This window comes from Xiphophorus couchianus, chromosome 23 (genome assembly GCF_001444195.1).
Source record: "Xiphophorus couchianus chromosome 23, X_couchianus-1.0, whole genome shotgun sequence".
NCBI classification, from domain to species: Eukaryota; Metazoa; Chordata; class Actinopteri; order Cyprinodontiformes; family Poeciliidae; genus Xiphophorus; species Xiphophorus couchianus.
The window spans coordinates 27,108,316-27,252,494 of NC_040250.1; the positions used below are offsets into that span (position 1 = coordinate 27,108,316).

The 144,179-nt window shown below is 41.4% G+C and overlaps 4 protein-coding genes and 2 long non-coding RNA genes across 14 annotated transcripts; 5 read left to right on the forward strand and 1 right to left on the reverse strand.

Moving 5' to 3' along the window:
• Positions 1-634: 634 nt before the first annotated feature.
• LOC114139287 (long-chain-fatty-acid--CoA ligase 1-like) lies at positions 635-51,310 on the forward strand. Of its 4 annotated transcripts, none has more exons than XM_028009116.1 (22): positions 635-757; positions 11,288-11,398; positions 15,407-15,701; positions 16,293-16,407; positions 16,643-16,707; positions 17,049-17,150; positions 17,263-17,362; positions 37,800-37,975; positions 38,210-38,242; positions 38,322-38,373; positions 38,450-38,523; positions 39,401-39,478; positions 39,575-39,709; positions 40,432-40,566; positions 47,469-47,564; positions 47,643-47,715; positions 47,785-47,876; positions 47,966-48,082; positions 48,740-48,883; positions 48,976-49,080; positions 49,828-49,899; positions 50,007-50,147. In XM_028009116.1, the coding sequence occupies exons 3-22, from the start codon at positions 15,507-15,509 to the stop codon at positions 50,145-50,147; spliced, it is 2,100 nt and encodes a 699-aa protein (XP_027864917.1). In that variant the 5' UTR covers positions 635-757; positions 11,288-11,398; positions 15,407-15,506. The 4 variants fall into 4 exon arrangements, with proteins under 4 accessions (XP_027864917.1, XP_027864918.1, XP_027864921.1 ...); XM_028009117.1 differs by having other exon boundaries at positions 640-757; positions 11,306-11,398; positions 50,007-51,310; XM_028009120.1 differs by having other exon boundaries at positions 640-757; positions 11,306-11,398; positions 47,788-47,876.
• Positions 42,340-46,768, reverse strand: LOC114139288 (uncharacterized). Its single transcript, XR_003594416.1, has 2 exons — positions 46,570-46,768; positions 42,340-42,994 (listed from the first exon to the last, which is right to left on the reverse strand). It is a non-coding gene; the product is annotated as an uncharacterized LOC114139288 (long non-coding RNA).
• An 860-nt stretch (positions 51,311-52,170) lies between the features above and the next one.
• Positions 52,171-58,580, forward strand: cenpu (centromere protein U). Of its 2 annotated transcripts, XM_028009477.1 has the most exons (14): positions 52,172-52,303; positions 53,394-53,442; positions 53,534-53,603; positions 53,721-53,925; positions 54,006-54,152; positions 55,265-55,337; positions 55,807-55,890; positions 55,970-56,042; positions 56,130-56,241; positions 56,332-56,410; positions 57,464-57,511; positions 57,627-57,688; positions 57,832-57,988; positions 58,399-58,580. In XM_028009477.1, exons 1-14 carry the CDS (start codon positions 52,215-52,217, stop codon positions 58,501-58,503), a joined length of 1,353 nt encoding a protein of 450 aa, XP_027865278.1. In that variant the 5' UTR covers positions 52,172-52,214; the 3' UTR covers positions 58,504-58,580. The 2 variants fall into 2 exon arrangements, with proteins under 2 accessions (XP_027865279.1, XP_027865278.1); XM_028009478.1 differs by lacking the exon at positions 54,006-54,152 and having other exon boundaries at positions 52,171-52,303.
• Positions 58,581-58,726: 146 nt separating this feature from the next.
• Positions 58,727-64,706, forward strand: casp3b (caspase 3, apoptosis-related cysteine peptidase b). 2 transcript variants are annotated; one of them, XM_028009479.1, is made up of 7 exons: positions 58,727-58,852; positions 60,479-60,541; positions 60,835-60,995; positions 61,697-61,825; positions 63,730-63,905; positions 64,050-64,164; positions 64,254-64,706. In XM_028009479.1, the coding sequence occupies exons 2-7, from the start codon at positions 60,483-60,485 to the stop codon at positions 64,484-64,486; spliced, it is 873 nt and encodes a 290-aa protein (XP_027865280.1). In that variant the 5' UTR covers positions 58,727-58,852; positions 60,479-60,482; the 3' UTR covers positions 64,487-64,706. The 2 variants fall into 2 exon arrangements, with proteins under 2 accessions (XP_027865280.1, XP_027865282.1); XM_028009481.1 differs by having other exon boundaries at positions 60,838-60,995.
• A 4,018-nt stretch (positions 64,707-68,724) lies between these two features.
• Positions 68,725-78,520, forward strand: irf2b (interferon regulatory factor 2b). Of its 4 annotated transcripts, none has more exons than XM_028008975.1 (10): positions 68,852-68,976; positions 70,283-70,513; positions 70,606-70,698; positions 70,776-70,875; positions 72,188-72,364; positions 72,460-72,506; positions 74,244-74,364; positions 74,460-74,612; positions 75,192-75,229; positions 77,090-78,520. In XM_028008975.1, exons 2-10 carry the CDS (start codon positions 70,511-70,513, stop codon positions 77,354-77,356), a joined length of 999 nt encoding a protein of 332 aa, XP_027864776.1. In that variant the 5' UTR covers positions 68,852-68,976; positions 70,283-70,510; the 3' UTR covers positions 77,357-78,520. The 4 variants fall into 4 exon arrangements, with proteins under 4 accessions (XP_027864774.1, XP_027864776.1, XP_027864777.1 ...); XM_028008974.1 differs by having other exon boundaries at positions 68,973-69,080; XM_028008973.1 differs by lacking the exon at positions 70,283-70,513 and having other exon boundaries at positions 68,725-68,976.
• A 13,097-nt stretch (positions 78,521-91,617) lies between these two features.
• Positions 91,618-101,747, forward strand: LOC114139520 (uncharacterized). Its single transcript, XR_003594466.1, has 3 exons — positions 91,618-91,628; positions 96,397-96,399; positions 101,633-101,747. It is a non-coding gene; the product is annotated as an uncharacterized LOC114139520 (long non-coding RNA).
• Positions 101,748-144,179: the final 42,432 nt, after the last annotated feature.

Consider the following 144,179-nt stretch of genomic DNA (forward strand, 5'->3'; position numbering starts at 1 on the left):
CTCCAAACCTCACATTAAAGGTGCTACAATCGGTTCACATTGCACAAGATCTGAGGGTGTGCAGTCGTATGCACACAGGCCAGGACACTCCTAGTTAAATATTAGCTTTTATGAGCTTCCTGGCAACACGCTGTCCCAGGCGCAGCCCAGGCCTTTGTAATACTCTCACTGTAACTGGGCAGTAAATTCCCAGTGGAGATAAGAGTAGCAATAAATAGCTGCATTCGGTTTGGCACTAAGATGGATGAGGTTTTTGTTTCCCAGAAATAAAATCATTTTTGCTGCAGCTGTACAGCATAAAACAAACCCCCCCACTGGAAAATTTATTTCACAAAACATGCAGACAAGAGAAAAAAGAGATCTGATGGTCCTATATGCCTCGTGTGATGTCATTAGTGGAAGCTGGTTTAGGCAAGGTAGATCTTACCTTAAGTAAATATGAATATGCTGGAAAACAGGAAAAAACAGTTAACCATGACGTGTTATATTTATATTTAACACGTCATAGCGAGGATGGCTCTGAGTTGTTTTATGGAAGTCTGGTTAGTAACTTTAAAATAAAACAGCCGCCGGTGGAAGTTATCTCCGTCATTAACGAGAAATTGAAAATTGTGCCTTGCGCGTTCTTCAGTTTTAGCTTCAGGTCAGTATTGTGTCCTTTACTTTGAAGGGCAAACCCGGAAGTCGCCTTCAAGAACGAAGCAGCTCCAACCTCAGGTGCGCGTGGTGGAGAGCGTGAAGCGGCGGCGAGCAACAGGTAAGAAATGTCAGACTTCTGTTGCTGAATTATCACTGTGGTACTGCTGACCTTGATACTACGTAGCTCAAACAAAGCGTACTAGAAGTTTTATCCATCTGAAGGAGCGCTCAGAAATTCAGTTGGCAAAATATTTAATTACATTTCAGGTTGAACAGCGTGACGTTTTAAAGGTATTTCAAGCACGTATCGGCTTTAAAGCAGCTGTTTGTATTGAGTATTGTTTACTTGTATGGCCCGCGTGTCTTTCTCTGTTTTTATTGTTCCGCGTTAAGTCTGGTCTGTAATTTGTAATTTGCATAAAGTGGAGCAAAAAGGACAGTTTCGCGGCGTCCATTCTCTGGTTAAGCAGCTTTTTGAAGAAAAAAAAAATCTGAGTTTTTCTTAATGTAACAAGTGTGTAAAACTGTTTATATTTCACCTCAAATCCATCCTCATTACCTGTGTATATTTGTTTTTCTTAGTTTTTGAATTGTATTTTATTTTGGCGGAGAAGCTTTTATTTTCTTGTTTCCTGTCTCCTTGTCATATCCTGTGTGTTCGCGCTGCCCTCCTCAGTTTGCGCCAAGCTGCGCTGGGGAGAGGTAAGCGTACAAAGTTGTCTTCTGTTTGTCTGTTGAAGTATTCAAAATGTCCTTAAAAGTATTTTTGCCAAACTCGCAAGTTTTTATATGTTGTTCCCCAACTGTTTTATGTTTAGCGCAGCACTGTACTGGGCACTTAATTCCCACGTTAAGGACATTTATTGAGTTTACCGTGCCAATGTGGTTATTTTTGTTCTTTTGATTTGTTAAGGTGTGTGTGGGAAAGCCAGAGCCCAAGAACTGGAGTGCTGATGCATTTTTTGTTTTAAACAGGTATGTGAGTTGTTTCAAAATGTTATCTGAATGTTAGATTAATGTATTTTGTATATTTTCAGTTTGAATTATAAAATATTGTAACTAGTGGGCAGATTATTTTTGTTTGGTCTTATTTTAATTGTCTTGACATTTTACTTTATTATTTGTGAATGTCAGAGAATTTTGGTTGGTTTTACCACAGTCTTTGAGTTCGCGCCAAGCTGCGCTGGGGAGAGGTGTGTGTGGGAAAGCCAGAGCCCAAGAACTGGAGTGCTGATGCATTTTTTGTTTTAAACAGAATAAATCTGCCCTACTGCTGCAATACCCCCCGGTGTCCTCGTCTGCTGGTTCCCCTTGTCTATACACACAACGCAGAGTACATGTACAACAGATGAGTCGGTTGAGAGCGGCTACAGTGGTGCCGTGACCCGGATCCACACTGCTTCGGACAAGTTCATCGTGGTTCGTGAAGAGTGGATCAACGTCAGCTGGTCACCTGAGGTTGCTTGTTACATTAACGCGTCTATACAGACTGAATGGTGTGACAGAGTCAAACGTGGAATAGTGTTCCAGCAACAAAAACAGATATTGTGTATATATTTGGTTTTATGTAAAGAACTGTTAAAAAAAAAAATTGAAAATGACTTATGTTAAAAATAAGGCAGACGAGGATAAATGTTCATTGAGTGGTATTAACTTCTCTGTGGGGAGAGGGAGAATGATTGAGGCTTTGCCTTTTACCCCAGTTCGAAACACCAATGATGCAGGCTCTCCAGCCTTTTCTTCTACACGCGTAGTTGAGAATGTATCTTCTAGTATTGTGCATGATGGTGCAGTCTCGGACAATTCAGTTAGTGCTGACCCACCACTAGGTGACCTTATTACAAGCATTGCACAGCAAGTTGGACAGTCCATAATGGACCGTCTTAAAGGTGAATGTGGGGAAGGGAGTGTTATGGGTCTGCAATCTCAGGGCAGTGTGGGCCAATCACAAGGTGATCCCACTTACCTCAACTTGACTGGGGCAAAGCTAGTACTACAGCCAGATGTCAAAGAACCTCCCATTTTCAGAGGGGTGGATGTGACAAAAACACTGTTGACGAGTGGGAAGAATTAATGAAAATCTATTTCAGAAAACGAGGCACACCCACCAATGAACAGTACTCGGAGATTCTCTCTAAGTTGATGGGAAGAGCTAAAGATATTGTGAGGATAACGCTGCGAAGCAGTCCTTCACTAAAGCCTCAGGAAAAACCAGATATTGTCTACAGCATTCTCAGACAACATTTCAGTGATGTGCCCTATTCATGTATGCCTATGGCCGATTTTTATAACACTGTGCCACTAGCAAGAGAAACACCTCTAGATTACTGGGTACGCTTGAACAAGGCAGTTGATGCAGCAGAAGAGGGCTTGAAGAGATTAGGACGGCATGTGGATAACCCTTGCCGAGAGGCAACTATGATGTTTGTGAAACATTGCCCAGACCCGGCGCTTGCTGCCATTTTGAAGTTCAAAGCACCAGACAAATGGACAGCCAGTGAAATTCAGGAGCACATTGATCGTTACCAAATTGAAACCAGAGAGCAGGCATTCTCCAGGTCAAGATATCCTAAACTAGCTACAGTTCATGCTCAAGCTCCTGTTTCTGACCAATTATCACCACCACCCTGTCACTTAAGAGACATTCCATCGCACCAAGAGACTGGTGCAGCAGCCCCGTCACATGGTAATGACAGCTGCATGAAAACTTTAATCAGTCTCCTTGAGCGTACTCTTTCACAGAACAGTCAGATTGCAGGCAGACAGAACTCACCCAGTCAAGTGCATCACAAAGCATGCAGGGTTTGTCAGTCTTGGGATCATTCTACCATCTCACACTGCAAAGAGAAACGCTTGTGTTTAGCATGCTTTGAACCAAATCATATTAAGCGAAACTGTCCCAACCGCTTATCTATCAGAGGTGAGCGTGGTCTCCAGCCACAAGATCCCCAGCATTTAAACTAGCTGGCCTGCATGGGATGAGGGGTGGTGTGGGCTCAAAAGAAAAAACCCTCAATAATAATGACATTGAACAGCAATATGAAAAGGCATGTGCCGCAGCACCAGCTGGTGCTAGGGTGATAGCTCAGAACACACAACGAGTTGAGCCATTTGATGAACTGTTTTATACACCTGTGACTCTAAATAACAAGTTTCAGCTACAGGGGATGTTTGACTCTGGTTCCATGGCCTGCACACTGAGTGAGAAGGTGGAACAAATGATGCTGAATCAGAACTCACTTTTGGAACCTGTTCCCCTCTCTGAAGAAATTGTTCTCATTGGTTGTGGAGGGACACTCAGCAAGCCCCGCTGTATGTATGAGGTGGAAATGAAACTGTATGGCGAGACATGTGTTGTCCCTGTGTTAGTAGTGCCAGGCCAAAGGGACGATTTAATCATTGGCACAAATGTCATAAGATTTCTCATGCATCAGCTGAAAATAACCAATGATTATTGGCGCTTAGTGTCCAGTCCCAGTCTTCTCCCAGAATGTGAACAGTTTCTCGACATGATGGCAAGCACTTCTCGGTGGAGAGGTGAGGAACTCCCAGAGAAGATTGGCACAGTTAAATTACAACAGTCTGTTACCCTACTGGCAAGGACTGAACATCTGGTGTGGGGTAAGCTGCCACATAACATTCCCATGTCTCCAGGGAGTACTGTAATCACTGAACCAACCTCATCTAAGTCGATGCCACGCAACATCATGGTTGCTCGCATTATCACTCCTTTATGGGGAGATAGGTGGGTCCCTTTAAAAGTCGCCAACCTATCAGACAAGCCCATCAGGCTGAAAAGAAACAGCAAGTTGGCAGACGTGTCCCCTTGTCTGGCGGTTGAAGATTTTGAGGTTTTTCAAGGCATCAACCAGGTTGAAACCACTGCTCCAGAGAAGGGACATGTCAAAGAAAGGTCTGCAGATCTGAAACTGCGATTGCAGCAGGTTGGGCTCGGTGACCTCAATATTGATTTATGCCACACTGATGATGCAGGGAAAACCGAGTTGGTCGAGCTGCTTGAGAAATATAATGACGTTTTTTCTAAGCATGCTCTAGATTGTGGCAAGGCAGAAGGTTTTGTACATCGCATCCGGCTTGTTGACGATAGACCATTTCGTCTTCCATACCGCCGAATCCCACCAGCTCATTATCTCAAACTGCGCCAGGTTTTATCTGACATGGAGGAACAGGAGATAATAAAGAAATCTGTGAGTGAATACGCCTCTCCTCTTGTGCTGGTCTGGAAGAAGGATGGCAGTCTGAGGATATGCACAGACTTCAGGTGGTTAAATGCAAGGACATTCAAAGACGCGCACCCACTTCCACACCAGTCCGACTGCTTAGCTGCTCTTGGAGGCAACACTTACTTCAGCACTATGGATTTGACGTCAGGATTTTACAACATTCCTATGGCGGAGGAGGACAAGAAATACACAGCATTCACAACTCCTATGGGGTTATACGAATATAACAGAATGCCTCAAGGCCTGTGTAACAGCCCTGCTTCTTTCATGAGAATGATGCTCAGCATATTTGGAGATCTCAACTTTAGCAGTTTGTTGTGCTACCTGGACGATCTCCTTGTTTTTGCTTCGAGTGAAAAAGAGTCTCTGGAGAGGTTAGAGGTTGTGTTCCAACGCCTTCGCCTGCACAATCTCAAGTTGAGCCCCAAGAAATGTCACTTTATGAGATCATCAGTGAAATTTCTGGGGCACATCATAGATGGTCATGGAGTGTCTGTCGACCATGGAAAAGTGGAAGTCATTACAACGATGACAAAGGCTGACCTGATGGAGGATGATGGATGCACGCCTTCAGTCAAGAGGATAAAGTCCTTCCTTGGTATGGTATTTTATTACCAACATTTCATTCCAAGCTGCTCATCTGTGGCCAAGCCACTGTTTGCTCTAACTGCTGGACAGAAGAGGAAGGGCAAAACCAAAACAACGACAAATGCGGGTTCTTACAGAAAACTGAGACCATCTGACTGGACAGAGGAGTGTGAAACAGCCTTTTTGAGTCTTAAAGAAAAGTTGTTGAATTGTGTTGTTCTTGCACACCCAGATTTTTCACAGCCTCTGATTTTATCTATTGATGCTTCACTGGACGGACTTGGAGCTGTCTTGTCTCAAGTACCAGCTGGAGAAGAGAAGGCTCGCCCCATTGCATTTGCCAGCAAGACACTGAGTAACTCCCAAAAGAAATACCCGGCACACAGGCTTGAATTCTTGGCTTTGAAATGGAGTATATGTGAGAAGTTCAGTCATTGGTTAAGAGGTCAAACATTCACGGTGTGGACTGATAACAATCCGCTCACCTACATCATGACAAAGCCAAGACTTGATGCTTGTGAGCAGCGTTGGGTTGCGAAGCTGGCACCCTTCTCTTTTGATTTGAAACACATACCTGGGTCCAAGAACACAGTGGCTGACGCACTCAGTAGGGATCCATTTGCAACAACTGTCAGTCATAGGATCATCACTGAGGGCTATTCTCGCCTCCTTATTGAAGCTGATAGTATTAGCCAAGATGGGGTCCAAGATGCTTTTCACCTAAAGGTCCAGAGCCAAAAAGTGAAGAAACCATCTTGTGGTGAACCAGAACTTCATTGTAGTTCGCAACCTTACCAGTGTGACGCAGTCAAGGCTCTTCTGGAGATGCATGACCAGTGGGATTTAGTTACTGAGACCCGTGCAGTAGCACTAATTCAGTCTGTCCAAGATTTGGGCATACCAGGGCAAGATTCGCTCCCTGTGTTCACTTTGGATGAATTACAACATGCCCAAAAGCTTGACTCGGATGTTTCCAAAATCTTGCCATTCATTATCCGAGAGAGGCGTCCATCCAGACGTGAAAGAGCAGGACTCAGCATAAGAGCTATGGTGTTCATTAAACAGTGGGAGAGGCTCAAGATCAAAAATGGAATCCTTTACAGAGTCACTCGGGATCCCCTCAGCAAACAGAAAAGACATCAGTTTGTTCTTCCTGATAGCCTTGCAAGGCATTCATGACCTGGCTGGACATCAGGGGCAGGCACGGACTCTTCACCTGGCAAGGCAGAGATTTTTTTGGCCGAAGATGGATACTGATGTGAAGGAGTATGTCAAATGTTGCCAGAGGTGCATTCTTGCCAAAACACCAGAACCTTCTGCTAGAGCCCCTCTTAAAAGCATAAGAACCTTTGCTCCAATGGAGTTGGTGTGTTTGGACTTCTGGAGTGCGGAGGATAAAAAGCAAAACTCAGTGGACGTGCTTGTCCTGACTGACCACTTCACAAAGCTAGCCCACGCATTTCCATGCACCAATCAAACTGCAAAGCAGGTTGCTAAAAGGTTGTGGGACCGCGTATTTTGTGTGTATGGATTTCCTGAACGGATCCACTCAGATCAGGGAGCAAATTTTGAAAGTGAGCTCATTGCTGAATTGCTTCGACTGGCGGGAGTATCAAAGTCTCACACCACTGCATACCATCCCATGGGGAACGGGGGCACCGAGAGGTTCAACCGCACACTTGGCAGCATGCTCAGATCATTGCCACTCAGAGAGAAGAACAAATGGCCTGAACAAATACAAACATTGACTTTTGCATATAATGCAACAGTTCATGAGACTACAGGATTCGCTCCATTCCAACTCATGTTTGGTCGGGTTCCGAGGCTCCCTGTGGATGTGATCTTCAAACAGGTGTTGTGTGATCCGGTGACTACTGATTATAAGAACTATGCCGAAACACTTATGTCACATCTGTATGAAGCAGCTAGGATAGCTCAAGCACATGCTGTGGAAGAACAAGATAAACAAGCAGAAGGGTACAACAGAAAAGTGAAAGGTACCCATTTGAACATTGGAGCCAGGGTCCTGTTGGCAAACAAGGGTGAAAGAGGGAAGAAAAAGTTATCTGACAAGTGGAGTGCTAAAGTCTACACAGTTGTTGACAGGAATCTCCACACTCACACATACAAGTTGGAGGACAAACAAGGTAACAAAAAAATTGTGCACAGAAATCTGATACTGGACATCAGCTTTCTACCCGTGGGAACACCCCAGGATGAGATCGCTGTTGTCGGGGCAGAGGAGGCGCAAGGCCTGTCGGATTCCTTTGATGCTTCGGAAGAGAGAAGTTTGGATGATAGAGATAATGCATGGGAGATGAGTAAATCGACGAACTGCGACAGCGATGTTTCTCTGGATCAAGAGGTGTCAGAACCAGGCTTATCCAACCAGAGTCTTGTGACGTCTCACAGTGTGTTGGAACTCTCAGGTGAACATGCTGATAGTCATCTGGCAGAAGAAGAGTTACATGCAGTGAGTCAAGTTCATTCTATGGACACAGAGGCTCTTCCTGTTAATTCAGAAGCTAACATGGACATGTGTCATCCCCCAGAGAATACTGACCAAGTCGTTAGGACTCGGGTGGGCAGGGTCAGCAAAAGGGTGAACAGACTCATTGAATCCATGGTTCAAAGACCTTTTGATTTTAGGGATTTAGCAAACTCTGTGAGCCAAAAATCCCAGTCCATTCTTACTTGGTTTTGAGTGAACTCATTTGTTTAGAGTCTTTATATGGACAGTTCAGCAATATAACTGTAATGGAATATTGTTTTCCTCAAATATACATCCGGTATTGTGTTTATGGGTTTAAAGTAGACACAGAATTATATGGTGTAAATGGCATCATATTGATCTGAGAAGGGCAGAGGCTTGATCAACCGTATGTTCCTTCGAAACCTGTTTTGTAGGTGGCTCTCAAGCTGAATGCTGTACTTGGTTATGGCAACCCTGTGTTAAATATTTATTAAATTTGTCAGTTTTTCTTGTATTAGTATTGCAAAATTTGGACTGACTTGGATTTTGGTGAAATATAGGAGGGGTGGATGTAACAAGTGTGTAAAACTGTTTATATTTCACCTCAAATCCATCCTCATTACCTGTGTATATTTGTTTTTCTTAGTTTTTGAATTGTATTTTATTTTGGCGGAGAAGCTTTTATTTTCTTGTTTCCTGTCTCCTTGTCATATCCTGTGTGTTCGCGCTGCCCTCCTCAGTTTGCGCCAAGCTGCGCTGGGGAGAGGTAAGCGTACAAAGTTGTCTTCTGTTTGTCTGTTGAAGTATTCAAAATGTCCTTAAAAGTATTTTTGCCAAACTCGCAAGTTTTTATATGTTGTTCCCCAACTGTTTTATGTTTAGCGCAGCACTGTACTGGGCACTTAATTCCCACGTTAAGGACATTTATTGAGTTTACCGTGCCAATGTGGTTATTTTTGTTCTTTTGATTTGTTAAGGTGTGTGTGGGAAAGCCAGAGCCCAAGAACTGGAGTGCTGATGCATTTTTTGTTTTAAACAGGTATGTGAGTTGTTTCAAAATGTTATCTGAATGTTAGATTAATGTATTTTGTATATTTTCAGTTTGAATTATAAAATATTGTAACTAGTGGGCAGATTATTTTTGTTTGGTCTTATTTTAATTGTCTTGACATTTTACTTTATTATTTGTGAATGTCAGAGAATTTTGGTTGGTTTTACCACAGTCTTTGAGTTCGCGCCAAGCTGCGCTGGGGAGAGGTGTGTGTGGGAAAGCCAGAGCCCAAGAACTGGAGTGCTGATGCATTTTTTGTTTTAAACAGAATAAATCTGCCCTACTGCTGCAATACCCCCCGGTGTCCTCGTCTGCTGGTTCCCCTTGTCTATACACACAACGCAGAGTACATGTACAACAGATGAGTCGGTTGAGAGCGGCTACATTAACATCTAGTTTTTAGTCATTATTAACTGTAGTTAAAAGCATTTGTGCAATGTTTTTCACTATGGTCCAAAACAGACCCAATTTTGGGTCCTGCAGCACTTCTACTAACAAGATCAATCTAAGCACGTGCTATACAATAACCAATATAGGCATATTGCAAATCTATGTAAAGGGCAAAAGCTCATCTAAATGATAACAAAATTTTATATCTGGTGAATTCACAAGAGGACGGGTAGCAAGCTGGAAGCACATTTTAACATACTGGACCAGTAAAATAAGCCCACTGTGGCAAAAAAAAAAAAAAGCTCAAAAAAATATTTCTGCTTTTTCTACGTTTTCCCTTCCTGTCAGAACAGCCAATTCCTGAGAGGTCACAGGAGGTGATGAGGTTTTGACCCTTGTTTTTGTTTTTGATAAGAGCCTTTAATGTGGCTTTTTACCAGAAACTTAAATATGTCTTAATTTGTTACAATAACTGACCAAATAGATACAATTAAATGAAAACAAAATCAGTTTTTTTTGGTGTCATTCAAAAGACTGCTGGGGGAAAAAAGTGGAAAGAAATAAAAAGCATGAAAATAAATGTGAAAAAAAATCTAATTAGTAAATAAAATAAGAAAAGTAATAATTATAAATAATTTGAAATATTTCAACCATACAAATTGACTTGCAGTTTGTATTGCAATTAGTTTAGTTAGTTTACTAAAACGTGATGTGTTCCAGGGGCAGAAAGTGGAATATGGAAAGTGTGCATCAGTCACATTAGCAGAAAGTACTAGCAAACTGGAATACGCCAAAAAATATCGTACAAAAATTGTTGTGTTGTTTTTGTGATCATTTAGAGATGATTTTGAAACTTAACATCTTTTCATCATCTCACAACAGCTTCCCTATCTCTGCTTCAAAGGAGCTTCCCCAAAGCACAATGCTGCCACCACCATGTTCCACTGTGGGCACTTTGTGTTCAGGGTGAAGTGCAGTTTTTACCAGACATCATTTTTATAAAGAACCACAAGTATTCTGGGGATATTTAAGGCGTTTCTGCTTGTGCTTAAGAAAATAAAGGAGTAGGATATCTAGCAACCCAGCGGGGGGGTTAAGGGACCCACTCCACTTCACCTTTCACCTACTTGATAATCCAGCCTTGCACAAGGCGGTGAAATGATTTCTTCAATTTTTATCTCTTGCTCTCATTCCCATCAGCTGACTGTTTAATGAAAATCCATAAAAATGTACCAATGATTGTTTGTACATAATGTTCCAGACCTGAATTGGAGTCTTCTTTATTTTTGAAACTTCATTATTCTACATTTACATTTTGCCTAAACAAAAATCATCCCTGTTTCTGGAAATCAACATTTGTTTTAATATTTAAATGATCAGACTTATCATCGGTTGAGATGATTTGCAGCTTTTCTTTCGTTTCTGAGGAGGACCGAAGGGACAGCTTCAAATTTTACAAATTAGACGAATGAATGGAGTTCGTTGTGCAACACGTTTTAATGTCCTCCGCAGCCGTTCCACTTTGATCAGCTTTTATCTCGACCCATGAAATCATGCAGGGGGGGGTCATAGGTCACTGAGGCAGAGGTGAGAACACTGAGCTGCTCCTTCTTCCCACTTTTTGAAACACACTGTGGGAAACTTTCGTTCACTCCAGTGGTGTTTTAATTGAACAGAACTGTGAGCGCTAAACAAGTGTTTTATGAGCTTCTGTAAAAGTAATAAAATAGTACAAGTTGCTTCTCTCTTGTCTCTGTTCCTATCTTGGTCATTGACCGTCTCAAAGGCCAAATGTAAACAATCAGGCCAACTGTCTTGGAGCCGTGGGCCTATCAGAGGGCTTCCTGATGCCTGTGTGATGTGTGATTGGAGGGCTAGCTCTGGCTAACCGTGTATTAACAGGTTCCTGTGGGTTTTTAGTGTCACTTCCTCCTCGTGGAAGCAGCAGCGTTGCCGGGGTCGCTGTCCGTGGATGATCAGCAGAGATTAAGCATCCGCTGCTTTCTGTTCCAGGTTAGTGGCAAACATTGGATAGAACGATACAGAGTTGTACTTTTGGTAGTAGATAAAGATTCTTGTTTTGTCTTCTTTTCCATATGTACTTGTTTTTCCATTTTATGCATCATTGTCTAGTTTTAGTAGTCTGTGAAATCGGTTTAGTTCTTTTACTTTTAAAGTCTACTGACCAGACTCTCTATATCTACGTAGTTTAGTTTCTCCTGTTATACTACCCATATTTCTGTGTAGAGTGAGTGATCCAGTCTGGGTTTGTTTGGCCGTTTCTAAGCCTCCGTCATGTTCAGTAGCAACATGCCTCAGAACTTTGTGTGTTCTTGCTGAAGGAGAAACAGTGAAACCGAATACACAGCTCCTCCTTGGACGATTACAGAGTAAAGAGCATGAAGGGGAATGTTGTCCTCAAGCCTAAGCACCGTTCTTAAATTCTGCATATTCAGGTTTTCTTTGTCATTCATCTTTAAAATGAGCTCTCCATTGTTTCCTCAACAGCAATACGACTCAGTTTTTCCCACCATCTTCACTGAACGGCTCCTTTGACTCCAAAAGCCATATGGACTCAGTCGTTTACCAAAAATGCTTATTAAATTAATGAGTTATTAAACGCTACAGGTGTACCTATCAGACTGTTGTAGCATATTTACAATCTGTAGTCTTTCGATGTGTTCAAATTCCTTGCATGGCGATGCGACGAAGTTTCCTCCAAATGTGTTCCCTCTTTTCCCGTTTGGCGCTCTGTCCCAAGATTCACTGAAAACTGAACAGGAGATTTCTGTTCTTGTGCAAGAGAGGAGCACACCTTTAAATAGAAGTATATCCAAATGTTAGCTTTAACAGCTTAAACTAGGTTGTGTTATGTTTTTGTCATTTTGCAAAGACGTGTTTTTTTAACACAATGTTCTTTAAAAAAAGAGCTAATTAAAAAAAATACCTGCACGATTTTTAGCAGCTTGTATTTAGCACCGCCATGGTTGCTAGGCGATGAGACATGCACCGAGGTAACGATGGGACCGCCCAATTTGACTGCCACTAATTCTCCGCCACTGGTCTTCAACAATTCCACTGAACTCTGATCCAGAACTCCACGGCATTCTGGGGGATGTAGGCAGAGGAATATGCCTACATATTCCTCTGCCTACAGGAATATGTAAGCACTCACCAGTACCTAGCCACTTGCTTAGCTAGTGGTGAGTACCGCTCACCACTAGCTAAGCAAGGTGAGTGGAATTAACTAACCCACTTACTCTTTGGTTACCTAGCAACAACCTGTTGAGCAACTTGCACAGCAGCAGCTTCAGGTTTTGCCACCGAGCCTCATAACTTCCAATAACGATGATAATTTGATCTGATATCCTTTGTGTTCATTTCTTGGCCAAATGCCATGAACTTGAGTCCAGTTTAATCAAGCGTAATTTTTTCCTCTCACTTTCTCACCTGTAGTGAAGGAATCAGGCTCCACCCTGTGCTGTTTTTAAATGTGTCCTTAATCTGAGAGTTTTTTCCCTGCGCACTATGATGGATGGGTTAATTAAACATCCGCCGGCTCAACCTGAAATTCTGTTCAGAATGTGATATAAGATGACAGTGGAGCCCTTTGATTTACATTTTACTGATTGCTAACTCATCTGTGCTGAATACTATCTGATCTTCCAGACTGAAAAAATCCATATTGATACATACAACCTTCTTCCAAGTATTAATAGGGTAAATAAAAGACAGGAGCAGCTAATTAGATGCACTTTTTCAGCTGATCACATATGACTGCCTGTGTAAAAGCAAGCCAGCTCAGTCATTGACTCTGAGGCGGTGTGAAGACTCACATCTGCAAATCAACACCTCAAAAACAAAGGCTGTTTATGTCAGAAGAGTAATCCCAACTCCAGAGTCCACCTTAATTAATGGGTAAACCATTGAACAGGTGCAGTCTTATAAATACCTCGGGACAATCATTGATGCAAAGCTGATGTTCAAACAGTGTGAATATGAGTGCAGGAAGGGAAAATGGCACCTTTATTTCCTATGGAAGCCGTCTCCTTTTCACAGGAAATGAGCAGGCATGACACTGAAGAGTCAGTTTTAAGGTTCCAGATGTTAAGACTAAATATTACTCAAACAGTCTTATCCTGGCATACCGAGGTGGCAAAAGGGTAAAGTACAACCCACTTAAGGAGACCTTAGGCCTCAACATGGCCGTCGAGGGTTCAAATCCCGGCCTGCTGATCTTTGCTGCATGTCTTCCCTCTCTCTCATTACCTACATTCCTGTCTAAACACTTTCAAATAAAGGCCACTAGAGCCAAAAAAAAAAAAAAAAAAACTTAAAAAAAACAAACAGTTTTATCCTGAGTCTTTTCTAGATAACAAAGTCAGGAAAAAGTTTTGATTAAAAAGAAAAAAAAAATAGCGGGATAGGAAAGTATAGGGCTTCTCCCAATGACTATAAGCCTGGCGGGCCGCCAGGCTTTACTTGTGTCCACACCACACTTAAGCATTGTTTATTTTAGTTTGTTTTAATGTTTTCCCCTTTTTAAAGACTTTATAGTTGGTGTGCAGGTATTAATCTTCCAATAACATACTTATCAAGTGATATTTTCTGTCAACTTGAAATATTTTTAATTAAAAAAAAAAATGGCGGTCATCCAGCAGCCTACCGCCGGGTTTAGAAAGTTTTCTGGAGGAAACCCTGGAAGTAACTCAGCTATGCTAGCTTGACTTTGACAACTTAACATGTACAGTTTATGTGCTGCAGAATTGAGTGTTTTGGTTCAGTTAAAAAACCAAAAATATAAGGCGACCTAAATACCAACTCTCTGACAGAACCTCAGTACCTCGGGTGTTTAAATGAGCTACTAAACCATAACTGTGTTCAGATGATCACTTATTAATAACAGCAAAATAAACATGATACTGTAACGGACTGAATGTTCTGTTCTTTGTGAGAAATGTTTGAGTGTTTTTTGGTGTTACATTTAGTGGCATTATTATCAGTTGCTGTGGCAACAAGTCTGCGCGTAGAATAGCCGACACAGAGAGCGAGGAAAAAAAAAAAGAACATTAGTGGTTTTGACTTGTTCTTCAATGGTTTTGCCTTTTCTGTCTCCCACTGCACTAAGTGTATAATACCTACATCTCCAGGTTTCATTTAGTTAACAGAATTGTTATGGGTTCTAAAAGATTCGTCTTTTTGCCCTTCAACATTTTGCGTATGCATCACTTGCAGTAATGTGCAAGTATGTCTGTATTATCTTTAGTATAGTTTTCGTGTACTTTTTAAATACTTTATCTTTGTGTGAACCAGGCCCGGCAGGCAGGCGGAATCAGCTGTGCCCCCCCTGGATTGGAGGCTGTGGCCAACTCTCTGTTATTCCTATATCGATTTGATACAGCACAGGCCTCCGTACTTCCATGTCTGTGTTCTCTGTCACTTTTTTCAGAGGTTAAAATTGGTTAATCCGTTAACACGTCGTCACCTGTTTTTCCGAGCCGCCTTTAAACACAACATGAGCGCTAAGATGCTCGCTCTGGGTTTACACCTGTGCGGCAGTTGCTGTGCAGAGCTGTACAGGTGTGTATTAGAATCATGGCAGCAAACCAGCAAAACAGAACAAACTTTGCACAGTTTTTCCCCCAAACTAACCGACTGAGTTGAGTAAAGCTGTTGGATCCAGACAATGTTAGCTAAATGATGACTAGCTAATACCAGTACAGCACTATAAGCTTAAGTACAGGCTACTGATGTTGTCTTTGTTTAAAAGTGAGTAGTACTTGTTATATTCACTTGAGTAACTATTTTGGAAAAAAGGTACTTATAAGAGTAGTTTTACTGCCCTGTACCTTTTTCCTTTACTTGAGTAATATTATTATTATTGCTACGTAGATTCATTTTGCTCGCCCAAAATAAGCCGATGCCCCCCTTGTTAAACTCGTCTGGAGGCGGAGCTGGTGTGAACCTACATGCTTCGATGCTGCTGTCACACCTGAATATTCCTGTTCTGTTCAATTCTAGGTCGCCTCCTGACCAGCATCTGTCCAGCGCCTGCGACATCTGACCTGTGACCTTTCCTGGGCCCCCAAGCCCACCTCTGTTTTTCCAGTGCCACAGCAGCATGCTGAGCCAGGAGTTCCTAGAGAAGATGAAGTCCTTGGACCTGGAAGACGTGAGCCAGTACATCAGGAGCATCTCCACCCCCATGTTGGTCAGCATGGGAGCAGTGGCCGTTGCCACCACCTACTACCTGACTACGCGACCCAAAGCCCTCCCACCGCTCTGGGACCTGCACACGCAGTCAGTCGAGGTTCCGGTGAGTTCAAGTCCTGGGGGAAAATGAACGCACTTGTATGGAAAAGTGAAGGTTGGACAAACTCAAGAACAAGCCAAGAAATCTTTTTTTTTTTTCAAATGACATGGATAAGTTGTTGTTGTCTACTACAAAATAAAGTTTAATACTAAATATAATTCAGTGCAGCTGTTTGCATGGCATCAACTCATAACAAATGTCACCTCGAGGTTTCTTTACAAGACGCCTTGAACAGACTGCAATGTGTCAAACGTTCTCATCCATTCCTGGATAAATGTTTCCACCTCTGGGAAAAGAAATGATTTTTCCTAAAGATGTGAGCAATCCGAGAAAATCAATCTCTCTATTGCCGGAAAAATCAACTTACAGTTTACTGAAGACGGATGATGAAACTGTGACAAAGGCTGGATGGTCTGGTCTAGTACAGTCCAAGGACTCCAAAATGCTTCAAACTATCATTCACACACTGGTGCAGCTACATTGTAGCCACATGATCCCTCACAAAAACAAGCTGAATTACATCCTAGACAAAAGCCTTCTTCAGTGCCTGAAATCTCTTTTATTGGCTTTCATAACATGCGTTGTGTTTTTCAGGGCAGTGATTTTGTGCACCGCTCAGCGCTACAGAAAGAGGACGGTTACCTGACTCACGTCTATGAAGACGCCAGAACTATGTACGAGTCCTTCATCAGAGGAGCAAGAGTCTCCAGTAAGTGAGACGATGAAGAGCTTAAAGCTTTAACCTGGGATATGCCCTCTGACCCACAGCACAGTTTTCATTTAGGTTTAAGTTCAGCAGATCATCAGTCTCTTCATTATTTTATTTTTACAGTTTTGAAGTAGAAATGAATGTTTTGCAGGTATAAAACCCTTCTCAAGCTGTCTCTTGTTTTTTTTTCTTCTTCCTCACACTTTGACCCTTCACCTCTCTTCTCTCCTGCCAGATAATGGTCCCTGTTTGGGCTTCAGGAAACCAAAACAGCCGTACGAGTGGATGTCTTACAAAGAGGTGCCTGTTGCACTGCAAAAACACAAAGTCTTTTTTTGTCTACTTTCTAGAGCAAATATATTATTATATTTGAATTAATTCAAAATGAACTCAGGAGTAACTGTTCAGTAAGATATAGGAATCAATAATTCCTTAATATTGATGAAAAAGTATGAGTTATAAGTGAAATAATCTGCCATTGATTAAAAAAAACTGCTTTTTAATTAATGTTAAGGAACTTTAAACAAACTCCTATTTCTTGCCAGAAAGTTACTTTTATGTTAGTGTCTACTAATTTAGTGTATCGGCTTATCTATGCTGCCTTAAGATCCCCTGGGTTTATGTGTTTGTGTGTTTGGTAGGTAATGAAGCGAGCAGAAAATCTGGGTTCTGCATTTCTTCACAAAGGACATTCAAAAACCACCAACCCCCACATTGGTATTTTCTCTCAGAACAGACCAGAGGTACAAACTTTTCTCTTTACCCTTCAATTTGTTTTTTTGTTGCTTTTTTGGGGGGGATGTAGAATTCCAGTCTAACATTAAATATGTTTTGTTTTGACGCTGTAATGTCTAGTGGACCATCAGTGAGCTGGCGTGCTACACCTACTCCCTGGTGTCCGTCCCTCTTTATGACACGCTGGGAACAGAGGCCATTTCCTACATCATAGACAAAGGTGAAACCCTGCAACAGCAGAATGTTTTGCTAAATTATTCACATCCATTCAGTTTTTTTCACATTTAAATGAGTTACAAACACAAACCTCAATGTATGTCATATGGAAACCAACACAACTAGCATCTAACTGTAAAAGCATATATATATACAGTACAGACCAAAAGTTTGGACACATCTTTTAATTCAATGAGTTTGACATTGTAGATTCACACTGAAGGCATCAAAACTATGAATAACACATGTGGAAATATGCACTAAACAAAAAAGTGTAAAACAACTGAAAATACCCCTTATATTCTAGTTTCTTCAAAGTAGCAACCTTTTGCTGTGATTACTGCTTTGCACACACTCTGCATTTTCTTGATGAGCTTCAAGAGGTCGTCACCTGAAATGGTTTTCACTTCATAGGTCAACCTGCCCTGTCAGGTTAATAAGGGGGATTTCTTGCCTTATAAATAGTCATGAAAATAAAGAAAACCCATTGAATTAGAAGGTGTGTCCAATCTTTTGGTCTGTACTGTACATCTATAGGTCAATCTTTATATATATATATATATATATATAGCGAGAGAGAGATAGAGTTAGATTAATACATATATATATTTAGAGATATGGATATATCTATTTATATATAGTAATAGTAATATTAATAATATTATTATTATTATTATTAATAATAATATCAATCCATTATGAAGCGCACTAAATCTTTTTGGACTGTGGGAGGAAGCCGGAGCGCCCGGAGAGAACCCACATATGGACATGGAGAACCAGAAAATCCCATGCAGACAGAACCAGGCTGGGATTCAAACCCAGGACTTTCTTACTGCAAGGCAGCAGTGTTATCCACTGAGCTACTGTGCAGCCCTGATGTTTTATTCACACCAAAGGAGAATTTAGAAACTAATTAACAAAACAGTGATGACTTTAGATTGTGGCAGGAAGCCGGAGCGCCCGGGGAGAAACCTGCAAACAGGATGTTAACTTTTGATAGTTTATTCACAAAATTCAATGTTTCTTCCTCCTCTAAAAAAACAGCTTTGTTGTTTTGGAGATTAGTGGCAGGAGAAACCATTAGGTGGGATTTTCTGTGGAGTGTGGCGTGTGGCGTTTCTCTTCATGTGTTTGCTTCTCATGAATCCTCTTCTTCTGAGTTTGAACTGTCCCATTCGGGGTATTTTTTTGGGGGGGGAATCAGTAAAATACGGTTCCAAAGTTTTTCCTCTTCTTCTAAGCTTGAACTGTTCGATTCGGGGTAGTTTTCCTTTTGGGGAATCAGTAACATCCGGTTCCAAAGTTGTTCCTCTTCTTCTGAGGTTGAAGTCTCTACAAACTGTTCTGAACGTTCCAAAAATCTTTCTTCATCTTTTGACTCCCTCCTGCCCTTTTTCAGGGCGGTTTTGTGTTTGCTAATAGTCTTACCGCCTGGGCCTTCACTCCTGCTCCTGTGTGTTAACCTGTCCCAAAACAAATCTTTCTCATCATCCTGGGAGCTTGAGAGACGACTTAGATTTTGGGCAGAAGAAACTTCCCCAGCCGGGTCAGCTCTATGTCTGGGAACCAATGGAAACCCGTCCCAAAACAAATCTTTCTCATCATCCTGGGAGCTTGAGAAAGGACTCAGATTTTGTACAGAAGAAACTTTCCCAGCCGGGTCAGCTCTGGGATCCGATGGAAGCCCGTCCCAAAACAAATCTCTCTCAACAGGTACTGGAGGTACTCGGAGGTACTTGGAGGTACTTATGCCTGAATCATTTCCAGGAAAGAAATGGTCGAACACTTTCCTCATCCCTGTCGTCACCAGATATCCTAGTCCAAAACCAATTGGGAAAATTAAAGGGTATGGCATTTTGGAAACACAAAAATTCTCACTAGACACAAAACCTGAATCTCACTGAAACGTTTGGATTCTAACTGATGTGTTGAGATTCAAGCAGTTAAAGCCTCAGAACGTCTTTGATCTGTTGTGATGTTCATGATGTCGTCTGTGACCTCATCAGTGAGGTCACTGTGGCTCTGGGGAGGGTCCTGCTTGTGATCGTTGCTATGGAAACGAACAGATAAGTTCTGCCCGACTCAAACTGAAATAATGACCAAATATTTAATAAGTAATTTTTTTTTCCATTTATTTAACAGGAATTGATTAACAATAGATTTCTACCTTGGTTTTCCGTACCTGATGTATGTATATATATATATATATATATATATATATATATATATATATATATATATGGGCCTGTCGCGATAAACGGTAAATGAATTAATCGTACGATAAATCAAAACTATCGACGGCATTTCATTTATCGGCATTATTGTCTCTTCCGGCCCTTTTCTCTTTCTGTTGATGACACCGAATGAAAAAAGACTCAACTCCGGTGTTCCGGTGACCCTCCCTTCCTCATTTCCTTAGTGTAAAGCCCAGCGCACAAGACCCGATCTAAGAGCTGTCGGCCCATTTTCAAAACCTGACAGATCACACATTAGCCGACAGAAGTCCTAGGTATAACGGTTCGATCGGGTTCGGTCCTGCCATGTGGTGTCCAACAATGGGCACAAAATAATGGCTACAAGTCCAGTGAACTAATTTTAAAACCAGGCATTAATCAATGTTTTACTACAATCTACCTGCAATGCATGTTGCTAGTGTCAGTCCTGACTGACTGAAAATCATTATAACCTATTTACGTCACGTTAACGAAGAACAGCTGAAAAGTTGCCGGGTTTATCAACTGCGGTAGCAATTTCGCTCCAACTCCTCCTCTTGTCATTTCTGTATTCTTTGCATGTTGAATAAACATTAATGTTGTTTCCACACATCATCTCCAATGTCCGCTGGACTTCGCGTTGCCTTGTCAGCTGTTTGGGATTCCCCGATGTAATTTCCACTCAGAAAGAGTGGAGGAGGATCCACGCTTTCTGATTGGCTACCTGTCACATTCAACAGGTGTAGTTAAAGCTTCCAGTCGGGGAAAATCCCTGATTTAGATCAGAGCGGCAACGACGATCTACCGTAACACACCACACAATCTTAGAAAGACCAACGTTCTAAGATTGTCCATCCATCCATCCATCCATCTTCTTCCGCTTATCCGAGGTCGGGTCGCGGGGGTAGCAGCTTCAGAAGGGAGGCCCAGACTTCCCTCTCCCCGGCCACTTCTTCTAGCTCTTCCAGGGGAATCCCGAGGCGTTCCCAGGCCAGCCGAGAGACATAGTCTCTCCAGCGTGTCCTGGGTCTTCCTCGGGGCCTCCTCCCGGTGGGACGTGCCCGGAACACCTCACCAGGGAGGCGTCCAGGAGGCATCCTGACCAGATGCCCAAGCCACCTCAACTGGCTCCTCTCGATGTGAAGGAGCAGCGGCTCTACTCTGAGTCCCTCCCGGATGGCTGAGCTTCTCACCCTATCTCTAAGGGAGAGCCCAGCCACCCTACGGAGAAAACCCATTTCGGCCGCTTGTATCCGCGATCTCGTTCTTTCGGTCATGACCTAAAGCTCATGACCATAGATGAGGGTGGGAACGTAGATCGACCGGTAAATCGAGAGCTTCGCTTTTTGGCTCAGCTCTCTCTTCACCACGACGGACCGGTACAGCGCCCGCTTGACAGCAGACGCTGCGCCAATCCGCCTGTCGATCTCCCGCTCCCTTCTTCCCCCATTCGTGAACAAGATCCCGAGATACTTAAACTCCTCCACTTGGGGCAGGACACCCCCCCTGACCCGGAGAAGGCACTCTACCCTTTTCCGGCTCAAGACCATGGCCTCGGATTTGGAGGCACTGATCCCCATCCCGGCCGCTTCACACTCGGCTGCGAACCGCTCCAGCGAGAGCTGCAGATCACGATCTGATGAAGCCAAAAGGACCACATCGTCTGCGAAAAGTAGAGATGAGATCCTAAGACCACCAAATCGGATCCCCTCAACACCTTGGCTGCGCCTAGAAATTCTGTCCATGAAAGTGATGAACAGAATCGGTGACAAAGGGCAGCCCTGGCGGAGTCCAACTCTCACAGGAAACGAGCCCGACTTACTGCCGGCAATGAGGACCAGACTCTGACACCGGTCATACAGGGACCTGACAGCCCGTATCAAAGGGCCCGGTACCCCATACTCCCGGAGAACCCCCCACAGGGCTCCCCGAGGGACACGGTCGAACGCCTTCTCCAAGTCCACAAAACACATGTAGACTGGTTGGGCGAACTCCCATGCACCCTCCAGGACCCTGCCGAGGGTGTAGAGCTGGTCCAGTGTTCCACGACCAGGACGGAAACCACACTGCTCTTCCTGAATCCGAGGTTCGACTATCCGACGGACCCTCCTCTCCAGGACCCCTGAATAGACCTTGCCAGGGAGGCTTAAGAGTGTGACCCCTCTATAATTGGAGCACACCCTCCGGTCCCCCTTTTTTAACAGGGGGACCACCACCCCAGTCTGCCAATCCAGGGGAACTGCCCCCGATGTCCATGCGATATTGCAGAGTCGCGTCAACCAACACAACCCTACAACATCCAGAGCCTTAAGGAACTCCGGGCGGATCTCATCCACCCCCGGGGCCTTGCCACCGAGGAGCTTTTTAACCACCTCGGCGACCTCGTCCCCAGAGATTGGAGAGCCCAACCCAGAGTCCCCAGGCTCCGCTTCCTCAGTGGAAGGCATGTTGGTGGGATTGAGGAGGTCTTCGAAGTACTCTGCCCACCGGCCCACAACGTCCCGAGTCGAGGTCAGCAGCACACCATCCCCACTATAAACAGTGTTGGTGCTGCACCGCTTCCCCCCCCGAGACGCCGGATGGTGGACCAGAATCGCCTCGAAGCCGTACGGAAGTCTTTCTCCATGGCCTCTCCGAACTCCTCCCACGCCCGAGTTTTTGCCTCAGCAACCGCCCGAGCCGCATGCCGCTTCGCCCGCCGGTACCCATCAGCTGCTTCCGGAGTCCCACAGGCCAAAAAGGCCCGATAGGACTCCTTCTTCAGCCTGACGGCATCCCTCACCGAAGGTGTCCACCAACGGGTTCGAGGGTTGCCGCCGCGACAGGCACCGACAACCTTGCAGCCACAGCTCCGATCGGCCGCCTCGACAATGGAGGCACGGAACATGGTCCACTCAGACTCCATGTCCCCCACCTCCCCCGGGACGTGTTCGAAGTTTTGCCGGAGATGGGAGTTAAAGCTCCGTCTCACAGGGGATTCCGCCAGACGTTCCCAGCAGACCCTCACAACATGTTTGGGCCTGCCAGGTCTGACCGGCTTTCGCCCCCACCACCGGAGCCAACTCACCACCAGGTAGTGGTCAGTGGACAGCTCCGCACCTCTTTTCACCCGAGTGTCCAAGACATACGGCCGCAGATCCGATGAAACGATGACAAAGTCGATCATCGAACTGCGGCCTAGGGTGTCCTGGTGCCAAGTGCACATATGGACACCCTTATGCTTGAACATGGTGTTCGTTATGGACAATCCATGGCGAGCACAGAAGTCCAGCAACAGAACACCGCTCGAGTTCAGGTCGGGCGGGCCGTTCCTCCCAACCACGCCCCTCCAGGTCTCACTGTCGCTGCCCACGTGAGCGTTGAAGTCCCCCAGCAGAACAAGGGAGTCCCCAGGAGGAGCACTCTCCAGTACCCCCTCTAAGGACTCCAAAAAGGGTGGGTAATCTGAACTGTCGTTCGGCCCGTAAGCACAAACGACAGTCAGAACCCGTCCCCCCACCCGTAGGCGGAGGGATGCTACCCTCTCGTTCACCGGGGTAAACCTCAACGTACAGGTGCCGAGATGGGGAGCAACAAGTATGCCCACTCCTGCCCGACGCCTCTCACCTTGGGCAACTCCAGAGTGGAAGTATGTCCAGCCCCTCTCAAGGAGACTGGTTCTAGAACCAGAGCCGTGCGTCGAGGTGAGACCGACTATTTCTAGCCGGAACCTCTCGACCTCACGCACTAGCTCCGGCTCCTTCCCCACCAGAGAGGTGACATTCCACGTCCCAAGAGCCAGTTTCTGCAACCGAGGATTGGACCGCCAGGGTCCACTCCCTCTGCTGCCACCCATCCCACACTGCACCCGACCCCTTTGGCCCCTCCCACGGGTGGTGGGCCCATGGGAGGGGGGGCCCATGTTTCCTCTTCGGGCTGAGCCCGGCCAGGCTCCATGGGTAAAAGCCCGGCCACCAGACGCTCGCCATCGTGCCCCCCCTCCAGGCCTGGCTCCAGAGTGGGGCCCCGGTGACCCGCGTCCGGGCGAGGGAACACCAAGTCCAAGGTTTTCCTTCATCATTGGGGTCTTCGGGCTGCTCTTTGTCTGGTCCCTCACCTAGGACCTGTCTGCCTTGGGTGACCCTACCAGGGGCATGAAGCCCCAGACAGCATAGCTCCTAGGATCATTGGGACACTGAAACCCCTCCACCACGATAAGGTGGCAGCCCATGGAGGTTCTAAGATTGTTGTAAGAGGAAAAAAGGAGCAAAAATCATGTAGTGTGAGCTATTGCATCAGGTAGTCGATGTGCCCATTTTCTCTATTTAAATCTAATTATTACTGAAGGGCAACATAATATACAGACTTCATAATCTGCACTCTTTTGGTTGAATGCAGTATTTATTTCCACTTTGGCTTTATGTTGTTTAGTTTTTTTTTTCAAGTGAGTTTTTTGTTAATGGAGACTGAGAATCCATTTTATCTTTGTTTTTGGTTGTTTTGTTTATCAGCTCCAGTGTTTAGTGTTCTTTTGAAAATAAAGTGTATCTATCTTTGGCAGGAAATCGCATGCATTATTACGTCATTTACATTAAATCAGTGTAAAAAAGTCTTCAAACAATATTATCGTTTATCGCAATAATTTTTGAGACAATTAATCGTTGAGCAAAATTTGCTATTGTGACAGGCCTATATATATATATATATATATATATATATATATTAGGGGCTGAACGACTACATATTTTTTAAGGTCGACTACATCATGATAATAGTCGAGTCGATGTCGACTAGTCGCGGTGACGTCATAGTGACGTAAGCGCAAAACCCCTTCACAACTACTTGGAGGCTTTATTAGCTATTTTCACGGCAAATATAGACACCCCCCCCCCCCCCCCCCCCACACACACACACTCTCTCCCCTTCTCCTGCTTTTACTAAGTCTATTATGGAGATTCTTCGTGAGCAGCTGGGAAAAGTTTGTTGCACAAAGTCGGGTCTGACTTTTTTTTTCTAAACACCGGCTGATGCTGATGATCTCTGGATAGTTACTATAGGAGTCAAATGATCACACTGACTACATGGTGCTTTTGGAACATCACAAGCCAAACTTGTTATGAACGGATCCCGTTTGGTTACAGCTGAATTCAACGAAACCACCTGCTTCTCCTCCGCCCGATGCGCGGCAGGAAGCTCTGCTGACTCAGCAGATTGAACGATTTAAGATATTTTCTAGTCAACGTCAACATGATAAAAGTCGAGTCGATGTCGAGTTGACTAGTCGTTGTGACGTCATGGCAACGCAAGACGCAAAGCTTTGGAGTAACGTACAGGCTTTATTACCCGTTTTCACGGAAAAATACGGCATTTACACAGAACAGCAACAAGTGAAACAACAAAAAATCGGGATAGTTTATGATAAATAATAAGTTGCTGGGAAACCAACATTCAAAACGAAACACACATCTTTTAGATGGCATGTAAAAACAATAAAAAGAGGTGGCGCGGGGGGGGGGGGGGTAAATAAAGTTCACTCGCTGTCAATATTCTCTTCGCTAAGAGTTCGCTAAGAGCACATTGTCATACAAGGACCCAGTAATTTCTACCTGTTTGACAAGATGCGGGTTTTGTCCTCGATCTGTTTTGAAGACGCCATTTTGTAGCCAGTGTTCTGTCAGATCAGCTGTCAGAGTGTCGTACACTTCTGACAGCTGATCTGATGACACTTCTAAGCACGAAGTGTCATTCTTAGCACGAACTCACGGCTATATATATGTCAGACAAGTATACACTGTCATTACCAACTACAGGCTTTTATTTAATCAGCAGCTGTCATTACCACAGATCTTTATTTAATCAGCAACATAACATCATAATGTATTAGTTAGATCGTCGTGACAAAGACACTCGCGAGCCGGCTAAGTGACATCCTTAGCGGGAAGGAGGCGAGTTTTAGACGGCTTGTGTTTTGTAGTGGACTGCAGCTGCAACTCCATCTCCTTTTAAAAACACTGTAAAACCACAAATATGCATCCATCTATATATCATTTAAACTAATGTATTAACTTATTTTTCTTCTGTCTTGTGACGTATACTGTGCTGTCAGATCAGCACAGGCTGTCACCACCGGCAATCACATGACTGCGACTAGTCGACATGAAATGTAAAAACTCGTGAGACGTCCTAGAGTCGACTAGTCGACTAGTCGACTAATTGGTTCAACCCCTAATATATATATGTATATACACTGCCTGGCCAAAAAAAAAGTCGCCACCAAAAAATGGTCACACTCTCTAATATTTTGTTGGACCGCCTTTAGCTTTGATTACAGCCCGCATTCGCTGTGGCATTGTTTCAATAAGCTTCTGCAGTGTCACAAGATTTATTTCCATCCAGTGTTGCATTAATCTTTCACCAAGATCTTGTATTGATGATGGGAGAGTCTGACCACTGCACAATGCCTTCTCCAGCACATCCCAAAGATTCTCAATGGGGTTAAGGTCTGGACTCTGTGGTGGCCAATCCATGTGTGAAAAAGATGTCTCATGCTCCCTGAACCATTCTTTCACAATGTGAGCCCGATGAATCCTGGCATTGTCATCTTGGAATATGCCCGTTCCATTTGGGAAGACAAAATCCATTGATGGAATAACCTGGTCATTCAGTATATTCAGGTAGTCAGCTGACCTCATTCTTTGGGCACACAATGTTGCTGAACCTAGACCTGACCAACTGCAGCAACCCCAGATCATAGCACTGCCCCCACAGGCTTGTACAGTAGGCACTAGGCATGATGGGTGCATCACTTCACCTGCCTCTCTTCTTACCCTGATGTGCCCATCACTCTGGAACAGGGTAAATCTGGACTCATCAGACCACATGACCCTCTTCCATTCCTCCAGAGTCCAATCTTTATGCTCCCTAGCAAACTGAAGCGTTTTTTCTGGTTAGCCTTACTGATTAGAGGTTTTCTTATGGCTACACAGCTGTTCAATCCCAACCTGTTGTGACTTTTTTACACTTATGTTGTTCGGTATATTTGCATGATAAGTGACTGATTTACAATTATATGTTAAGCATAATTTACATGATGATTATTATTAATTGTATTGAACATGATTGTATATAATTACAAAGGTGAAGTGAAATATATTTAAGTGCAAGACATGATTTATTTGAATAGAGGAAGTCTTTTATTTTGAAGAATGCTTAAGGATCTGTTACTGTTTGTCACTATCTTGCTTTGTTGACTTTTGATTGCCATTGGTTACGAACAGCTGTTGCCCGTAATCAGCTGACGCCATTCTTTTTCTCGTCAATAAATACTGAACAGAAAGGTTCGGTAAAAGAAATACGAGCCTCCGTCTTGTTTGAGAAGAAGCTTTACTCCGTAACATTTTGGTGCCGAAACCCGGGAATAAGGATTTTTTTTTTATTTTTCTGAACGAAGTGAAGCTAAGGCTCAGTTTAGCAGCCAACATGACGGAAGGACTGGAGCGATTAAAGAGGAAACGGTCGACAATCCGAACAGCAACGACGAAGCTGTTAACTCGACTAGAGGATGAGGTGGGCAAAGAGAGTCCAGATATGGATAGACTGCGTGAGTTCCTGGCAGTTTTATCTTCTAAGGAGGAAATTTTATTGGAGTTGGACAAGAGCATAGAAGATGAAACGTCAATTGAAGACTTGGACACTGAGATAACGAACTCACAGGATTACACGGACCGGATTCTCGTTTGGAAGGTTCGCACCACCAACGTTATTGGATTGCAGGAGACCGCTACAGACACCCTGAGAGCGCGTGTGAGTGACGTAAACAACGGCTCATTTTCATCACAATCCAAACAGACGGTTAAACTGCCCAAACTAACGATAATCAAGTATGATGGAGAAATAAGCCAATGGCAGGAATTTTGGTCACAGTATGAATCAGCCATTCACAGAAATGATGGACTATGTAAGACGGACAAGTTCACTTACCTGAGATCTTACCTAACTGGAGCAGCTGCTCGGACTATTGCAGGACTGACAATGACAGATGTCAACTATGATGCTGCAATAGAGTTACTCCAGAATCGTTTTGGAAGGAAGGATATTGTGATAAGTGCTCATATGTCTAAATTGCTGAACTTGACACCTGTGAGAAGATCATCTGATGTTGCAGCTTTGAGGCACATTTATGATGAATGCGAGATCCAGATACGGAGCTTGGAGTCTCTTGGAGTGCAAAGTGATACTTACGGCTGTCTCCTATGTTCAGTGTTGCTACAGCTTATTCCAGAAGACATAGCACTTGCTTATACAAGGCAACAAAACTCAACTAATGAATGGAAAGTCCCAGAATTGATTCAGTTTCTGCAAAATGAAGTGCAAAGCAGAGAACGGGCGCTTCTGCTGACCAGACCAGGCCACACATTAAAGAGCCCGAGCACACAACACAAGCATGTGGGTAAGCCATCCTATGCCTGTGATCAACCCAGAAAGTGGAGCATCCCATCAGCGACTGCTTTGCACACAGCCAGCGTCGTGCCACAAACCTGTGTGTTTTGTGACGGTAATGACCATAAACCAGAGAACTGTCCTGGTTTTACAATAAGTGCACGCAGGGAGAAACTGAAAAGGCTTAGACGGTGTTTTGTCTGCCTGGGCCCGAAACATATTGCGAAATACTGCAGAGTGAAGATTTTGTGCAGACAGTGCAATCGAAAACACCACTTGTCAGTTTGTGAACAATCTGAAGCTAAACCAGAAGTCGACAGTACCAGCAACAGTGGAAATGCACAGGCTGTGTTGTCTTCGTTGACCAGCTCAGTCAAAGTGAAGACGAATACTCAGAACACAGTATTGCTCCAGACGGTTAAGGCATGGGCTGTAGGACCAAAGGAGAGAAAAATATCTCGCCGTCTGTTAGATGGAGGTAGCCAGCATAGTTTTGTTCACAGAGACATTGTCCGAGCCCTAGGACTGCCAGTTGAGGCAAGAGACACTAAACCTCTATGTTTTTGGTTCTACCAGTCCTGTAGTAGAGAACCGCAACATAGTGAGAGTTCAACTTGAAAATGTGTGGAACACTGAACGGAAAATCGAAATAGATGCTGTAGAGACCCCCGAGGTGTGCACTGCTGTAATAAAGGTACCAACTGAGCACATTCAAGCAGAGATTAAGAAAAGAGGACTGCAGCTTGGAGACTTTCCACTAGAGGGTGCTAATGAACAAGAGTTGCAGATGTTAATTGGAGCAGATTACTACTGGCAGGCTGTTACTGGAAAGGTCTAAAGGGTTACAGATTCATTAGTGGCAGTTGAAACCCTTTTTGGATGGGCTTTACAGGGACCAGTGACTATCTCCAGTGTTAGACACCACGTGTATGCACATTAGTTTGAACGAAGACACCCAGCTGTCTAAGCAGTTGCATGCATTCTGGGAGGTGGAGTCCCTGGGTATTGTAAATAAACAGTCAGAAAGCCCAGAGGACTCAGAAATTATGCAACGTTTTGAACAAACAACAACATTTGAAGACGGAAGGTACCAAGTTGAGTTACCCTGGCAATGTGACAAAGACCAGCTTCCAGACAACTTCAGGGTAGCGAAGAAACGCTTTGAGAATCTAACGAGAAAGCTGAAGACTGATGTAAATTTATTTGCCAGATACAACGATGTAATAGAAGACTATCTTCAAAATGGTATCTGTGAGCAGGTTGCAGATGGAAAACCAGAAATGAATCAACAGACTGTGAAATATTATATGCCCCATCATGCTGTAATAAGAGAAGAAAAGGCCACAACCAAACTTCGAGTGGTATTTGATGCATCCTCACATGAGGCAAACAGTCCATCCCTCAACGACTGTCTGTACACTGGACCTAACCTGAACCCAAACCTGCTAGATGTGCTCATAAAGTTCAGATTGCACAAGATAGCATTTACTGCTGATATAACTAAGGCTTTTCTTCAAATCTCACTAGCAGAAAAGGACAGAGATGCTGTCAGGTTCTTGTGGATGCACAGACCTTTAGCTAAGGACTGGAAAAATGAGGTGCGTGTCCTGAGGATGAAAAGAATTGTTTTTGGAGTAACTCTCAGCCCATTCTTGCTTGCTGCCACCATCAGAAAACATCTCAAACAATTTGAAAGAAAACAGCCATGGGCAGTACAGGCTCTCAGAGACTCTATGTATGTAGATGACTTTATTTCAAGCTCACCTACTGTACAGGATGCTCTTCAGATGACAACTGCAGCAAAGTACATTCTCTCTCAGGCAAGCATGAACCTCTGCAAATGGGTTACCAACTCACCTGATCTGAAAGCCATGTGGAAAGAGAATGGAGTAGAGCTCACTGGTGATACAGAGTCCAGTGGAAATGTGCTTAAAGTTATTGGACTAGTTTGGAGACCGGAACACAATGATTTTGTGTTTGATCAAAGGGGGTTAATGGACATTTTGAAAGACAGAGAAAATACAAGAAGAAGTGTACTAAGAACATCAGGCCGTATATTCGACCCTATTGGGTTTCTTACTCCTTTTACAGTCCCAGTAAAGTGCCTTTTCCAAGAGATGTGGGAAAAGGGACTGAGTTGGGATGAACCATTACCTACTGACTTAGAAAAGAAGTGGGAGCAGTGGTGTGTGGAGTTACCACTGTTACACCTGGTGTCTATTCCCAGGTGGTACCACACTGAGATCAACAAAGAGTCACACACTGTAAAGTTGCATGTCTACTGTGATGCAAGTGAAAAGGCTTACGCTGCTGTGGCATATCTTCAAGGACAAAACAACCTAGGAGAGACTATTACCAGTTTTGTGGCCTCCAAGTCACGAGTAGCACCATTAAAGAAAATGACATTACCTCGCTTGGAGCTCCTGGGTGCACTTATTGGAGCAAGATTAGGATACAGCCTTCTTAAGCCACTGAACATGGAGAAAAACCAGCTCAACATGTGGACGGACTCTATGATTACGCTTCACTGGATCCGCAGCTCATCACGTCGATGGAAACCATTTGTGAGCAACAGAGTGGCAGAAATACAAGGGCTCACAAATCCAGAACTCTGGTCCCACTGTGCTGGCAAAATGAACCCTGCCGACCTTCTTACGCGGGGTTACCATGCTCGGAGCCTTATTGAGAGCCAGCTGTGGTGGAAGGGACCCACTTCACTGTCTACAGATGATAAGGAGCTGGACATTTGTAATGACTATGTAGTGGATGAAGTGAATGCAGAGCTGAGGGCTGGGTATGAGACTGTTGTGCAGTTCACTGGCACTGAGCAAACTGAACCTCTGTTAAACTTAGAAAGGTACAGCAAGCTTAAGACCACATTAAGAATCACTGCATGGGTAAAGCGGTTTGTTAGTAACACAAGATCTTGTCTGAAGGTTCAGGGAGAGTTAAGTACAGAAGAACTTGGTACAGCTGAAATGTACTGGATTAAGTCAACACAAGAGAGTTGTTTCGGTTCTGAAATATCGCAGTTAAGGTCAAACCAAAATGTGAAAGTAGATTCTAAAATCAAAGAATTGAAACCATTCTTAGATGAAAATGGTCTAATAAGTGTTGGGGGAAGACTGCAGAATTCAGATCTTAGTTTCAGAGAACAACACCCTAGGATATTACCGACAAATCACAAGTATTCTGAACTATTAGTTCAGTCATGTCACGAAAGAGTGATGCATTCTGGTGTAAGAGACACATTAACTCAAGTTAGAGAACAATATTGGATTTTGAGAGCCAGACAGCTTGTAAGAAACATTGTTTCAAAATGTTACATTTGCAAAAAACTAAAGGTTAAGGCAGCACAACAGATTACTGCTCCCTTACCTCGAGACAGAGTAATAGAATCACCTCCTTTTGAAGTTACTGGTGTAGATTTTGCTGGACCCTTATATGTTAAAACTAAGGACGGGTCTGTAAAATCATATATAGCACTGTTTACATGTGCAGCGACAAGAGCAGTACACTTAGAGTTGGTCTCAGATCAGACTACAGAGAATTTCTTATTGGCCTTAAAGAGATTCATTGCAAGACGAGGTCTATGTAGGGTCATTTACTCTGACAATGCTAGAACATTCAAAAGAGCTGACAAAGATTTAAAAGAGTTATGGCAAAATATCTTAGGATCGACACTCACAGAGTTTTTCACTGACAAGGGAATCACATGGAAGTTTATCGCTGAGCGAGCAGCTTGGTGGGGGGGATTCTGGGAAAGGCTTGTGAGATCTGTAAAAACATGCTTAAGAAAGGTACTGGGGAAAGCATCTTTGAGTTTTGAGGAGCTCACAACTGTTCTTACTGAAGTTGAGGCAGTTTTGAACTCTAGGCCTCTGTCCTATGTAACTAGTGATGCATTAGAGCCCCAGCCACTTACCCCATCTCGTTTCCTAGTTGGTAAACGCTTAACTTCCTTGCCACCAAAGATTAGTCCTTCACCTCACCTAAATCAGGTTCTCACTGCAAACCGCGAACAGCTAGGTAGGAGGTGGAAATACCAACAGAAACTTTTGATAGGCCTTTGCAAACGCTGGCGCAGAGATTATTTGATGGACTTGAAATCAGCCCACAGGGTGAACAGTCGTACTCCAACACTACTTAAAGTAGGAGATGTAGTTCTTTTGGGGGAGGACAATACACCCAGACAGACATGGAAAATGGGTAGAATTGTAGAGGTCTTTCCAGGCAGGGATGGTCTCATACGTTCATGCAATGTTCGTACTTCGACTGGTGGCTTGTTACGCAGGCCCATTCAGTTATTGTACCCTTTAGAGGTATCTTAAATGAAAGGTAAATCCTACACAGATGAACAGTTGTTCATCGGGCGGGAGGATGTTGTGACTTTTTTACACTTATGTTGTTCGGTATATTTGCATGATAAGTGACTGATTTACAATTATATGTTAAGCATAATTTACATGATGATTTTTATTAATTGTATTGAACATGATTGTATATAATTACAAAGGTGAAGTGAAATATATTTAAGTGCAAGACATGATTTATTTGAATAGAGGAAGTCTTTTATTTTGAAGAATGCTTAAGGATCTGTTACTGTTTGTCACTATCTTGCTTTGTTGACTTTTGATTGCCATTGGTTACGAACAGCTGTTGCCCGTTATCAGCTGACGCCGTTCTTTTTCTCTTCAATAAATACTGAACAGAAAGGTTCAGTAAAAGAAATACGAGCCTCCGTCTTGTTTGAGAAGAAGCTTTACTCCGTAACACAACCCCTTGAGTTCCCTTCGCATTGTGCGTGTGGAAATGCTTTTGTGTTCACAATTAAACATACTCCTGAGTTCTGCTGTTGTTTTTCTTCGATTTGATTTGACCAAACGTTTAAGTAATCGCCGATCACGATCATTCAGGATTTTTTTCCGACCACATTTCTTCCTGGAAGACGATGGTTCCCCACCATCCTTCCAGTTTTTAATGATGCGTTGGACAGTTCTTAACCCAATTATAGTAGTTTCTGCAATCTCCTTAGATGTTTTCTCTGCTTGATGCATGCCAATGATTTGACCCTTCTTAAACAGACTAACGTCTTTTCCACGACCACAGGATGTGTGTTTTGCCATGGTTGTTTAAGAAATGAGGAGTTACTCATTGCATCAGCTGGGGTTAAATAACTTGTTGCCAGCTGAAAGATAATCGCCTATGCAGTACTTATCCAATAGGAGGCTTGTACCTATTTGCTTAGTTAAATCCAGGTGGCGACTTTTTTTTGGCCAGGCAGTGTATATAAAGATAGATCTATATATACAGTACAGACCAAAAGTTTGGACACACCTTTTTATTCAATGAGTTTCCTTTATTTTCATTACTATTGACATTGTAGATTCACACTGAAGGCATCAAAACTATGAATAACACATGTGGAAATATGCACTAAACAAAAAAGTGTAAAACAACTGAAAATACCCCTTATATTCTAGTTTCTTCAAAGTAGAAACTTTTTGCTGTGATTACTGCTTTGCACACACTCTGCATTTTCTTGATGAGCTTCAAGAGGTCGTCATCTGAAATGGTTTTCACTTCATAGGTGTGTCCTGTCAGGTTAATAAGGGGGATTTCTTGCCTTATAAATAGTCATGAAAATAAAGAAAACCCATTGAATTAGAAGGTGTGTCCAAACCTTTGGTCTGTACTGTACATCTATAGATCAATCTTTATATATATACATATATAGCGAGAGAGAGATAGAGATAGAGTTGGATTAATAGATATATATAGTTAGAGATATGGATATATCTATTTATATATAGTAATAGTAATATTAATAATATTATTATTATTATTATTAATAATAATATCAATCCATTATGAAGCGCACTAAATCTTTTTGGACTGTGGGAGGAAGCCGGAGCGCCCGGAGAGAACCCACATATGGACATGGAGAACCAGAAAATCCCATGCAGACAGAATCAGGCTGGGATTCAAACCCAGGACTTTCTTACTGGAAGGCAGCAGTGTTACCCACTGAGCTACTGTGCAGCCCTGATGTTTTACTCACACCAAAGGAGAATTTAGAAACTAATTAACAAAACAGCGATGACTTTAGATTGTGGCAGGAAGCCGGAGCGCCCGGAGAGAAACCTGCAAACAGGATGTTAACTTTTGATAGTTTATTCACAAAATTCAATGTTTCTTCCTCCTCTAAAAAAACAGCTTTGTTGTTTTGGAGATTAGTGGCAGGAGAAACCATTAGGTGGGATTTTCTGTGGAGTGTGGAGTGTGGCGTTTCTCTTCATGTGTTTGCTTCTCATGAATCCTCTTCTTCTGAGCTTGAACTGTCCCATTCGGGGTATTTTTTTGGGGGGGGAATCAGTACAATACGGTTCCAAAGTTTTTCCTCTTCTTCTAAGCTTGAACTGTCCGATTCGGGGTAGTTTTCCTTTTGGGGAATCAGTAACATCCGGTTCCAAAGTTGTTCCTCTTCTTGTGAGGTTGAAGTCTCTACAAACTGTTCTGAACGTTCCAAAAATCTTTCTTCATCTTTTGACTCCCTCCTGCCCTTTTTCAGGGCGGTTTTGTGTTTGCTAATAGTCTTACCGCCTGGGCCTTCACTCCTGCTCCTGTGTGTTAACCTGTCCCAAAACAAATCTTTCTCATCATCCTGGGAGCTTGAGAGACGACTTAGATTTTGGGCAGAAGAAACTTCCCCAGCCGGGTCAGCTCTATGTCTGGGAACCAATGGAAACCCGTCCCAAAACAAATCTTTCTCATCATCCTGGGAGCTTGAGAAAGGACTCAGATTTTGTACAGAAGAAACTTTCCCAGCCGGGTCAGCTCTGGGATCCGATGGAAGCCCGTCCCAAAACAAATCTCTCTCAACAGGTACTGGAGGTACTCGGAGGTACTTGGAGGTACTTATGCCTGAATCATTTCCAGGAAAGAAATGGTCGAACACTTTCCTCATCCCTGTCGTCACCAGATATCCTAGTCCAAAACCAATTGGGAAAATTAAAGGGTATGGCATTTTGGAAACACAAAAATTCTCACTAGACACAAAACCTGAATCTCACTGAAACGTTTGGATTCTAACTGATGTGTTGAGATTCAAGCAGTTAAAGCCTCAGAACGTCTTTGATCTGTTGTGATGTTCATGATGTCGTCTGTGACCTCATCAGTGAGGTCACTGTGGTTCTGGGGAGGGTCCTGCTTCTGATCGTTGCTATGGGAACGAACAGATAAGTTCTGCCCGACTCAAACTGAAATTATGACCAAATATTTAATAAGTAATTTTTTTTTTCATTTATTTAACAGGAATTGATTAACAATAGATTTTTACCTTGGTTTTCTGTACCTGCTGCCATATGAATTGTCTTTATCCATTATTAATTTGGTTCTGGGAGGAAATTGTTCAGATTTTATAAACATTTGCAAAACAAAATTTTCTCTAATCTTTGTTAACTCTATGTTAATAATCAAATTTAATTTGTTGTTGCGCAACATCTCCCCCCTCTTCAGTCTCTCTCCTCTCTCACTCTCTACTTCCTCTTCTGAGAGGGGAGATGTGCTACCAGCACTCTGTCTATCGGGTTAATTGAGTTTCCTAAATCTGCTGGGTTTTATCCTGTCCAGAACTGAAGTAAACTCTGTTTAAGCTGGCATCGAGAAAAGATTCGCCTGGTTCCTGACGAACTACATCCAGGTGTCCCAACCTTCTTCCCCCTGTGAATTAGCCAGACTGAGCAGCCTGCAGCCAACTAGTTTCACAGAGCACACCTGTTAACGGTCGCTCTTCTCTTTATGACAACTTGCACTTGGTACAGAACCAGGTTGGTTTTAGTGACTCAGCGAGTCCCAAGGATGTTGTTTTACATATGGGCTTCCAGCAACCTATAAAACATTTTCCACTTTTTCCTCTCCAGAATCAAACATCAGAGCTATTTTACAACCATCAAAGAACCTTAAGGTGACTCATTAACTGAATGTCCACAACATCTTTTAGATTTTCTTTATGCTAAATATTTTATTAGTAAGGCAGTTTTGCAAGGGTCAGTGCAGCTTAATTCAGTAGCAGAAATAATCAAATAAGTAAAATCAATCATCTAGTTTATCTTTCCCTAATGCTGACACTGAGAACTAAAAAAGGGAACCTTTGAGAGAGACGGACGGAGCATGGCTTTTCAAACCCCAGACCTGGCCTGATGATGAAGAAGGTGCTGCAGCAGGAGGAGGAAGTTGATCGACGAAGGCCGGGATCTCTGTAGGTCTGATGAGCTTCTTCTCCGCATGGATGGTGACAGAACGTGGGTGCTGGCAGGAAGGAAGGCACCAGTTCTTCTTCTTTGCCTTTGGTCTTTGCTTTTGTCTTCATCTTTGTCTTTGGGGTCTGAACCCAAACCCAAACTTTTGGTCTGTACTGTGTATATACAGTATATATATAAAGTAAGTACTTAGCTACTTACCCGTTAGCTAAGTACAGCATAATTGCAGAACTGATACAACTTCTACACCTTGAAGCCTGTCTGCTACAGTCTTACGTTAGCTAAACAGATCAATATCCAATGTGTCTGTATCTGACATACACTAAAGATTTTATTTAGCAGAAAAGGTTTTGGACTAAACTGTAACTCCTGTTAGCCACGCTAGGACCAAGTACAGCTAGTCAATCAACCGTCGCTGAGTTCAGGGAAGCGCTGATTAATAATCGAGAAATAAATATCAAGCCTGGAAACTTGATATCGTAACGGACTGAATGTTATGTTTTGAACGTAATCTTTGCTCGTCTTGCGGGGCGCAGGCGGTTGCCACGGTAACAGGTGTGCTTAAACTACAAAGAGAGAGAGAGAGAGTAAAAAGGTAGGAATGGTTTTGAGTTGATCACCTGTTCAGGTTATTTTACCTTTGTTTCCCTTTGCTGTGGCTCATTACAGTCACTGTAGTTTCTAAACGTTGGACTAATTACCTGGTTCGTTTGTGAGTTTATGTCATTCACAACAAACATCAAATAGAACAAATATTTTATAAAATTTTAACAAACAAATGCTTTCTACCGCAGTAATTATGTGAAATTATATTAATTATATCCCAACTTCAGAAGATTTGCCTTTACCTTTACAGAGCTCTTTGGTTCCTCCTATCAGTCTGCAGCTTCTCATATTGACGTCATCAAACCAAATGTCAGATCTACCATAACTGACTGACATCTGCTGGCCTCAGGTTTGCAACCAGCTTGTGACTGAGAAACCAGTAACCTCCTCCCAGATGATGATATGAACTCTGTCCATTGTAGTAGCTGATATGTTGTGAAAATCTGGTAGAAATGATGCACTAATCGAGTCATGTTTACATAGAAACAACCACCGTGAGGCTTTGTTTGTGAGACTTGCGGTCACGTGGGTCGGTTGTGGGCGGAGCTTGGTAAGGTCCATAGCGGTGAAGAGCGACAAATTATTTTGCTATTTTACACTTATAAATATATATTTAGATATATTTGCTAAAAATTTATATTTTGTGCTTTTGTATTTGGCCTTCTTTAGTCTGATATGTGTAAATAAAATTTTAAATAATAATAATAAAATAAACACTTTTCTGATTTTACTTCATCCAACCTTTGAAAGCCATGTTCACATTTACCTTCCCAATCTTACTACTTTATGTTGGTGAATCCCATTAAAATACATAAAGGTTTGTCCTTGTGATGCTAGGAAATGTGGAAAAGGTTCAAAGGTTACGCATGCTGCTATTAGTTATCATTTTTTATCCTGTCCTCGACTCAACCCTCTTTCGTACGTCGGGGTTGTGTTTGTGCAGCTTCCATCTCTACCATCGTGTGTGACGTGACGGACAAAGCCAGCTTGGTGCTGGACTGCCTTACAGACATGAAGCACTCAGTGAAGACCATCGTTCTGATGGAGACCCCCAGCGCCAGCCTGGTGGAGAGGGCCCAGCAGGCCGGAGTCCACATCCTGAGCCTGCAGGAGACCGAGGTCTGGAGACACTTCTTAACCTCTACATCATGTCTGACTGGTGGATTTTAAGGCTGTTTTTTAATCATGTAATGGATGTTACTTGTTGAGTAACTTTTATTTTTCTCTCTGCTGAGTTGTTTCCAATCTTTATGTCATCATTTTTCATTTTTCCTAAGCCATTTTCACTTTGAAGGAATCAAATGTCCTTTTCTCCCCTCGTTTACCATCTTGTTTTACCTTCTTGTTCCTCAGGCTCTCGGTCAGGCCAACTACAAGCAGCCGATTGTAAGTAGCACCAACTCTGCCCAGAACTTTCCAACGCTAACAAACGTGACCTTAAACTCATCTGTTTGACCCCCGTCAGCCCCCTCAGCCTGATGACATGGCAGTCATCTGCTTCACCAGTGGAACCACAGGTAGCACACGCCGTCTGAACCGCACACTAAACACCTTCATTCATACCAAAGCCTCCATGCTGCTGTTCATTTTCAGGAAGCCCGAAAGGAGCGATGTTAACACATGGCAACATTGTGTCCAACTACTCTTCCTTCATCAAACTAACACAGGTGAGAGCTTTTATCTGGACTTACAATCCAGATAAAAACACTTATTTTTCCACTTCTTTAAATTCAGCTTCTAAGATTTGCTCTGATTTTTATCTAGGAAATTCGGGGAAGCAAAAAGACATTTTAACTTATAAAATGGGAAAAGTATCTTCTTCCACTGGCAGATTAATTCACCTATTGATGAAAAAGTTCTAGTTCTATTAAGAAATTATTGACTTAAATCAAATCTATCTTGTTGAAAAGTTACTTGTAAGTTTTATCTTATTTCAAGTGTACAAAGATATTTGCCCTAGAAACTAGAGTGAAAATATTTGGTAGGATTTTGTATTTTTGCTCTTTGAGTGGGAAATAAACAACAGAACAAATCAAATGTGAAATGATGTAGCATCAAACATGTGAAAAAAAGACCACAGGTATGTACCAAAACAAATGCATACAAATATGGCAGAGAGGAGCCTTCGCCATGAGAAACTGCAGCTCCTACGTCAGATTTATGTTTTGTTTTTTGTCAGCATTCAGGCAGCTGACTCACAGAGGAACCACACCCAAAACAAACATGAAGCTCTGCATGCAATGTTTCTTTATTGAGTTATTTCTGTTCCATCCGTCACTCAGAAAGCCACAAATGGTTTGGGGAGAAAACGGCTTTCACTTTCATATTTCATTTAGTGTTGGCTTGTTGGATTGTTTAGCTTTCCTGCGATGCTGCTGAGTCAGCTGGTTTAAGATGCAGAGTAGGAGGTTTTTATGATCCACGTCCTCACCTGTCCAGTCGTACATTTGGACAACATTAGGAGACTTGATGCTTTCTTTTCTGCCTGTGGTATAAAATCCCTCACCCTGGTGTTTCTACCTTCCTTGCTGTCATTTCCTGTAGCTGCGCTGTCCGCTGAATTCCAGCGACGTCCATATTTCCTACCTCCCCTTGGCTCATATGTTTGAGAGGATAGTCCAGGTATGTCTCAGGTTGCCACCTTTTTAGTCGCTCCATCTTCTCCACTGCAGGAACACGCTGCAAAAAAATGTTTTCGGTGCCATCTTTGTCTGACAGGGGGTCATGCTGGTGCACGGAGCCAGAATCGGCTTTTTCCAGGGAGACGTCCGCCGGTTATCGGATGATCTGATTGCACTGAGGCCTACGGTGTTCCCAGTCGTACCCAGACTTCTCAACAGAATGTATGATAAGGTGAGTGAGCCACCTTAACGTCTACTGGTAGCACTATGATAGGTCTGCAACTAACGACTATTTTAGTAATCGATTACTCTATCAATTGTTCTGATGATTAATCTGTTAAGAAACTGACACATTCTACAGATGTTTCACTTTAGACATTTTTACACTATTAGAAATACAATAAAAATGCAAATAAGCATAAAATTTCTATTAAAGATAATTCCAGTAAGAAAGTAAATATTTTATTGTCTAAAATGCAACAACAGCATTTCTTTAGTGTACGTTTGATCATCTGGAGCAACAGGATCCATCCGCAGCTAAAAAAATCATACTGTCTACTAAGCTATTGTTTGTTTTTTGGATTAATACCTGGATAGCAGAAGGTGCTTAATATGAGATTTGCTTTAGTACATAATTTGAAGTAAAGTTAAAATTCCCACTTGAGTTCTGGGTAGTAGATGTGTACATGCAAAGAAGGTTCTTTCATCTTAAATGCAAAATGTAAAGATTTTTGTAAAGGCTTTGGTTTAATTACTGGCCACTTTTAGAGTCTGAATATTCCAGTTATTGATGAACCGATTTCAATAATCAATTAATCACGGTTAATCGTGTCAGCTCTAGGAGTTTTAGATCTACCAAAAGGGGGTTGGGAATGATGAGGTTCACCTTGTTTTCACTGACTGTTTACGTGTGTGTGTGTGTGTGTGTGTGTGTGTGTGCGTGTGCACGCTCAGATCTTTGGGCAGGCCAACACCTCTTTGAAGCGCTGGCTGCTGGACTTGGCGTACAGGAGGAAGCAGGCAGAGGTCATGAAAGGCATCGTGCGGACAGACAGCATCTGGGATCGACTCATCTTCAGGAAGGTCCAGGTACGCAGAACCATCACTCCTGTTTTTCTACCGCAGAATCCTCTGCTGGGGACAGGATGTCCTACTGGTCACATTGTTCCTCAACTCAAAGGAAACAAAACATTTTCTCAGCACGTTTTTAATTTTTCATTGAATAAGTGGCAGCAGTAGTTGCTGGTCATTTTTCTCCTCGTCGTGTTTCGGTTCTGGTTGTTGTACCCGACTTTAACAAAACGGAGCCGTCTGCAGCCGAATCATGGATTAGTTGGATTCACTGAGTGGCAATGATGTAAAATAATTCTCTGCAATCTACCACCTAGTCTTCTTGGGGAAAGCTTACTTCCATTTTAATTATTGCTTTTTTGTTTGTTTTATAGATGTATGGTTTTGTAACTAATATATTCCGCAAGGAGATCACTTCAACATAATTATGTTTGATAATGAGCCCTTTATCCATTAGTCATATTTTATGAAAGTCATTTGGCCCAAATGTGGATCAGAACTAAAATTAATTATAATATGACATAATTTGAAGTTTCAAAAACTGACATGCAATTTAATAATGCGACGTTTGAGCATTTCTGTGATTTTTTATCTCCATGCTTCATAAAAATACATTACTACAAAGTAGATTAAACCCATCAAGACTGTGATGTAAGGCATTGTTTGTGCTGAAAGACTGTGAGACATAAATGTCATTGTAATAATAATGATAATCTGTTCACTAGCGGAACAAGTCGGCGGGGGGGCGGGGCTAATGACCGGGCCCTTTATACCCAAATAATAAAGCTCATGATAATTTAACTTTACAACATAGACATGCTTGCAACAGCGGGGCTTACAAGTTTCACCACCACAGAGAGTGACTTTGTCATTCTGAAATCCATCTGACATGAAGTACAACAAACCAAGAGAACAACAGAAACATCAGGCTGCTGGTCACTAATGATGAAATCAGTTCAGAACCACGGATGGGTTCGGATCATTTTGACACTTTATCAGTTTCAACTCAGAGCCTGGAGTAGCTTCAATAACTACTGAAGCTACGTTTATTGTTGACGCATTAAACCGAGCACGCAGCAGTGCGCGTTGAAGCAGGAGCGCAGCGGCACACGCCACATGCGCAGCATGGCGCAGCACCTTGTGCATGTTTGTAACTCAGGGCGATCGCGGTCGCCGCTGTTCACACAAACTGGACGATGTGGAAGATGCTCTTCCAGGCGGCTCCAATGGAAACCTTAACTATAAACGCCATACTGCTGTCTTGGCTCAAAAACGCTCAACCCGAACTGTTGAGCGCGACTATAACTCAGCCTTCAGTCCCTGACATCACCGCTGTACCACTGATACAGAGAAAAGGGGATGTAAGCTTGGTGGCTGGGCTGATACAGTTTACAATCAGTCTACAGTTAACTCACACTTTGTGAATAATGTCAGAGTTGCTACCTGTAACTAGTCCGGCTCCTTCGCTGGGCTGGCAGTTTTGGCGGCTCTGAATCGCTGCCAACATAAAAGTCCGGTTCATCTCCAAGGCGAGGAACAAAATATGCGTCCAGTTTTTGGTTTGTCCTTGTTCGCTTTTTTCCATCCTTTTCAATTTGCCGCTCCATAGAGCTCCACTCTTGTTAACTTAGTCCATAGAAATGCTCTAGCTCATTTGTCATCTGTTACCAAGTGACTGATGATGGACGGCTGGTGACAAGCTTTACCCAGAATACACTTGGAGACAATAAGGATGATCCACTTGTAATTTTGTGTGTCATAAAGTTAAATGTAAATAAAGCCAGTCATGTATAGTGTAACACAGTAGAGAAGGGTATTACATATATTTTGGATAAATGGGCCAATAGGTTCGGCTATCGGAGCACAGTGGAGTGTTTAAATGACACACAAGGGCAGTTGGGTGTATTTAAAGAACTGGTTTTAGTGACAGAAAACACACAATTAACAGTTGCACAAAACACACAATTATGAAAATAAAATTACACACAATAAAATGAAGAAAAAAAAAAATAACAATAATACTTGGCCAAGTGCTAATTCTTAATTTCAAATAATCCGGGTGCACCCTGGTAATCTGCACTCCAAATTGTATTAGTCAGCAGATTAATCAAATTAATCCCAATTTGGTTTGATTCAACTTCATTCACAGGAGAATTTCCACCACAGCTGTGCGTCACAATGTCCGAAATAAAACAATCCAAAAAGTATTGTCCAAAGATCAATAAATAAAAAAAACAATAATAATGGAGAATGTCAGTTGTAGGTCTCACACACAACCGTGTGTGAAGATGTATGTTGCTCTCCTACCACACCGCAGGGTGCAGCATGACTCCAAATGGGATAGACGAAATCTGGTTCTCTCTTTAGGTCCAGGTGGGAAGGCTCGCCATCAATATCAAAGGAGGGATCCTCTTCAGGAATGATCCAGTATAAAAAAAAACCTGACCTGTCAACAGACAGGACCAGCAGAAATACAGGACTTTACCAAGCCGTTCTAGCTTTAAACCTTCTTTCCAACACAGTAACAAAACATTACCTAGTTACTAAAACAACGGATATTTTTTTTAACAACAATGTAACATGGAGGGTTAACACTCCTCCATGGGCTGCCACCTTATCGTGGTGGAGGGGTTTGAGTGCCCCAATGATCCTAGGAGCTATGCTGTCTGGGGCTTCATGCCCCTGGTAGGGTCACCCAAGGCAGACAGGTCCTAGGTGAGGGACCAGACAAAGTGCAGCCCGAAGACCCCAATGATGAAGGAAAACCTTGGACTTGGTGTTCCCTTGCCCGGACGCGGGTCACCGGGGCCCCACTCTGGAGCCAGGCCTGGAGGGGGGGCACGATGGCGAGCGTCTGGTGGCCGGGCTTTTACCCATGGAGCCCGGCCGGGCTCAGCCCGAAGAGGAAACATGGGCCCCCCCTCCCATGGGCCCACCACCCGTGGGAGGGGCCAAAGGGGTCGGGTGCACTGTGTGATGGGTGGCGGCCAAGGGAGGGGACCCTGGCGGTCCGATCCTCGGTTGCAGAAACTGGCTCTTGGGACGTGGAATGTCACCTCTCTGGTGGGGAAGGAGCCGGAGCTAGTGCGTGAGGTCGAGAGGTTCCGGCTAGAAATAGTCGGTCTCACCTCGACGCATGGCTCTGGTTCTGGAACCAGTCTCCTTGAGAGGGGCTGGACATACTTCCACTCTGGAGTTGCCCAGGGAGAGAGACGTCGGGCAGGAGTGGGCATACTTGTTGCTCCCCATCTCGGCGCCTGTACGTTGGGGTTTACCCCGGTGAACGAGAGGGTAGGATCCCTCCGCCTACGGGTGGGGGGACGGGTTCTGACTGTCGTTTGTGCTTACGGGCCGAACGACAGTTCAGATTACCCACCCTTTTTGGAGTCCTTAGAGGGGGTACTGGAGAGTGCTCCTCCTGGGGACTCCCTTGTTCTGCTGGGGGACTTCAACGCTCACGTGGGCAACGACAGTGAGACCTGGAGGGGCGTGGTTGGGAGGAACGGCCCACCCGACCTGAACTCGAGCGGTGTTCTGTTGCTGGACTTCTGTGCTCGCCATGGATTGTCCATAACGAACACCATGTTCAAGCATAAGGGTGTCCATATGTGCACTTGGCACCAGGACACCCTAGGCCGCAGTTCGATGATCGACTTTGTCATCGTTTCATCGGATCTACGGCCGTATGTCTTGGACACTCGGGTGAAGAGAGGTGCGGAGCTGTCCACTGACCACTACCTGGTGGTGAGTTGGCTCCGGTGGCGGGGGCGAAAGCCGGTCAGACCTGGCAGGCCCAAACGTGTTGTGAGGGTCTGCTGGGAACGTCTGGCGGAATCCCCTGTGAGACGGAGCTTTAACTCCCATCTCCGGCAAAACTTCGAACACGTCCCGGGGGAGGTGGGGGACATGGAGTCTGAGTGGACCGTGTTCCGTGCCTCCATTGTCGAGGCGGCCGATCGGAGCTGTGGCCGCAAGGTTGTCGGTGCCTGTCGCGGCGGCAACCCTCGAACCCGTTGGTGGACACCTTCGGTGAGGGATGCCGTCAGGCTGAAGAAGGAGTCCTATCAAGCCTTTTTAGCCTGTGGGACTCCGGAAGCAGCTGATGGGTACCGGCGGGCGAAGCGGCATGCGGCTCGGGCGGTTGCTGAGGCAAAAACTCGGGTGTGGGAGGAGTTTGGAGAGGCCATGGAGAAAGACTTCCGCACGGCTTCGAGGCGATTCTGGTCCACCATCCGGCGTCTCAGGGGGGGGAAGCGGTGCAGTACCAACACTGTTTATAGTGGGGATGGTGTGCTGCTGACCTCTACTCGGGACGTTGTGGGCCGGTGGGCAGAGTACTTCGAAGACCTCCTCAATCCCACCAACATGCCTTCCACTGAGGAAGCGGAGCCTGGGGACTCTGGGTTGGGCTCTCCAATCTCTGGGGGCGAGGTCGCCGAGGTGGTTAAAAAGCTCCTCGGTGGCAAGGCCCCGGGGGTGGATGAGATCCGCCCGGAGTTCCTTAAGGCTCTGGATGTTGTAGGGTTGTGTTGGTTGACGCGACTCTGCAATATCGCATGGACATCGGGGGCAGTTCCCCTGGATTGGCAGACTGGGGTGGTGGTTCCCCTGTTCAAAAAGGGGGACCGGAGGGTGTGCTCCAATTATAGAGGGGTCACACTCTTAAGCCTCCCTGGCAAGGTCTATTCAGGGGTCCTGGAGAGGAGGGTCCGTCGGATAGTCGAACCTCGGATTCAGGAAGAGCAGTGTGGTTTTCGTCCTGGTCGTGGAACACTGGACCAGCTCTACACCCTCAGCAGGGTCCTGGAGGGTGCATGGGAGTTCGCCCAACCAGTCTACATGTGTTTTGTGGACTTGGAGAAGGCGTTCGACCGTGTCCCTCGGGGAGCCCTGTGGGGGGTTCTCCGGGAGTATGGGGTACCGGGCCCTTTGATACGGGCTGTCAGGTCCCTGTATGACCGGTGTCAGAGTCTGGTCCGCATTGCCGGCAGTAAGTCGGGCTCGTTTCCGGTGAGAGTTGGACTCCGCCAGGGCTGCCCTTTGTCACCGATTCTGTTCATCACTTTCATGGACAGAATTTCTAGGCGCAGCCAAGGTGTTGAGGGGATCCGATTTGGTGGCCTCAGGATCTCATCTCTGCTTTTCGCAGACGATGTGGTCCTTTTGGCTTCATCAGATCGTGATCTGCAGCTCTCGCTGGATCGGTTCGCAGCCGAGTGTGAAGCGGCCGGGATGGGGATCAGTGCCTCCAAATCCGAGGCCATGGTCTTGAGCCGGAAAAGGGTAGAGTGCCTTCTCCGGGTCAGGGGGGGTGTCCTGCCCCAAGTGGAGGAGTTTAAGTATCTCGGGATCTTGTTCACGAATGGGGGAAGAAGGGAGCGGGAGATCGACAGGCGGATTGGCGCAGCGTCTGCTGTCAAGCGGGCGCTGTACCGGTCCGTCGTGGTGAAGAGAGAGCTGAGCCAAAAAGCGAAGCTCTCGATTTACCGGTCGATCTACGTTCCCACCCTCATCTATGGTCATGAGCTTTGGGTCATGACCGAAAGAACGAGATCGCGGATACAAGCGGCCGAAATGGGTTTTCTCCGTAGGGTGGCTGGGCTCTCCCTTAGAGATAGGGTGAGAAGCTCAGTCATCCGGGAGGGACTCAGAGTAGAGCCGCTGCTCCTTCACATCGAGAGGAGCCAGTTGAGGTGGCTTGGGCATCTGGTCAGGATGCCTCCTGGACGCCTCCCTGGTGAGGTGTTCCGGGCACGTCCCACCGGGAGGAGGCCCCGGGGAAGACCCAGGACACGCTGGAGGGACTATGTCTCTCGGCTGGCCTGGGAACGCCTCGGGATTCCCCCGGAGGAGCTGGAAGAAGTGGCTGGGGAGAGGGAAGTCTGGGCCTCCCTTCTGAAGCTGCTACCCCCGCGACCCGACCTCGGATAAGCGGAAGAAGATGGATGGATGGATGGATGGATGGATGGAACAATGTAACAAACGACAAAAACACAAATAAAAGGCTCCGAATATGCTCACCGATCTCAGTGCGACACACTTCAGACAACCGTATAGTGGGTCTCAATCCGGATGCGTGGGGCACTAAACGATGTAACAAGGCATATTTGATCTAAATAATATAAACTTAATAAAATAAAATTATGTTAAAGCCTAAATTTTACCTTTTATCTACGAAGAACAAGCTGAAATAACTGCCAGAAAGAGCCAACGATTCCTAACGGCAAAAAACTGAAGTTCAGTTTGTATTCATTTAATAAATAATTTCCAGCACATAAGCTGGACAATCAACATAAAATCTATTTACAAAAGAGTTTATCCACAATACAGTTAATACAGCACGTAAAAAATACTTTTAACTGTCGGGATACATACTCTGGCGCTGCCCCGCTCAGCAGTCTCACCGCGTCGGATCTCTAGAGCAAAACCAACGGTACTGCAGACCCGGGGGAGAAGGGCGGGATCCACAACGGCAGCCTGCACCCTGATTGGTCCAGACGCTCTGGAAACTAAACTTCTCATTGGCCAGGCAGACCACCCAGCTTCCTTAACCTCTTCTCTTAAAGTGGCATACCCACTTTATGTGGGTTACAATAACACAACATTTTATTCAATATTTTACACCCACTATGTCACTAAAATCAGTCGGTCTTGTAAGGTTTTTAGTAACCATGAGTCAACAATGACTGGGGCACCATATCATATAATCCTACATACACAATACTCAACAGGAGAGGGCCAGCTCTTCTCCAGCTCTCATCAGACGTGATAAAGGTTTGGATCCCTGAAGTCATATTCTGCCTCCCATCCGGGCCCCCGCCCCTGAATCAGACTTTGCTGATCAGGTGCAAGAGCTTGTTGCTTACTTTGACTGATATTGTTTTAGATTTCTCAGTAGTATCCCACGCTGCCCCCTACAGGCCAGCCTCGGAGGCCGCGTGCGTCTCATGGTGACAGGAGCGGCCCCTATCTCCCCTACAGTCCTCTGCTTCCTGAGAGTTGCCATCGGCTGTCAGGTAACGGTTCAGCTGAAAGTTTGCTCTCTGCTGCTTTATAAATCAGATCCACGTTAATCCAATCTTGTTGCTCTGCAGTTCTACGAAGGCTACGGGCAGACGGAGTGCACCGCCGGATGCACGATGACCCTTCCCGGCGACTGTAGTGCAGGTAACGTTTTGCCGCACGAAGCCGTCTAATCGGCCAGTGAGACGTGAACTGAGAGCGACCTCTGCTCAGCAGGTCACGTCGGACCTCCTCTGCCCTGCAACGCCATCAAACTGGTGGATGTCGCTGAGATGAACTACCTGGCCGTAAACGGGGAAGGGGAGGTGAGACACCAACACCAGCCGATGGAATCACGTGGTTTTGTTTAGCCTTCTCTCCCTTCTACATGCAGGTGTGTGTTTTTGTTTTTTAGGTGTGTGTGAAGGGTCCAAACGTCTTCCAGGGCTACCTGAAAGACCCGGAGAAGACCGCAGAGACTATAGATGCAGACGGATGGCTGCACACCGGAGACATCGGGAAGTGGCTCCCTGTACGTTCATCCAGCTTCATTTATTCTCACATTTTTTGCTATGTGAATTATAGCAATATTGCTTAAAGATACCAGATTCAATTTTAATTGATTTTTTAAAAATGTTCTCACTGACGGGAAATATTTTCAAAAAGTGTCTTTTATTTCAGTAATCCCTTCTGTGGGTTGTACAATAGAGTATTAGGGCAAGGTTACAAGAATTTCTGTTAAATTATCAAAATATAGTCACAATATTAGCAGAGTGAAGATGTATTTTTACCAGAGGAATGTACTGAAATTATGAGGAAGTTTCTAGACTTATCGAGATTCATTCTGGTAATATTATGACTTTATTCTTGTACTTTAAAATAAAGTTTGGCCCTAATATTCCATTGTAGAGTTGACCTAAATTCCACATAAACAGAAGCTTTAAAATACGCTTGTCAAACAAGATGGCGGCCTTGAGCAAGCCGACATCACTCTGAATTAGGAGAACCCAAGGAGTGCATTGTTTGGGGGTGAAAAAATACACATTTTCCAAAAATTAAATCTTTATCAATTAATCATCGGCCTCTAATGTGAATCTGACTTTGTTCCTGCTGCTTCTCACTGCGTCCTTCTTATCAGAAGCCTCGATGTTGCAGGGAATGGTAACACGGTGCACACATCTCTCCACAGAACGGCACGCTGAAGATCGTCGACAGGAAGAAGCACATTTTCAAGCTGGCCCAGGGCGAGTACATCGCTCCTGAGAAGATCGAGAACATCTACACGAGGAGTGATGCAGTGGTGCAGGTGTTTGTGCATGGAGACAGTCTGCAGGTCAGCCATCTTGAAGCCAAACTGTTTTGGTTTCTCTCAAACTCATCTCAGGCCGCCTACAGTGTTGAGACAGGTGTGACTGTTGTCTGCAGGCTTGTCTGGTAGCAGTGGTGGTCCCTGACCCCGACTTCCTGTGTAGCTGGGCCAAGAAGACGCTGAGGCTGCAGGGAAGCTACCAGGAGCTGTGTGGGAAAGCGGTAATCCCAGCAAACTATTCACAAAATTTCTACAATCACTTAATGGCAAAGCCAATTTTCAGAGCTTTACTATGCACATACTTTTCTAGCCCTCAACTAACGATTATTTTAGCAATCGATTAATCAGATGAAAAAATTACACATTCTGCAAAACGTTCATTGAATATTTTTATGTAATATTAGAATTCCATTGCATCTGAATAAGAAAATAAGCACTTTATTGCCTAAAATGCCTTAATATAGCATTTCTTTACCTCAACGCTTGATCTTTTGTCGGCATCCACAGCTAAAATAATACTTCTAACATTAACTGGGCTCAACATCAATACAGCGTAGGGCTGATCTGTTGATTAATTTTCCAATTAACCAATTAATAATTGGATAGTGAAAGGTGTTTAGGACTCTTTTCCTTTTTTTAAAAAAAAATAATTTGAACCAGGTGAAGCTAAAACTGCCACTTGAGGAGTTTTGGTAGAACTGACAAAGTCTATATGTATATATATTTTTGTACAGTTTTGACTTAATTGCTGCTCTGTGTTGTTATTTCAGCAAATGTTCTTGTTTTTGAGTCTGTATACTCAATTTGACGATAAATCAATAGTTGACCATTATTTTAATAATCGATTAGTCACAAGAAATCCAATTAATCGTTTCAACCATCTTCTATTTCTAACTGTAACATTTTTTAATTGGCTTGAAATCAACTTCTTGAGGACATCATGTTTACAATTTTACTTTTCTTTATAGGAGGTCAAGGCAGCCATCTTGGAGGACATCCTGCGGCTTGGCAAAGAGGGAGGCCTCAAGTCCTTTGAGCAGGTGCAGCACTGGCTTCTAGACGAGATTCGCAAGACTGTGAATCCTGTAGAAATGTAACAAAGCTGAGATGAGTTGCTGACGAAGCATTATTCTCCGGTGTCCTGCAGGTTAAGGCCATCCACATCCATACAGAGATGTTCTCCATCGAGAACGGCCTGCTCACCCCAACACTGAAGGCCAAGAGGAACGAAATGCGCCAGTACTTCAGATCCCAGATAGATGAGCTGTACGCTGGGATCAGCATGTAGGAGGACTCATGAGCTTCGTTTGTGTTGTGAAGAGAGAAAGAGGCGGCAAGTCTGAACAGGAAGCTCCAAGGTGTCGAGCTGGAACACAAGAAACGAGCAGAACAGGCCGACACGCAGCTCTTAGTGTTTGTCAAGCATTTCCAAGACGGGATCTGTGGAACACTAAACCTCACAGTCCAGAGGAGTTTTTACACATGAAGTGCTTTCTATGATCAAACTTCACTACAATACAAACATATGATTTTTTAAAATATTTTTTAAGATGATTCCAATCAGCTCCTATGTGAAAATTTTAAAGGGAAACAGTCTCTCCTGCTCCATCAGGAATCATGGTGTGAATAGCCACATGTACAAACTGATTACAAGCCATATATTTAAGCTAATGGTCCTTTTCTATCAGCACTGACTCAGTGTGACCAGCCACATGTTTCCCAACCCTGGTCCTCAAGCCACACTGCCCTGCATGTTTTAGGTATTTCCTTGCTTCAGTCCAGCTGATTTCAATTGATGACTGATTAACAGGCGTTTGTTGAACTGCAATCAGTTGAATCAGGCACATTAAAGCAGGGAAACCTCTCAAACATGTAGGACAGTGTGCCTTGAGGACCAGGGTTGGGAAACACTCGGACCCTTTGATTTTGCTGGGGGTCCTGACTAACGTCAGGAGACTATTAGTCACTTGTTGTTTAGGGGGTGGAGCCTCTGTTTGCATCACAGGAGTGATGCTCTTACGATAATCCGACCGCCATTCATTAAAACTCCCAACAGAGACAAAGTCTGACAAAAAGCCACACGTAGAGCTACACTGCTAGGTGCTAGTGGAAAAGGACCACAAGATCTCAGCCATTTTTAGATCAGCATGGTCATCTCTGTACATTAGATGTACATTTTAAACTGTTTTCACTGTTAATGTATGAATAAGCTTGGTGCCTCATGAACTAGTTCAGACACTGAGGACAACGCAGTCTGATCTAGGTGTGTTTGGGGAACTCGGGTACCTTTGGGAACAACATGGGAAATCTTTGTAATGTATTAATTTATTTATAATAATGATGAGAAAAGGTTCCTGGCTAAAGGACCTTTCCTAATGAATGTTAATCAGTAGGTTTTCATTTTGTAAAAGATTTCATTAAAGAAATATTAAAATATCTGTGTAAACTATTTACCGAGTGGCATTTGTACATTTTGTGATTCATCTTTGCTGCTTTTATTTGTTGCTTTGATAAGATGAAGAAAAACTGGCAAACAGTAAAACTGTGGGTTCCTTTCAAATCTGATTAGTTTCTGTAAGATCTTAAACAGTCTTACGTTTTTATTAAATGCAGTCTCAGACTTGAAGAGGCTTAAATCACACTAGTGTTGCATATTTGTTCATTAATAGTTTTTCAATTGACTGCTTCCTTCTTTTTAATTAATTTGGACCAAATTCTAGCTTTGGCTGATCAGTTCGGGGCAGCATTAGCTTTATTAGAAGAAATTTAACTGGAAACATTCAACCCTCCCTGCAAACTTCATCAATCTTGGTGGTTATTCACAATCAGCTAGAAGGGAAAAATTAACCCCAAATCATATCTCATTCCATCAAAATTGACTTTAATTAGTTGCAGTTAAAATTTGTTCTACTTCTGTTATAAAAAAAATATGAATAAAATCATGTTGACTTTTAAACTTCTGATTGTTTTTTAAGAATGGAGGGGGTAATTAAAAGATGTAATGTTTACAGATTAGATCCAATAAAATTATGAAGAATTAGATTTTAAAAGATTTCAACAAAAATATCACCACACGCAATGGTTCTAGTGCACTGCTCTGAAATGGCGATGAAAGGCAAGATGACCTCCCGCTTTCCGTAGGACTAGACCATTCCATATTCACATTTCGAGCGATAGACTCCTATATTTTAAGGAATTTCCTAAATCACTCCTGTTTCCAAAACATCTTTTAAGGTTTGACTGCACATTAGTTTTTAAAATATATGCTGCTGCTTTATTTAAACCTTGAATTTCAAGAGTTCCCCTCTCTTCCACACCTTTCAAATATTTCTGTCACCCCCTCGGTGTTTGCGGAATGGTTCCGTCCGGAACTCGAACTGTTTTGCGGGAAGCAGCTGTTTCAGGTCGAGCTAACGGTGTCAACAAAACACTGAGGAAAATGAGGTGAGGAAATTACACTAACCCGTCTAAGCAGTTTGGTTTTTTTGTTTTATGTCATAATATATCCACATTTTGTTGTTCGAAAGCTCAGTAATAAAAAATAGTGAAGCCGTTAATAGAAAAATAATGCTCTGTTTTCGCTTATAACAGTTTTGAATACGTTTTGTTACAGAACGTCACGACATTAAGGTTGGCATGTAATATGTAACTTAAGTGTTTCGAGTAGTTAAAGCTGAATTGGGTTATTCTACCCAGTACGGAGTCACATTTATTTAGTAGGCTGAAATTTCAATATCTAGTAACACCGTTAGAGGGCGCTCTAAATCACAAGCGGTTAAAGAAAAGGCCATCAGTCTCCAACCAGCTCCTTGGTCTGGAAGTTAGGATTTAAAAAAGTGAAAATATTTTGCTTTTAAATGTCTATTTATCATAACTAATATGGGTAACAAAATATTTCACAACAACGCTGCTCTAAAATGGCGTCTTAGTAATCCAGTCCAGGTCACTTAAAATTAACCTAGAGATGATAAAATGGAGCTCAGATCCATATAAATCAGAGAAACAGACATTTTTTCGGTTGATGACCTTTTAAAACTGAAAGCAGCTGCCTTTTCTATCATTTATTATTATTATTATTTTCACTTTTAAGGCATCACTGGAAACACAATTTATTTTCCTCCAAAAATGTCTTAGGTTTCATAGGCCTGTTTTAAAATTCCTTCATTTCTATTTGCATTTCATTGATTTTGCTGAAACTTTTTCAATAGGTTACAGTCCAACAGAAAATTAAGAAATTAGATGATAAACCTAAGCATGTCTTCAGGTATTTGCTGATTTTATTTTTTATAAATGGCTCTACGAAGATACTTTCAATTGGTGTTTGAAGTGAAAAATGATAACTCTGTTTTGCTACATTTAATGATTAGAAAAAATCAGATTCTTTGGTGTTTGACTTGGAAACGTGTCCATTTCATTGGCGCAACAAGTAAATATGAAGCACTCTGTAACCTTAAGAAATAAATATATATCACGGCAGATTATTTAAGCTGTAAAATAAAGGCCCGTCTCTGTTTTCTCATCCCCGCGCCATCAGAAAGGGCCGAGGGACCAAAGTGCCTCCGGGCCAGGTGCACAAGAACCAGGTGAGTTTGTCTCTAAACGCTGTCTTATCGACTCTGTGCTGAAAAATCAGTAAGTCCTGCACTGTAAACCTGTCGTTTACGTCCTAAATAGATGGAGCAGTCTACCAGTCTGTCTGCTATGGACCAAGTCAGCTTCTTAAAAGGACTGGAGCAGAACGATAGTGAGTGTCTCCCCGTGTTACTGCACCAACAAATTCAACCCATTTTCCCAAATTCGTGTGTTAAATTAGTTTCCTTTACCTATTGAAAGCCAAACCTTTATTGGATCTGTTCCCTAGGCAACCCTCTTCACAGCACTGCCTTGGAGGAGCACTTGGATGTCCAGGAGGAGGGACAGTTGGACAAAAACCGAGGACAGAGAGGGAAGATTGCTCCTGTCAAAAAGCAGGGAGCTGCAGCGAAGAGAAAAGGCTCAGGAGGAGGCGAGGAAGAGGAGAGGAAGAAGAAGAGCAGGACAGATAGAGGAGGGAAGGGAAGAGCCAGGTAAAGTTCAGCGCTTTGTTCCTGTATTCCACATCATTTCGGCAACAGTTCAGATCCGTTGCTCATCGGCCAACAATCAGGCATCAAAACCGAGCAGCAGAAAGGCAACCGGACGAGACAGCGCACAGGTCCAAAACTACCCGGGCCACGGCGACGATCAGCCGGCGTCTGAGTGGGAAGAAGCCTGTCGGGATGAGGAAGGCCCCGGGAAGGACGGCTGCTGGAAGGTCAGCGCGCTAACGGAGAGACGCTGCTCAGAGTTCATCATGATAACAGGAGGAAAAATGTAACAAAAACAAATTTGCTCCATTTTTTAAAGAGGCAGTCAGTACTTCAGACAACTGAAAAAAATATAATATTGGGTGAAAAGTTTTGTTTTATTTTTTTTTGTCACCCATTTTATAATGTAAATTGTATCATATAGATTCATAACAGGTGGATTGAAATATTTTAAAGGGGCATTATCGTGTAAAATTGACTTTTTTGAGCTTTACATCATGTTATAATGTTATTCCCTCATCAGGAACATAGCTGGAGTGTTGCCTTGATTCTTTCATCCATGTTTGAGAAATCCATTAATCTCCATGGCAACCATTCAGCTGTGCAAAACGAGTTACGAAGCTTAGGGGCAGTTTTCAAGCTACCAAGCTTCAACCGTACAGAATAGCTCTCGCCTGTGACGCCCCCATTCAGCTCCTTCAGACTAGCCAACAGCAAATAGCAAACACCTGGTGGAACTGAGCATTTGCTGGGTTTTTTTAATGAGCTGCTTCTCAGTGCAACGCTGGTAAAAACATTGTTAAAGGGTTAATAGAGGAGCCATACTGTGATGACTTCCTGAAGGCGGAGTTTCAGAAGAGACAGAGGCCCAATGTCAAGGTTCTAAATCAGAAAGTCAAATTTCTGAAGTCATATATACATATATAGCATTTTTATAACTGCTGGTAACATAATTACCTGTGTATGCTAAAAATGGCGCTCTGTGCCTGGAAAACAAATAACACTGCCCCTTTAAGCTTTTATTTCTTATAATTTTGATGTTTATAGCTTACATGTAATAAAAACCCAAAATTGTGTGTCTCAGAAAATTTGAATATTACATAAGCTCAACTTTAAAAAAATACATCTGACATTTCTTTACACAGAAATGTCAGATTTCTCGGGGAAAAAAATGGCAATTTCTATTCTCTCAGTACTTGGATGTCCAACCAAGTACTGAAGTAATGAATATATATAATATGAGTTTCACTCTCTGAAATGAATGATATAAAAAAAATGTTTTGATGATATGGCAATTTTTTGTAGGTGTTTCTGCATTTTATTTCAGTTTCCCTTCCAGACCGGCACAGAGGCAGCAGCTGGAGGGCGAGACGGCGAGCGAATCAGCTGATGAGAAGACTTCAGAGTCTGAGGTAAAGATTGTTAGAAGACGATATTGAAAGCAGGTTTTTAACGTACATACAAGGTTTCCCCCCAGAAAACTTGCTAAGCCCGGTGGTTGGGCCCATTCATCCAGTGGCCTGTTGTGTTTTTGAGTTAAATAAACCGTTTAAAGTTGACAGGAAATTTCAAAATATCACTTGATAATTGTATGTTATTGAAAGATTGGAAGATTAATACCTGAACAGCAACTATAAAGCCTTAACAAATGCTAACATTTTAAAAAGACTTTTAAAAAATAAGCAATGCTCAGCCTGGTGGGGGGGTACAAATAAAGCCTGGTGGCCCGCCAGGCTTATGATGCACAGGGGGAAAACCCTGACAAACACAGAACCTCTCCACATTTCTACAGAGGTTTTGTGTTGGTGCATTAAAAATGACAGAGTCTGGAGAAAAAATGCTGTTCACACAACTTTTTTTTTTTTGTCTCTCTCTCTACAGGAGGAGCCTGACTCGGATGGAGCCCGGAGGAACCCCAGGAAGCTCCCTTCGTCCGACGAGGAAGACGATGAAGGCAGCGTTTGGGTATGAACCCATGTTCTGCCTGAAAGCAGCAGCTTGACGTTCGTATGACCGTTTCCATTTTCTGTTTGTCATTTTCCAGACTCCGACTCCAATGATGACTAAACACCTGACTAAATGCCTCCATTTGGGAAGAAAGTCCTCATCAGATAAGAGTATATGTTGAAGATTTTCAAGTAAAAACAAAAATGTTTCCAAGCTCCAATGTGCTTGTATTGAGCTCTAGATGTGAACATTTGCAGCTAAAGTTGCTAAAGCCGACGGCGGCGTTGGGCAGAAGAAGCGCGCCGGCCGGGGAGCATCCCAGTTAGAGGTGGTTCTGGATGCCGTGCTGGATTTCTGCCAGCAGTACGGGTAAAATCGCCCACATGGAGCATCCTGCAAACCAACTCTTTCACTTTGCGTCAAAAGCCACTTTCGCTTCTTTTGTGCGCTCGTTTCCAGGGAGACGGTGGAGTCGGCGGCAGTCAGAGAGTCCGTCGGCTGCTTCGCCAGCAACGTGGAGGCTCAGCTAGAGGAACAGGTTCGCCCGGCAACACCGCTTCTCTGTTACACGCTCAAACACTTCGCCACGCAGTCTGAAAACGAATCGAGACTAAACCCGATGTCACAATTAATCGAATAAGTTAAAATGAGCTCATAATTTTCCACTGTGACGATTATTTTTTTTGTAGGGCAATTTTGTTTAGAGACATAATCGATTTTTTTCATGGTCTTGGTTGTGTGTGGTTCTTATTTATTGTTTTTGGTTGTTTGTCTTTTTATATTTTGGATATTTAAAATGTCTTCCAGTTGCAGATGGGAGTGCTCTACACAAAGTTAAAGTTTCTTAGTGTTTGAGCAGGCGAGCTTGCATTAATCTGCCACCATCAGCAGATTAGTTGAAAATGGTGTCAAAACGACAATGTTATCACGTTGTAACATAAAGGCAACATTCATTCAGCAACGTGTGTAATCGTGACATACCGTGGTGTACTTTCATTCTTATGCAGTTATCAAGATATTAGCTGAAAATGGTCTCAAAATTATAATTTTATCGTTTATCCCAATCATTTCTGGGACAATTTATCGTCCAGCAAAATTATTCGTGACAATGACTGTCACTTTCTATTGCTTATTCAAGGTGGTTCTGGTAGGAAGCCTAGCAACCCTCTCCATGGCAACACTAAAGTTTACTCTGGGTGACCAGAATGCCATAAGTAGACATGTACGATGTATCGTTGTTCCGTTGGTATCATACAGTATTTGTAATTTTTTTTAAATTACAAATACTGTAATTTAGTGAACCGATATTTATTTTTATGTTATTGCTGTTTGTCTCTGGAGCTTTGGTTATATGACAGTGGTGCTGATGCAGCACAGGATTATGGGAAGTATAACTGAATCAGTGGAGACGTACACTCATATTAGCTTGTCATAGTCAGAATTTAACATGCTCTTAGTTTTTTAAAAACACATCTGCAAAGCTGTACTCAGATGCTAAAATGAATCTAAATCTGCCCAATAAATCTGAAAATGTGACTTTGTTTTTTTTTTAAATATCAGATGCATTCTTTGAGTTTCTTTTCTTCCTCAGATCTCATCTCTGAAGGACTTCAGGTCTTTGAAAAGAGAGAACATAAAGGTAACATTCATGCTTCTCCAGTGTGAAGTCCAGCAGCTCTGGCTAGTGGCTAGCATCTAGAGGCAGGCTCGCTGGTGACAAGCTGATTGGCTCTCTGCGATTTCTGTTTGGGCAGGTGGGCTCTTTGATTCGAAGGAAGACTCAGAGACTGTTGGACGCCAAAAACGAGCTAATGAGGTGAGGAAAAATGAAAACAACTTGTGGCCCCTTTTCCACAAACTTGTAATAATCCGATGTTTTCCCCGTGTGTCATTTTTGAAGGGACGTTATGCACAGTGTTAGAGTTTGTGAATTCCTCTTGTCGGGGTTTGGTCATGCAGGGCGGAGAGGCAGCTGTGGCTCCTGGAGAAGGAGAAAGCGGAGCTCCAGCAGAGACTGGACGATCTCAGAAGAGGCCGGGCGTTCCTCCACGACGTCAGGGAGCTGACCGCGCGTTACCTGGCCCACCGACGCAAGCACCCCGCTGAGAAAGAGACGGTAGAAACACAGCGGGATGCTGATGATAGACGGCGAGATTTATAGATACTTTCTGAGAAAACGGTGACCGCCACATTTTTACCTGTGGTGAAGACGTCAGCTGTCAGGACAGTGTCGTATTCTCACTCTGAAATGTTTAGTATGCATCTATAATGCATCTTTTCTTTGTTTTCTTTTTCACCCTTGTCCTACTGAAACATTCAGTTTTGGATTATACTTCTGTAATAATATTTTTTTTAAAAATAGAGGGCGTTTTTACTCATTAAGGCCGGTTACCAAAAAGCGGAGCATTCGCTAGATTTTTATGTCCATCAGAAGGAACAATTTTATGTTTAGTTGCCATTTATCTCATAATGCATGTTCATATCTGAAGCATAAGTGACGGTGACATTTTATGTCTTTTGTTGCAGTTTGGAGCATCCAGTTTACCGGCTCTGTTGTTGGAAACAAAGCTCATTCAAAGACCAGTTCATCCTCCCAGAGAAGTCCAGGCTAAGAAGATGGCTCAAAAATAACGAGATTTTCCTTAGCATTTGTGTATGTAACTGTAATGTAAGATGAACATATTCAATAAATGCGGCTTTTCAATATGTTTCTGTGGATTTAGTATCATTAATCATATTGGTTGTAATATAAGTATGTAGAGGTAAAATTACTTGAAACTACTCTGTTAAATCAAGGTTCTCAGCCAACCAGCTTCCGGCTGCCGGTCCTTCGTTTTTACTGATCCGCCTACAACTGATACAGCGTCTCTGATTGGCTGAAAGTGTCAGGTTTATACGCTCGAGGGATACAAAGACCCTACAATGTCTTGAAGTTCACACACATTTTGTTAAGCATTTCTACCACACGTCTCTACAAAAGGTAGGTTCATGGTGACTATAGTGAGTTTGTTGCTGCTGTTCACGGTAAAGACTTCTTGTAATATGTGACCGGGTCCTCGCGAGGAATTAACAATGACCTGTTAATTCCTTATTTGTTTTAGCTTGTACCAGTATGACGCCCAAATATAGTCATGTTAATGATTCCCCATGTCTTATACAATCGTTTACTGTAAACTGAGTCGGACGTGATTACGCAGCTATAAAGTGATTCATACCTGTTGGGTAACTTATTTTCATTTTCGTCTTTTACTTAAGCTGTTTATATAGAGCTGTAAATGGCTAGTGTTTAAATAGTACTTTGGTTTTGAGCCTTAATGAAATTCAGATCAACACATTCGATATGCCAAGTCTGAGCTAAACAAATGTGTGATAAAATTCTGCTTTGGGCCGGAATACAGCGGACAGCCCGACGGAGGAACTACACTGTTTCTGTAGCCTTGTGTCTGGTTTTAAAGCTCAATGTTCCTGAACTGATATTTTGCAGCTGATCTGCGGATTACAGAAGGAAATCCCTTGTCACGTCAGTGAGTCAGGTTCATACAAAAACACCGAGTGACGTAAAAAAAAAAAACCCAATTAGGTAGTTATCTTTTACAGATCACTCCGCATACCTGGCTGAGTGATCCATGTTCAACTCTGTACAGACACATTTGAACACGGTGTGACGCTGATCTAAGCAGGTTAAAGGCAAAAAGAGGCTCAAAAGCTGTCAGTTAACATCTTCCTGTTTGCTTCCCTACAAACACAAACTTTATTCTTTTTAGATGACTGACAAACACAAAATAGGGTCTAATTGTGAAGCAGAATGAGAAAGATACAGTTTTCAAACACATTGTTGGCATGGAAAACATCTGAAAAGTGTGGCATGAGCTTGTATTCGGACCCCTCCCAAGTCGGTCTTTTGTAAAAGCACCTTTTTGCTGTAAGAACATTTACGTCTAAAGTTTTCTGGGGTATACTTCTAGTAGCGTCTTCTTCTCCTTTTTTTGTTTTTGTTTATTTCTCTCAAGTTTAAACTGGATGGAGAACTTCTGTGAACAGTATTTTTCAAGTCTTGTCTCTACTAGATCTGAGCTTTGACTAGACCATTCTAACACAAGAGTATGTTGTTAGAGGTCTTAAAGTCCACGTGTGTCTAGCAGTAATCTTGAGGACTTGCTGGCTGCATTTACAATAGTGTAACACACACAGATGGACTTTGACCTTTAGATATTAAACCGGTAGCTACTCTGGGGTTTTATTAAGGTGTTTCAAAGCGAAAGGGAATACACACATAGTGGATATTACTAATCTGTTTTAAATGTTCATTGTATTAGTTCATTAAATAATTAATGAAATATTATTTGCACCAGATTTATGTTAAACTTGTTTCCGCTATGTGTAATATAATGGTCCTTTACTTTGTGCTGCTCTGTCAGATGAAACCCAGTGAAGTTTGTCTGGAACATTCTGCTTCAAAAGCTACAAGAGGAATTTTCTCCGTTTCCAAGATAGTTCGACTCGAGTGATTTTGAAAGACGCTGCTTCTCAGCAGGAAATAAGACTGTTGTCCCTTATCTTCTGCTCTGACTTCTGCTTTGCTGTTTTTATCTGCTAATGTCTGTAGGAACATGGCAGAGAATGGCAAAGACAAAGATCGGGCTGAAGACACTGTGGACTCTCTCAAAAGGTAGCGACTGTTTCTTTGTTTGGTTTTTGTTGTTTTTTTTCCAGGCCTCTCTCCCCTTTATGAACGTAAACTGCTGCTAGTGGCTTGCCAAACAAGAAAGTTCCTCTTCCTTTCCACAGAAACCAAGTTTCGACTGAACCTGTTACATCCAGCTTCTGTTCACATGTTAAATTAGGTTGAAAGCCATTTCGACTTTTGTCATATAATTATTACTCAGTGTTTAGGTGATGAACAAGTACTTCTGGTTTGAGTGAAATAGCCTCAGGAGTCTCTGTGTGTTCCCATGTGTGCAGCAGCAGCAAAGCTCCACCAGCTGATGATGACGATGATGAGAAGGTGAAGAACAGCTCAGGGGGTCAAGGTACTCCCTCTGACCTTTACTGCTACCGAACGGACTACCCCTGCATGGGAATCTGCCTCATTATCAACAACAAGAACTTCCACAAAAAAACTGGTAAGATTTCACATCAACGTGCTATAGAACACGTTTGTCACTAAAAAGGATACTATTTCTTAAGTAATCAGATTTTACCTTAATTTTTATTTTTTATTTTGGTTGGATTGAATCCCAAAAACAAAAATATTGAGCTATATTTCTTTTTTTTTAATAACCCCTCCAGGGGGTCTTTTGTGGGCTCTAGTGTCCCTTATATGACAGTAGGCTGACAGGAAATGGGGGAAGACATGCGGCAAATATCGTCGGGTCCGGGAGTCGAACCAGGAAGACAAAGGGATCCGATTTACCAGTCCGATTCATTTAACGTATGAATCGAGCCAGAAATATGACTAAAGAACAACTTCTCTTTAAGATGTTCACTTTGAAAAAAATCTGCTTTCTTGGAAGAAGATGGAAAAAGTAGTTAAAGATGTGTTAAAAATGTAATCTTATTTTATTTTCATAGATATTTACTCTTGCTTGGATTCATTAATTAATTTATTTTTTTTCATCCTTTGCTCTAACAAAAGAAGCCTTCAATCCATTAAAACGCGATGTGTGTGTGTGTGAACTCACCCTGTTGTGGTGTGTTTGGAAATTCTGCGATTTTTAAAATGTTAGATTTCATCGGTCAGGAAATCCAGGCCACAGATCTCACACTGGCTTCATCGAGCTACCATCCAGTTGCTAAGCAGATTTTCCTCTCTGTCTTCCTTCAGGAATGGACGTCCGAAATGGAACCGATGTTGATGCTGCTAATGTTGCTAAGACATTCACTAAACTGGGTTACAAGATCAGATTGTTGAATGACCAGACCATGGATAACATGATAAAACAGATGGATACAGGTAACTACAGCACCTCAACGGATCAACTCGGATTCGTTTAAATCACTGAGACTCCGGCACCGTCCTCGTACCTCACAAGAGGAAGTGTTTTCATCGGGGTATACTCTTGTGGCTCAGACGTTTTGTGCTGTCTGACCAAAGTGTCCTACATGTTCAACTGAGTCTTACCTGGTCATTCTCAAATTTAGGTGATTCATTATCAGACCGTCTGTCCCAGAGGTTGCTAAACTTTTTAGAGTTTACGCTAGTGATTGCTTTTTAAGAGATATGAAAGTGCTTTGACATTGTTTAGTCCTCCTTGGACTCTGAGGTCTGTACTACAGCATCGTTTTACCACCTGTGGTGCCGAGTTTTGTCAACTCTGCATCACAGGTCGGTGCTGAGTTAGTGGGAACATTTTGAACTGTGGCCTTGTTACAAAAACAGCCACAAAGAAGCTACTTCTCCCTACGGCAAACATGACAGACTAATGTTCTGGATGACTTATAAAACTGCTGCAATGTTGTTTATTCTGGTAAATCTCTCATCGATCAGTGTGTAGGGTTCTGAACAAGGAGCTGGATCAGAACAGCCCCCATGATCAGCTTCACCCACAATCCCTGGAGCACTTTGGTGAAGAACAGTGGTGATGAAGCACCGTGTCACAAGTTAAGAATGACAGCAGAGTGACTCAAAGAGCAGAACGCAGACATTCTTGACCTCCCAGATCTCAACCCCACTGGGAACCTGAGGTCAGGTTTTAAAAAACAGGGGGGGCAGTGGCATGCACAGACATGTTGGGGCGGTCAAGTGGGAAAAAAGAGAACCTTATGCACCACATGGAGCTGCTGGCTGACTTCGAAGTGTGAGATTTTTTTACAAGCACAGCTTAAGCGTTAATTATCAATTTCAAGCACCAATTTCTATTATCAGTAGCCATATGTTGTCTGATGCAGATGTTTAATTTTGTTCAGTACTTTACATGTTGGAAACAACAGAACAGAATATATCAATACAACAGCACAAAATATGACCATAAGAAGAATCCTCTACAGTGTTCTTCTGCATGTAATCAGTGTGACAGATGACAGAAACTGTCCTTAGATTCTTAGTTGAATACCTACAAGCTCTGAGAAGTGATATCAAATTTATGTTGGACAGAATTACAAGAATGTGGGGCACTGGTAAGGATTTCAAGGTTTTTAAATCCAGAAACGATACTGTGGGTACTGTACATTGTAAATAATAACAAAAACAGAAAGGAAAACTGTTTTTGTCCAGAGGAAAAAGAGGCAGGTCTCTAGGAGACTTTGAAGCAAATGATCAGTCATGATCAGGATGGGTAACCATCAGTCTGAATTTGATTCATAAGTTGATATCCACCACGTTGGAGTGAATTACTGACTAATAAACACTGTAAATATTGACTCTACACCATAAGCAGATCTGTTGCAAACTTCTAGAAGGTTTAGTTGCTCTTCATTCTACCATAACTTAAAGAAATACAGTCTTAAACACACTGATAAGTGTTAAACTTCTGTCAGACGCTGTCAATAGTTCATGCTAATGCCATAACAACAACACTGATGCACTGACAAAGAACTAAAATGGCAGAACAAGAATAGTTTGCTATTAGTCTATTGTTATGCTGTTAGTCTATTGACTAGCAGCATAACTCCACCTTACTGGTATAGCCAGGCCACCTCATCCTGCCAGCAACGCCAAAATGTGGCCCGTGCTACGATCAACGCTAACTATAGTCGGTGGTAGGAAGAAGCTCAAACTCTCATTTTACCAGACCTTCACACAGATGAATTTGTAACAATCAACAGAGGTGTGGCTTGTAAATTATATTATTAATATCATTTGGTTCACAAATATCCAGAAATGCCCTGGTGTAAGGGCTTGTGTCGCTCTGTGTGCGGTGGCGAAGGAGGACCACAGCCAGAACGCTTCGTTTGTGTGTGTGCTGCTCAGCCACGGAGACCAGGAGCTGATTTACGGCACGGATCGGTTCGAAAAGCTTGAAACGCTGATCGCATGCATTAAAGGACGTCGTTGCATGAGTCTGGTGGGGAAACCAAAGCTCTTCTTCATACAGGTCAGCTACAGTTCATTAGCTGAAAATGCCGCTTCATTCTAAGCTTTCTGGGTGTGATCGTTGGGTGTGTGGAGGGGGAATCGAGTGAATTGGTTTGTTTTTCATCTCCCTCTTTATGTCACCTCGTCGTTCTTCGCGTCCCAGGCGTGCAGAGGTTCAGAGTTTGACCATGGCGTAGAGACGGATGCTGCAGTAGACGAAACGTCTGCGAAGATTCCCGTGGAGGCAGACTTTATGTACGCGTACTCTACTGCTCCAGGTAACTTACTCTGGTTGGATTTCTCTTCAACTTTCATCTGGTTTGTTCTTTCCTGAATCTCCTCTCTAACTCGTCGCTCCACCTGGCAGGCTTTTACTCCTGGAGAAGCACCAGTAACGGCTCCTGGTTCATACAGTCACCTTGTGAAAATCTGGCTAAGTTCAGTGGCCAGCTGGAGCTGATGCAGATCATGACGCGAGTCAACCACAAGGTGGCGTTCCACTTTGAATCTTCTTCCAACTTGCCTGGATTTAGTGGAAAAAAGCAAATCCCCTGCATTGTGTCAATGCTGACCAAAGACTTTTACTTCTCTACTAAATGAGTTCATAAAGTGTTCACCTTTGGGATTCAGAAAGTAATTTCAAAGCATTTATTATTTTATTTAGAGTAGAAACAGAATTAGACTATGTTCTTGTTAAGGAAACTGTTGTTTTCAGATTTCAGAAAAATCACACCAACAATGTATTTTTTTTTTATAAACTATTAGGCCTATTGTTCAGAGGCGGTTCACCATCAGGGGTAAAACGAACACAGCAAAAGAACATCAGACTAGCAGTGTGTGACGGTACAGGGCAGTTTTGCTTCTTCAGAACCAGGACAACTTCCAGAATTTGATAGAATCCTGATTAATTTTATTTTATTTTTTTACCCCTCCAGGGGTCTTTTGTGGGCTCTAGTGTCCCTTAAATGATAGTAGGCTGACAGGAAACGGGAAAGGAGAGGGGGGAAGACATGCGGCAAATGTCGTCGGGTCCGGGAGTCGAACCTGCAACGGCCGCGTCGAGGACTCAAGGCCTCCAAATACGGGTCGCGCTAACCGCTACGCCACCACGGCACGCCGAATCCTGAATTTTTGCTCTCTACCAAAACATCCTGAAGGAGATTGTCTGACCATCAGTTCTTACGGACGCTATTATGTAGCAGGACAATGAGGAAAATGATGTTGTACGTTCAGGTCCTGAAGTTGGGGCGCAATAACGTTTTCCACATCTATCACACAGAGTTTGGTCATTGTGGTTTTTTTCCCCCTCTTAATAAATAAAAGAATTTGAATACCTGTATTTTGTTTTTACTCGGGTTATCTTTGTCATTAAAATGTGTTTGTTTTCTCCAAATTATTGTAGAATTGCTTTCACTTTGATTACTGAACACAAGAGGGAGACGGTTATGGGCTTTAGCAGCCCAGGCCTCCAGGATGAACTTGTTATGGTTTCCAATGAGGTTTATTACAGCCTACCGCGACGTTCCAGGTCCTTAAAGACACATTCATCCTGCTTTGATTACAATTTCACTCTGACTGTTAGGATTAATGTTCTCTCTACTTCAGCTTTTTTCTTTTTCAGACAGTATTATTAGAACGATAGAAACAGCCACTTAATAATCCTACTACTGATTGTAACACTGTTATAAACAGAAAGAATATCCCTTAAACTCTATATTATTAGATAAATACTGTTGGATGGAGTCATAGGCAACTGTTTTTCTTGAGATGTTTAGAGAGCAGAGGTTATTCCATCATGTCTAAATCAGATAGTTGTCCTTTGAATAAGTGCAGCACAAATCTCACTACAGGAATTTACTTTCAACTCCCAATTGCATAAACACAATTCCTAATAAGTTAGCTCATAGCACATTTCAGAAGCATCTAGTTTTCCCCCAAAACCTGTCAGGACCTGCTGCGTCCCGGAACACAGTTTCTGAGAACTCCAGCTGTTGCACTTACCCTGTTTGTCTTCCTGGAACAGACTTGTTCTGATAGCAAATATTTCAGCTCTGAGTTGTTCCAGAAATATGACTCCATTAGCATGTAGCATGGTGTATCAACTGCCTTTCACTTTAATCAAATGAATACTTTTTTCCATTGTTGAGGAGATCTTGCAACTCCCTGTAAGAACGAGGTGGATCATTTAAGATAATCAGTGAATCAACTAACGTTGTTAGCTAGTTTTTCTGTACTTGCTGTGTTTCTGAACCAGAGGACGCTGTAACGTGTTCTGAGACCCACATTACAAGAAACACTTTGTGGGAAAATGTTTCTTTATTTGTTGTTGCTGTTTTTGTCTGGGGTACTAGATAAAAACAATTCACAGAGCTATATGGTATAGTCTTAGACTGCTTGGCTGTCTGTATCCAAACCCACGTAGTTCTTGTTGGGAAGTATCCGTATGTGAATTAGCACTGTACGGGCGCAGCTAGATACTTTCTGAGGTGTATGAACACGTTACATAACCACAGAACACCGTTGGAAGACGTCATGTCATTTTCCTAGTAACTTAAGGTAACATGAATATTTGGAAGCCACCTCTTGATAGACTGATGTAACTTACCTGCTGTCCGTCTACCACTTTGAAAATCTTTTTACATCCCCACAACATCTTTATCCTTTTTTTGTTGTTTTCAGCCTCTCCATCTTTAACTCCTTGTTGCCAGACAACAACACGCATCAAATGAAGAAATAAATAAATACATAGCGCGCCAGCTCGTTCTTGACTAAAAACGCCCTTTCCGCCATCATCGTTCTGGCGCCCCTTCTCACACAGCGCCCCCATGGATAGGTCATACCCCACTTTTTTTTCTTTTTTTTTTTTACACCACTGCTCTGTACTTGTTAATACATGCATGAAATGTGATTAACAAGATGAGTGTAATTTGCATTCCAGGAGAAATCGTAAATAAATAAATGAATAACCAATGCGAGCCTGCAGCCACTAGAGGAAGCTATTGGAAGTTTTAGAGCGGACCTTCACTTGTTTCGGGAACTCAACCTGTTGTTAAATGTAACCCTCAAAAGACGTTTTTTTTGTATACTTTCAGAATCCTCTTCGCACACATCAACACGCCCTGTAAAATTCTGCAGCTGCCAAATACTGTAAATAACTTGGCTCCCCTCCTCTCCTAAATCCTGCGCGGCTTGTATGACCAAACTTTCCCTGTTGATGTTTAAATTGTGCCCGTCTGTTTGCCGCACCCGAGTATCGCCTGCAGAACACGCTTGGCACAAACAGATAATCTCTGCCTGTGGCGAACTGAAGGGGTAAAGCAACACAGAGTTGGTACCTGACACTTCTCGACACAGTGATTTTCTGTTCCTCAATGCATCATGTTGTTTTCTCTATAGTGTAAACAGAAATGATGTGTATCATCTACAATCCACATAAAAATTCCCAAGAGTTTACTCAAAATCTGCTTGGACTTCAGTTACATTTTCACCTGGCGAGATTGTAATTGAACTTTCCTGTGGAAATCGGTTTTGGCATTAAAAAGAAGATAAAAATGGAAAAACAACAACAACAACAAAAAAAGGAAACGCTAGTAAGTAGAGTAGAGGACCTGTGGTGCTCAGGGCCTGCTTCTTTGTTTAAAAACCAAAAATGTGTTTCAACAAGGTGATGATCCATAAGCCAAATCAGGATTAAAATGGTTCATCATACAACATGGTCTTTCTTCAGTAGCAATCTCAGTCCTTAAACCTAAATCAAAATTTTTTGGTGTAAACTGAAGAGAGGAGAGCATAAAAGAGGATCCAGGATCTAAATATGCAAAAAGGAATGACAATGAATATCTCTGTATGTTCTCCAACTTTGTGAAATGTCATGGGTAAACAAATACCGTCCTGCATGTATAAGCTGTTGATGAGAGGGATACTGATCAGATTGTTGTTAGAATCTCCTAATATATTAGGGAGCAATATTTGTGTAAGACTACTGGAATAAAATACGAAGCTATTTTAGATGTATTTTTATCAGGGATGCTAACAGCTTCATCAGTAAATCTAAATGTTTTATATTTATTTAGGAATTTTGCAAATCTGCTTTTGTAATGTTTCAATGTTTGCATAAACTGCTCGACAACATTTAAGACATTTAAAATTGAAATCTAAACATTCACTTTTTATTTTATGCATTTATTTTATACCCATGTCTTTTGTTTTTAAATTATTATTATTATGTTTTATGTGTACCTTAATGTTATTATTTTTTTTAACAGATTAATTTTTCTGTATGCTTCATCTACATTTGGTTTCGGTTAAGAAAGATGCATGAAACCTTCTGGTATGGTTTTGGCCCTTTCCAACAGCAGCAACCACAGATCATTTTCAGTTGCGCACTCTGGAAAATAAAACGAAAATGCATTTTCTCAATAACTGCTGCAGCTGCTTGGCCTTGCACAAACGTATATGCACGGTTGTGAGAAGTTTCTAGTTTCGTTTCTGGCACCGGGCGCGTTAAAAAAAAAAAAAGGGCTGCGGTGGGAGCTTGTGGGAGGAGGGAGAATTGAGGAAGCGAAAATGAAATCCAGTTCAAAGATCGTCTATGCATTTGATGATGGCTAAGCCAGTCGAAATAAATACATGTGTATTTTTTTTATTAAAGTAAAATATTTCTTGTGCTAGTATTTTTGACAATTTACTCTTGAAACATGTAAGAGCCCTTTAAACAAAGTACAAATGTTCACGTGAAGCTATTTTCGACTTCGACAACAACGGCGGAAATATAAGTCGGAGTGAGCCTTCTTCGTGTGCTTCTGGGGAGCGCGCAAAGGATCTTCCGCGACTCCGCTAAAGCGAGAGCACGAGAGCTTGCAGGGGGATTTCCAGCACGCGCCCTGACTTCCCGAAGCAGTCGTTGTTTTGCTTTCGGTCTGAATGCAGAAACAGAAATAAGCCACCGACACCATCTTTCTTTCTTTTTTTCTATTTTTTTTTCTATGTGCATTTTAAAGCCTCGAAGCTGCTACGTTGTCCACCTCGAGCCCAGCGTGTTATTCTCCGACAGCGGCGCTGAGGAGCCACAGGCCGTCCAAACTGAGACGGTAACAGTTTTTATTTCCGCATATTAAAAGCCGTTGGGCTGCGTACACACGGTCACACGCAGCGGCTTCCTACGGGACGACATGACAGCTCCTTAGCTCGCTCTGTAAGTGAAAGTACCCCTGTAGTTTTTTGGTCTTCGTTCGCCGGCGAGGTACTGGATTTATTTTCACTTTTGGCTTCGTTGTTTTTGGGTCAGCTCGCTGGCAGGCAGTAGACAAACAGAGCGCGGTAAACTTTTGACCTGACCTCCGCTGCTAAATTCAACTTTACTTCAATAAACGTGTCCACAGCCGCAGAGTTAGCGCTCGGAAAGCTATTGTGTGCTGTAATTTTGAACACATTATGACTTAAATCTTCTCCTTGTTATTTTGTCAGTTTTCCTTTATCTAATTGTGTTTTTTTTTTTCCACAGAGTTTGAGTTGTGAGAAATAAAAATTACTTCTGAATAGTAATAGCGCTACTTATGAGAGTGCCATGTTGAATTTTGCTTCGTTATGTTGATAGGTTGTTATATTTTCACTGTATTATTGTATTTTATACATTGCCTGGGAGGAGAGTGTAGAACCTGATGGTGCGTTTCAGCCACATTTGCAAGCCAGTGGAACAAAGGTCGTTTCAGCAGAGTTAAAATTTTACTAAAACATCTGAGAGTTTTTAGAAGTGCGTCTCACATGTTTGATCAGAAAGAAAAGTGATGCACAATAATTGTAAGTGTTAAAACCAATAAGGATCAGAGTAACACACACACACACACACAAACAGAGAGAGGGACTCAGCTAGATGTTCCAGGCCTGCTGCTGGTTAAAACAGCCTGGTGTTGTGCCATGTTACCTGGTTTGACCTTTTAGGGAACTGTCTGTTACCAGAAGGGCCACATTAATGTGCAGCTGGGATCAACGGGGCCTGCTGGACTTTGATCATGCCACGAACCAACATGAGCTTCAGGCTGGGGGAAATTTTCCTCCTCTGTTTTTTTGTTTTGTTTGTTTAAGGAAACATTCTGCATTTGTTGGATTGCCGCTTGAATTTTTGTCCAGCTTCCTGTTGTAATAGTTCCAAGTGTTTTTTTTTTGTTTTTTTTCTAGGACCAGATTTTCTTTAGCAAAAGTTTAAACCTGAGTAAAGTTGTATTTCTTTATTTAATGGCATCTCTCATTTCCAAACTGAATGAAACAGAAATATGTTTTTATTCGTCCCTGTGTTTAGTCTGCCGTTAGAAATAAAACCTATTGTTGTGAGTCGGTCATTTGAAATGCACTGATGAGGATTTTTCTGGCCGTTATTGATTTGTGGTTTTCTTTTAGGTGAGCAGCCAGCTCTGATTGTGACCAGTTCCAATATTTGATGGGGGGAAAACAAAAAGTGTTCCAGGCTTTTTGATATAATTTATAGCTTTGGATCAAACAGGAAATGACAGGATTGCAAGATTACCCTCGTTTACATACTTAAGCAGGCATTTAGAGCTACTTAAAGGACGATTGGCTGATTTATAATCTCTGCCTGATTTGATTGGTGCACCCCCAGTAATAATCATGGTACGCTGTCTTATTATTTGAGAAGAATAATTTAGATTTCGGTCAGTTCCAGCTGCCGCCTGTTAACACCTGTGATTGTTTGTGTCTCTTAGGTCACCATGCCTGTAGAAAGGATGAGGATGCGGCCGTGGCTGGAGGAACAGATCAACTCTTGTCAGATCCCAGGACTGAAATGGGTCAACAAAGTGAGTTGGTGTTTTTAATATCCTGACGTCGACTCATTCTGTGAAGTACGATGCTGACAGGCCGCGTTGATTTTTAGGAAAAGAGAATCTTCCAGATCCCATGGATGCATGCGGCGCGTCACGGCTGGGACCTGGAGAAAGACGCGCCGCTCTTCATGCGATGGGCCATACACACTGGTAGCTGGAGCACACTCTCACTGCTTCTCCTTTCCTGTGGCTTTCAGTTTGTCTGACCAAACAGCGCTTTTAGTTTTCTGTCACAAATCTGAGAAACTTTATGGTTAGGCAATGTTTATTGGTTTAGAAAGAAGAAGAAAAAAAAAACTAAGTAAAAGCCAATCAGTTTTGGACTCCAAACTGTGGAGGGAGGTGCCTCCTTCAGGCTGTAGTTTCGTAAGAGTGAAATGGGTTTCCTACTCGGTCCTGAAAAGAATAGAATAGAATTTTCAGTGCTTTCTGGGTCTGAATAAGCAAGGAATAGAGAAAAAAATGGATCTTTGCTTCCAGACTATATATTTTGAAACATGAACTGAGGTTTTACATTTAAATGCCACAAATGAACAAGGTTCTCTTCACATTCTTTTTGAATACAAAATAACCATACAGCACCTTGCAGAAATATTTCTAACCCTTGAAACTTTTCAGAATTTGTCAAATTATAATCTCAAGCATCATTGTGTGTTCAGGGCCAGATGTACAGATATTTGGTTCCGTGGCCCAGAAACCGTTTTGATGTCCTATTCACTAAAGAAAAGTTGTTTCATTAATGCAAATTACAATAAATTAAGTTGGTCCTATCCATAAACCGGATATGGACTGACGATACCAGCTGGTGATGGTAGGTGTAACACGTCACTTGGCCAGTTTCTCCATTCTGTTTCCAAATAAAAAAATAAAAATATTTTCACTTCATTTTCAAATACATGAGTATTATAAAAATCCTAAAAACATTACAGCTCACCTCATATAGGAGTATGATTGTTAAATAAAGTAGAATCTTTGCAAAACATGCATTCATTATAAAAAAAAATTAAAATTTGTGGCCAAAAAATTGCAGCCCTGGGTTACTAACCTTTTCTAAAGTCCAACCCAGTGTGTTTTATTTAAATATAACAGAAATAGACAGTGCAACACCCTATGCACTCAATGAAATACTGTGGCTCTGATGCTTTTCTTCGCACTATTAAATCAGAAGTTCTGAATACACATCCACGCCACACTTTTCAGGTTTATTTCGGTAAACAAAAAATGCTGGGAATCGTGTATTTTTTTTTCTTCTTCCAATTTGACAAGTTCTGTCCTCGTCCATCACATAAAATCCCGCTGAATATATGTACCTCTGGTTTTAACGTAATAATATGACAAATTTCATAATTCTATGAAAAGTATTCAAAGCATTCTGAACCCGTAATGCTGTAGTTACATCCTTTTCTCTTTTTAAAGAGAAAAGGATGCACTTCTGTACATTTCTCTTCATGTTCTTCTGCAGGTAAATACCAGCCCGGCGTGGACCGGCCCGACCCAAAGACCTGGAAGGCTAACTTCCGCTGCGCTATGAACAGCCTGCCTGACATCGAGGAGGTGAAGGACAAAAGTATCAAGAAAGGAACCAACGCCTTCAGAGTGTACAAGATGCTCTCGTCCACAGAGAGGAGCTTGAAGAAAGGTGAGCTGCGCTCGTTCCTCCTCTGCTGTTTTACTCCTGGATTTGACTCAAAACACGTTTTCTGAATCCTCCCTCCGATCCGTGTCTCCTCGTAGGAAAGAAGAAGGCCGACAAGGAGGGAAAGTCCAAGGGAAGCAAAGAGGTAGGAAAACCTCTGGGTTTTCCATCCACGCTCTATGTAAACTTTAACCCAGGCCTGATAAAAACCCGGTCTTCACAGTCCAGTTTGGCGGCATTGCCGAAATGCCTTACCTGTGGCCACCCCCACACTTCTAGAAAGCTTCGTCAGGTCAGAGTGAAGTGGGAGAGATGAAGGTGGAGGGAGGGAACGGCTGAGTTGGAACAATCAGGTCTCCTTCCTGTTCCCACATAATGCAGAATTGCATCTGTGTTGGATCAGATAAGAGAGAGGCTCACAGTGGGAGGGATCGACTGCTCTGTCTGGGTGGGTGATGGTCGAGGCATGCCTGCTTTGTTGTAGCTCCCAGCTGGAGGTGCAGAAATCCAGCTGTTTCTCCTGCAGATGCAGGACTCAAAAGGTGTTGAGTGGAGTCACTGGAGAGGTGTCTGGAAGTCGTCCGTGTTCATCGCTCCAGTCGGAGAATATTACAGCCTGCAGCACAGTACCGGCTCAAAACAAACTTCACTTTTATATAACTTCACTTTTCTATTTACATTTTATGTCATAGGCTGACTGCAGAACACATTCTCAAAGATAAGCACCGTCTTGCATTGGAGCAGGAACATATCAACAAAACAAAAACACCAAATAAAATGAATTATTTAGTCTCTGTAAGCAAAGTTGTCCTTCATAAAAATGCCTGGTTGAGATCAAAGCAACTGACTGAAGACTTTTGTCATCCAGTTTTTGGTTGAAAAAGAGAGAAACGAGAAATCATGGAAATGGAAATTACTGAGCCAGTTTTCATTTATCACGCAATTAATTGATTTGGTGCTTCTTGTGTCAGGCCTAGATATTAGGAGTGCACCGATCGCAATTTTCTGGCCGATTCCTGACATTTGTGTTGCATTAGTTGTTGTACTCCTAATTGCAAAATGAAAATTGTGTTGTTTTTTTTTTACATGTTTGTGAAGCTGTTGGTGTATTTAAATGGGCTGTACAGGTACAGAGTTAGGGTTACATTTATAATTTAATGCATTTATGTCTGCATTTAAAAAAACAAACAAGAATCAGTTTTTAGTCAATTCAGCACTGTTTTTCTATGTTGGATCGGTATCAGCCGACGCTAAACCTCAGATATCGGTTGAGGCAGAGCCCCCAAATGAAGGGTTTTGGCTTTACTGATGAACGGCCAGGTTTATTGAAGTAAACCATAAGTTTCACCGTAGAGTTGTTGCACAAACACAAAAGTATAAGATGCTCTTACAACCATAATGTCTGAAAACTAAAAACAACGTTCCCTACTAACAACATCAACTGATTAAAAAAGCCATACCGTATTTGATTACAATAAACCAAAGATCACAATTCCACTTGATCAATATTAGAAATATCCTGCTTACAAAACAAACGCACCTTGTGCCTCTGTTAAGGGGGCAGCTAATAACAAGATACATTTATAACACTGTTCCAACTCATCTTCCCTTCTTTCTGTTGCCAAGCTGCCGCTGCACAACATAAACAGTGGAAGTTCTCTCATCAAAATAAAAGCATTAAATTCAAAAACTGGAAGTCAACTAACAAAATAAAGGCGATAGGCCCTAAAAAGGAGCACAACAAATAAGGAGCTTAACCTGGAGTTATTTACACCGGTATCTGTGTCAGATAAAAGTGGATCAGTGCATCCCTAATCTTTATATACTGCATTTTCAGTTATGTTTAGCTACATCCAACCTCTCCTCTTCCTTTGCCCCTCAGGGAGCCGCTCTGTCTCCAAACACGACTTTTTCTGAAGTCCAGCCCGGACCCGTCGACTGTTCCAAGCAGCTCGCGCTCAAAGTAGAGGCCCGGGACCTCACAGTGACCAACAGCGGATCAGGTACTGCCGTTGTGTTTTGTGTTGCCCTGCGCCCCAGGAGTGCGCCGGATTCCCTCGTGTTCACGCTCTGTGTGTTGTGTGTGTGTGACCCGCAGCGCTCCCCAGTCTGGGTGGGGACCACCTGATCCAGTGCGAGCAGCTGCCGGACGTGTGCCAGACCATCGAGGTGACCACCGAGAACGAGGAGCAGACCGTTAGCTCCTCCCACTCGTACCCTCTGCAGATCTCTCCTGTATCTTCATGCTGCGGTGAGACACCACACACACACACACATCCTCTTAACCGCAGCATGTTACGAGGAACAAAAAAAAAAAAGCCCAAATAATGCACCTACAGGCTCCTGACCACATGGGAACCTCTTTTACATCATTGTGGTTTCAATACAGCGGATTGGCTTTCCTCAACTCTATCTGATCGGCTGTTTATGTTCTGCCTGAGCAATAAAAAAACCCCCCAGTCTGTCCAAACCAGCTGGGTGGGTGAAAACAGAGGGATAGACCTCTTTATCAACCCAACACCTGCCAGAACATTTTGGTAGCTTTTTTTAAATTTTTTTTTTTTATCTCTGCTTACCTAAAAGCAGGTAACTGCTCCTGTCTTCTAGCTACTAGCCGGTTTATCTCATGTGTTCGTGACCCGTCATTCAGGCCCAGCTTGATCTTTGGGTATCAGCTCTGCTTGCTTGTGTGTTTGTTTGCATAGCTAACATTCAGAGTTGAGTGTAGCAGGAGCAACAGTGTGTGCGCTTGTGTGTGTTGGGGAGGGGGGTAATTGTCAGGCCTGCATGTGTGGTTTTACCTCCGTTTTCCTGTCTCCTCCGACTGCAGGCAGCGACACAGAGAGCGACACAGAAGACAACAAAGAGGTGGGTCTCACACTTAACACACACACACACACACACCAAAGAGCGCTGAATGAATCAGCAGCTGGACCAGTTTTCAGAGAAACAGGTTTTTACCTGCTCAAACAGGGTGTGTGTGCGCATCATAAAGTTTTGGAGCCTTGGCCCTGACTGTGACGAGAGTTTGTGGTGCATCTCAGAGGCTCAAAGCGTTGTTTTATTATTACGTGTTCAGTTAGGTGTGTGTGTGTGTTCCTTCCTGTAAGGTTGCAAAAGAGTGAGAAAAGGGAGGGCTCTGTCAGGAACCACTGCAGTCAAACATTAACAGTTTGATCTCTGCTTGTCCTTTTGTCTGTCACCACATGCTAACAAGCTGTCCTGTCCTGAGCCACAACACAGGAATTCATGTGCACTAAAAGAGGAGATGATGTTTTAGCTAATTTTGCACACACTACTGACAACTAAATATTTACACTGAGTCACACACACACAAGGACCGTTTAGCTGCTTTATGTTTGGTGTAATAATATTACCACACCTTGGACTTTCCTGCACTATGTTTCAGCACATTCTTATTTCAGTGGAACAAAACAAGGTGGCACTTTATGAGGAAATAATCTAAAAAGTGTACTTAGCCCTCTTTACTTTAATACAGCAAGCTAAAATTCATCACAGTAATGTATCCCAAGGTTTTATCGTCTCACAGATGGGCCTGTCACAATAACACATTTTGCGATAAACAACAATGTAGTCATTTTTGATACCATGCTGAACTTCTACAGCAATGGATTTATATTAATGCAAGTACAACCTCTGAGAGATCAAACAACTTTAATTTCTAAAGAAACCTTTAACACTGGATCTGGTAAACAGCTTAAACATCCAAAATAACCAGAACAATAATTAAAATGGATTATGAAGTTTCTGTTACCAAAAGTTTTTTCAAGATTTTTCAAAAGATATCATTCAGCTTTGACAGGGAAAACAGATAAACGGGCCAGGTAATGCAAACCACCAAATGTTTCTCAAAATGGCGGCTTTTCAACAATTTTAAAGGGGAGCATCTCTTTGACCATTGTTGCCCACGAGAAAAATGATCAATCTCATTTTAATTGATCATGTGATTATTTGATCTGTTGCTTATCGTGACAGACTAACTCACAGAGAAAGATTCAGTCCAAACTTACAGCAGACATCCACCCCCTTCGCTGGGACTTTTCAAAATTTGTCAGGGGCGAAGTAATGCTCTCCCTGGGGAGGTTATTTACACTTTAATTATCTTACATGAGAAACTGATCTTATCTACTGATCTTATCTGTCTACAAAAGGTCTGAAAATCAGCCACTGTCTCCTTTTGTTCTGCTGTGAGAGAGAGCTGACCCGCCCACCAGGTCAGGCCTGCACGTGCCCGGTTAACAATAGTCACCTCACCCTAACTTAGCAACTTGTCGCTATATTTAGCAAAGTTTCAGACAAAAAAAAATTGGTATCGGCCAAAGTTGGAAAGGGCAGGTCAGGTTTGAAAGCTGTGATTGATGCTCCCTTGCTTCAGTTCAAATGAGACCAAATCTAACTTTTGTGCGCAAAATGATAATCATGGGAGCAAAGTTGGACCATGAACACTCTATTCCCACAGTAGAATACATTTCATTTATAAAATAAACTTTGAAAACCACGTTACGGTGCCACTTCACAATAATGGACGACTTTTTATTCCTTCCCGTAAAGTCTCCGTACAATACATGACAAAATGTGAGAAAGTCCAAGGGTTATGAACACGTTGCTATGCAGCTCAGCCCCAGGTTCACAACAGTTTGCATCAGAAATTGTCCACAATATGTACATAACTTTTTAAATGTTCCTTCTTCTTATTCCCACCGACAGGCTCTCGGTCCGACGTGGAAGCGGGAATACCCGTCGGTCCTCAGAATCCCGCCGTGCTCTCTCCCCGGCATGGCTTCGTTCGTCAACCCGAGCAAACCCAACTTCCGGGTCACCAGCCTGAAGGACCCCACGCCCCTCATCAGCTACCACATCGACAGCTGGACGCCGGCCTGCGGCCAAAACTCTCACACACCGCCGTCGAGCAGCCACGCTCACGAGGTGCGTGCAAGCGTCATTAGGAAAACCTCGGACGTCACTTCCTCCTGACCCCTGACCTCGGATGAAGAGGCTAGGGGGAAGAACAGTCGCTTCCGGAGAACATGTGGGCTACGTCGGAGCCTAAAACACCTGTGTGGATTTTCAGTTCTCTTAGTTTTCCCTTTTGACCGACTGACACTCAGCTGGATGTACCGGTCCGCCAAGCGGTGAGCATTTGACCGTCAGCGTGGCGGCCGGGTTTACGATCTGCAGACCACTTCCACCTGAGTGGGGACAGGAGGACCATACCGACGCCCTCCGTGTGCCACCGGTGGAACATTTATGTGCGGCTTAAGTAGCTTCACACGCCTTTTTAGTAGTGAGAGGTTCTCAGCGTTTTTAAGAGTTTGGCTTACCAAAGATTAGTTTAATTCAGTCCGTTAGTTTTGACAAGCTAAATGTAGTAAATGCAGCCTGTTTGCAATCATGTTCCTCATCGCCACGTTTAACCAACGCAAGCACCTAACTACCAAGTTAAATGCTTTGCTGGAGACACACGGAACCGGTATGTGGCATCGCCATCCCAATCAGTTCAGGTCAGCAGATTAATTATCATCTATTTATACTCTCAATCACTGGCCCCACAGTGGACAGCAGGCCGTGTGGATCTGTCTCCTCAGGACTCACCATTACTACAGCAGGGGGACTAACACCGCCCTCCTGGTGTCCACAATGTACATAACTCTTTTGTATGTGGGTTTTTGATTGCTTTAGCACCTTACAGGCAGCCCACTGGTTGGCGTGCGTGTGTGTGTGTATGGGTGTGTGTTTGTGAGTCTGAGAGAAACGGGGAGCAAAGCTTTACTTGCTGATATGTGCCTTTTGATGTGGCCGGATTCAAACTAGGCATGGGCCTGTATGAGATTCTTAATCCTGATACAATGAATTCCTAAAATTTTGACAAAATGGGGAAAAAAAAACATGAGTTATGTTCAATATTATCTAAACCATTTTACTTCAAGCACCAAGAAGTTTGTTTCTGATGGGAAATAAGACGGAACATAATGAAAAAAATGAAATTTAAGTTATCAAACTTTGAAATGAAAACTCGACACCGGTTACCGGCCCATGCTTACTTGAAGCTAGCTGTGCTTTAGCCTGCTAGCGGCAAACTCTACACCTCGGAAAGTCGCTCTTGTGCCTTTTTATAAATAAGATATGCATATGATTTTATTTCTTTGATTTTATTCTATTTTTAAAGCACCATTGGGGGGAGGGGCAGTTCTTTTTTTTTTTTTTTACCCCTCCAGGGGGTCTTTTGTGGGCTCTAGTGTCCCTTATATGACAGCAGGCTGACAGGAAACAGGGAAGGAGAGGGGGGAAGACATGCGGCAAATGTCGTCGGGTCCGGGAGTCAAACCCGCGACGGCCGCGTCGAGGACTCAAGGCCTCCAAACACGGGTTGCACCACGCCCTACGCCACCACGGCACGCCCCGGGAGGGGCAGTTTAACTTGAGTGCACAGGTCTCCCATTTGCCCTGCACAGAAACACTGAGCTGCACTGACAAAGTGCCGGGAAGTAAGTGCTCAGGAGCCATCGGCCCCTGCTATGAGGAAACAGGATCCATTATTAAGGGTTGCTAACAGCTAGCAGGCTAAAGTGCAGCTAACAGGAAGACGGTGGAGTCACTGTGGGAACCAAACCCCCTCCCTCCAGAGTGTAACACTGGATTCACTCAGTCGTCATGGTGATTTTTTTTTTTTTTTTTTTTTTTTAATATAAAGACTCACTGGATTAAAGGGGGTTGTTGCTTGCTTTACTGCAAAAATCTTTTCATACTTGTGCCTTTTTTATTATTATTATTACTCCATGACGGAAAAAGCTTGTTTCAGTCTGTAGATGCAGCTCGTGAATCCTGCCTGCATTATGTAATATTTAAAGCAAATTCTGCTAATAACTGAACTAAGAGCCGTCTGCTTTTTTTAAATTGTTTTTGTTGTTTTGTTTCTGGAATCAGTGTAGCTACTTCGAGTGGACGCAGGAATATACACAAGGTGTTTCCTGGAATATAAAAGGGGAATAAAAATATGAGGAAATTGCTGATCAGAAGAGCTGGCGTAACGACAACAACATTCTGAAAGTCCACCGATTTGCGTTGCCTTAACCCAGTGGTTCCCAAAGTGTGGGGCGCGGGAAGCTGTATGGATGAATGAAAAAAAAAAAAAACAGTTAAGTGTTTCACTGCAAAGATGGTTTGTAGTGTATCTTGTTGCAACCTGAAGTGTAAAATAAACTTCAGGGGAGTTTGAAAACATAATTTGTGTATAGGTTTATGTCTGGTTGAACGATGTGTGTGCCCAGTTGATTTTTTAAACATTTTTTTGGGGTGGGAGGATTTAATTGTAATTCATAAGGGGGCCCAGAAAATCTTTGGGAACCACTGCCTTAACAGCAGAATCACAGCAACATCCTGCGTGCGCTTTTCCACAGATTTAGTTTTCTTCCGCTTTATGTCGGTTAGAGACGAGCAGTGAAAGCTGCAGAGCTGTTTCTGCTGTCCAGAGTAATTTAGAGCCATTAAATCTCTTATCAGGAAGGAGTTGTCCCTCTTTACGTTCGGCAGCACACTCTCTTAAAGGATAATGTAACTATTTAGCTGAAAGGAAAACAAACAACCATGAAAATAAAAATTACCTTTGCTCTGCTTTTCATCCCGCCATCCGTCTGTAACATTGTGAAATCTACATGTGAATCAACATGTTCAACTGAAAATAAAGTGTTTTTTGTATTTATCCTGCGTTCAGTTGGATTTTTATGACTGTCACAACAGGGTTAGATTGCACTCTTTCTTTTTTTTAATCTCTAGTATAGGCAGAAAGAGCAGAGTCCACTTCTTTTTTTTATTTTTTATTTTTTATAGCCGCTGAGCCTCTGAGAGCTCGTATATCTGTGGCTGTTAAGATAACAACAAAGTGACGACTGGAGACCTTTTACTTGGCAAGCTGACCATTCCTGCAGCTTGGGCTGGGACTCGACTTTGAGATAAGGACTGAAGGTTTTGCTGCTGAACTGTGCAAGTTAGCACCTGTAATGACTGAAACTGGAGTAACCGGTATGAGTGGTTCAGGTATTTGTCAGATGAGGCCTCGCTGTGTATACACACACACACACACACACACACAGAGAGAGACAGTCGCTTCATTCAGTTTATCCAGAGCTCTAACGTCTGTTTCAGTTTCGGTTGCTTTTCTCGGTTCTCACTCTGCTTCCTGTTTTTCTCAGGCCCCAGCGGATGGCTGGCCAGTTGCCTTGACAACTGCTAACCACATGCCATTAGTCATAGTAAACAGTCTGTCAGTATGTACGCTTTTCTGTTGTTTTCTTTAGGATATACATCAAGACCTTAATCTGGACTTCCAGAATTGTTGACAGGAATCTCGAAGTGTGCTCATTTGAATGTGTAGTTGATAGGAAAACTTTTTCTTCATTGTTCTCCTTCCCCTAAGTTAAAATGGTTGTTTTGTTTGTTTAAATTCGTGGCATCTTTTTATAGAATGTCGCCATATTTACAAACATGTGTCTAAATTTAGTTAAAAACAAAATTTTATGGGAAAAACGTCAAAACATAACTTTTAAGTAAAAAAAAAAAAAAGTTAGTCCAATACAGTAAACGGATAAAACCGGCATTTAAAAAACATAAAAGATGTTACACTGCTGCCATCTAATGTCCAAATTTAGAATTACAACCACTGGCCTACCATTATAATAACTTTATCCAAGGTGTTCAGTAAGGTAGGTATGTGGGAAAAAAATCTAAAATTCATAGACACCATCCTGCCGGCTTCACCCACGGTTTTCCACCCCATTCCACAATTTAAGTGAAAATACCTACAGAGAGTACGTCCCTAACACTTTTCTAAATCTTTCATCCGATCTTTTCATGGGACAACACCAATTGTAGTTTTCTGGCCGATCATTGAGCTTTAAAAAGATCCAGATTCTGATCTCAGCTTATACAAGTTTCTTTTTTGTGTCTGAAAGGTTGCCAAATATAAAGGAGTTGGTCAGTCAGTCCTCTCATGGCAGAGTAAACGGGGACAGTGACTGATTTTCAGTCCTTTTTGGAGACAGACAAGATTGGTGGATAACAATGTTTCTCTCTGAACCAAATGAGTTTATGTTGGTCTCAACAGACCACAGGACTTGGTTCCAGGGATCATGTCCTCAGTCTGCTTGACTTCAGCAGATCAATTTGACGCAGTGTGTAAGTGTATGGTGTAAAACAGTGACAGGCTAATTTCTCTCGCTATTGTGGCATGCAGCAAACGGAAATCATTTTGGTGATTCTAACCAAAAACACCAAACAAGAACCTAAAACAAGAGAAGTTTGTTCTGATTTGAGAATCTGTTGTTTTTTTTTTAATTTAGATTATGTAAACTTCAGGTTTCAACTATAAGTAACTAGAATGTTAACCTGTCCCTTTAGACAGTATTTACTAGGAGTCACCACTGTATAAATAATGATTTGTCATGGTTCCATTTGCTCAAGGGAAGCAAACCTGATTCTGTAGAGTTCATCCAGTTTCTGTAAAGCCGTCACTCTCCTTCTCTGTTCTACTGCAGCAGAAGAAAAGATAAGAAAAAACTCGGGCTCTCATTACAAAGTTAAAGCAATGTATACTTTCCTCTAGCTATGTTTTAATAGTGCACATTTTCAAACCAATTTGCAGTAATTTAAGCTGTTCCCACCACATTAACAAGAAAAAGACGTGAAGCTATTACTGCTGATCTAAATTGGCTTACACCGCGCCAACAGGACTGTATATTTCTCATGTCTCAACAGGAGAATGCAGCAGCAGATTCCTGTTTTCACATTTACTTTGTTTAGTCCATCCTGAAGTCTTTTACAAGCAAAGCGTGTACGGACTTCTCAGATTTATTCACAAACAAAACTCAGAAGACGATAAGAGCGACTTGTGGCTCCACCTCTGATTACTTGGTTATCAGAGGTGGATAAGAAAATAAATTATTGAGTGATTTATCTGATTTAAAAAAAGCTGCCTTATTATAAACTAATGCAAGCCCATATATAACCAAACATTTTTGGCAAAGATTGTAAAAATGGCGATTCAGGTAATTTTATAATTTCTTATTTTAAAAGTTACTTCACTGCTGCCCAGTCAGGTTTTGATTCCCATGTTTGTTTTGATCAAAACAAACTGTAAACGTTGGTGAGATGGTCAGATATGCTCAGACCAAGAATAATTTTGGCACATTAATCAAAGCAAGCAAAGCTCCCATGTGGGGTTCCTCAAGGCTCCGTTCTTGGGCCACTTTTATTTATTTAACAGCTTCATGCTCCCTCTAGCTCAAATTATGGAGCATCACAACATCTCTTAATGCCTGTGTGCCGATAATGCACAACTTTGGAGTTTAACACCACTAACATTGTTATAATTTACTGCAGCTTATCAGTTCATTTTGATCACATCTTAAATATTGATTTAAAATTTGGACGCTTGCATTTTTTCATTCCTCTCTGAAAACATGTCTGGTTTTAATGTTGTTTTCTTTAGTTCTTTAACTTTACCTTATTTGACACTTTTCAGATAAGCTTACATCACCGTGTCTGGTGTCAAACGCTCTTTGTAAATTCAGTTTTCTGTAAAGTTTTGTTTGAAAAGCAAGCCGACAAACACACATAAGATGGAGTGAGAATTCCCTTTTAAAACTTATTCCGTTTGTTTGGTTCCTTTTATTTTGGTCCAAGACAGAATAGTATATTTTTTAGTTTACCTGTTCTGTTTCTGTTTTGGTGACTGATTGGTGGAGCTTTGTTTGTTAAATGAACTTATTGGGGAACCTCGGAACATTGAGCCTGATAAAAGACAAACCTGTGCTGGTCTGGGATATTTTTTTACCATGTAAAATGAAAGCATATTTCTTATTTATACCTTCGATCATAAATAAGATCAACTGGCTTTCAGTTTTTGTACCGAAAACCAGAAGCCTTATGGATATGAAGTCAGTAAACCTGAAGCATCAAAAGAGCTCCAATGAAGGAACATTTCTTCCAAATTCCTCTTCCTTCTTTCCTAAAAGCTTGGATTTCAACAGACAGGACATGATTGAAGCAAAGATACATCTGTTGAATGCAATCTTACCAGATTCTATTCCTTTTGATATATAAACATATGTTGTTGTTTTTTTTTTTAAAACTTTCATCTGCAGTGTGCTTTTTTCCCCACTGACTGAAAAACCATCTTGAAGTAAAGCAGTAATGATTTTACCCTCCTAATGCTGAGTTTTCTACTTACGACCAGCAGATGGCACTGTTGCTCCATTTATCAGCAGGAGCCACACGTCCTTTTTTTAATCGTCTGCCTTTGCTCTCTCTCTTTCAACATGTCTGCTGTAAACATGCATTATCTGACTTTAAACTCCCACGCGTTATGTTTTTTTATAGAATAACTAAGCAATTCTCATTGTTGATGTTTATTATTTATATTAAAGTCCGTTTGATTTTGCACAGAAATGTTCAGTCTGCCAAGAGAGTGCTGTGATTCAGTAGCAGTTGTTCAGATTGCACATTTTTAAGTTGCATTCTGATGAAACCTGAAAACTCTGCAAATCTCTGTCAGAAAACTTCAGGAAAAAAAAAAACTCAAACAAAAGACGACCCGTATCCATTTCTACATTGGAAGCTTTTTCATTTTTTCCCAGAGCGGAGCATCCTTGGACTACACCACTGCATTGCAGCGAAGGTGTTGCGCTGCGAGAAATCTGTGCTGTCGTTTGGAAAAGAAAGGTGGAAATGTCACTAATTGACCCCCGTGGTGGTGACTCCACTGAAACTGTGCTGCACAAAAGAAAAACCAAAAAAACACACACACACACAATTTAGGAAATCACCAGGTATGGTGAGTCACCGGCCGGCGAAGCCTGGTGTAAAAAGCCTGACTCAGAGGGAGACGGTGTGACACAGATGGGTGAGAGAAAAGTGAAACACAGGAGGAGGAGGAAGGGGAGGAAGACGGGGCGCTGAGGGGAAGCGACGGTGGAAAACAGACGGGTAGATAGAAAGTGTCACCAAGGGGTGAGTTAAATGACATTAATGATGCTGCGTTGGTGTGAAGTGGCTGTGAATCTCAACAGTCTTCTTCTTGCTACTTGTTACCATGGTTGCTGCTGCTGCTGCTGACATCCCGATTGCAGATAATGAAGTCAGGTGCGTGTGTGTGTGTGTGTGTGTGTGTGTAAGAGGGGAAAAATGCAGAAGATGGGACTTTGTAGGCAGATAACTGAACCTTAACCCACCAAGTTGTTAAACAGAGTGACCTTACATACACACACATACATGTTTTCATGACTTGTGGGAACTATACATTGACTTCCATTAATTTTCTACAGTCCAACCCTTAGCCTCACCCTAACCCAACCTCTAACAATCACATACCTAACTCCTAACCCTAAAACATAATTTCCCCTCATGGGGACCAAGAAAATGTCCCCTCAAGGAGCAATGGTCCCCATAATCCCACATTGTAGACAGACATAGGTCCCCACGAGGATATAAAAACCTGGTTCTCACACACACACGGCTTACAGCTGGTTTGTCCGGATTGCTTCCTGTTGTCCCACTCACCTAATCTATGTTTCTTATTCTTGATGAAAAGCAAAAATCAAATGGGAACAAAAAGGGAACATTTGAAATTCTGCTGCAACACCAGTTGCCTATAACAAGCTTACATTCAAGGAAATTAAAAAATAAAAAACCTTGCTGTCTTCATGTAGCGAAGTGAAGCTCGACGCTCATAAAGGTTGATTAAACTTCTGAGGAACACACACACACACACACACACACACACACACACACACACACACCCACACACACACACACACACACCCACACACACACACACACACACACACATGCCGCAGTTAAGCTTCAAATGCACAAGTACACAGCGGCCTGCAGAGGTAAATAGTAATAAGCAGAGCAGCGAATCGATGGCCGTATGAATTAATGTCAGTTACCCTGGCAACCAGCTGCCTGTGAAATAAGAAAGCAACGGATGAGGGGAAGGGAGGAGAGATGAAAGAGGGAACAGCTAGAGAACAGGACAAGAGAGAAATCAAGATATTTTCTAACTAAATAAGAGCAGAAGACAGATTTTTATGCTGCTGTGGATTTATCAAGCATAGTTTTTTTCTCTTTTGCTCTGCTGTAGAGTTGCTACCCTGCAGAAGTCATTTTTACAGGGTAGCAATACGTTCAAACAAAGCCACATTTTAACTGCAGGTGAGCAGAAAACTGCAACCAACCAACCAACCAACCAACCAACCAACCAACCAACCAACCATCTTCAATCCAAACAGCATTTCATCTGTTCTGATTCATAACATAGCAACTGCTGCATGTTTACTCTGTGTGTGAAATACACTCAGGTTGAGTCACTTCAATCTAACAATCACATCAATTTGCTTAAAAAAATAAAATAAAAATCTGACTGTGGCCAAAGAGTGATTAGAGTAGCTTTATTTGCCTCGTCGCTCATTTAAATATAGAACAAACAGAACTGAGATCAGATTCATTGCAGTTTACTTTATTACTGCAGCACGCTGCTGTTTGCAATATTTTCTCTTCTCCTATGTATTTCCATATTTGTTCTCTTGCTGTGCTGTTTGCTCTATAATTTCTGATGCTGTGTAAGGAATGTTGTTTTCTCTTACTGACTGAAGGACTTTAACGTCGCCCGTCTCTCTTGCCTTCATCTCAGGCCTTTAAAAGGATTCCACTGTACAATAAGAACATGTTCTGAGAAGAAAACATGTTGAAAATACCAAAATAAAGCTGCCTTAAAAAAAAAAAAAGCATATCAACTGCTTTGTTTGGCAGGAGTAAGAGCCAGAGTCAATATTAACTATGCAGCAGCAGCAGCGGCAGCAGCGGCGGCAGCGGCGGCAGCACAGGGCGCTGGCTCCCCAGTAGAGATGAGTAAAAAGCGTTTAAATGAACTCATCCTAAATTAGTGGCTTAATCTTTCACTGAGAAATGGGAGAACTCCAGCTGTTAGTTTGAGTGAATTTATTTAGCTTGGGAAAACAAATAATGGTTAAAAATCAGTGTTGCCATGGTTGCCAGCACCTTTATCCACACCAACTAAATACATAGCTGAGGCTTTGCCCCAACTGATTCTTATGACGGTATATTAGGGTCACTTACATTTAGGTTAAAAAAAATAAAATAAAATTCTACCAAAACAATCTCTGAAATGTTCTAGAAAAACTTAGAAATTTTCAAGAAGTTAAAGTCTGAGTTTCAGAAGTTGAAAATTTCAGAGTTTTTTTTTCCTAGCAACCTTTAGACTTTTTAAACTTTCCTGTTCTTTCTAGAAAATCTTTGAGATTAATCTCAAATTTTGTGAGTGTTTTTGTGGAAATGGACTCCACTTTGTTCTATCTACAATAGCCCCGATATGGTGCAGTAGATTCTTTACCATTTTGTAGGATTTAGTCAGAAATCACTGACTTCCTGGGTCCCTGGTGTAGAAATATGGCTTCAAAATGGGAAAGTTCATTAAAAAAAGTTTTCTTTAGTTGAAAATCGTGTTGCTCTTTAAAAGTTAGGAAACCACTATAAGTTCTTGCCTACAATGCAAAAACACAAAATCCTACCAAGTACTTTCAGCCTAGTTGCTAGTACAAATTTCTTAAAACAAAAAAAAGTAACTTTTCAGCAAAATATAGGAGCGTGTTTGGAGTAAATAATTTCTTAAAATTGGAAAAGAAGTACTAGCTCCATTGGCAGATTATTTCACTTATATCTTGAAAAAAAGAGATTATTTTTATAATAAATAATCTTTTCCTTACCTTACAGGTGAGACAGAAATGCTCACCTACGACCTTGAGCCTCAGTCTTTTTCCTCCACCGTGTTATTGTCTTCTCTCAACCTCTGATTTCTGCTGACATTTTGGTAGTCTTAGAAAAAGAGACGCCTTCCTGAGGCTGTTGATTTGTGAGAAACCGTCTCTCACTGCTTCTGTCACTGGAAATGCAAAATCAACACTCAAAACTACTTGATTGCTCCAAATTGCACAGAGAAAGCATAATATATCCATTACCTCTGCATGTGCTTTAATGAGTAAAAGATGGGCTCCTTAGTCGAAGCAGATCCTACTCTTTATTTAACTGAAAAACGAGAAAAAATAAAATTAGTTTTCAACTTGGAGAATCAAGGACGAATTTGATGTCAATTAAGCAAAAAGCTTGATTTATTGTAAGAAATAGAAGAAGCTACTTACATCTGTAAGCAGCATTTATAGTCTCTGAAACCATAAAAACAAAGAAAACTTGACATGCTTACAAAAAACATTTTTGTGTTTCAGTTTCACAGTTACATTTTCTTTGATGACAAATCCAAATGAAATTCCTGTAAAGGAAGCTTTCAGATAAGGGCAGCCATTTTGACCTCAGTTATAACGTGCTTCATTTGCATTTGGTACTTCTGTTACAACTTCCAAATGAAAGACTTTGTCCTAGCTAAATCAAATTTGTTCTTCAAAGCGCAGTGGTGGTCACTGCTAGCTAAAAGGTTCATTGTGCTAACCCTAAAGCGCTAATCATGAACATTAGTTCTGCTAATGCTAAAGCGCTACACTAACATGGTACTTAGCCGAAGCTAATGCTAACGTACTAAAGCGCAAATGTCAATTTAACTTATATCTGCCTTTGAAAGACAACAAGCAACCCATTTAATTTTGGCATGATTTAACTATTCTATAATGCCCATACAGACACTACAAAATTGGTCTTTTTTTAGTTTACGTGTGGGCATTATAGAATATTTAAATTATAAATATCTGGTTTCAGCTGTGCTTGGATTTAATGAGACATGATATTCTCAGTATGCAAGACATCTTCTTGTTTCCCTGTTTCTCTCAATTTAGTATCATCGATTGGTATTGAATTAATATTCATGCCATCAGTTGTTTTCTGTCTCTCTTTACGTCAATACAAGCAATACGCATGGATGAATACACCAAGTCGATGTGTTAGCAAAGCAGATGTTCCACATCAATCATTTCTGTCACCAACAAAGAGGAGGTTGTCATGTGAAGAAGTTTTATTTTTTAGTTTCTTCCTCATTTACTACCATTCTTTTTGGCTGTATGAAAAAAAGAACCCCTATATTTTTGGTGTAAACCTTTTAACTCTATCAACCCAATTTTTTTCTCCTAATAGAACCAAACCAAAGCAGACGAGTTGAAGGAGTAAAGTTTTCTCCTCAGATGTCTTGACCCGCTGGCAGCTCTTCACCTTTATTTACGGCCCTGCTGTCCTGAGAGGTCTGCAGTATTGATTCGTCACATTGCATGCAGAGTGAGTGCCGGGGACTGCGGTCGTACACAGGCCTGCTGGTCCATCAGAAAATCCCCGTGTTCAAATATAGTTCTGGACAGAATGGGCACCATTAATTACAATTATGCCGCTGGGCAAAATTCGGCTCCCTTCCTCTTCAGCACGCCGTGTGTTTAAGCCAACGGCAGCTGGTATATCACACACCCAGCTGTGTGTGTGTGTGTGTGTGCTCAGACGTCTGTGTACTTTGGCTGTAAACCTAGTTGCCTCATTAACTCTCGCGGCGTCTTATTGGCTCAGGATGTAATGACTCAGGTGTGTGTGTCGGGGTTGTGAACGCAGGTCACGAGTGGTTTTTGTGGAGCTGTAAAATGTTTGTTATGACTTTAGACACATAAATGAATTTAATTTCACTGTCCCGTCCTGCACTATAAAGCATGGGGCGTTTGCACGTGTGTCCCACGGCTCTCTGAACACACGGTCCTGCTGCTGCCTCTTGCATGATCACTTCTAAATTATGCTGCCTCTGCAGCGTCCGTCCCCACGTTTGGACGCAGTGCTGGGACAAGGCCTTACATGGCGCGGACAAAAATGCACACATGTAAACAAACTGGAGTGTGGTCAGGCACATTAACACAATGGATGTCCTTCATGGTTGCTCCAGATGGGTCAGTTCCAGGCTTGTTTTTCACATTTTCTGTTTCTTCATGTAAAACCGGCTTGGAAGCTGCTGGAAGTATCAATAGACGTGTAAATAGAGAGCCAAATAGAGCATTAAAACTGCTTTCACAACCCATGAATTACAGCAAAATTCAGCCAATGCAATAGAGAAAGTAGTGTGTTTTTGATACATGGCATTCAATGGTTTTTGTATTAAAAATCTCTAGTGTGGGGTGCATTTGTATTCAGCGTCTCTGAATCAATAAAGAGGATTCAGCCTTAGCAACAATTACACCAACAAATCTACATCACTCCACCCATGTGTCCACGAAGTACTATCTGTACCATCAGATCATTTGCATATGTGCTAAAAGAATTACGTTCTGTTTTTTTAATTTCTTTTCTATTGTTGTATTTTATTGCAATTATAAAAATCGTTTGTGATTCAAAGAGAAAAACACGAAATAAGAGTAAAAACGGTTTAATCGCATTTCGCTACCTAGAGACTGATATCTTATGAAAAAAACAAAAACATGTAAATGTATGTGTACAATAATCAAACATGAGGGAAAAATTGAGTAATAAATTAGTGCTTCCCATTTATACATGGGATACAGTTTAGTTAATCTCTTAAAAGGTGTGATTTTTATATATATATAAAAAAGTGTTTTTGTCCGTGACAAGTCCACCAGAGGGCGCACTGACAGCGTAAATGCCGTAAGTCAAATACACAATTTTCTATTGAATGTTAACCTTTGAACTGAATTATTACAATCATCATTCATCAAGAGAATTACAACATTGACTATAGAATAGGCCCTCTTATAACAAGTTGTATTCTAATTCGTATAAATACAATGTTTACACTTTGTTGATATACGTTCTAAGAATGATGCGGAAGTGTTTCTTTTAGCACATGCGCAGATGAGCTAACGGTACGGCTCGTGCTTCAGCACATGGTTCGTGCCGTTACAATCAGATGCAAGCTTCTCATGGTCTACTCTAAGCAGTGTCTCGTCTGAGGAAACATTTATTTTCTTGTCTCAACAACAACTGTATTTGCGAGACTCTTCATTAAAAATATAGATTATTTTTGGTCAAGTTAATTAGTAAATTAAAGGCAGATTTGAGTGCTCCCAGGTTTACCTTTTGAGTAAGAGTTAGTAGGTATTAGAGGTCAAGTTAGCAATGAAGTTAAAAAAGCAAAAAGCACCGTCAGTAAAAGATTCCATTTGAAGAAGTTTTAATTTTTTATGTAAAATTAAAAAAAAAAAAAAGTCCCCCTGGGCCAAATATGTTCCATACTTTAGCTTTGGTTGAGGCCACACAAAATCAACATAGACGTCGCAAATGGGCTTTGGGAGACTCTTTGGATTATCCTGGTTGAGGAGGACGAACATGTTGGTAAGTGTGCAGCTGTGTGTTTTATAATCTAACCCTGTTTAAAACTCTCCCTGACCTACAGTATGTGTGCTGTGTTACTTTGTGTTCATGATGCTGTTTGTTCTTTAATGTTCTCCAAAAAAACATCTGAGGTTTTTCCAGAACGGAGCTGAGATTAAAATACACACAATCACACTCGATTTGTGGCTCCTCGAAGCAGCAGGTGTGTTGCAGTAAAGAGTGCTGACTGCAAAGCACTTTTAGAAAAACTGCATTTGTCATGTCAAAGTGACAAAATAGGAAAAATAATGTCAGAGCTTGCTTTGGTGAGGCCCGGAGTAACAGTCCCGAGTGCAGACCAGAACCAGAACCGGTTCTGATCTGTTGTGCTGAAACTTTTGTCAGTTTAGACATCTTTACCTGTGAATATTTTATGCATCGTTAAGGTAATAATTTAATGTGAGAGGCATGAGTCCATTTTAATAGTCCATTATGAAAAACACTCATTTGCATCAGCTAGCTATTTTCTGCTCATGTAATAAACCAAAGTTTATATGGTATGTATTTGTTTACTTTTTAGAATAGTGTAAAAAACAAAAACAGCCTCTATTAGAGCAGCTTTCAAACCCATTATAGAATCAAGCATAGCTTGTTTTTCAGACAGCAAATGGAGAACAAATGTGCAAATGAAAATCAGTTCAGACACTTCTGAACATCATCAGCTGTAGTGGGGATTCACGCCGCCTGCCCTTTACCTGTGGCTCACTTTAAACCTCTGCTGTCGTCATGTTTGCTCATGTTTATTCATGCTGATTCATAATTCATGGCGGTTCTTTGTTTGTGATTTGTAAGGCAGGCCTGTGCCTGATAATGCTGAAGTCGTGGCGTCGGGTTTGAAACCTTCCGGAGATGCAAGGCGAAGAAGCACTGAGGCGTGTCACGTCATCCACTCATCTCCTCATTAGCGATCCCTCTCCTAAAGTTTCTCCTTCGGTCGTCATTTTCTGAAGAATTTAACACCGGCAGTGTTGCTTTGTAAGTCCGTGTCCTCCCACTCCTCCATTATGTAAAGCTTGTTTACACCCTCATGTGCTTACACTAATAATCTCTTATTCATTTATGGATAACACCTTATTCTTCTAAGAGCTTCTTAGCCAAGGCTACCTGCACCCAAGGCTGGAATATATCCTCTTAATCCTTTCTTTTAATCTCACTATTCATTACAAAAACCCATAATTTATGAAGTTGGATTGAATTTGTTTTCACCCACTGCTGTGATGGAGAAGGTTATAAAGGTTGGAAGGTGCTAACGCCAGTAAAAAACCCAAAACTTTTATCAGTGTTTAAATTATTATTGGCTCTCAACCTTTGGTACTGGTATCACTAGGTTGTCTGTAATGGTAAAAATAATATTTGTTTTTATTTGAATCTTCCTGAAAATCCCAGTCCAGTTTTTGAGGTTTGCCTGGAGAATCCAGTATTAACTGAGCTGGGGGTACTTCTTCTCAAAACATAACAAATACTTTAGTGGTCTCCTGGTGACTGAGGTAGAGCACTTTCTTTTTCCTTTTCATAAAAGTCATCTCCAAAACATTAGATAATACGGTTGCTGAAAACTCTACAATGACAGTATTGTGCATTTAGTCTAAAATAATTTGTATAGTGACCTTTCTGTTAGCTATGAACAATGACGATTTGTGAATGTTTTTGTGGGGTTTTTTAGGCTACATTTACGCAACATCGCTGCAGGTATTTTCAGATGTTAGTTGGGGGAAAAGCTCCTCGTTTAGAAAATCCAGGCACCGCCAAGGCATTTATAGTCACTAGTTGGCGCTGTGATTTTAGCATGTCATCCAACAATCATGCGCTTTTGACCCTTAGCTTCCGTCTCACTAGCTGCATTCTCATTATAAATGTGCACAAATCTTTGTCTGTTTTCTGTTAATGTTGAAGAAACACAATTTCATGATTTGAAATGAATAAGAAATTAATGTAAAATCACAGACTGTTTACGTGATTACTCAGTAAAACGCCTGACAGTGATGAATGTAAACAGTTACATGAGATATGTTTATAATTCAGTCATGGAGCTAGCGCTCGTCATCTAACAGCCAATCAGAGGAGACATTGGCGTCTTATTCAGGCGTTGGAGCGACAATACTTAGGAGTGACTACTTATGTAGCGTTTGGGGGAAATTGTAGTCCGGCATTTTACAGAACAGGTATGGATTTAGCACATTGGAATGACGCATAACATTTTATGAATATGTGATGCTGTGAGAGCTCTGGTGGAGCCAGCTGCACATTGTTAAAAAAAAAAACAACCAACAAACCGTCATCCTCCCACCACTTCCTGTCGTCTTCTTCATGGTTTTCGCCAGTGGTAACATCCGGTTGTTGATCATGTGACTCGTGATGCGAAAAAACTGTTTCCATTGCAGTTCTGTTCTGTGTTACAGCTGAAAAACCGCCTCATCGTAGCGCAAAAACCTTTTAATGAAAAACATGTTTTTTTCAAAATTGGCTTGTTTCCATTAAGCTGGTTTATTTTTTTAAATTTCAATTTGCACAATTTTATGGTGAATGGAAACATAAATACTGTATACAGTAACTCATCTCTGTCTCATGACCAAAGTGTTTATGTAAGACATGTATTCCTTATCAAAAATTGGGCTAATCTGAACAGGTTAAGTAGCATCACAATGCCATCCGCCATTGTTTTTGTGGTTAGCTGCCTGTGAATTCATACAATAACCACTACAGCCTGCGTTGTGGTCATGTTCGCTTTCACACCTGCAGAGTGTTCACACGTCCACAGGGAGTGTCACAGAAAAATTGAACTCTGAGGCCAGATTTCAAAAATTGTTGGTGTGAGAGACTCCGGTCACTGGCACGTAAATGAGCGGCCGGATCGTGACAAAACTGTTAGCGTTTTGACCAAAGAGCCCATTCTGTAGCACTGAGCAGTACAGCTGGACTCAGTGTGGGTCTTCCCTGCTTCATTTTGCACTGCAGATGGTACTCATTCAAGTCTAATCAGCCATCTACTGCTGCGGTGTGTGGAGAGTCACAGCCTCCCTGTGTGTGCACGAGTTTAGGACATTATGTTGAATTAGCAGGCACTTGTATCTATTGCTGCTTACATTGGAAAAGAACTATAGTGGAGCTCTGAAAGGGTTTTAATGCTGAATGAGTTTGCAAAACGCTTCAAGTGGGGGGATTTGGAAACCTTGGGGGCTGATCATAATGAATGAGTGCAATGGAGCTTAACTGTAGTCAGAGGAAAAAAAGAGGTGTTACCTCAAACTGCTGGGTCCAGGCATGTGGCACTACATCCAATGACAAAACAGGCAAAAACAAAAACAAGCAAAGCTGACCTGTAACCTTCAAATACAAATCTCTGTGGACACATGTGTCTGTCTCTGTCTGAGAGAATGTGTGTGTGTGTGTGTTGGTGAAATTTTCAACAAATTAGGGCTATAGTTGAGGTTAACTTCTTAACTTGGGTTTAGGAGAAGACGTAACAGTTCTAATCCTCTGACGGTCCTTCTTATGGCCCATTTGCTCTTTCAGCCATTGTCCTTCCATCTGTTCATTCCTTACTTCCTGCCTCGTGTTTTAAGTGTTAGAGTAAATGCTGCTTTGTCTAAGTCAGTGGTTCCCAAAGATTTTCTGGGCCTCCCTATGGATTACAATAAAATCCCCCCCAAAAAAGAAAAGGAAAATCAGCTGGGCTCACACATCGTTCAACCAGACATAAACCTATACATACATTTTGTTCTCAAATTCCACTGAAGTTTATTTCACACTTCAGGTTGCAACAAAACACTACAAACCATCTTTACAGTGAACTATTTTTTTTTCATTCATCCATACTACTTCCTGTTCACCCCATGCAATGGCACTGCGCTCCCCCCCAGGGGGCGCCCCCACACTTTGGGAACCACTGGTCTAAGTAACAATTCAAGCAATTCGATCACTAGCTAAGTCAGGCTACAATAGATATTTTGAACATGTCAAAAAACATTCAATGGCAAAAACTTAGAAATGAAGGGACACTATGTAGATCACATATCAGTGCCAGTGCTACGAATATGATCAAGTGTTACTGGTCTGATTCTGATGATGCCTTTACTGTTGCAGATTGACTTACCTGTACATACTGGAGCGCCGACAGGAGGGTCTGTTGTCCAGTGTATCAGCTTCTGGAACAAACATGGTGTGTATCTTTGCCTTGGAACAGATAGGGAAAGCTAAGCTGTTCCTTCCTTCCCATATGACATATAGAAGAGGTCTAAGTTGGTCAGATACTGCAGTGGAGCCTGGATCTATTCTTCCTACACTAGATTACCCATTTAAGGATCAATCTTCAGATCCACCCAGACAAAATCTGTTCAAACATGCAGCTGCTTTCTGTCGATCAGTCATAATTGAACATTTTTGCTTATATGAGTAAAGCAATAATTTTTTTAAATTTTCTAATTGCTGACAGGATTTCCTTGTTGGTGAAGCACCAAACAGGCAATTATAGTATTTCAGGTATTGACATGAGGTATGTCAATTTCAGGTATTGATATAAGAGACTGAGGAAGTCTTTCTTCTGACAAAACTCAGAGGAATGAACCATCACAGTTATTCTGTGTATGCTTGTGTGTGTGTGTGTGGGTGTGTGTGTGTGTGTGTGTGTGTGTTTGATTGACTGTTAATCTCTATCTAGATGGAGATTCACCTCTCAGAATACACTTTAGCATTCAGAAGGATCTCGGATACAAAGCTTTATCTGAAAGGTGAGGCAGCCTGGTTTGTAAATATAATGACTCACAGCTGAAGCTGACAGTCACTGTTCTGCTGTTTGGTACGTGCCATTTGTTAAAGAGGGTGAACTTTAAATGTGTGAAAATGTGGGCTGCTCTTTGCTCAGGTGTCAGATTCCAGCATGATGAGATTTTAGCATTTTAGGTCCCAAATATTTAACAGCACTTGGTGTTTTATGTCTCCTGGGTTTAGATGTGGCTGGGAATCGGCTACAGCCAATGGTAAAATGTATAAAAGCTACAAATAATTACCTTATAAGGCCCTTTTTACACCAGATTGAGACGAGCCTATGGTCTAAATCTCCTACATAACCATTTGCTTGCATCACATATTCATTTTAATATTTTCTTAAAATCTGCAGACTCACTTCCTTATAAATATGTTCCGTCACCATCAGTTTCAGTTTTGCATCATCATAGCATTGAATATACAGAGTGATGTGCATTGATTAGCATGTAAGGTCTGGGAAATGATTCAGCTGGCTGCTCTTTTTGTGGTCAACCCTTTATCGGGCAAGAAATCCATATAAAACTCTTTTTATTACATCTACTACCAACCAGAGCCAAATTGAAGGTGGAACTAGCTTCCTGAAACAAACATATTACGAGATTCAAAACTAAACTGAGGAGAAGAGAGATCTGGAAGTGCAGCAGGTTTCTTGTGAACTTCAGTCCTGGAGGACAGGAACTTCTTTGACCTGGGAAAAATGTCAGAGACTCCCTCCCTGTATTTCACATGACTAATATCTATTAAGACCAAGCTAAACATAATTTAGATGTAATGGTGGAAAGTTATTTACGTATTATAATAAAAGTATCGTCTGTTTGTATTAAGAATTTAAGTCAATACCTTACAGAACCATCTTACGCTGCAGTGACAGGCATAAGCCTGTAGGGGCATGTCTCTAGCTGCTTTCAGTCTAGAAACTGATTTCTTTTGGCCATTCTTAGACATAAAAGCTCATGCTCAGGCAAAATGGAGAGTAGGTTTGGACTTTGACTGGGTCACTCTGACACATACTGTACATGTGCTTGTCTCTTAACCAACCCATTGTAGCTCTGTTGAATGTCTATAAAGTTTGTTGAAGTCTCCAAAACGTTTTCCTTCAGGATCATCCTGCATCCATCTTCCATCTGACCATCTGCCCCTGCAGAAGAAATGTATTCCAACACATGATTCTGCCATCACCATGTTTCAAGGTGGGGGGTAGTTTGTATATGTTAATGTCCAGAGTTAGTTTTCCACCAAACATTGATCTGAAATTCGTTCTGGTAAGAAAAAGTCCTTGGGGGTTAAATTCTTTTCACTTTCTGGGTTTTGCTGTCTTTTTCAACCCAATTGTACATTTCTAGGTTTGTGTATGCAAAAACGATAATAAAAAGACACTAAAACTTTTGTACTAATCGAATCAGTGAAGACTTTTCACTCGACGTTCTTTGTAACTTCCTGCTTGTTTTGTAAAACACAGCATCTGTTCTTATTTCCTCAATAAGAACAGATGCAACTATAAAAAACAGTTATGATAAACAGTGAAAGGCATAAAATTATGTTGTAAGGTAATTCCAAAAGACGCATGCAGTGCTGCTTTAAACAACATGACTTATGCAAAATAAATGCATCCGAGACTTTCCGTGAAGCCGATACGTTTTGACATTTTATTCTAAGGCAGTGACACGATCTGACGTCTGAGCAGATCTGGGAGTCTGCGAGTCGACACAATATGAAATGAAACTGAAGAGCGGATCTTTTCAGGTTTGATGAGTAGGCAGCATGTTTGCCTTAATGCGCGCCACATAAACAGACAGCCCTTTTCCAGCTTGATGAACAAAGTCCTCCTCTGCAGTCTTTCATTAGCCGAAGTGGTACGAAGAGAAGCAAAGTGTCAGCTTTCTCACTTTTTCTCGGTGTGTCTGTTCCCCCCCCCGGTAAATTCCCAACAACAGAGTTTGAAGAGCTGAAGGTAATTACAACCTCCCTGAGCTCTACCCAAGGGAGACACTCTTTATTGGAAACTTTATCTGAAGACGCCTCAGTAGAAACATGGCAAGCCGGTGTGCTGCGACAGAGCTTTGTGTAGAGTAGACAAAGCTGTCTTTGGAGAATCCCACTGGTTTTTACAAACTGCCATTGCTCGTACTTGGATGCTAACTATGGGACAGTTGAAGAGGTTTCCATCAATCAAGTGTTTGAAGTCGCTGTGGGCCCATAAGTAGTCTTCTTACAGCTGCAGTGTTTGTGCCACAGTAGCTTCCTGGGCAGCTCAAAGTGAGAACATCATATCAACATGAATTACCTTACATCTGGTAAGTTACGGCATGGATAATTAAAGCTGCTCATATAACCACAGGTGCCATAGGACGGGGCAGTCTTGGTGTTGAGTGAACAATTAGTTCTTGAAGTTGTATTTCATTGAGAAATGGCTTTGACAAAGACATGAATGACTCTGAGTATCTCCAAAATCTCAAATCTTGTGGGGGATTTGTTGTTTAGAGCGGCTAGTTGTATATGTGCACCTCCTCAAAGTGGTCCAAAGAAAAACAGGTGGCGCACTGATGGCTCATTTATGCAAAGTCACTTTATTCTGGGAACAGACCTCAGCAGACCCTCTCTGCCAAGATAGAGTATTTTGACACAGCTGTTGGTAAGCCAGCAACCGTTCTACAGTTTAGAATGGTTGCTGTGTTCTAAACTGTATATTGTTAGAGCAATCTCTGTTTGTTTTGTTTTGTATTTTTAGCCCCTTAAGAGCTGTTTAAACCCAGAGAATAGAGTCAACTGATTCATCAATCCGTGTCACAGCCTTTATGTTGCCCACAATCGTTTTATTCCTTTGCTTCTGAATGTCAAAAATTAATTAGACACACATTTAGCAAAGCACCCAGAGCAGTATGGGAATAAGCACAAGAGTCAACTGGCAACAGAGTGTCTTTGGTGAAAACTCCAGTTTTCTTAAAAACGTTCCGGTTCCGATTGGCTGTCAAGCTGATCCCCGTCGCATCTTTCCCCTTCCCAGTCTGATCCGTCGAACAGATGCAACACAATGAGCGCGGCTCCTCCATGTGTGCATCTGTTCAGGTCTACATAAATCTGGAGGATTAAAACTCCAGAACAATCAGGGACTCATTTCCACTGTGGTGCACCGCATCATCACAGGGCGAGGGAACGCCAATGAACAATATGTAGGAGAGAGAGTGAGCCAAACAGGAGCATCTCATTTTTCACTTTGAGGGGCAGCATCCTGCCTCGTACACTCGCTTCTGTTCTGTATTCATGATTTTAAAGGGTTTGACTATAAAAAGCGAGATTCCTAATGGAATCCCCCCGAATCATTCACTCCAATAGCCAGGAATGTTTTCTGAGACAGTTTAAAATCTGAATAATGTGTATTTTCAAGGCTTGCATTGGAAGTAGAACCAGATGTAAGGTTTGCAATTATAAGTTGTAGTCAGACAGTAGAGAGAGAAGTCACAGAATCAGTGATGGAATCAGCTCTGGTTTTGCAGAGATAAGAAGTAATACTGGCAAGAAGATTAAAGCAGTGATTTATAATACCAAGGTGAAACAAGAGCAGTCACATACAAAGTTAGTGTTGCACTATGAAATGAACTGGTTTAACATATGGAAATGGAAGATGGGAAAGACGTGAACGACAGATTATGGGCTGATGGTGTTTGACATGGTTAAGTCCAATGAACTTGACAAAAATCTTGAATTAGTGAGGTTGTCAATCTCTTGTTGCTTTGGTTTACAACTACACAGGGTAATGGACAAGTCCAAGAGACATCTAAAATGAACTAAAAAAGATGATTATAGATTTTGGAACTATTTCTAAGCAACTGCAGATTCCAGTGTTACCACTTTTAAAAACCTTTTTGTAAGACCATCCCTCTCGGATAAAATGGAATTGGCCAGGAAGTTGAGAAACAAAAGAGGAACAAGCAAAGATCAAGCTTCCCTGAACTTGAAACACCGGTGACCATCAACAGTGAAGACTCTTTTATAAGAAGCTTAAGAAGTTGCTGACAGAAGCACAAATGGCAATATCTATATTCTTCCTTCCCAACTTCGCATATGAATTTGGGAATGACGAGAGGTGTTGCGTAGTATGAACTACACATGAAATCTGTGCTGGAAGTCCATCCACGGCAATCTTTTCAAAGCAATGTCCTTTCCAAGTGCTCCAGCTTCCTCGTACAGTCCAAAAACATGACTGTTGGCTTAATTGTCCTTGTGTGTGAGTGCGTGTGCACAGTTGTTTGTCCTGAGTGTGTCTGTGTTGCCCTGTGATGTGATGGAGTGGCGACCTGTCCAGGACTTACCCTGCCTTGTCTCTAGTGACTGCTGGAGATGATGGATGTTCTTACTCGTCCCTTCCCTTCCAAATTCCTTTATGCTATTTTAAATCCTACAATGGGCTGGTCACACTATGCATAAGTCTTCACATCATCGCTACAATCTCTCCCTCTGCCTTCCCTGTACATCTCAGTCTGCTTATGGCGTAACAGCGGTGGGTTGACCTCAACAGCCGTTGCCGGATCGTTCCGTTTACTCAACACTTGCAATCAGGAGAACAGAAACTTAATTCTGCCTTGAAATGTTTTGTGAAAGGGGCTCAAATCAGATAATTTTTTTTAAAATATGGACAAAACTGGGACAGTGATCTCAAAAATATGTTACTACCATTAAATCCCAACTTCAGTCCTGTTGGTAAATGTATTACGCTGCATTCACACCAGCCCCGCTAAGTCCGCTTTAATCAAACTCTAGTTGGTTGAACTCTGGTGTGGATGCAAGTGAACTCGAGACCACTCCAAAATTAGGAAGTGTTCTATAGCACAGGGCATTCTGGGTAAGTACAACCAAAACAAACGTGCTATTCTAGCAGTGGAGGAAGAAAATTATTGTGGTCTTTTACCAAAGACATAAAAAAATCCTGTAACTGCTAAAATTTAACGCCATTTTTGTTTGCGTTTTTAAAGGAACAAGTTGTGTTCAGTGTCTTCTTCTGAGGTTTTGGGATCTCTGGTTGTTGGTGCAGCGCCACCACAGGTGAGGGGTGAACAGGTTTTTCAATTAGTTTGGATCGTTTAGCACTGTGGAATGTGAAAGAAAGCCACAGCAACTGAAAATGTAACAAATGTTGCAAATTTGATCCCCAATCGAACCGACTCTACCAGACCGTCAGGTGTGAAAACACTGACGGTTTAAAGTTAGGTCCAGCCATTTGTATGCCAGAAGGCTTCAAATATTACTGAGTAGATGTGTGTATTTGTGGCTAATTTCAGAGAATGTCCGTAATAAATTTACTCAAACCTTTAAAATTTATTGTACAAATTGCGTAATCATTCCACCCTGAGAAAAAGAACAGCTCAAATCTAACCAAACTGAATTTGTTTCTATGTGTAGCTTTTCTGTTCCCCTCTGCTGAGCTTTTTTCTCTCCCTCAGTTCAAATGAAACTGTAAGTACCCCTCTTCCCTTTTCCATTACATTTTCAAAGACTCAAATCCTCTTCTAACATCTCAAACCATATCCTCCCGGCTTGGCTTTTGAAAGTGGATGTCTGAGTATCTCCCTCTCTGCTCTCAGCAATGAGGGTGCGAACTTTCCTCCTGTTCCTTATAAGCTCTCTCAGCCGATTCCCACCCTCTCAGGTCAGGCAGGACAGATTAGAGGACAGATAACCTGTATTAGTCACTGAGCTCCTGAAACTCCACTTTTCACCCATTTCACCCTTCTTTTGTATCATTTCCTTCCATACTTAACAATGTTATCTTCTGTTTGTTCTCAGAATCTCTACCTCCTTTTGTATTTCTAAGCTCTAAAAACCAAGTATAATATTTTAGGTGTACAAACTGTAAGCATAATATTTCCAACTCTTTTATTTTAATGGTTTATAACATAACATTTACATAAATATCTTTACATTTGTTAAGGTTGAAATCTCTTTAGAGTGGTAAAGGTCCAGTTTGATTTGAAGCCTTTGCTTCAACACAGCCTGCCACAAATGCTAAGGCTAGTTAGCATAGTCACTGATGACGATTGTTTTCCTGGAACAGTAAGGTGTTTCTCCGCGATTAGCATATTTAGCAACGAGAACATGAGATTGATTGACAGCGTTAAGCCTCCTGGCTCTGATTGGTTGTTTCTGAACGGAAGCGGTGCATTTCTTCAGATGACAATAGTAGCTCTGGGAGGAGCTGAAGGCGTTCAAACCTTTCACAGATTCTGTCTCATATATTAAACTTTAACAAAATGGTAACAGTCTTTATAAAATGTTTAAAAAAAAAATTCACAGTCACTTTGTTTTTTGGCCAAAAATACAGCAGTCAAGAACAAAATGGTTAGATATAGACAAGATGCATGACTTGGCAAAAAGTTAAAAACCTTTTTCTAATCAATCAAAATGTTCTCGGCCTAGCAATTGTTTTATTCTCCATAATGGTCCCTGATGATTTATTATCTAAATAAAGTATTTTGTTGCCAACTATGCAGTAATTATGCTTTTAGGTTAGGACCTTGGGCTAAGGACACTTAGCATCTACCCATACACACACCCATGCACGCACACCCCTACCCACACACACCTACACCTACACACACACGCACACAGGAACTAAGCTGACACAGCAGAGGGACGGGTCAGAGGAAGCGTCCTCTGTGATAATATCACACTCCTGCTTTATTATTAACCCGACCCCTGAGAGAATTGCTGCTCTGGTAATATGAGTGATAATCTAGTTATCATAAATCTTTTTTTTTTTTTAAATAAAAATAAATGCAAAATTAGAAAAACAGTTTTCTTAGTATGAATGTAATGTGGTGTAGCAAAGTTAGAACACAGGCAACAGAAAAGCTAAATGAACACAACTTATCAGAAACATGAACATCCATCCATCCTTTAAACTAGTGGTTTCCCAAAGTAGGGAGTCGGGACCCCTCGGGAGGTCACGAGACACCATGTGTAGGGTCAAAAGATTCATCATGATTTGACCCCTGAGGTGTATGTAGTGGCAAAATAATAAAAAAAAAGAACTAAGTGAATAATCAGATCATAAGATGTTTAAATGTGAATGTAATATGAAATCAATAAATGTACTAATACACATTCCATTAAATATATAAATATATCTTTTTAAATGATGAACTATAATAACAAAATAAAATTGTATTAAATATTATGTAAAGTTGACTTAGAGCTTTATGTCTTGTTCTAATGTTATTCCCTCATCAAAAACATACCTGGAGTTTTACTCCAGCCTAAAGAAAGCCACTCTTTGTTCAGTTTACAAAGTTACCAAATGAAGCGCTAATGTTTTAAATGGAGCTGATATATTGTTTTATTCAAACATGTGTTTGTTGGGGCTGAATAGTGTTGTATGCTAGTGGTTTCCATTTTTGGAAACCACAAAAAATTTCCTGGCTGGCTTCCTCTATGCCCCGAACCGTGAAGATTCCCAAATCACATACTTGTCATTCTGTACTCAAGTTTGTGGATAATGTTGGATTCAGAAGAAGAAACACCAGCTGAAAAGAGAAATTAGTCATTCCATTTGAATGCTGTTGTGATTGGAGTGAACTGAGCTGGAACCGTCTAGTTAGCAGCTTTGATGGGAGCTGATTAAATCCTGGATCTCCCAAGCAAAAGGAGCTCCTGGCTCTCCTCAATTAGTTCATTTAACTTCGGGAACGTCGGAACCTCGTGGAAATGCGGAGCACATTTTTCTTCTGCCAGTGCAGCTTGTTGCGCTTCGACTAATTATAGGATTGAATGGAATCATTGGTGGAGTGACGACAGAGAGAATGGGCAGTGCAGCTAAGAAGCTCACTAAGACACTAAGTCCCAGCGACAAGGACAAAATGTAAATTTCAAGAAGCCTCTGACTGAAGACACTCTCTTTATGAAGAATTGTCATATTGAAAATTAATTATACCCTTCTAGAAAAATCAATGGCAATCAAAACACTTGGTTTAGTTACTGACCAGTTTTATAGGACCAAGGAAAAAAATATGAGAAAAAAGTCATAATATTGCAAGGCAAAAGTTTTTGTATTTTTGCATTTCAAATGGGTTTTTAAAAACAATTAAACCAGTATTACAAGAGAAAATGCGCATATATAACCAAGAACAAAATAATTAGTTTGCTATCATAATGTTATAAAAATAATGTGATAGTACAAAATAAATAAAATTATGAGAATAAAGTTGTACTACTACGATTTGATTCTTGTAATTTTATTGATTTTTTATCTTGATTTTTTTTTTTTTAACGGAGATAAATGAGTGTGAAGCTAACGTTTGTGTTTAACAAAGGATGCTGAAACAGTTTTCTGCTTCGTGTGCCTCAGTGTGAATGCCACGCCCTTGATCCCAGCACACACGCACTAATCAGAACAAAAAACACGTCAAAAGCAGCAGACTTGATGTTCCACAACATCCCCCTTTTTCTTCATGTTTAGACATTAAATAACCTGTTTCTCAAAATGCTAGCTCAGCTTAATAACGCTGTATGGCAGTTTTAATATGTAAACAAAGATGATCATATGTTGCCAGTCAATCTAAACCAAGTGGGATCTTGCTCTTAAATTTTGTTGTGCATTCCAGTGCATCCTGCTGATATTTCACCAATAAATTAGTGCATAATTAGGACACTGTTGTGGTTTCTCTTTAACCATCTGAGCCTGGTCTGCAGTTGTCATAGCTCTGTTCTCCTGTCCGTCTGAGGCGTTTTAATGCGCCGTTATGTTTCTATCAGCTCCATCAGTATTCCGTACACACTGCTGTCTCTTTCTGTCATTGTTAAATTGCCTGGTTGTGTAAGACTTCTTTTTTTTTTTTTTTTGTTCATAACAAAGTATTTTGGAATTATCCACTGTGTCTGGAACATCCAGCACACACGACCCTGAAGGGCACAGAAGGGGAGGGAAAAAAATCTCTTGGATTGACAAACACTACATTTCTATAATAAGTATAATTACAATGGCTTGGTTTCAAATAAGACGCTATCAAGCAGAAAATCAGTAATCAGATAGAAAACGGAACATATTCACGCTTAGAGAGAGAGAAATGGCACGAAAACAGCTAAACAGATTAAAACAGAGCAAGAAGACAACCTCAATGAAACTGCAATCTTAGCTTTTTTATTTATTATTTTTTGTTGAAATAGCATGTAGGTTGTCAAAAATAATATTTCCATCTGACTTTTATTTACTTTTCTGGCCCATGAAAGTGGAAGGAACATAAATACTGTGAAAACTTGCTTATGCATCACTAAACAATTACAGCTAAAAACCTCCTTTACTCTGATAGCCCAAAATGAAAGCACATGTCATTTCATATTACATGTTGACAAATTAATAAAGCCTCCATCTAAGTGCGACTGGTAACATCAGTATATCAGCCTGAGAAAGTTTGAACAACGCATATTGGTGTTGAAATATTTTCCCATCCTGAGCACAAATACAGCAACCGATTGAAAGATCAGAGTACATTTTAGCTAGCTTGGTAAAAACCCGACTCTTATTCTACGCTGCGCTTCGTTCAGAGGGTCTGGGTTCTCGGTTGTTGAGGAACGATTGCTTCCTGGAGGCGATGACGTTTTAAATTTGACCCAGTTTGTAATTTTTTATTTTTATTTTCTCTGCATCAGTGGGGCGTTCCAAATAATGTCAGAGTCCTCAAAATGTGTAAGAAATCATTAATCATTCTTTCTACAACATTTTGAGACATTATTGTAACGCTTTCAGGCTGTGAAAGAGTGAGAGAGCAATTCTTTAGCAGATTACTTCCTCTGTTTTATCTGTCATTGGGTAGCCTGGTAGAAAGCAGCCTCTTGTACCAAACTTTGCTTCATCAAGAAACGATGGCTTCCAGGAGCCGTGGGTTGTGTTGAAGTTTTACATTTTAACCAGTCGCTAACGTGGCGTTTGAAGCTCAGTGGAAATAGGCTGTGCTGTAAACAACCATCCTCCGTTTCAAAGAGACAATAGCTGAGGCGAACGAGGCGGCGGTTAATGTTAGCTCAATATTTTGAGGCGTGGCCAACATGAACTGAACGGCTTCGTTAGCTTCCTCCGCTGTCATTGCTAAAGCTACAGGCAGAGTACGACTCTAAAACAGTGCAGAAAATGGACGTCGTCGTTCACTTCTTCTTCTGCTCGTCGATTGGCCCGGTTGAAATTCTAAATCTTAACTGGCTCAACAGGACAAAGCCCAAAGCCCAATGGAGCGAGATTTGTATCGAGTGGAATTACTTGGAAAGCAATGGCCGGGCTACATTTGAGCTGTTTTATGAAGATCACTGGAACGTAGACACACATAGGAGAAATCTGTCAAAAATCAATATCTTTGGGGCGTGCTGCGGTGGCGTAGTGGTTAGCGCAACCCGTATTTGGAGGCCTTGAGTCCTCGACGCGGCCGTCGCGGGTTTGACTCCCGGACCCGACGACATTTGCCGCATGTCTTCCCCCCTCTCCTTCCCCGTTTCCTGTCAGTCTACTGTCGTATAAGGGACACTAGAGCCCACGAAAGACCCCCTGGAGCGGTAAAAAAATCAATATCTTTCATACAGAGAGGAGCAGGAACTGAAAGACTCTTTTTGATGTGAATGTGAAAGAAAAGCCACCAGGCTTCGTGTTGATGGTCAGGTTAATCTCTGGAATCGTTCTAAACTCAAAACCAGCTATGAAAAACTGAATGGAGGCTTGAACTATAATAATCATGTTTGATGTTTTGTTGTTTCAGCTGGTCTTATAGTTAAGCTTATATCGTGAAGATTGGCTGAATTCCTGGCAAATGCCTCAGAGGAACAGAGTACAACTGGTGGAGTAGGATGGATGTAACGGCAAGACTGTAATTGAGACAATTGAAACAGATCTAAAAATGCTCCACAGAAATGGCTCTGACTTCATTTCAGAGTCTACAGAATCGATGAGCACTTCAGTGTGAAGCCAGAACAGAACTACTGACATTTTAATTAGAAAAGCATAAAGAAGACAAACCAGCCTGAGGCCACTGAGTCTTCACATAGACACTTTGTAGCACAGATGGTGAAGTAAAGAGCAACAAGTCCATCAACTGGTTTTCTTCAATGAAAACAAATTCAGCCGAGTGGAGTCTGGTAATATTCTTAATTTAAGGACTTCAAATTGTATAAAATAATAATGCAATGCCCCAAAAGACAAATATATCCTCTATAGTGTTGTGTACATGCTGTGGGTTTCAGTGGTGTGCAGAGATTCAGTGTTTAAGTAAATAACATTCAGCATCTGATACACTGGCAATCTGTAAACTCTCAATATTTTCCAGAAGTCCATATTATTGGACTTCTGATTTTTCTTTACTTTTTAGAAGTAAGATTTTTCTCAGCTTGGGGAAGCTGAGCTACCCAGACAAAAGGCTACTTCACTCTTCATTTAATGCCATTTGCAAACAAACAAATCCAGGAGCGCCATTTATTTTCCTTGGCACTGATTGGCCAAGAGCGGAAATAAGGAAGACTACTTTCGGCGGTAGCGCTAAGACGAGTTCCATTGTGCGTATTTATTCATATAAAAGTATATTTGGTGTTTGAACCATTAAAATAAGCAATTACACTAAGTGCTCTTACATCCGGTCTCAAGTATTTGCGGATTCACGGTAACTGCTATTTAGAGTTACCAGGACTAGCTGCACTAATTGTGTTAGTCACTTACATGAGATATTAAAGTGTGTAAAATGTCAAGTTACTAGTAAAGTCAGTCCTGACTACGGTGGCTCAGAAAGGTCAATAAAAACTAGCTGTTTTTCCACTGACCACATGATCGCACAATTTTACATTTTAAAAATAAATTCAACTAATGAAAACATAAGTTGCAAAAAAAAGTCTCTTTTGGCCATATTGAAATAGTTTTTTTTTTTTTTGTAAAACTTGCGATAGAAACACGTTTTTCACGTCCCATGTGCAACATGAGCACAGACCTTGAAGAAGAAAAGGAAGTAGTTGTAGGATGATGATGCGGCATGTTTAATGACTCATCACTTGAACAAACGTACTTACATGAGATTTTAATTGCGTTTCTTATTTAATGAAAACACCTCAATTGCAAAATTGTGTTTTTAAAAATGTTAGCGGAATATAGACTAAAGTTTAGCTCACATTTGTGATGGAAACACACCTACTGAAATTATGCTTTTAGCTTAGCATAAATTTAGCTTTAGCGTAGCTTCCATTGTTGCTTTTGTTACTGCATTGTGGCTTTTGCGTTTTGCTGATTCTTTCGGGCCACCGTACATGGCAGTTCAGATTATAAATTGTTGCTGCATAAATAAGCTGAGGTCAGTACGGTGGCTCTTCCAGGGAAGAGTTAGCTCTGTCTAATCATGTTTTCTTCCCGTCATTTGCACCAACCATTTTCCTCAAACACACCATCTCTATAAAACAAGCTCTTGGTATCTAACATATCTGGTGTTCCCCATGGAGCTGTGTGTGATTTTAATGTTTTGTGTTCCACCCCGCCACAGTCAGAGGGGAAGTTTGCAGACTTTGTTAAACTCCGTTCCCTTTCATGTCTCTTATCTTTCAGCAGTCGTCCTCTCTTTGGTTTGTTCTGTCTTTTGACGGCGGGTGAGCAGATTGCGGTGCACCTGTTTGTTCGAAACCATTCCACGAATGCATTCGCCCCGACTCCTCAGATGAACTGTTGGGGAAAAAAAAAGAAAGATTGCAGCTGATGTCGGCACACTCTAGACAATCAATCGCTCCTGGTTGCCATGGAATCACTGTCCTCATTATAAAAGACGAGCAAAGGTAACACCACAGACAGTCCAAATGTGGTTGGAACTACAGAAGGTGGCAGTAAAGGAAAGACTGTGTGGGTGGTCAGAGGGCCTCAGTTCTGTGAGCAGGTTCTTTTTCTTTTTCCTGCTTTTTGTTCATCCAGCCGCAAAGTTGGACTTGGCAACCTCGGTCAGTTGAAGACATTGTCTTGGACAATTCACCACTATAAAGTCAAAATAAATTCAAGTCTTCCATATAGACAGGTTTCATGTTATTGTTTGTATCTGGAAACTTTGCACAGAACAGCGGAGTGCTAAAAGACAATTCTTTTACATGTCATCTGTAGCCGCGCTGCCTCAGTAGAACAGTTCTGTTCACTGAATGAAACCTGGAGATATATCGGTGTTATTAATTCAGTGCAGAGAGAAAGAACACAAACAAAACATTGACGAACAATTCAAATCCGTTAATATTCTTTTTCCTCACTCTCTGTCGGCTACGTAACGCAGAGACGGTTGCCATGGCAACTGACTGACAACAGCTCCACTAGTGTGTCAGGATTCAACACCAAAAAACAGGCAAACATTTCACACACAAAGAAGAGAACATTCAGTCCATTTCAGTAATATATTTTCAGGTTTTTATTTTGTGATTATTAATAAGTGATCGTCTGAACACAGTGGTGGTTGATCAGCTCATTTAAACACCTGCTGCTACAATCTATCAGAAAGTAGGTGTGTGGGTTTTATAAATTTTTTTTTTTTAGCTGAACAGAAACGCACTGAATCCTGCATCACATCTACATGTTAAGATTGTCAAAGTCAGGCTAGCATAACTGACCTACTTCCCTCTTCCACACTATTTTTTTTAAGTTAAGACTTTTTCCTGACCTGTGAAAGGTGATACCCTTAGATCTTGTTATCTAGTTGTCCTCGTGCTAATCAGTAGCAAAACACTTTTTCTTTTTATATTTCCAATTTAGCGTGTTATGTTGGCAGCCTCACAGCTAACACCAATGATTGTCATCGTCAGTGAGCTGTTTCAGGATCTCAGCCTCTCTGTTGTCTTTGCTCCGTCTCCCGTTCCTTCACCAGAAACAGAAAACTCTTAATGCAGTCGTACATTTTATAGGGAGTGTCTCCACATTCCAACATCCTCTGAGCAAAACATTTTTATTTATTTATTTTTTATTCAAACTTAAAGCCGAATTCAGCTAGTTTCAGCTCACCACAAAGGACAGCCGGCTGGAACGTATTCCGTTTGAGTGAATGCTGCTGAAATGATTACCCGTGAGGAGAAACGCACTTCTTCGTCACCTTCCTGCAACACTTGCATTGGAGTCAAAAGGACAAGTTTATGGTATGGAAGGCTGGCGGTGGAAAGACGCAGAAAAAACCCGCCCGTCACTCTGGTATTCGCAACGGAAAGTAGAAACCGGCAAACATTCTGGTTTCTACATCCAACTGAGTTTCCTCATTGTGGGACAATAAAGTGCGTTTGAGCTTCTTTAGATGCATTTAGGACGCAAAGGATGAGAAAAACAGAGAAAAGACATTTATTTTAGTTGTGGAGAAAGTTGTTGAGATTTCATATAATGCTTCATTATTTGCAGCCTGCAGTGTTTCTGCCCTAATAGACTTAATCAGCAGAAAGACCAACTCACTTTACAGCCTGTGGGCCAAACATAACAACGTATAGTATTAATTATATTAATTAGGATAATACCAGGCGCCCGATTTGTCACGTCCCAGCTCATACATCACCCTGAAAAATGTATTTCCCCGATTTATAGACTTCTTCTGTCTTTGCTTTTCTTTACTAAACCCACCGATTCAATGGTTTGATTATATTTTCAGTGTGTTTAAGTGTGAGAAAGAAAAACAGCAACAACAAAGCAGCTAAATCAGAGGTGTCTTGTAAGGAGGCAGCTACTTTTTCCACAGAAATGTAAATCCAACTCCGATTTCATGGCTTTGATTTTACATGTTGCGAGACAACATGGCGACAGCTGCAGGCTATCAATCCAGATGAGCGTCAGCTGACTTTCCTTTCTGTCGTTTAAGCAACGGCTTCATTATGCGCAGCACTCATGCAGATTCTGTGTGAGTTGTGTAAACGGCGTGAAAAAGGGGGATCCGTGTCGGAGCGTCCTCTCTCTGTGTTTTGCGTATTTGACCTGCTGCAGTCAGACAAAATTAAGCGAGGCGACAGATAATGAGGCATCTAATACGGAGAATGTTGTGACTGTGTGTGTGTTTGTGTGATTGTTCCAAATGGGTACCAGAGGGGTCATTATACTGTGGAAAACATCTGCGCCGCTGCTCTATTATTATTATTATTATTATCTTTTGTCACTAAATGTCCAATTGTAACAACCTGAGTAGATGAAACGCGGATCCTCGTGCAACGTTTGCTGCAGCTCTGATTGGAGTCGCAGAGAGACGGCCGGCTTCGGCAGAACCTCCTAATGCGGCCTTCTCATTCAGAAAACCAGCATCTGAACAGAAAACTGAAAAACTGCCAAAACGCAGAGTTCCTTTAAATCAAGGTTAAAAACAAACCTGATTAGATCTGCCTTGGATTCTTAATAACTGGAACAGATTTAATGTATATTTGCTTTATGATTTTGATAATGGCGTTTGACAAAATGTTTATAACTTTATAATTCAAATGTTTATAACTTGTTTCATAACTGGGTACCATAGAATAATAATAACTATTATTATTATTGGGGTTTTTTTTGGTGTAGGAAAATTATTTGGATAAGAGTACATCTAACCAACTTTCAGGTCTTTTCCTGTTTCCAGTTTGCTTCCTAACTTTCCTAACTCCGCAATGCTCCTATTTCTATTTTAGTTACATCATTAAATTAGCTTGCATTAGCTTAGCCACCAAGAGGAAATGGAATACTTTAGTTTCTGAAGTCGATTGACCATCTTACCGTCTGTTAAAACAGAAAGTCGGTTTAAGATTTCAGAGATAGTTGTCTTCTTGATGCATTAGCTGCATTTCCATTACAAATGGAACCTCAGAACTTTCTAAATATCCCTCTTATTTTGAAAAAACACAATTTCACAATTACTGTGTTTAAGTTAAATAAAAAAAACACAATTAAAATCAGACGTGAATAAGTTCACCTAGGTGATAAGTCATTAAAAACATATTGTCCATCATCTTCCAACTACTTCCTGTTGTATTCTTCTTTGTGATTTATGCCAGTAGCAACATCTTGTTGTTGATCATGTGACTTGTGTGATGTTAAAAATGTGTTTCCGTTGCAGTTTTGCAAAATAAACCAATGTTTGATATGGCAGAAGTAGTACTTCATCTAGCGTCAAAACTTATGGAAAAATGTGTTTTTTTCAAAATTTGCCTGTTTCCAATAAACTAAATTTATTTGTGAAATGTCCAATTTTGCAGCTGTGTAATCAATGGAAACACAGACACCGACTCCCTTCGCTGTTTTTCTTGGTTTTTGAAAAAAGGAAAAACAAAACCCTAACGAGTCGCTCTGTCACCATCCACACATGTGTCCATCTGCAGCTTTCCTTTAGTCTCCCTCTGTCCATCTCCCTCTCCTTCACCTCCTTTTCAGCCTCCACTCTCTTTCTCCCAAAAATCCAATTAGCCAGGGCAAACTCCTTACACTGCAGGAGAGGAAAGATCTATGCCAGAGCGAGGCAGGGACGGGGAGATGCTGCCAACACAAGCCCTTAACCAGAATTTTCTCAAGCTTAGCTCATCTGCTGTGGTTTGACCCAAGGGACCATAAGGAGGGAAACAACAAGGCAGAAGAAAACAGGAAGAAAGCAGAAGATGTTACTGAGAGAATCTCTTTAGAGAAAACTCCTGTCAGGAACATTTTTTTTTCTCTTTAGCTTGAGGAAAAATAGCTGCAAGAAGTCGAATTGTGGCAGTTAGACCATAAGTAAATGATAGCATTATGCTAACATATGCTACGTTAGCAATGCCAACCCCCCCCCCCAAATATATATATATATATATATATATATATATATATATATAAGACAAAGTTTAAATAAATCTTTGAGGAATTCTGTTCATTTTCCTTTTTCTTGTGTATCATTTCATATGATAATTTATGGCAAAATGAAGGAAATGAAATGAGAAGCTAACTGCTCTGTGGTGACATGGTAGCATCGAGTGTCATACCTGGTACCTGTTAAGGTAATTAATACATGAATAAACATCAATCTGATTCTTATTCAGAGGTTATTATTGGTCTAATAATACATCTTACAAACTAAACAAGAGAATACACAATAATGGATTCATAAGAACAAGCAAGATGGCATCTTAGATGTTTTCATCCTCTTTTTTTTGCAAATGGAGTAAATGTTTCAGGAAACCTTGAAACCAGTAGAAGTAGTCTAATCCTACGATGGTCCCAATGCCAAAACATGTTTCTCAATGCTGTATTTATGATTTTAATGCATTTCCAGCTGTGTTTTTAGAGTAATTTTCCAGCCCAGGAAGGACCAGTGTGAAGAAACTCAGTAAAACAACCTTTTAGTTGCTTTACTGCCCAGCTATAAGTAAAACAACCACTATACTAGTTTTACAACTAAAGTGGTAAAACTTAAGTTGTTTTACAGCTATAGTTGTAAAACTTAGCTTTTGAAGATCTAAATTTTACAACCTAGCCCTGGAGTTATGTTGCCATGGAACATTAGACGCACTTATTTTCCTGTAGTTTTTTTCTCTCTCTCTTACAAAAACAAATTTGTTTTCAGTGAGTTTTGACATAATGTGAGTTAGTTTGCTGTTGTTTCCTCTTTTATTCTACATTTTACCCAGGTTGTGTACCAATCCTTAAAAATTCTTACATTTGTGTTTCTAAAATTAAAGTCTTAAAATGTCTTAAATTCATTTTAAAAAAGTAAGATAGTCTTCTTTATGTCAATCACAGATCTTAAATGTTGTCTTGACTAGAATATTTCATCTCGTATATTGTATATTTTGTTGGGGTTTTTTTCTGAGTTTGAGTTGCATTCAAACAACTTCATTGTGTTCTGTGACTGGAGGCATTTGACCACTGACTCACTGCTAATATACCCGTTCATGCTAGCTATAACCTTGCTAGCTAGGTATCTTTTTTTGCATCTATTGTCAGTAAGTGCAAATTTGTCGCCAGTTGGCTGGACGACGTTTGAGACTTCAGGTCTTAAATGGTCTTAAAAGTCTTGAATTTGAGTTGGTGACACCTGCAGAAGCTCTGTTATTGTTTTTATTGTTGTATTTTGTTCTATTTTATTATTTCTATTATTTGATCTGTTTAATGCTTTACAGAACTTTGGTTAAGAAAGTAGCTTTTTAAACATGCTTTATGAACAAAATAGATTTAGATTAGATCATGTCTGTCATCGTTCTTCTGAATGTTTTTTATGAATATTCTAAAACCAGCCACATGAAAACACTAAACTTACAAGTGGTGGATGATTTTTCTCTTCTTTACAATCCAGTGTTGTTGACTACAACTCAGCAAGTACTTCCTTAGCTACTTCAAAGTAAGAGCCTTACAATAGATTCAAGCACTCACCTCCACACCTGAAGCCCATAATCTCACCTCAGACTGACTTCTCCAGAGGAAATCACATACTGCTAACTTCGCAGCCTTCACTCTGACAACAAACATTGTGGCATTTTAATATTCGTATTAATATTTAATACTCTGCTGGTGTGAGGGAAATGAAAACATTTCTCTCAGGACTTTGTGTAACGTCAGAAAATCAGGTGATAAGAGAACTTGCTTCTCGGCAACTTTAAGTCTAAACTTGCACCGTCTCTATGCCGTGCGTTCACGGCCACCCTGTTGAACATCCTTAACGAAATGTTCGATGTGATTTGATTGCAGGAACTTATCTATTAAAAAGCCGATGCGCCCGACTAAAACGCCTTTCCCAATCTAACTTTTCAGGGATACCATTGGCCGTCCTGCTACAACAGATTAAACAGGGACTCTTAATCAGCGCCCAACAGACTCGCCGTAGTTGACGACAGCCAGCCAACCTCACTGAAGCTGATGACAGCGAGCAATCTAATAAGCTAAACAGATAACCGGCTTCCTGGCAAACTTTGGATTTCCCACAGGCATTGATGAGTTAATTGAGTTTTTTTTTTCTCCACTTATTCACGTACTTTTAGAAAGAAAAAAAACAAAACTTGATGGACACAAAGCACTCAGGCGACGTTCATATCAGCTAGAAAGCTTCCTCGGTAGAATAGAGTTCCTCCGCAGCCGCGGCTCTCCAGTAAATCCTGCTTTTTCTTGTCTGAAATTGCATTATGGGTCAGTGTACAAAGCATTTGCATGTAAAGTAATCCTGTCAAAAATGTCTCCGGTTGTGCTGACTTCCTAGCGAGGGTCTTACAGAAGAGCAGGCTGTAATCTGTTCCACACGGAGTTAAGACTTATCCAGTAAGAAGGGATTCCCTCAGAGTGCACACAATACTGATGGACGCTTTAGAGGGAATATAATCCTGCATCCTCTGCCGTTTTAGTTCTGATGTGGGATTTCTGGAGTTAAAGAAGCTTCATGACCCTCAGCGTCATTCACTTCAGTATATAGCTTAAACCTAGCACCACTTATCTGGTTTCACACGGCAATAGATTAATGCAGTAATGTATATATATATGTGCATCTAGTTTTATTTTCTTTTTGCACAACTACTACAAAAATGTGTGGTGGGTCTGTCACAATGGCAGATTTAGCTAGACGATAAAATGCCCCAGTAACGATTGCGATAAATGATAATATTGTTATTTTGAGACCATTTTTGAGCAGCATACATTGACAATGGCAAAAATAATTCAAGTTCACCAAAGGCCAATAAACTTTGTAAAGAACAGTTAACACTGGAACTGGCTGGAACTGGAAGATGATTTAAATAAGCAGAATATAACGCAATAAACAAAAACAATAAATAAAACGGAGAGAAAAACTGAAACCATCAATAAAATGGATTATGATGTCTCTGCAAACAAAACTGCCCTTCAAAAAATATTCAAATATTAATCATTAGAAAGAAACTTACCAAGCTCATATTTATTTAGCATGCGATAAATTGGTTCATTGCTTGTTGCTCCAGGCTAAGCGGTACTGACATTTCAATTGGTAAACCAACACAAAGTATCACATAGAAACCTGATTTTCACCAGTTTTTCCCAACAAAATGATCATAAAATTGATGTTAAAAAATAAATATTTAACACCCGAGTCTATACTTTCACCACATTTTGGTGCTGCTAAATAAAAAATGCTTTTTTGTTATGTCTTTACCGTTTCCTGTCCTGTGGTGGCGCTGGTTGCTGTTTTAGCGTTGCTGACCTGGTTGCTGCTTTAACACACGGTGTCGACACATCCTGAAAATGTCTTAATTCTGAAATTAAGGCATTAAAATATATCGTACATTAAGTCAAGAAATTGTAAGCTGGTCTTAAATATGCCAATCGCAGGTCTTAAATTTTGTTGTGGCAGGACTATTTAATCTACATTCTATGTAAAAGTGAATATTTTTGTCTTTGTGTGCCTTTGCAAACTGCAAGCTGACTTTTCATGTTTATTCTTAATCAGTCCCTCATGTTTATTTTCATAACGTATTTCAGCAACAAGGCAGCTCAAAGTGCTTTACATCACAGGGTTTCCCCCAGTGTATTATAGGCCTGGCGGCCTGCAATGCTTTACTAGCCCCACCGCCAGGCTAAGCCTTTCTTGTTTATGTTATTAGGAAAAAAATATCTTTTTTTTTAAATCGCTATTTTTTTAATTAATTTTTTTAAGTCGGATTGCAAGCGTTTCTGTTGCTCTGAGCGTTTCACTAGTGGAACAGATTTATTCCTAAAATATATGTTTATAGTTTATGCATTGAAAGCCGAACCAACCACACAGCTGCAGGCGCCTCGCGCGCTGCAGCAGCTGGATGTTTGAAGTTTAACTCTGCGTGGATCCCGCGCGCCTCCTTTCACTCACACTGGACACAGGCTGACCTGTATGGTTATTTACATCAACCCCCTGTGAGGAATTATGTTTCTTTCCAGAGTTTTTGATCAAGGTAAGAGTTTTAAACGAACCGTGTTAGCTCTGGTTGCGCAGCGCTACGTGAACCGCAGGAATAACTCATAGTCAGGCTTTCAGAAGAGCGTTGAGCGAGCAGTGAGAATGATTTATATTTGTGAACAAAACATTATGTGGCTTTTCCATCTCAACATGCTGCCCAGCGCCAGGCTCTGACTGCGCTGATAAAGTTTATGTCTGTGGTCCCGGTTGTCCGATGTGTTAGCGGTTAATGAACCAGCGCTGACCTCATCATGCAGGTTCAGGCCGGTGAGAAGGTTTCGCGCTCAACTCGTAGTCATGCATCATGCTGATTTTATGTTATTTTATCATTATTTTTACTATTATTTGTCCGATTACACTTAGCATCAAACCATGCTAAATGCTTTGTCTACTTAGTCAGACAGAGTTAATGTGCGCGGCAGAGGGGAGATCAGAGAAACTCGACCAGCCAAAATAGTTTCTGTGACTCTTATAAAAACTCAACAGACACGAAATGGAAGAGCTACTAAAGCCACATTAGCAGCATTAAATTAAATCTCCTGTTTGTTGCACGTCTCTGCTCAGTGTAGCGAATTTAACTCATGCAGGGCCGGTCCAAGGCTGAATGAGGCCTTAAGCAGAATCTGACTTAGGGGCCCCTCTTGCTGCTAAAAACATCAGCACCTCTTACAGCTTCTGTGTTTTAGCAAAATCTGGAAGAGGGGAAGTAGTTTAAATGGCCGACCTAAAAACAATCAGTTATAATTGTAGTTTACTAATTTGTATTTGTGAACAAACAGAGCTCAAACTTAAAGATTAAACTCACAGCGTCAGATTGTTGCTATGGTAACAAAACAATTTAATTATGAATATTGTTCTTTGAACTTTGACAGAGTAAACTTGCCAGCTCCTTAAAATCTAACATTTAAATGTTAAACAAATTAAAATCTTGAAACTATTAAATCAAATTTATCACCATTGATATTCTGAATAAACAAATGTTACATTTATGTATCTGTGGTCTGTGTTAAAATATTAGCATTTATGGGGCCCCTGAAGGCCTGATGGAGCTGCTGACTTAATTTGGATTAAACAGAAGTGCAAATAATTGACATTCATTTGAATTGTATTTTTTGATTTGTTGTTTTTAAGACAAGTTTGGGATTAAATAAAATTTCACTGGCGATGTTTTCCTGTAACATGTAATTACCAAGTTGTATTTTTTACATTTCCTGCCCATTTAACATCTTTTAATACAAAAACATGATGGAGCACCGCTGGACCGCCTCGGCGTCCCGACCACCGGGCTTAGCAAGTTTTCTGGGGGAAACCGCATCATGAAAACAACAAAAATACAAATTTATAAAAGACACCAACAAAGTCAACAATTAAGAAAACATTACATCTTGTCAAGTACCATTGTTACTTCCTCCTCCTCACTGAGCAGCCTTTCAGCCCATTTCGGTACCGGACACATTTCACCACAAATTTAGCTTCTGTTCTGAAGTCAATCTGCACATTTTGGACCAAAACCTGTTTGTCTTGCATATAATTGCTTGAAGAGATGAACATGATTTTGATTCTGAGTTTGAAGACATTAGTAAATAAATAAATCTCTGACATGTTCTTTCTCTCATTATTGCGAGTCATTTTGATAATTCTGTCAATTGTTAATGCAACAGCGTATTTTAAGGCTAATTGAAACATCTTACTATATTTAATAATAATAATTGAAACAGTGGTAATAACAGAAGAAAACAAAGCAGAGGAAGACGTTTTGAGCTATAAGGAAAACAGTTTGGGACAAAATGCACATTTTACTCATTAAACTGCACTGATTATAATCTGGTAGAAATGTTCTTTGATGCTCGTTTTGTTTAATCACTATGTTTTCCTGTGGAGACCTCATAAAACTGTGGATGTATTTGCCCCTAGTTTGAACTTGTGGAGAAGACTAAGGATGATTTGGCGCTGGCCTTTCAACAGGACGACGCTCCCCGGTGCAGTGGCACAGAGAAGACATTTAGGAATGTCTGAGGAACGCAAAGCTGTCCTGTGAAGTTATGAGAGAGCTAAAATCTACGAAGTCATGTAAGGAAACCTTTAAAGGTCCAACAGTTGAAAGAACAAGCTGGAGAAACTTTCAGACGGAGAAAGATAAAAAGGTTCCAAGAAGTAATTTCCACAAACATCAAACACACATTCATATTTTTTAAAAAAAAAAGACTTGACCAAAGAAGAAGCCTTTAAAAGCTTTTATTGTTCTCTTTATCTGTTTGTAGTCTTTCAGAGATGGTCTGACAACAAAACTAGCAGTAAATATTGACTATCTGTGGATTGCTCATTTTTATCTGCGATGTAGCTCCATGTTTAGCAGTAGCTTCCTTGTTGTGTGAACACTTTAGTCAATGCAGTAGAGGTGATAATATGGGTAATATCGATACCAACCCAATATCAGATTGATATTTGCATGGTAAGATTGATATTTTCAGTTTCTGATTCCTTTTTAACACTTCATTTTACTTTTCTGTCATAGTTTCTCAACTCTACCTCAAAACAAATTTTGCTTTGATCTGCTCTTAAATTAACTCTTTGTTCCCCCCTTTGTTTTGCATTTTATTTATTTAGGAAAAATTTCACAGACATCATGTTAATATGTTAATAAAGTATTTTGTAGACACGCATAAACTTTGTCCATATTCTGATGTTTGATCAAAATATTTCAATGGAGAAAAAAAACTAAACAAAAGAAAAACCTAAAGGCAGGAGTTTGATTATATATCATGCTTAAATAAAAAGTATCGGTATTGATATCGGCATCAGTATTGGCAATACGGTTCCTGTATTTACTTGGTATCGGATTAATACCAAAACACGGAGTATCTCACTCCTCTAGGATGCAGCTGACTTCAACTAGAAAACCTGAAATTGAGTCTGTCATGGTTTATTTACCAGAGGAGCGTCCCTACAACCGGAACATGTGGAGATAAACATCAGATTCTCCATTGTTCCATTGTTTCCTGTTCTGATGCAGCATTCCTCGTCTTCAGGCTTCATTTCCAGCGTCTTGCTTTTCCTCCCTTCTCCCTCTCTAAAGCCATTTCTGCTCTCTTTCATCTCCTCTCTCCTCTCACGTTCACTTCACCCGCCTTCTCTGCATCCTGCTCTTTCCGTCAGTCTCGTGTCATGTCGCATTTGTCAGGAAAAAAAAAGAAAGAAAGATGATTTTGCATCCACACAACTAAACCCCAGAAAGTGATTTTTCTGCATTCCGCCTTTCCCCAAAAGGCATTTGATCACACAATATCAGTCCAATCAAATAAGACGACATCTGGGTTCAGAGTCGTGTGTGAGTGTGTGTGTGTGTATACTGTGTGTGTTAAACACGCTGACATCCCCAGCCGCTTCTTTGGTATTCCGGAATGACCGCGGGAGGAAGCAGCAGCCGTAGCTCGGCTGACAGAGAAAGTGAGGAGAGAAAAAGAAGAGGAAAGGTGCTGAACCGCAGTGATGGAGAAAGTCGTTGATCGTCTCTGGAGTTGTCAAAAAACAACAACCCCAGAATGATTGGCTTTGCTGCCGAGCCGCTCCGGCGCTCACTCGAACTTGTCAAGACGCGGAGTGATCCCTCGGCTTTGTTCTGCGGTGCCGAACATCCCCGCGAGACGCAAACACTTCTAAGACTCGTCGCTTCGTCGGGCCGCAGTCGCGCGCCGCTGCCACACGAGAGCACTGGCGTCAAAGCAATGAGCCAGGTGGAGCCGCGCGAGCTGCCAGCCGAGCCGGAGGTGTTCTCCACCGACAAAACCCAGCGAACGAGGGACAAACCCGGGCTAAATATAGAGCGTGTACGCTCATTCAATAAATAGCTACTAATTAGTTTTTTGAGAAGTAATTAGACTCAAATGCCAGGCAAAAAAAAAAAAACAAACAGATTACATGCGCCCTGATCCTTCAGCCACTACTTTATAAGAACCCCGAAGATGAGCAACCCACATAATTTTGTCATTATTTTTAAATTATAGTGGCACAAGTTACAGCCCTTTTGACCGTCAAAATAATTCAGCAGTCATGCCCCACAGTTCATCTGCTGTTAATGAGTAGAGACACTTAAACACACCACTAAATTTGTGCTAATTTTTTAACAGTCACTATGAGGCAAAAAACATAAAACGAATTGTGTCTACATATCTGCATATGTTTGCCAGCGAATTTAGCTTTAGACGTTTCTGTAATCTGAAAACACAGAAACTAACAGTTTTTTTTGGTGTGTCCTCAAAAGGTTCTCATTTAATTAAGGACTGTGTAATAGTAATAGTAAAGCATTAAAGCTGCTGAGGGTTGTACAGAACATACAAGTCAAACAACATACTTTTAGCTTAGCTTGGCCCTAAACAAAAAATAAAATTGTGTTTCTCTTGCCTGATGATGCAGTCTGAATGTTCCCTCTGATTCAGGAGAATAAGCATCACTTGGGAAATGAACAGGATGTTTCTGTAGCTGAGCATCTTGCTAGCATTGCCTCTCATCAGTCAATGTGTTTGGTGATCTTTGCTTTCTGATGTCACTGACTTTTGGACTTTCCAGTTGTCATGATTGCTGGGTATTTTTCTCCTATTTGTTTCTTTTCTTTACTTTATCCATCTACACTTTGTGTCTGCTGCTGCTACGCTGCACGCTGGCCACAGTCTGCTCCTCATTCTCCATGCAGCTCTGCAGAACTCAACCATTTAAACGGTGCTTAACATACAGAACACCAGATCACGGCTCACTGTCTTTGCCAGATTATGGACGTTTACGGTGACGGTAATCAGATGTAGTTTCTTCATTCTCCAGGACTCGAGATATATTTCTTGTTTATGAATTGACAGATTTGAATTAACATCCTCTATGTTTCTAACAACTTATTTTACTGCAATGTCCAGTGGAAAGCCTACTCGGAGACTTCCACAGAACAATCTGTTCATGTTTTTCCCCTCGCTCAGTAATTCACAGCTGATCATTGTAGCAACCATATATACACGCCTGCCTTTATGGCCATCAGCATGACGCCAATAATAACCAGTTGCATATTTCTCCACTTGTTACCACTATCTATAACAACCATTACCAGTTTAAAAAGTTCAGGCGCTTTACAAACTGAATTCTTTACATAAATACTGTATCACTGGTCAGGATGTGTACGGAAAAAACACAATTTTGTAATTGTGGCGTTTCCCTTAAATAAACAAAATTAAAATTACATGTGAATAAGTTTATTCACATGATGTCATTAAAAACCATGCTTCGCCATCCTCCTCCTACCACTTCCTGTTGTCATCTTCATCGTTTCCGTGGTAACATCCGGTTGTTGATAATGTGACATGAGTGATGGGAAAAAAGTGTTTCCCTCGCAGTTTTGCGAAGTACACAAACTTTGACACACCTGGTCCTAGCGCAGAAACCTTTTATGTAAAAATGGGAGTTTCTTTTAAACTGACGTGTTTCTGCTAAACAAATTAATGTTTTGTAAATGTGGTTGTGTTTAGCAAGCAAATTTACAGCTACCAATGAATTAAGGCAGTTTTGAAGGCAAGATGGTAGTAGAGAGGTGTACATAATCACGTGTTCAAGTGAGTGTACATTTTCACCACATTTTTGATTAGTTTTCCTGTATATTACATAATTTGATGATGAAAACTTCAATAAAACTCATACTGTGTGGTTTATATACAACTGCTTTAAGAGGTTGGTGGTGTACGTTATTCTTGAACTTAACATACTAGGTGTGGTATATATGGAAAAACTGAAACAGTCTATTAAAACTCTTAATTAAGGGTGATATAAGCATTTATCAGAAACTTAAAGGTTCTGGGACTCATATTGAAGAGAGCCAACCAACTCTTTGCTTTAAACATCTTACCTTATCGGCGAGATAAAAAGGTATTAAACTAAAAATAGGCACCGACTTTGACATGAGAGCTTTTCATCGATGTTCTGTACTTACATTTTCTCACGATTGGACGCTGCAGTAAGTGTTCTTTTCTCTCCAGACTGTGTCCGTGCAGTGCAGAGATGCAGGGCGACGGCTTATTTCTAATTCCTTCTCCTGGCAGTGGAATTGCTGATGCACCGCAGTCTGAATCTCTGGCACTTTGTCTGAACCGTAAATCGATGAGGGAAGCCAGGCGGCAGCCTCCATTTCCACTGCTGTGTGGGGTGATGGAGGTGAGGGAATACTGGCTGCGATGAGATGATGCTGGAGAACGCTCACTGAGTCGCCACATTCGTGGACTGGCACACGATTTCCCAAACTGTTATCTGTACACATTCCCTCAGAGGCAGACGGCTCGGCCCGGACACTTTGACGGACCAATCCGATGCATTTATAGGTTGTGTGTGATTTCTGGTTTCCAGCAGGAGATGACCTAGTGTAATCTCAGACTCCCATTCAAATAAGGCAGCCTCTATTTAAGGGCTTACGTGAAAACCAGGGTTTGTGATTATCTCCGCTGGGAATATTTTCAGTGCTGGTCACCTCTCCAGCAGCAGAACTGAGTGGAATTAGCTTGGACTTTTGCTCACTAAGCCGGGGATTTCCTGTAAGGCGCCGAAGGACATTTTCCGATGATTGACGAGATTGTTGGGTGCCTACGTTTTGGATGGAAGGGCATTGCAGTTTGTCAAACGGCCGTGCTTTTCAGGTACTTTGACTGTTAGCTGATGGCCTTAACAACACAACTCTTGTAGAAAGTTGTAGGAAATTTCAACAACAGTTTGCTTGACACCAAGTAGCTGCATTTCCATTAAGTGTAGAATTTTGCAAATTGAAATTTCGAAAGTAAATCTGCTCAATGGAAACACACCAACGTAAAAAAAACAAAAAACGTTTTTTTTTCATCAAATGTTTTTGTACTATTGTGGTTTTTGTTTATGTATAAACAATTTTTGCGTCACATGAGTCGCGTGGTGAACAGCCGGATGTTACTACAGGCATAAATGACAAAAAGACGACAGGAAGTGGTAGGAGGAGCTGGCTCCTCCAGATGTCTCTGAGCGTCACACAGTTCATAAAAAGTTGTGTGTCATTTCAAACATGTTTCCTGTTCAGGCTGAGAACATCCTAAGGGTTGCCAGGTCTGATTGACAGTGTCCAGCCCAAACATAATGTAAAACCCACCCAAATCCCCCAAAAAACTCATGTTAATAACAACAAACATATATTTTTATGCATATATACATGTCCAATCTTATATGTCCTTTAGGTCATTGGTTGCTTTCATAGAGTTGTGACAATTCACAACATGCTTGGTCATCCTTTATTACATTCTGACCGGAACCAATCTATAAAGGACTGAACTCTGTTCCAAGTCCTTTAAAATCAGGAAGTTGCCCTTGGGTTTTTGTTTTACAATGCTACGACGTAGTTACACCTGATTAACCAATAACTAATTATGGATGATGTCATGTTTGACACATTCTAGAGATTTCAAAACAAAGTATTTAAGACAAGTGCAAGAAATTGAATTCATTAAAAGTTTTGTGCTTTTCTGCCACGTAATAAGAACTATTTGGAAAGAATTTTTTTCTCTGAACACTTTATAAAAACTACGCCAAATGTTGTAAAAAGCAGCCCAAATTTTAACAACCCATCCAAAACTGTTTGTTTTTTTCCCAGCCCAATGTGTTCAAAAGCTGCCCAATTGGGTGGAAACACACCAAATCTGGCAACACTGAACATGTACCCTAAAATGAAACTCATTTCAGCAAGTTGCTCCCTGCATATTTAGCCATTTTAACATGGTGGAAGGCTGAGCAACGATGAGCAAGTACCCAGGCTAACAATGACAACAAAGGAGTAACATTTATCATGAAATGCCGTTTGTGCTAATTGGCTGATTGTTAAAAGTCAGCTGAGAAGCAAGAGGAGGAACTGCAAGTGATGAGTGAATTGATTCGACTCCCTCCAGACACAGGAAACAGGTCAGAAGTTACTGAGTTACTGAAAGACTTCAGATGCTATCACTGCTTGTTGACAGCAGCTCAATGTGAACCAGAGAGCATCACTGAGGGAGTTTAAGGAACAATAGCAGGAGGAATACTACATTAAGAAACAGCCATGTATAAATCATCATGTGTGTACTCCAAAGCACTTTGAGCCATAAAAACACTTCAATCACATGACATGTAGCCCAGATCTTTGTTTGGGTCTTTTTTTTGTGGTGTTCTGAATTGAATGCAGTCCCCTGACACCAGCCCAATCCAGTTAAATCATTATCTTACGCCTCCTTGGCCCCCCTGATCCCTCGTCTCTGAGTTGTGTTATTGCAGCTCTCCCAGAATGGGAAGATCTCAGCTCCTCTTTCTGTGTGTGGCGCTGCTGAAACCTTGTCTCTGTGTACTCGTGCATTTGTGCTAACATTCATTTTGAAGATTGTTTTGGCTCTCTGTCAGTGTAGGGGTCCTACAGCAAAAGCCGCCTCTCTCAAAACAGATGAGTCCCACTCAGTTAGAGCTATGAATTAAACATGTATTTGCTTGTATATATGTCTTTGAATCCATGTGTGCGCGAGCTTCTGTTTTTAGTGCTTCACTTACTGTATTTGTTGTTTTAATCGCCGCAGGTTTACCTGTAAAAGTGGTCTGATCTTTTAAAGGTGGACAGTGAGTCTCGTGCCATCTTTTAGCAGATTCAAGTAAGTGTTGCCTTCAGTTATAAAAATGACTATGACAAAATAAATTTGACTTTGTAATTTAGCACCTTGAAATTGGGTCTCTGTCTCTTTAAGAAGCTTCTGCACTTTCTGAAACCCCACCTTCAGTAAGTCATCAGAACATGGCTCCTCTATTATTACACTTTAACAACATTTTTACCAACATTTCATTGATAAATAGTTCCTATAATGAGCTCAGCAGATGCGCAGTCCCACCAGTTGTTTGCTAATTGTTCCTGGCTAGTCTGGAGGAGCTGAGTGGAGAAGTCATGGGGCAGCCTATGCATTAAGGTCAGGTCTTATTTTTTAGGTCTGATCTAAACTCTAATTTGTAATGTGACAGTATGTGGGAAAAATCTAAGAGGTGTAGATACTATGTGCAGTTAAATAAAAACACTACCAAACAGACTGGAAAATCTAAAATTAATTTCATATCCGTACCAAATTCCACAGAATATCGAGCAAACTTGGGTCCATCGGAATCTCAATCCCTGACACACAACGGCTTCAAAACGTTTAAATTCCACTGGCCCCCTTCTTCATTCACTTTCTGGGAAGCAATCCAGAATTTGGAGCTGATGTGTTTTCCCCTTGCAGAGTTCATCGTGACCCAGCTCAACTCGGGGACAACACATCTAATGATCCGTCGACACGCAGCACATAAACACCATCCTCCTGAAAGACAACAAAGTCTGGCTTACAGGAAACTAACTTTCTGCTCTGATAGATTTTCTTTTTCAAATCTGTTTTTATTTTAAAGTATCTTCCAAGCAGCGAGGGGTTGAATTAAACGTAAACACCACATTGCAACGGCTAGATGGCTTCCAGATATACTGGAAGGTACTTTTTCAAAGGAAACTATGGGCCAGCTCATGTATTTCATTGTTACATTATATGCACACAATACATTACTTTACCATAGTCACTTCAATACTAGTGTGTTCAGTACTGCAATGACAAAGGTCTGCCTTTATTGAAAACTTGGCTATATTTCAATTGATATGCATTCAGTTTCTGCATAACAACAGTATTCTGGCTGGTTAGAGTGAGGAATGGAAAGAGTTAGGAAACTGAGAGTTAATCATAATTGATAGGATCACTGGAATAGGCAACAATAAAATAGCAGTCACATATTTTCTTAATATTGTCACCCGATATAAAATGCAACATCACAGCATAAAGTTACAACAAACACCCAGTAGTTTTACTTAATCTCTCTTTACACTGTGCGTGTGCTCCGTCTACGCCGATGAAGGTTTGCTCACCTCGTCATGCCGAACGCTGTGAGAGACCCCAGCAGAAAGACAGGGATAGACTTTATCGAGCGGGGGGTGTCAAACTCATTTTCATTTTAAGCCATTGAAGATTATGAATGTCTATAAAGGTCTGGTTATGACGGGATGTATCGATAAAATGACACTTTTAATTTCTATGTGTTCAATTTGTGCTTCTTAAATTTATAACAATTTGTAACATCTTTATACATTGATGTAATTTGGTCCTATAAAAATGAATCCCAAATAAAATTTTTTTGATTTGACTGATAAAATAATTTCTTAACACACAACTGTTATCAGAGTTCAGTTTATGGTCCCCAGGCCTTGAGTTTGACACCTGTGGTATAGAGCACGAAACTATCATTCTCTGATGGTCAGGTGATTATTAAATTTGAAAATATATAACACGGCAAAAGTAATATGACATACATTTCAGACTTTTCTTCCCAATTTACATTTTGCACAGCAGTGTCCACATCTACTGGTGTGGAAGACGCATCATTCTGCTGCGTCATTAGCGAGTGTATTACTTTCAGTTACATCAATGTCTCTTTATGTTTTCTGAAGAATCTGTATTACATGAGTAAGCAACCATCTGGGAATTAGATTTCCATTCTCTAACAGTGATTCCAAGTGGTCAGATAATTATAATTTCAGTTAATCACATTGTAAGTTTTGTCGTCAGTCTCCCTTTCAGTTTCAAGCACTAAGCATGCCGAAATGAGTGATGCACATGAGAAATGTGAAATGATTGGATAAGGTAATGTTAGTAACTTTATCTAATATCTTAGCTGGTGAATACAGTGATATAGAGAACCTCTGAAATACCTTATTTTAATGTGTTTACCTTATTTTAATAAGGTAAACACCAAATCTGACCCGTAATACACATCATGAAAACCATCTTGGAAAGCTAACGTTTCTTATTTCTTTTCTAATATTCCTTCCTTACAACCTAATATGAGAGAAACGCAAACATTTTGTTGTAGCAGGAGTATATACACTGCAAAAACACAAAACCTCACAAAGTATTTTTGATTCAGTTTCTAATGCAAATATCGTAGTACAAAACTAATTTAGAAGTAACTTTTCAGCCAGAAATAGGAGCTTATTTTAAGTATAAAAAAAACTGCAATATTGATTAAATAGGAGATTTACTTAGGAGATTATTTCACTTATGACCCATGTTATAAGTGACATAATCTGCCAGTGCCACTGCTACGTTTTCATCAATAAATTATTGACTTACAACAAGCCCCTATTTCTTGCTGAAATGTTACTTCTATGTTAGTTTAATCTTATTTCAAGTGTGCTAAGATATTTGCAGTAGAAACTGAACCAAAAATACTTAGTGAGGTTTTGTGTTTTTGCAGTGTTTTGCGCCCCATGGCTAAACATTAATTGTTGGTGTGTTGTTGTTATGCTGTAAAGTTAATTGCCTATCGGGACGTGAATGAATGAAGGTCTGAAGCTGAAGTAAACGTTCTTTCTCTGTGAATGACATCACTGAGAAGCTGTTTGTTCTGAACCCGGAGGGACAGAGAGGCCAATGCAGAGTGCATAACGACAGCAGTCTGTTTGGGTATGCAGACACATGGAGGAAGTGTGAGACCCGGCTTGTTATTAGTGCAGAGGGATGTCTGACTGTGGGATAATTATCTTTAGCACCTTGCGGTCCCTGCAGGCGCCCTGTGAGCGTTCTGTGAGCCCTGCTCCTCGGGTCGCGCTAAAATCCAGAGAAACAATCCTCTGGCTTCTTGTTAAATTGAACAAACAAGTCAGCCATCTTGTTTGTCGGGAAGCATGCTGCCTGTCTTCTCTCGCAGTGTTTATATTAACTTAAATATTGAAGAAATTAATCCTGGGAGAGGATGAGGCGTCGTTACATCTGCTTGGCACAAACAAACAGAGATGTTTTTGAGTACTGTACGAGCTCCTGGGTTTATTTTTTCTTGCATCGTATTTACTGTCTCAAGTTTCTTCCGAGATATTCAATTATCACCGATTTTGATAAACACATCTGTGCTTTTGTTATTGAGAGCAACACCCTCCTCCCCTCCACCTACACCCCCACCTCTACAGGAGTATGTGTGGAGAATCAGAAGTGTCTGCTGCTACGGTCCCCAGAGTGAACACAACAGATGGTGTGAGCTGACACACACACAGCGGCACCCGCACACACACACATCACAAATGACTGCCCCTCAGGCATTGTTGAGTTCCTAAATACCATTGCTCCTTCGTCTCCTCTGCCAATCTGCAAGGTCAGTGGAAACTTCTGTACGACTCCGTGTTTCTTCCCCGGAAACAGGGAAAAAAAAGACACGACTTCCCTAAAGCCACACATTCCACACACACCTACACAGATGCGGCATGCAGCACATTATCTGAATATGTAATATTCGAATGTGGGCAAACACGTTCCGTATCGTCTCTGCTCCACGCAACGGGCGCGTATTATGGTAGCAGATGGTGTGTCTCAGCACAGTCAGGTGGCAAACTGAGGCATTCTTCCACTCAGTCACCTCGGGGTTTCACTGCCACACACAAGTGGAGCAGAGTTTCTCTCACTGGCTCTGACACAGCTGCATTGCTAGTAACGTTTCAGCTAAGATACATGTTAGCAATCAGGGCTATATGGATATAGCTGGTTACCAAAAGCTGGGTCATTAACCTTCAGCACGTTCTATGGAGGCTAATGCTAGAGAACAATTCTTGAATAATTTATTCAGACAGAACTGGTGTAATCTTCATTGCAATACAGTGGAGTGTATTCACCGGGGCTAGCGACCATAGCAAGCAACTAAAATCCACCAATCTAGAGTTTTTAGCTAGCTTGGCACAAAGCTAGCTCAAAACGCTTAAAACTGCCAATTTTAATGTTCCAAACTTAAATACGTTTAAACTGTCTTGGCGCTATCGCAGAAACTAACATCTACAGTCTTACTGCTAATGCTGAAGCTGATATCGATAGTCTTCCCTTTCAGCGCTACTGCAGGAGCTAACATCCACAGTCTATCTCCGCCCTTAGTGATACAACCAATCAGCACCGAGTACAATGAAGCCACTCCTGGATTGGCCTATTCGCATATGCCAGTCCATTGTGTGCCAAGTAGCATTGTGTCTCGGTATTTCAGCTTCCCGAGCTGGGTTTTCTTTCAAATATTTTACATGTGTACTATGAAAAAGTCAGCTAACCACAAATTTTACTCTAAACCTTTAGAGTTACGTTCCACAGAAAAATCAGAATATGGAAAATACTGACCCACAAATAGGCAGCGCTTTATTTCTAAAGTTCTGGACCTCTGCTGTCCACACAAGATCCTCCTCAGCGAAGGTCCACCTTGATGTGGTTTTTCTCTAATGAGATCTCTGGTGGATGGTTAATGCCGCTGACACCAGATTCCTGATTAGAGCCAGTCATAGCAGGGAGGGATCTGAAAGTCGTCTCCATCTTAATTCAATGTTCCCAAATCAAGTATTTAATTTTAGGGGTTTTTAATACGGTACTTCAGACTAAATAACTCCTTAACTTTTCTGCTATGCATCAACACACCCTTCTTTGTGGACATTGGGGACTCACCATTTCTTCTCTATGCAAATGATTTTCCAGATGTACATCCCAGTAACCCCACACCGGCTTCCTGCCATGTTGAACTCCAGCAGACGAGATGAAACTCTGTGTCTGACCTACCTGAGTTTAAGCAGTGTGCCTGTTGATGATTCAGAACTTTTTGTATTAGCGTTTTTAAAATTTGGCACCGCATTAACATGAAGGCAAGATTCGTATAACTTCTCCGTCAGATCTCTTCCTACTCTCGATTCCTTTGAACTAACATGTCAGCATCATTAAAACAAGGCCAAACTTCCCCTCAGATGCATCAAAGTGCTGCAGAAAGAGGCTTAAAAACCAGCAGACTGCTCCGTCTTTGGTGAGGAGGATAACAAGTCCTCCTTTGACTTCTACTGACTCATGTCTTGAGTTCTAGACTGTTCATGGTGATTCAGGATGCTGCATTTGCTTGTTGCTGCAGTAGTAAACAATGAGTATTCAATTACACTCAAATTCAAATCAAAAATATGTCACTAATCCAAGAGGGAAATTAAATGTTGTTGTAACTCACTATAGAGTTTTCTTTTGTTGCTGTAAGCAGGGAGGATTTCCTGTGGCGGTCTGTAGCCATGTTTTTTTATTAATGCGCATTTAGGAGGTACTGCTTTAGAAAAAGTTGAAGAAGACGACAACAGGAAGTAGTAGGAGGATGATAGCGCTGCATGTTTTTTTATTGACTTATCGCGTGAACAAACTTCTTCACATGTGATTTTAATTGCGTTTCTTATTTAGTGGTGAGACCGCAATTGTGAAATTGTGTTTTTTGAACATTAGCCGAATATTGACAACATTTTGCGCACATTTGTAATGGAAACACATCTACCGAGATGTGACGACTGGAGTGAACACAGTTGGGTCTAATTAGCAGAATGAATGTCAACTATGAGGGTAACATGCAGAGGCGACTTAAACTCCAGGAAACATTTCCCTTTTCTCTGGAAAAGCATGTTCAATAAGCTAAAACAGCAGGCTGGAAGGTGTTCTGTATATATTTGCAGTGTCTCAATGCAGCACTCGCTGACTGTAGAGAGACAAGCTTGAGCTGCAACTGTACAAGGTTACATGCATATATTTTTCCCTCACTTCTAAATCATTCATGCTTGAGAAGGCGGAGGCGAATGTGCCACAGATTCTAACAGAGTTTTAATATTCTGCTCTGGTTCTGGTGTGAAGAGATAGATCTCCACTGTGCTTTTACAACCCATTAAACACCAACGGAGACGCGCCGCCGCACAAACGCCGCCACGTTTAATCCATCAACGTTGTCATCAAAAACCCCAACAAACCCGTCGAATCTGGCTAATTGGCGGCTGTCTGAGTGCTGTTTGTTGTTCCTGTTCGTCCCGTTGTATGCGGCGGTGGGAACAAAACGTCTTCCGGAGACGCGGTCATCAGTTTCCTGGCTCAGATACAGTGGCGTTCGGCGGTACAGCGCAGGTAATGTTTACCATGACGGATGATATCACATGAGGCAGGTTTTCTCTCTGCGAGCTGCTTTTAATTGGTTCTGAGAACAATGGAAGGCCACGGCTGTCGGCAAGCGATGAGTTATGCCTGAGCAGATCCCAGCTCAGATTGGTGGCAAGCATCCGTCACTTCAGGCTGTAAACGGAAACAATAGGCATGCTGTGATGACTTCCTGAAGGCGCAGTTTCAGGAAGAGCAGAAGTTTTTAAGTAGACACTAAATTACAAAATCAAATTTCTTTTAAGTCATATTTGATATAAAGAGTATTTATTTGACAATGGAAGTTAACATAGCTACTTGATTGTGGAATAAAATGATGCTATCTGCCTGGAAAACACATAATGCTGCCCCTTTAAGTGTCTGAACTGTTTCTATAAGTAGTAGAGACCTAAATGTAAGTACAAAAGAACGTAGAAAGTGAATTTTACATAATAAGTTTCCCTTTAAATGAAGTGGTCAACTCCAGTTTCATGTCCATTCTGAGCCATGACAGAAGAAACTCCTCATTTCCTCTTGTCTACCTTAGATCTGAATGGTTTAATGTTTCAGAGGTTCGCGTCACTGCTCTGACACGTGTAGCTCAGTTCAGTTCAGGCCATATTAAAATAAAACAATCTCAGGAGATGAGATTTATGTTCACAGAAACACAAAGAAGCTGCATGATGAAGCCCGAGCCCTGGGACTGGGGAACATACTGGGCCTCCGTCTAATTAACGCTGTGTGTGTTCAGTGAATGAACAAAGAGCGCAGTAGGGGTAGCGGGGTTCATACAGAGAACTGAAAACTTTTCTACTTAGGGACTGACTGAAAGCAAGAAGACGTGGGGATGTTCAGACTTGTTCTGATGCATTTTTTCCTGATCTAAAAGATGAAACTTTTGAGGTGTTTCTCATCGTTTTTCAGCCTCGGTGATCGCAACGATCGGCGGTTTGCTGAAATGTGAACTCAATACATTTTAAAAATCTATCCTCGGAGCACAAGCCGCTGATTTCCTATATTGAGAGACACCAGAGCCAGAAGGAATGAAGGGATATGCTTTATGTCTTAGCACTAAGATCCATAGAAATCCATTCTGGGTGGAACACTTGGATTTGGGAAGCAGAACTGAGGGCCCAGAGAAGCAGAGAAATCACTTTAGGTTCAAAACAAGAAGACAGACAGGAACGGATTGTTTTCTTGCTGTAGAATGTTGTTGATGCGCGGCGCGGTTGTGGCGACATGCTGATACATATTTGCTGGATGTCTGACAGCGGATCCATACATTCCAACCGGAGAGAGTAAATAGTTTCAGCCTGTGAAGACGGATCCGAGAGAGCTGCGCTCGGCCGTAACTCACTTTTTACTTTCCCCGGAGAGTAATGGCTCTAATTCCATCAACAATCATGCAAACTGTAAACTCATCCCCTTTCCTCAGAAAAGTAAATTATGCCTTCACTTGTGACTCGAGGGATTATGTTGCTGACCAAGCAGAAAGGGGAACACTTCACACCCTCATGCCGAATTCCTACAATATTGTTGGTTTCTATACAGTGGAAATTAAAGCTATGTTTACTCAAGAGTGTTGTTGACTGAAAAAAAAAAGTTGTACATTTAGATGGCATTGCCAAGAAACCTTAAGTCTGCTGTAGTTGTCATACCAGGCCACTAGATGGCACTGTGATTTTAACACGTCATCAAAATGCACATGTTTTTTTTGACCCTTAGCTTTCACCTCATTTAGAAAACAGTAACTCATCTCCAATGATCTAAGTGTTCATGTAGCACAAATATATTCCTAAAGACGCCGGGAGGGAAATCATAATTTCCTTTTCAACTGGACCTTTAAACAGAAATGTCCACAGTGACTTTTTTTTCTAAGTCAGAGTCAAATCTCAATCCTTTAAACATTTTCTCATCAAATCCATGTAACCTACGTCCCCTTTAATGCTGCATCGCTACATATTTAGCTAGCTATTTAAATAGTGTGAAACTGTGAAATTTATAAATGAATGATTAACATGGTGAAAGTAGGACTGAAGAATGAACTCCATTTTTTCCTTCCTCGCTGGATAAATAGCCCAAATTATTGCTGCTAATTTTTGACTGTGTAACTTTACAAATGGCAGCCTATGACATTCTTATCATTTGGGCATTGAATTTACCAGCATTCAACTTGCCATACAAAAATCAATAACAGACTGATTCAGACTATTTTCAGTTTCCAGGAGGCTGAAGCTAACGGCTAGTCCAAAAGAGACCAAGAGCAAAGTGACCTTCTGTCATCGTTAAACAACTCTTCCTCCTTGAGTTTTTATTTTCAGTGTAATGTGAAAATCAGTTGAATTTTAGTTTTGCCTCCAGTATTTTCATGAGTGAAAAGAGACAATAAGCATTCTTCCCAGAATTGGATGTTCATAGAAAGGTCCCTCAAAGTCAGACTGCAAACTTCTTAGACAAACTTCAGTCCAAGAGCTGCATCCAGGGTCCTGCAGAGTTCAGAATGTCGAAAAGCAACGGCATTGACAACAAAATTAGAAGAACACTAAATAACCATTTTAGTTGTTCTTATTTCACATTAACTAACACTTTCTACCATTTAAAGTTTAACAAACAGAGTTGGTTCTGGATTAAGGGTGCAAACGTTCCTGTTTATGGACAATAACATTTATTATGACTATAAAACTCTGATCTCCACCATTGTAAACCAAGTTTTGAACTCCAACAAGCCTCCGTTCCCGTTCCATTGCCTCATCCTGGATCTCCACCAGTGTGACGATCGGCAGTCTGGTCTAGCCTTGTTAAGCCTCAGTCAGTTCTGGGAATGCTAATTGCACACTAAGCACGCATAATGAGCCTCTGGAGAGAATGGACAATGTTATGGGATACAATCAAATGTGCTAATAAGATTATATGGGCGACTGTTAGTTTATCTGCATGCCTATAAGTCTGCCTCTAATGAGCCAATGCCACTTTGAAGGAAAAAAGAAACAGCATTTAGTTTTGCAGACTGAATCCATCTGATGCTCTTAATAAGCAAAGAACATCAGAGTCGATTGTTATTGATGCCAGAGTTTAAGCAAGTCAAGCTACATAATGCGTAGCTCTTCACTTAGCCAGAAGCTAATCTTGTCAGGCTCCTGGGTTGTTTAGGTGTTTTTGTTATTTCATTCTAGTTCCATTTTTCTGTGTTCCTTAGTTTCTTTCTTTGATTAGATCACCTTTGTTTATGTTTTACATTAATTCAGTCCTGTAGTTTTATTATGTTATTTGCTAATTACTTGTTGGTGGTAGATTCATTTTCCTAGATACCCAGCTTGTGTACTCTCCCTTAGACCCTGTGCCATTTTCTCTTTCCCTCTCTGTCTCTCTCTCCCCTCATACCTGCAACCTGTTTCTAATCAGCAATCTGTTCCTTGTTTAGCTCCATATATATATATATATATATATATATATATATATATATATATATATACTGTATATATATTACACTAAGAGGGTTGTGAAAGTGGGAAAGAGATGCGACAGAGGCCGCCATGCATGGGTCGCCCTTACAAAAAAATCCCATGAAAATCACGTGACTTTCACATGTGACCACATGAAAACCACACATGTGGTTTACACATTTCCACATGTGAATCACACATTTCCACATGTGAAAATGTGTAAATCACATGTGGAACTGTGTGATTCACATGTGAATCATATGTGAATCACATGTGATTTCACCACGAAACGTTCCAAAATCACACGTATACATGTGCTTTCACATATGATTCACATCTTTCAGACATCATTCAAATGAAAAAGTTGTGTGAACCACATTTGTGGTTTTCATGTGGTCACATGTGAAAGTCACATGTGATTTTCGTGGGATTTTTTTGTAAAGGTGTGTTCCATCTGTTTTCTGTTAGCTATCTTGACCGCTTAGCTAACAGCGATAGCCGCGCTGAAACGTTTCTTTCTGGTAGCCGGTGCGGCTTTCCTCCTTTTTTACCAATAACTTGAAGCTTCCTGTAACGATCAGGCGTCCATTGCACCAAGCCTTATCTGGGACAGTTTGAGCTGCAGTGAAGCTCTTTCTGAGCCCCCCTGGTGGCTCTGGATTAAATACATCCAGGCTTCCTTACATCCATCCTTCCCACTTTAGCCCTCTGTAGCAAATCTCAGGAGTTGCAATTATGTTATTGCACACAGTTGCAAACAGAAAAAAAACCTCTATTAGACTTGACTTGAAAGAAGCTAATTCCTTTTTGACACTACGTTTGATCAGACTCAGTTCTCGCTCAAACAAGAATATTTAACACAACCCCATAAATGACCTAGAATATTTAAGTTTTTTTTCCTTTTTTTGCTGCTAATGCAGATGCAGAAGGAGAACTGATATAAATGACTTTCTGGGTGGAAAAAAAGAGAAGAGTGTCAGTCAGAAATTTGTTTTCCACCTGAATGTTAATAAACCCCCTCCACCCACACAGCTCTCACTTCTCCGAGGACACGGCGTCCCTGAAATTACTCTCTAATCCCCAACCCGTGCTCGTCATGATGGTACCTGAGAATCAGCAGCACTGTTTCTCCTATTTTTTCAGCTTTAATATTTTCAAATTATTTTTCATATTTTTTCAAAATATTTTGCCATACTTTTATCACATTATGTTTTCTGAGATTTAGTATTTTCAATTATTTTTTCAAATTAGAAATCATATATGCAGGCGTGTGTGTGTGCATTTGTTTGTAATACCTTGTGGGGACCCACTGCTCCTTGTGGGGACCGAAGCCTGGTCCCCAGGAGGGGAAACGCTGGTTTTGGGTCAGGGGTCAGATTTAGGACTAGGGTGTGAATTGAATTTTGTTTAGGATTAGAATAAAGGTAAGGTTTAGTCGGTAGAAATGAGTGGAAGTCAATGGAAAGTCCCACAAAGATAGCCATGCAAATGTGTGTGTGTGTGTGTGTGTGTGTGTGTGCGTGTGTGTGTGTGTGTGAACACCAAAAAAGTTCAGCAAGACCCAGAACAACTCAAACAGTTTCATCCATGCTTCAGGACAAAAGTTGTAAATTTTACAGCGCAGAGATTTACGTGTCCCGTGACAACAATGGAAGCAACTTGAGGAAACTGGAGCTCTAAGCTGAAATCTCTAGGTTGGCGTAGACCACAGACATCTGAGGATCAATCACTAGAATGGTCTCTGTGGCCTAGAAACAAACCATCCAGTTCCCATCAATCTGCCACCAGAGTGTTCTGACCAGACAGCCTTCAGACTCTAAAGGAGCCATCTTTTCTTTCTGGCAGAAGACACACGCTCTCATCTAATTCCTCATGCTGATTCCAAGTGATGCCTGGAACATTATTAAAGAGTCGGATGCTGCCTATAGGAGACATTTACTTCTCCTCATGGTGCAAATTGTACCTAACAACTTTTGTCTAATCACCTGTGTCTCAGGGTGTCTGGTAGAACCAACATATACTGAAAAATATAACCAAATCATAGCAACGTACTTCTAGACTGAAGTGCTAAAAAAGCCCTTAACTGTACAGCTGATCATAAAGCTAGGTCCATTGGATCATTTCACTGATGCACTGGGTGATATGGATGACCAAAATTGGAGGATTCACGTGAGCTTATTGGAGAAAAGCATGAGATTGTCATCCAGATTGTCTCCTTTACTACACAACTTTCAAAGATTACATGATTTCCTCTATTGGTTGGTCAACAGATTAGAGTTAGCTCCGCCCATAGCAGTTCCACAGCAACCAGTGGAAAGTTGATGGATTATGTTAATGTTATTCTGATGACACTGTTACCTCAGCACCAAAGACACCATCCAGTGTAAACCGTCTTTTTGCTTTGGACATTCTGCTGTTCTCACATTATTCCAGTAAGATCCAAGTTTCCACTCCTTAACGTTTGACTTTAATCCGGGCAAATAACTGCTATATTTCCTTCCGTAGATCAAAAAGCACACAGGAGTCTTTCTGTGTGAATATTTTTAGGTTTCATACACTTATTGTTGAACTGCTATGCCTTTAATCTGCTGGGAAATACTGCAGATTAAAGCCAGCGTGTTCCTCTTGCATCATTGTCAAAAGTGAGGGGGGATTGTAATCCATAATCCAGTGCAGGACCATGAGGGAGTCTGTGTGTGTGGGTTCCCACTTAACTTTGTAAATGTGAATCGCTTTGCCATACTGATTCATTAAGCCTGTGATTAACTATCTGTTGAGTCACTGTCCAGCACCTTGGCCTGTGAAATTCAGCATGTTGTAAACTGGGCACATACAAATAAATTAGTTTTAAACACATTTAGATCAAATTGAAAATCAAAACTGAGCCACAGTTTATAAATGGAACAGCCATTACTCAAACCTGGATTCATTCAGCGTTATTTAGACCAGCCATTCTTAACCACAGCGCCGCCTAGAAACTAGATCTCTGGGAGTCACTATGGACTGCGTGGTCTCAGCAGACTGAACACAGACTGCGTGTTATAAAAATATGTTTACATTATATACCTTTAAAATGAATCCCTCAAATCATTAACATTGTGTCATATTGCTCCATGGTTTGGTCCTGCAAACCAAAATCAGTCCACAATAGGGCAGCTCGTCTTGCTCTGAAATGTTTCAAAATACACAAATATGACCAGAATCCACATAGCATTAGGTTGGCAATTGGTTAAAAATAAGGTAGAAATTACCATCTTGAGCTTTTTTAGAAACATTGTAGCATTTAAAATATCAATTATTTTATATAACCAACTTTTATTTTGCCAAACTTTACACAATTTTAATACAAGGCATACGTCAAAAGGTTGTTTTACACCATGTAACAGGAATGCTGGACAAAAGGCTGTTTTTTTTTAAAGGAATGAAACATGGAGCCCACTCCCTTCATCTGTTGTGAATGTATTAAATGCAAGATCTTTTAAAAGAGCCTTGCTTTATTATTTTATTAAATAGTGTTGTAATTGTGAAAATGTGTCATGTTTCTAATACGACATAATTATGTTATTATATTAAGTGTGATAATTGTGCATTTATAAATTAATGTTCTATGTCTACACCGCGGCACAACAAGTCAAAAACCTGGGAGTTCTTGGCCACCTACCGATCCGCCACGTGTTGATCTGTAGGTGGCGCTGGCGGCCCAAATGTGGTTAAGAATGTCTGGTCTAAATAACGCTGAATGAATCCAGGTTTCAGTGTGTTTAGGTGAATTTCGGCGTTTTGGAGTTTGTTGTAGAAAAGCGCCGCGGCTGCCGCTCATTTTCACAGTAGGTACAAAAAAATTTAGGCAAACTTTCACGCTCCCATTCATTTTTATACATGCCGACTTGTGCGAAATTTATGGCACCACACATTTTTTGTGTGTTCCTCCACTGTTTTTTTTCCAGAGGTGAAAGACAGACCGTCGCAGAGCAAAGTTATTGGCATGAAAGCTTCTTAAATGATGAAGCAAGTGAAAATTTGCTTAGGCCCTGAAATATCCTTCATCCGGCCCTGCAGTTTCCACAAATCCTACACAATATTCTTGGTTTCTCAGAAATCTCAGTTTCCCCCTTTTCTTGAATTAAATTCTTGAAACAAATTATGCTAGCAAAAAAAAAAAAAAAGAGAAAGGTTTTGGATCATATTCTGACCACTTTTCCTGTATTGTGCAGCTGCATGCAATCATGAGCCAGACTCCACCTGTGAAGCAGCACTAAAACTCTGGCTCTTTGTCATTGTGTCCTTGTTACAACAAGTAGCTGCAGCTGCTCTTTTCTTTTTTCGGTATTTGCTTTAAACGCAGCAGGAAAATGGTCTAACACGAGTTTCTGAGAGCTGCTTTGGTTGTCGTGCGCGCCGCGGCAGAAGCGTGTTCCTCTGCTGTTTTTGTTTTTTTTTCCAGAGGTGAAAGACAGACTGTCGCAGAGCAAAGTTATTGGCATGGAAGCTTCTTAAAGGATTCTGAGGGAAAGAGATGGAGATGATGGCCAGGAATCGGAAACTCCTGCAGTCAGGGACTCGCGTTCACACCAAATCTCATCTTTTCTTTTTCCACCTTCATGCAGACTTGAACATCAGCCCCCTAATGAAGATGGAGGCAGCTTCTTCAGCTTTACCGGATCACTGTGGTTCATGTTCTGTAGCTTGGATGGGTAGATCAGTGAGGAATAAAGCTTTTTGCACATAATCATCAACGTCTGAAAGAAAATATATAGTCTGCCCCCCCCTCCCCTTTGGATTTGTGTTTATTTTGTCCAAAATAAATCCAGGAATCTTTCACTGCAAAAACACGAAATCTTACCAATTAATTTTGGTCTAGTTTCTAGTCCGATTAAAGCTGCAAGCAGTGTTGGAGGCCCTCGGAGCTCAGCGCCGCTTCGGCCTCATGGTGGCTGCGGGAGCTCCAGCATTGCCACTCGCTCACCACCGGTGACCCTCTCACGCAGTTCCTGTACCTGTCCACGAGGCGGTACACACTGATGTGACGATGCACAAAACATCTGCTGCAGATTGGGTGATGAGTTAAGGCAGGGGTCTCAAACTCCAGTCCTCAAGGGCTGCAGTCCTGCAACTTTTAGATGTGCCTGTGCTGCACCACAGCTGAACAGAATAATTAGGTCATTAGCAAGACTCTAGAGAACTGATCTACACAAGGAGGAGGTAATTAAGCCATTTCACTCTAGTGTTTTGTACCTGTGGCAAAACCTGTGTGTTAAGGAGACATAGCTGTTGGAAAAACCCAGAGGGTGCAGTGGAGTTGAATTGAAATTTCAAGTCATTGGGCTCTTTAGAGGTTAATAAAGATCAATCCTAACAAGTTTAGTGCAAATACGATGATGCATGTATGATTTAGATATACCTGGAAATATGATAATAATAATAACTAGGAAATTTAAACGGGGCCTGCCAAAGTGTTGGATCCCAGCATTCTGATGCTAAAAATTAGCATCAGTGCTAAAGTAAGCTACAGCGTACTCAATAGCATGTAGAGAGTCACAAGCATGTTGCGTAACATGGACTTACTCCATTCAGTATGTTAAAATTAGTGTATAAGCTAAAATGAGCCAAAATGCTAATGTAAACTTAAACTATATCCACAGGTTGTTTTGTATACAGCTGATTGATCTGATCACTTAACAGACATATTGTATATTATTACTGCCTTATTTATATAAAAATAATTCACATTTGTCTTCATTGTGTGACTCTGATTGAATGTCTTATTATTTGGGCAACATTTTTAATCCATCCATATATTTGACATTATTATGCCACATAAAAATAAAAATGTATAATTAAAAAAAAACAAACTAATCACACATGATACAGTTTGACTCAGCGCACTCTTTTGGATAATACACAGTAAACAGTCGCCACGACAACACAGGAATACCCAAAAGAACGGGTTCTTTTGGGTATTCAGCTGTATATTGCAGCGGGCTGCGTTTTAAAACCTTAAATTTGGGTTTCAAAAATGCGACTATTGGCATGCCTGATTGGAGAGAGCTTAGGCTATCCAGCCTTTAAAGTATTTAAGGACAAAGGACCAAAGCACCAGAGTTTCCACTGAACGGACGGATTGAAGGACAGATGGCAGGGAGCAACACCAGTCATTAAACTTCACATAGAAGACCAGTTAACAGGTCAGCTATCCATACAATGTATCTGCTTAGACAAGAAATGTACAGTTGGTAAATTTTGCAAAAGTAAAAATCAGATGTTCACTCCGAGCACTTTTTTTTGCCAGAAAAAGTGCTCGTCTCTTAGCAACAGATTGAAGTTACTTTACTTGTGTCTATTTTGTTTAGTTTAGCTGTTCTTTTATCCGTTTACTCAGTTTTGAACCCTTCCTTTGGTTGAGACTTTAGACTGTTGGCTATGAATGTATGAGTTGAAGGTTTTGGCTTCAACTGGCTTGACTTGGTGAGTCTGTAGTTTTCCGATGTGGTTCATAGGTGTCCCGGCCCTCAGAGCGATCATACAGGTAAATGACGACGCTATGTATGATTGGCACATCGCCTTCCTGAGTCAGACAGGACAAACTCCTTCAAGCAGGGCAAAGACAACTTGAAAACTTGTGAAGTAGGTGATGGGAGAGACGCTACGCAGGGCGGTACGCTGTTGTGGATAATTGGTCACAGGTGGGTGGAATGAGCAATCATGGAGCAGCCAGCCAGCCACGCCTGGAAGGAAACAACAGCAGACAGGGAAGAAGACAGGAAAAGGGACCTCAGTATGGTAGAGTAATGAATACAATCACATTCTCACATGAAGCTACGTTATTTCCCTTTTATAGATTGACTTTCACATATAAAAAAAATAACTTGAGTAAAGGATCACAGTATGTCTGTTGGAAGATTAACTCACCATTTATACACTGTGATACTGTACCTGGGAAAAGTAGATTTCATGTGAAAATGATGAAATGTTAAACATTGGGTTGATGTCATGTGACTCTGTAATTCACTATTTGACTCCATCACTTCACCCAGATTTCGGGCCTGATCGCTAGTTTCTCGCTGTAATGACTGAAACCGTAGATGGTTCCTCTTTAGGTCTAAAGATAATAACTTCAGTTTGGTTTCTATTCAGCTCACGAAAGTTACAACAGCTCTACACGTTGATTTGTCCTCAGCATCTGCTTGGTGCTTGGGTAGGTTTGGAGTCACCAGGTAATATTGTAATATGGAGTAGTGTATCATCTGAGTAGGTATGGTAGCTAATCTTATTTCATTTTATAATCTGAGCTAGCAGTAGCATGCAGATATTAAATAAGAGGTGCTCCAGGATTGAGCCTTGGGGTACTCCGCCTGGATGAAAAGTTACTGAACCAGGACAAAGAAGTCCTGGTTCTTTATGTGAGACTGGGACCAGTAATATAGTGGACCAGAGAGTCCGACCCAGTTCTCCAGTCACTTGAGTAATAAGTCAAGGTCAACAGTGTCCAATACTGCATTGAAGTCCAACAGAACCAGGCTGCAAGTTGAAAACAGCAACAGGCAACATAAGTGGCTGCATCATGAGTCTGGCAGTTCCTGAAGCACCTGTCAGTAAGTTAAAAGAGAATGGAGCGTTAACAAGCGCTACTCTGACTGGGCAGATGGGGATAATAATAGTATCAGTTACATGAATACCAGCTGTAAAATACAGATAACACAGGAAACCGAGACTGTTTCTTTAGTGGAATCTCACTATGACTGTATCAGCCTCTGGTGAGCATCAAACTTCATGTGATATTTATCGTACAGCTGGGAGTGAATGTATACAAGCGGGTTCCTTTGATATCACAGCTACTTGTATAGAAATCGCTTTTATCAGAAGCAACTTACAAGTGAGGAACAACAGTTGAACTGTGTGTTTCACTGTATTTCATCATGTTTTCAAAGCCCATTCCAAACTTAAGCATTAAAATAAAATACTTCTTGTCTCTCAGCTGCACTTACCTGCTCTTTGACTTCAGCTAGATACCAGAGGGAATGCTATTTTTTCTTATGATATACTGCCTGACAAAGTCGTAAAACTGAGCTGTCAAGAGTATAAAAGCTGTGAAATAACATGACCGAATGCAGGGGGGGAAAAAGCAGAGAAGCAGCCAGAACAATGCAAACGCTTATTGGAGTATTGCGGCATGTGAGAAGGTATTGGCAATAACTGATCAAAACCTGTAAGACGGAAACTAGCTTTAACCAGTGCAACAGCTGGTAAATGTGTCTAAGTCACGGCAGATTGAACCTAAGATCATCCCTTCACTGCCCACTGGAAAACATCTGGTCACAGGAGAGAAGAAAGGAATGAAATAAATGTCGCAGCAACAGGGACTTCCACACCTGCCATGTTTACAACGCTAGAGAAATCTGTCTCCGTTTGAGGCATCCCAGATAAACCTGCAGTGCTTTTACATCCGGATGTTCTGAGCTCGCTGGACATTTGATTCTCGAAGATCGTCTATGATTTTCTCAAAAATATTGAATGTTTGGTTTTGCCTTACATTCCCCTATTACATGCTTTAAGAAGCTACATTTCTGATGACAACAATTTTGTTTTTCATACAGTAGCACAGCAGTTTTTCACACCAATTTCAAAAAGACTCACATTTTGTCTCTGGGATGAGATCCTGTTTTTGGTCGTATATAAATTGGTTTACGTTGCACTTGATTTTACATGATACTGGCCCTTTAAGGCCGTCAGAAGGGGAAAAAAATCAAGCATGAAATTCTTGATGGGGGGACTTGGCATAAGACATTATTCAAACCTCTCAATAGGACCTGGTGAAACAATGTCAAACTATAAGAAGGAACATAGCTTTCATTTAGGTTTTATAAGAGCCTCTACATCAAAAAGGAGAACAATGAAAGAGAATGAATAAGATTCTATCAATCAAATATTTTCTCCTATCCCTTCTACTGGATCAAAGTGATGGACAAAGGGATGGAAAAAATGAAGGCCTCTGTTCAGAGGATGTACCAGCAGGCCTGTTGAATGACATAAGAAGGGATCGGGAGGAAGAGAAGGCACCTGCTTTATCGTCTTATCTCTCCCTTTCTAATGAGACGGGACGAAGGAGCCTGGGAGAGGCTCTGAAGCTGCAGGTACCCAACTGAAGCTCTCACCTCCTGGCTTCAGTTTAGTCGGCGCGCCAACAGACGGCATTGTAAGAGCTGTCGTCACCGTGGTGCTGACAAAAAGCCTGATCTCATCACCGCGTACAGGAGCCCAGAGAAGAATAGACTCTTTTTTTCCCTCCCATCTCATGCTGGTTTGATCCTTCGCCGTCAAATGAGATCATCGGTATTACAACCTGCTCTAATCACGTTACATCCTAATTTCCTTTCTCTGAGCTCTC

Excerpts from the sequence above, each read along its gene's own strand:
- irf2b (XM_028008973.1), top strand. The coding sequence starts at position 68,872 with ATGTGCATTTTAAAGCCTCGAAGCTGCTACGTTGTCCACCTCGAGCCC. Across the intron at positions 72,507-74,243 it reads AGTCCAAGGGAAGCAAAGAG|GGAGCCGCTCTGTCTCCAAA; the intron begins GTAGGAAAACCT and ends TTTGCCCCTCAG. Across the intron at positions 75,230-77,089 it reads ACACAGAAGACAACAAAGAG|GCTCTCGGTCCGACGTGGAA; the intron begins GTGGGTCTCACA and ends TCCCACCGACAG.
- cenpu (XM_028009477.1), top strand. The coding sequence starts at position 52,215 with ATGGTTCCGTCCGGAACTCGAACTGTTTTGCGGGAAGCAGCTGTTTCA. Across the intron at positions 54,153-55,264 it reads GGAAGGACGGCTGCTGGAAG|ACCGGCACAGAGGCAGCAGC; the intron begins GTCAGCGCGCTA and ends TTTCCCTTCCAG. Across the intron at positions 56,043-56,129 it reads AAAGTCCTCATCAGATAAGA|CTAAAGTTGCTAAAGCCGAC; the intron begins GTATATGTTGAA and ends GAACATTTGCAG.
- LOC114139287 (XM_028009116.1), top strand. The coding sequence starts at position 15,507 with ATGCTGAGCCAGGAGTTCCTAGAGAAGATGAAGTCCTTGGACCTGGAA. Across the intron at positions 15,702-16,292 it reads CGCAGTCAGTCGAGGTTCCG|GGCAGTGATTTTGTGCACCG; the intron begins GTGAGTTCAAGT and ends TGTGTTTTTCAG. Across the intron at positions 47,565-47,642 it reads GAGTTGCCATCGGCTGTCAG|TTCTACGAAGGCTACGGGCA; the intron begins GTAACGGTTCAG and ends GTTGCTCTGCAG.
- casp3b (XM_028009479.1), top strand. The coding sequence starts at position 60,483 with ATGGCAGAGAATGGCAAAGACAAAGATCGGGCTGAAGACACTGTGGAC. Across the intron at positions 60,996-61,696 it reads GAACTTCCACAAAAAAACTG|GAATGGACGTCCGAAATGGA; the intron begins GTAAGATTTCAC and ends GTCTTCCTTCAG. Across the intron at positions 64,165-64,253 it reads CGCGTACTCTACTGCTCCAG|GCTTTTACTCCTGGAGAAGC; the intron begins GTAACTTACTCT and ends TCCACCTGGCAG.